The sequence below is a fragment of the Schistocerca serialis genome, chromosome 6 (assembly GCF_023864345.2).
Source record: "Schistocerca serialis cubense isolate TAMUIC-IGC-003099 chromosome 6, iqSchSeri2.2, whole genome shotgun sequence".
Classification (NCBI taxonomy): domain Eukaryota; kingdom Metazoa; phylum Arthropoda; class Insecta; order Orthoptera; family Acrididae; genus Schistocerca; species Schistocerca serialis.
In genome coordinates, this window is record NC_064643.1 from 339,894,219 (window position 1) to 340,038,397 (window position 144,179).

The window sequence follows — 144,179 nt, forward strand, 5'->3', positions numbered from 1 at the left end:
TTCCAATTATGGCCACCAAGAGCAAATCTAATGCTTTGAATGCATGTAAAACGTATAGAAATTCTGTCGTGTCTGTTGGATTAAGTACAGGATGTGGGTAGCAAAGGTCAAGCAAGTGAGAAAGGCACAATGTTTATTTTATCATTAAGTACCTCTTACATGATTTATTCAATAAGAGCACCGGAGACGTCTACGAGATGCTGTACAGCGCCATATTTGCACCTGGCGATCGAAATTGGCACTAATTTTTTTCCAGCTTAAATCGTTTCCGTAATAATGCTTTAGCGTATCTATCTAGTTTCAATGTCATGCGATAATTACAGTTCACTCTTTACTTCCGTGAGTAGCAGCAACATACACTACTGGCAATTAAAATTGCTACACCACGAAGATTACGTTCTACAGACGCGAAATTTAACCGACAGGAAGAAGAAGCTGTGATATGCAAATGATTAGCTTTTCAGAGTATTCACACAAGGTTGGTACCGGTGGCGACACCTACAACGTGCTGACATGAGGAAAGTTTCCAACCGATTTCTCATACACGTTGCCTGGTGAAACGTTGTTGTGATTCCTCGTGTAAGGACTTTGATAAAGGTCGGATTGTAACCTATCGCGATTGCGGTTTATCGTATCGGGACATTGCTGCTCGCGTTGGTCGAGATCCAATATGGAATCGGTGGGTTCAGGAGGGTAATACGGACCGCCGTGCTGGATCCCAACGGCCTCGTATTACTAGCAGTCTAGATGACAGGTATCTTTTCCACTTGGCTGTAACGGATCGTGCAGCCACGTCTCGATCCCTGAGTCAACAGATGGGGACGTTTGCAAGACAACAACCATCTGCACGAACTGATCGACGACGTTTGCAGCAGCATGGACTATCAGCTCGGAGACCATGGCCGCGGTTACCCTTGACGCTGCATCACAGACAGGAGCGCCTGCGATGGTGTACTCAACGACGAACCTGGATGCACGAATGGCACAACGTCATTTTTTCGGATGAATCCAGGTTCTGTTTACAGCATCATGATGGTCGCATCCGTGTTTGGCGACATCGCGGTGAACGCACATTGGAAGCGTGTATTCGTCATTGCCATACTGGCGTATCACCTGGCGTGATGGTATGGGGTGCCATTGGTTACACGTCTCGGTCACCTCTTGTTCGCATTGACGGCACTTTGAACAGTGGACGTTACATTTCAGATGTGTTACGACCTGTGGCCCTACCCTTCATTCGATCCCTGTGAAGCCCTACATTTCAGCAGGATAATGCACGACCGCATGATGCAGGTCCTGTACGGGCCTTTCTGGATACAGAAAATGTTCGACTGCTGCCCTGGCCAGGATATTCCCCAGATCTCTCACGAATTGAAAATGTCTGGTCAGTGGTGACCGAGCAACTGGCTCATCACAATACGCCAGTCACTACTCTGGGTGAACTGTGGTATCGTGTTGAAGCTGCATGGGCAGCTGTACCGGTACACGCCATCCAAGCTAAGTTTGACTCAATGCCCCGGCGTATCAAGGCCGTTATTACGGCCGGAGGTGGTTGTTCTGGGTACTGATTTCTCAGGATCTATGCACTCAAATTGCTTGAAAATGTAACCACATGTCTATTCTAGTGTAATATATTTGTCCAATGAATACCCGTTTATTATCTGCAGTTCTTGGTGTAGCAATTTTAATGACCAGTTGTGTAATTATAACCACGTAGTATAACAGGAAATAACTAAACCAAAAAGTATCTTTGAAGGACACATTTTGAGGTATCTAGTAATCATCAGTTTGCTAATGGAGCTAAATACGGGAAGGTAAAAACTGCAGAGCGAGAGAGTGGTTCGAATAAAGTAAGCACGTTCAAATGAATGTAGGTGGCAGTAGGCGCACAGAGATGAAGCAGCTTGTACAGGATAGCCTAGCACGGAGAGCTTTGTCAAACTAAACTTCAGAAACTTAGAGGAAGATTAAACCAGTGGAAAGACTTGTTCGTTGGCGTGTTTTCTCAAAGGAAGCATAAGTTCCTGGCGGCTGTGGCGGTGCTGACAGCAGTCGAGCGCTCCAGAATCTAAGCGTGGAGGCGGAGGGAGATTATTCATGTGTGCCACCGCGGAAGACTCGGGAGTATTACACGCAGACCACACACGCTCCCAGTCGTTCAGATGACATCTTTTGCCGGTGACTGCGTGTACACGTCTTTATTTTTGGTGGGCAGGACGGCGTGATAGGGAGGGCCGCTTTCCCCTGGGACGGCGCCGCTGTCCAGGCGGGGCAGTGATTTATTGGGCCCCTGATCGGACAGGGTACGTCCGTCCGTCAGTCGGTGGTGACCGGTGCTCTCCCGCGAGCCAGCGAGTCGGCCTACGCCGGCCTATGTAAATGAGTCGCACCGGCAAGCAGCAGGTCGCCCGGACCCCGCCCTGCATCCAGGCACCTGCCGGATAATGAAACGCCACCTCCCCAGATAACCATCTGGTTCACACCTCGCTTACGCGACCCTCCGCCTGGGTGGCAAACGGGTCAGTCTCCCAGACATGCCCGAAAACATTCGGGAATATACTACTCTCATCGCTAAAGGGCTGATTTTCATCAACCTGGTGTGTGCTACGAATCTGGGCAGCTCAGACGCTTCTCAAACGTGAAATCTCCTAGGTGCTTAGGGTGCACCATACTGTTCCTCAAACATCTTCTCAAAAACTTTTCGGCACTGAGCATCGATCTTCTTTTGATGTCCATAGTGTTTTATTGCTGTTCTCCCTCTCTAAATATTTTTCAAATTGCAGGTTTAATGGCCGTTTATTATAAACGTAGGATTATTTATTGCTATGATGTAATATATGAAATTATTTTCTTTCATCAACGGTATTATTATTATTATTTACTTAGTATATGGCGCTACACAAATGGTTTACACTTATTACATTATGAAATTATAAGATGAAATAGACTATAAAATACATAAGTGAAAGATACATATTCAGATAAAATATAATACATAAACACAATAAAAAGTAACATCACAGCAGATGTTTTGCGTTGCACAAGTCTTCAAATTCTGACGTCCAAATTGGCGATCCATTCGAGGCAGGGCCGTGCGGCGTTGAAGAAGTCAGCCCGACTACCCTGGTAGGCTCTTAATTCACAGTCCTGGGCGATGTGCTGTATTGTTTGATTAGGTGCCCCACAGCCACAGCTAGGGCTGGGAAGCCTGTTCGGGTTCTGTTTAGGCTTTTCCATAGCTGTCGTGGAAGTGCAAAGCCCTTAGGTTTCTCTGATGGACAGATAAGTTCACGGTTGTCAGGGGAGGCACTATCACTCCAGCTCTCGTGCCATTTAGTATCCATGCTGAAGCTGGCAGCTGACAGTTGTTGGGCCTGTCTTAAAGGGGAATTTCTGGAGATGAGTCGTATTCTTTCCAAACTTGGGACATCTTCATGGATAGGAAGTAGGGGGTTACTCATTATTTTTGTGTATTCCTTCATCAGAGCTTCCTGTCTTCACAGGGAGGGTGGAGCTATATGACTAAGTGTTGGAAGCCAATATAGTTGGGTAGTCTTTACGCATCCAGTTATGGTTCTCATAGCAGCGTTGAGCTGGGTGTCCACCTTGTTTACATGCTTGCTGATTAGCTACGCTGGTGCACAGAACTCGGCTGCAGAGTACACTAAGGCGAGTGCAGAGGTTCGTAGTGTGTCTGTTGCTGCTCCCCAGTTAGTGCTGCAGAGCCTCTGAATGAGTTTGTTCCGTGAGCTTATTTTATTGGATACATTTTCCGGTTGTCTTTTGAAGGATAATGTCCTATCTAGAGGACCCCCAGGTACTTTGGATGTGGCTGATATCGCAGTTGACTGTTATTCATATGAACCTTCAGCTCATGTCCCGCCATTCTGTTGTTCAAATGAAAACAGCTGACTCCAGTCTTGGTGGGATTTGGTATTTGCCTAAATTTGGTGAAATACTCATGCATTTTGTTTAGGTCAGTTTTGAGGATGTTTTCAGTGTCTTCAAACTGCTTGCTTTGGATAGTTAGGGCCATATCATCAGCATAGCTGAACTTTCTTGAGATGGTTTCAGGCAGGTCAGAGATGTAAAGATTAAAGAGCATTGGTGCTAAAACTGATCCTTGAGGTAGTCCATTGTTCAGTTTCCTCTGTTTGCTTATGTCATTACCCTGTATCACCTGGAAGTATCTATCCGAAAAATGTTGTTGATAAGTCTCAGTGTCATACGGCAGGGGATGACTTTTATTAGTTCGTGTAGAGGTCCTTCCTTCCACACAGTGTCATAGGCAGCTGTTAGGTCATCAACGGTAAGCCTCCTAGACAAACCATAAAAGGGTTGTCGCATTCTGGCACAATTTCCCTACGCCATGATTTTTCTCCTTTTGGCTTCAGTGGAGAGTTCAGGACGTTAACGACAGTTTGGGTTTAGTTAACTAGTTTGTCAACGTTTATAGTGAAGATGAGAGAGAGGAGCTTTCCTTGGTTTGGATGAGTGGCAGTTACAAGAGGTTGGTAACTCTCGTGCAGTTGAAAGGGTTGATATGCTGAAGTAGCAGTTTACCATTTTTAGTCAATTCATGTAATTTTCTAACCACCACATTTGTTTAGTGAGGTGTCACACCAAAACTCTTTAACATAATGTCGTAGCTTTCAATAATCACTTGGAAAGACCTTTATCAGAAACGAGTGTTTTCACTGCCACTCGATCTGCTAACTAGTAGCCACTTTGCGTAAATCGTACATTATCAACATCTTGAAATAATTCACTATCAGTTAAGAGTCACTGGTCCTCTAATACAATAGAGAAGTACCAACCGTCTTGTTCCTGCTATTCTCTGACATTTCTCTAACTTATTTCTTTGAGACAGAGAACAAATGATGAACTCTGACTGGGAATGCCGTACCCGTATCTGTCATCCGATCACAGTTAGACTCGATGGCCTTCCAGATTAGATTCAATGTTGCTGCTAGAGGTGGCTGCTGTGTCTACTAAATTTAACACCCTGAGTACCCCCAAAATCGCCTGAGAATCACAAATGCTGGTTAATGTACTTAAGATGAACAGTAAACAAAAATTAACTTTTTACTATCCGTATCTTGTCCGCCCCCCGGTAGCTGAGTGGATAGCTGGCAAGGTAGTTCAGCGTGTTCGGTCATAGGGTTTAGCTACTCTCTGGAATAAAAAAACAGAGTGAACGGATCAACGAACAACCCGAACGAGTGTCATCGGACGTCCACCACGAACAAATTCAACGAAAAATATAGAACAAAATGAGATCAACAACAAAAAAAGAGTGGTCAGCGCGACAGAATGTCAGTCCTAAGGGCCCTGGTTCGATTCCCGGCTGGGACGGAGATTTTATGCGCTCAGGGACTGGGTGTTGTGTCGTCTTAATCATCATCATTTAATCCCCATCGACGCGCAAGTCGCTGAAGTGGCGTCAGATTGAAAGACTTGCACCCGGCGAACGGTCTGTCCGACGGGAGGCCCTAGTCACAAGACATTAATTAATCCTTTTCTTCGTTGCATTTTTAATGGCCGGCGTACATTTCTAGATTTTTATGTCAAAAAGTGATCTACAGAGAGAAGCGTATTAGTCACAAAGTATCTGTGTTCAGTACAAGGTTTTCTATGTATATATACCTCTGGGGCGTCAGAAGACGACTGCGCCAAAACTACAAGACATACAGAAAACAGACACACATCAGTGGATAGAGCGTCTCACCAAGTTTATAATTCACATTAGAGGTGCTCAGAGCAGGCACCGTTTGTGATGTGGAAAATGTCAGTACGTGCGTCCATTCGTGAAGTCACCAACACGAACTGGCCGGGAAGGCGCGGCAGCAGTCCATTTTGCAAATCGGTGCACTAAGTTGCCTATCTGCAGGCACGAGCTCATCTATACATTACGAAGCGCATGATTTGTCTTCATTCACTGAGGTGACTAAAGTCACTGGATACATTCTAATATCGTGTCGCTCTCTATTTGCACGGTGTTGTGCAGCAATTCGACGTGGCATGGACTGAACAAGTCGCTGGAAGACCACTGCAGAAATGTTGAGCCATTGTGCCTGAAAAGCCGTTCATAACTGCGAAAGTGTTGCCGGTGCAGATTTTGTGCACGAACTGGCTTCTCGATTATGTCTCATAAATGTTGTATGGGATTAATGTCGGACGATGAGTGGATAAACTATTCTCTGGAATCGTCCAGAATGTTCTTCAAACCAATCGCGAACAACTGTGATCCGTCAACACGGCGCATAATCAGCCACAAACAGTTCATCGTTGTTTGAGAACATGCCGTCCATGAATGACTGGAAATGGTTTCCAAGTAGCCGAATATAACCAGTTCCAGTCAATTATCGGTTTAGTCATATCGGAGGACCCGTTCCATTCCACGCAAACACAGCCCACACCATTATGGAACCACCACCAGCTTACACAATGCCTAGTTAACATCTTGGGTCCACGGCTTTGCGTAGTCTACGCCACACTCGAGTCCTTTTATCGCCTCTTACCAACTGAAGTCAGGTCTCATGTGATCAGGCCACTGTTTTCCAGTCATCTAGGGTCTAACCGATGTTAACACGAACCCAGGTGAGGGGCTGCAGGTGATTTCAAGCTGTTAGCAGATGTACTCGCGTCGGTCATCTGCTGGGTGTGCGGACATTTGCCACGGCGGACATTTGCCACGATTTTACCTGCTCTGAAGGGTTGGGTCCCTTGTCTCCCCCACCTCCTCCTCCTCCTCCTCCTCCTCCGCACTCGCCGCCCGACCCGCAGTAAAGGTACTTACTGAGCCTTTCCGCTGGTTTTCTTAACATAGGACCAGAATCTCTATGGATTTTTCGACACATTTCTAGAGAGAGTTTCGTTGAGGAAACTATTAAATGCATCTCGCATGGAAATCCGCACCAAATTTCGAGCCACAGTAAAACTTCGCCAGTATTGGAGATTTTGCGCTCGTCTAAATTATATGTGCCTTTTTCGGTGCTCCTGCAGCAGCTTTCTGTCGTGTTTTGTGTACCATGGGGGATCAGTTCCGTCTGATATTAATTTATTTGGTATGAATCTCTCGAGTGCTGTTGATACTATTTCTTTGAACTTAAGCCACATATGGTCTTCACTTACACAGTTTGGATGGGTTGGAGACTGTCTCTTAGAAAGACGTCAACTGAATTTTTAGTTGTTTATATATATATATATATATATATATATATATATATATATATATATCGCGTTTAGTTTTGGTCAATTTCTTTGTTACGGAATTGAGGCTCGCTACGACTGTGTGTTCACTAATTCCTGTATGCCGTGATGCTCATGATTATTTGTGGCTGAAAGGTCAAGTGTGGTTTCGTAACCATTTACAATTTGAATGGCCTCGTGAACTAATTGTTCAAAATAATTTTATAAAAAGCATTTAGAACAATTATATAAGTTGTTTTCTATCTACAGTAGGGTCTGAAAATATATTTTTGTCAACATACGGAAGGTAGATTGAAGTCACTGCCAACTATAATTGTATGAGTAGGGTACCTATTTGCGATGAGACTCGAGTTTTCTTTGAAATGTTCAGCAACTGTTTCATCTGAGACCGGGGGTCGGTAAAAGGAGGTAGTTATTAATTTATTCCGGTTGTCGAATATAACCTCTGTCCATGCTAAGTCACAGGAACTACCTGCTTCAATGTCGTTTGTGAATTGGAACACACATTACATTATTTTTCCAAAAGTTGTGCTTCTTGTTTCTGTTGTAGTGGAAATCTTTACAGTTACGGCTTTTCCCTCCTAAACCTAGGATGCTTTCTCTGTGACCCTGTAAATACCAGAGCTAAAGAATGTAGAACAACAACGTACATTATTACTTCATTTCCTTATTTCTAACATTTTAAAATTGTACGTCGACTTTAGATGACATGTCAATCATAGATGTTCTTATCTCTGATTATGAACGCACTTTGAGTCATGTTTTGAACATTGTCCCGCTGCACTTTATTAACTAATGTTTCGCCGCAAGGGACATGGGATTTTAGAGAGTAAATTAATATAGTGTATGTCGTTCTTCTTTTCAAACATTCACATACCCATTTCTTCTTTCCTTATTGTCATTTGGGCATGCAGTTGTAGTAATTAAAGTAGGCACAAATGCAGCGATCAAAAAGAAATGATTAGCGTACATTCGCATTCTCTTTATATAGTTCCTTTCTTGTTGCTCCCATGGCGATGGACTGTTTCTATCGCAATCAGTAAGCGTGAAAGGAAGCTACCGTACAGACAGAGGGATCTATATTTATATTTGGCAGAACGAATTCCATACTGACAGAATCGTCGGAATTGCTTTCGTTTCCCAAAAGATGTAAATATTTCGATTTCGGAAAAGAAGCTCTGTATTTCGCCAAGATGTCGAAGTAGAGGGTCCCTTACGTGCTGGTTGTATCGAGTAAGATGTGGAGACGGCAGTTTGAAAGCGGACAGAAGTAAGGGGAAGGGCGTCCCTTACCCGAGGGATCGCTACCTGGCGAAGGGGCAAGTGTGGCAAATGTCCGGCGTGGCAAATGTCCGGCATTCGTCTGCTGCCATAGCCATTATCGCCAAATTTCGCCGCACTGTCCTAACGGATACATTTGTCGCACACCCCATATTGATTTCTGCAATTATTTCACACAGTGTTGCTGTCTGCTAGCATTGACAACTCTACTAAACGCCGCTGCTCTCGGTCGTTAAGTGAAGGCCTTAGGTCCTGCGTTGTCTGTGGTGAGAGGTAATGTCTCAAATTTGGTATTCTCAGGATACTCTTGACGCTGTGGGTCGCGGAGTATTGAATTCCATATCGTTATCTGCAATGGAATGTCCCATGCGTTTAACTCCAGCTACCATTCCACGTTGTAAGCTTGTTAATTCCCGTCGTGCGGGCGTAATCGCCTCGGACGCCATTTCAGATGAATCACTTGAGTAGAAATGACGCCGCGCGGGATTAGCCGAGCGGTCTCAGGCGCTGCAGTCATGAACTGTGCGTTTGGTCCCGGCGGAGGTTCGAGTCCTCCCTCGGGCATGGGTGTATGTGTTCGTCGTTAGGATAATTTAGGTTAAGTAGTGTGTAAGCTTAGGGATTGATGACCTTAGCAGTTAAGTCCCATAAGATTTCACACGCATTTGAACATTTGAAGTAGAAATGACAGCTCTACCAATGGACTGACCCTTTATACCTTATGTACGTGATACAGCCGCCATCTGTATATGTGTCTGTTATATCTGTATATCGCTACCTCATGACTTCTGTCAAATGAATGTATTCAGTCTCCCCTGTCCCCTAGTAGAACTAGTCACGGCTCATATTACGAATCTAAACTTGTAGAGGTGCTCTATCCACAGACCAGTGTCACTTTTCTGTATATCTTGCAGTTTTTACGCAGTATTCTTCTGAAATACCTGAGGTACTTGTTACCAACCCTGCACTACTTCCAGGTATCTCAGAGGAAAACAAAGGAACGCCTGACGGCCTACTTGTCATCTGACACACTGAACTATAACAAAACGGTTCAAATGGCTTTGAGCACTATGGGACTTAACTTCTGAGGTCATCAGTCCTCTAGAACGTAGAAATACTTAAACGTAACTAACCTAAGGACATCACACACATCCATGCCCGAGGCAGGATTCTAACCTGCGACAGCAGCGGTCGCGCGGTTCCAGACTGTAGCGCCTAGAACCACTCGGCCACTCCGGCCGGCTGAACTATAACATACATGTTGGCAACAGAAGCACCCAGCGTCCGCTTTCAGCACTGTAGCTGTCAAGGGTAATCTAATGAATTCGATGCCGAATACTTGACAAAGTATTGGAGGATATCCGCAATTTCTGTGGCTATCATACAACTACCGATCGTCCGCCGATGTCTGCAAGATTTCCTTTATTTGTTAATTCCATGGAGGTAATGCTGAGAGATATCATCAACAGTTCGTTTAGTTGCGTGTCCTCGTTTTTTTAGAAACAGAGAATTATTTCAGTTTTTATTGCTCAAGCAGATCACGTCCCATGACATTTTAAAGAAAGCAGCCTAGGATTCAGTTGAAATGATTCTGTGCAATAAAGAAAACGCACACGACAATAGCCGGTCGAAGAATCGAGCTCCACTCCTTTTCAATGTGAATAAAGTAGTTTTCCCTCTTCTGTACTCCATCTCTTGACAACGAGAAAAAAAGGAAAATAAGAAACTACAGGAGGTGACGACTGGCGTCAACTTGCTCTATATCGTTCTCGACGGTATCTAGAAGAAGTCTGAGCAACTTTATGTGTTTACTCGCCCATGACTCACGAACGTGTGAACAGATATTTTCTTGAGAAAGAACACGAAGTCTCCGTTGGTTTTCGATAAGATGTCGGAATGGAAGTATCCCGTATCTGACGAGACAGAAAGCTAGGTGTCAATCGTCTGTTTACAACAGCGCCGAAGATTCTAATTGTCATTAGACTTGTTAGTAGTCATTCACCTCGTCTTGTTGAAACCCACGTGTGGTAGTTTTCAGTGAACTCTGGGGCCGCAGAAACTACACTTACGAATCTTCTGCAAGAATTACACTATAAGTCATTTAAAGACGTAGTGTACATCGATCTTTTTAATAGAACTTGTATTCACTATTATTTAGAGATATTAACTACGCACGAAATATGTCACACTGCCTCATTATTGAGATATTATTCTAGGATTCGTGATACAGGCGAAATATTCAGAGAATGCAAGAAAAAAAGACTGATTCCAACAGCTAGGAAAGCAGGCGCTCATGTGCGCAGTATAGGACCATCCGTTTAATAAGTCATGATTTCAGTGTACTAACACGAACTGTTCACAAAAGAGTGGAACTAAGGGGGAACACCGATGTTCAAGTTCAGTTTGGATTCCGGAGAAATGTGGGATCTCATGAGACAATACTCACCCTACGACTTATTTTAGAAGACAGTCCAAAGAAAGATAGTCATTCACAGCGTTTGTAGGTTCAGAAACACCTTTCACTCGTCTAATTTCCAAACAGTTATTTTATTTGGCTACCAGTTTCGGCCATTTACTACTCCATCTTCAGGTCCCTGATCGACATGTAGAAAGATTCCAACTTCAGTTCCGGTCAAAATAGGTGCAACTACTTTTGATGCAAGTACAAAAATATTTGAAAAAATATATAAAAATCTCTTTGTAATTATCGTTGTTATTTTAATCTCATTGGAACGTTTTTCGTCATGATCAAAGTCAAGAGTTATTAGTGATATGCACGAAAGTTGTTAATGAATAACAGAAACATGCTTTATATAAGCTCGACAAAGTATTGAAGAGTTCAGTTTTGGCTTTGCGTTTTTATTTTTATTTTACCTTTTTATTGAGAAAATTACGTTTTCTTGCACAAGATGATTAATCTGTATCGTTTTCAAATTTTAACTAAAACATCTCTCTGTTTCACTTTCCAGATCAAAAATTTTCGAGTTAAACCTGAATCAAACATTGACAATTTCAATTTTGCTATAAATACTGTTAATTTTCAAGTACCAGACTTTAGGGTAGCTATCTAGAACAAAAATGTTCCGTGGGTTACGCAGTTCCTTATACATTTCTTTTTGTAGACGGTTCACCGCTTCAGGTTTCTAGAGGAATCTAGTAAGACACTCATCGGATGTGCAAACAAAACGATCGAAATGAGGTGACGCCAGATAGATATGCAACACACACAACGTACAGCTAACACGGTTGCGATCGTAACTCACTAGGAAAACTACCGTACCCTACAGTTGCTTAGGACAGTCTTCCGCAGCCTATGATAATATTACAGCTCTAGTTATAAACCAACAGACACGCTTCACATTATGCTGAATTGTCGCGAATGTGTTTCACGGAATAAGCAACAATGACAACAGCACTAGCGACAACAAGAACTGAACTAAGATGTCGGTTGCAGCAGTTATTCACAGATCGGCTACAACTCTTTGGCTTTGACAATAACGTCATACCTTAGTCATGGATTTTAGTTTGTTCATTTCGAGCCGTAGATAAAAAAAACCGTTCTGTGGCAAAGCGTCATAATTGTAAATAAAGGTAAACGAATGTGTTGTTAAGAGATAGATATTGCGTATGCTTTTTGTAGCTTGTGGTGAAGTTAAATAATTTGTGTACACATTTTGAATTATACCTTTGTCTGGCAGTAAGCCGTTCCCCTAGCTGTTTCCACTGAAACTGATCCGTATCCTGTAGTACGTAGTTCAACTAGAGAATAGGACACTAGTACTAGCGAAAGTGAAAGAAGCGACATACGTATCTCTTGCATCTTGTACCTCAGCTGAACTACGACAATTGTAAAAATTGTATCCTATTCTTCGGTTGACATACGTAGGTCAGCTGAAGTATAGGATGCAAATTTTACGTTTGTCGTTTTTTTCGCCTCCGCTAGTATCAATATCCTGTTCTACAGTTTACCTATATAGATCAAGTGCAGCGTGGGATACAAATTTTATGTTTGTCGCCTTTTTTCGCCTTCGCTGGTGTTGGTGTCCTATTCTTAAGCACAGGATACAAACTTAACGTTTCTCGCGTTTTTCGCTTTTGCTAGCACTAGTATCCTATTCTTCAGTTCACCTATATAGGTCAACTGAAGTACAGGGCCGCCCGGGATTAGGCGAACGGTCATAGGGGCTGCAGTCATGGACTGTGCGGCTGGTCCCGGCGGAGGTTCGAGTCCTCCCTCGGGCATGGGTGTGTGTGTTTGTCCTTAGGATAATTTAGGTTAAGTGGTGTGTAAGCTTAGGGACTGATGACCTTAGCAGTTAAGTCCCATAAGATTTCACATACATTTGAACATTTGAAGTACAGGATACAAATTTTACGTTTGTTACATTTATGGCCTATAGGTCAACTGAAGTACAGGATACAAGTTTTATGTTAGCTGATTTTTTTTTTTTTTTGCCTTCGCTACTACTAAGATCTTATATTCTTCAGTTGATCTGTATAGGTCAATAAACAATAACATTTGTATCCTGTGCTTCATTGACCTATATAGGTCAACTGAAATGCAAGACACAATCTATATGTGTCAACTGGGGTATTCCAAACCAATGTTACGTAGGGTTTTTTTTCCTACCACTCGTGTCCTATCCTTCACTTGACCTGTGTAGATGAACAGAAGAATAGGATAATTGGACTTTCTACTGCGAAAATATCGACATGTGTAACATTACGATCGAAATACGGATATACGAGGTACACATCTACGATCTGTTTTCGGATAAATTCTAGTGTCCGATTCCACTCATCTGATTAGAGCAATGACGTCATACCTAAGGCAAAGACGCTACGTATAATCAATCTATGAAAGCAACGGGTCATCTTCGTAAACAAACAAATGTAGCATACGATAAAATTACAATGACATTCACGCAGTTATTTACTTAGTCATGAATTACATCGAAACAAAGAAGGTAACTACAACAATTAAGAACAAGAATTAAAAACAAATGTTCATTGCTTGTAAGAAGTATTCTCGTTTTTCATTGACTAGAAAACCACAGAGAACTTTAAATTGCGTTACAGTAAAGCACATGGTGAAGTCATACTGTTATAAAATAGCGTTAATTTTATATTAATTATTGAATCTAACCGGAGAAGCATAGGACAGTTGGGGATTTGAGTGGGGGAGAAACTTGAGTGTATGAGAGAAACGGAAACATTAAACAAATCACAACCAATACGAAAGAGTAGCATAAAATATTGAGAAACCGACACACTAAATTCTAAAAGAAAAGCCAGTACATGACAAACGAATATCTACAAAAAATAAAGAATACTGGAATCGATAACTAGAATTAACCTCTGTAGGTAAATTCTAGTTACAGATTCCAGCCGCTCCACGATTCACATGTAATTTATTTTTGCAGTTGTATCAACTGAAACGTAACACTATTTCCACATTTGTAATTCCTCTATAAAACTACTGCAGTGTATAAAATCACTGCACTAGGTAACCAGAATTGACCTTCTATGTAGGTCAGTTATAGTTTCCGATTCCAATATTAGCAACTTTTTTGCGGTAGTTCAGAGGGCAGTTATAAAGGCAAAAATCATATTAGCCTACATTTTAATACACACACGTGTTGAAAAAACGATCTAATTAATGAATCATCGAGTGGCTGATAGAATTGGCCTATACAGGAGGTCAGTTCTCGCTACCGATTCCAGCTTTTCAGTGGTTCATAATTTTGGACATTTTTGCAGTAAATCTGTGGACTACGTTTTTGTAGGATTTCTTATTGATCTCAGAACTACTACGAAAACTAATAAGTATTGAAGGTTCGGCTTCCAAATTTTTCTCTTTTTCGTAGTAATGAAGATAGTAATACCATATGCAGAAATCCTGTAACACTTTAGCGTACACACTTGTTGCTAAAACGATCTAAATAACGAACCGGGGGATGGTTGGAAGCCGCGCGGGATTAGCCGGGTGGTCTTAGGCGCTACAGTCATGGACTGTGCGGCTGGTCCCGGCGGAGGTTCGAGTCCTCCCTCAGGCATGGGTGTGTGTGTTTGTCCTTAGGATAATTTAGCTTAAGTAGTGTGTAAGCTTAGGGACTGATGGCCTTAGCAGTCAAGTCCCATAAGAGTTCACACACATTTGAACACATTTCAATGGTTGGAATCAGTAACTAGAATTAACCTATATAGGTCAGTTCCAATTACCGATTTCGGTATTTATTCTACCCACGTTTTCTCAAATTTCATTACTTGTGTAGATTTGACAATTAATATTAAAAGTTAACGGTGATTCATAATATTATGACTTCGCCATGCGCTATACTGTACTGGATTTACAGTTTATCTGTGATTTTCTTACTCGCATAAATTACGATAATTATTATTTTTCAAACATGTATACTCCACTGTTGTTATTCTTATTTTTTATTTACCTATAATTCTTGTAAGTACAATTTGTGGCTAAGTAATTAATCACGTCAACTGTGTAATTTTATCGTACGCTACATTCCTTTGTTTATGAAAATGATTAGTCGCTTTCAGAGATTGCCTCTATATACCGGGTGATCAAAAAGTCAGTATAAATTTGAAAACTGAATAAATCACGGAATAATGTAGATAGAGAGGTACAAATTGACACAAATGCTTGGAATGACATGGGGTTTTGTTAGAACCAAAACATTACAAAAGTTCGAAAAATGTCCGGCAGATGGCGCTTCATCTGATCAGAATAACAATAATTAGCATAACAAAGTAAGACAAAGCAAAGATGATGTTCTTTACAGGAAATGCTCAACATGTCCACCATCATTCCTCAACAATAGCTATAATCGAGAAATAATGTTGTGAACAGCACTGTAAAGCATGTCCGGAGTTATGGTGGGGCATTGGCGTCGGATGTTGTCTTTCATCATCCCTAGAGATGTCGGTCGATCACGATACACTTGCGACTTCAGGTAACCCCAAAGCCAATAATCTCACGGGCTCAGGTCTGGGGACCTGGGATTCCAAGTATGACGAAAGTGGCGGCTGAGCACACGATCATCACCAAACGACGCGCATCTGTCGGACATTTTGTGAACTTTGTTTTCTTTGGTTCTAATAAAACCCCACGTCATTCCAAGCATTTATGTCAATTTTACCTCTCTATCTACATTATTCCGTGCTTTATTAACTTTTCAAATTTATACTGACTTTTTGATCACCCAGTACATTCTCTGCCGTAGGTATGACGTCATTGCCGAAAGCCGACGTGTGGAATCGCACACTAGAATTGACCCCTGTTTTCTCTGTACTACATTCCTTTGTTTGTCATCATTCGTCTATGTTTTTGCAATGCATCGTCTGTGGTATCTTGTGACGTCATTTTTCAAAGCCGACTAGTTGTATCTCATTCTTCGATATTCCCGCGATGAAGATGCCTGCACAGAACAGTTAGCGAGAAGAGCTGCATTCCACTATAGACTGAAACCACAGCCAGTGTTTGGAACGGTGACGGAACGGCAGTAGATAGCTACGTGCTCGGCGCGCAGTGCATCGCAGTGCTTGCTGCGTCACGGGAGTACAGAGCACCGACGTTTACCTCCGGATGATCCGGATATGCGGCGGGCTCCTCCTGGCTGCTGCTGCTCCATTAATCGTTGGGCGTTGCCCGGTAACGGCGGGTGCCCGCATTCCGGGCGGACAGGGCAAACACAAACACAAACACGGGCCGAGGCGCGCGTCTGTGTGTGTGTGTGTGTGTGTGTGTGTGTGTGTGTGTGTGTGTAGCATGAGCGGCGCCTCGGCGCTCCGGGACATCTGACGGGCGGCAGCCACTCCTGCTCCCATTACGTTAGTGCTTATCACGCTGGCCGGAACATTCAGGCAACCAGACGAGGCATCGCACGTTATGCCAAGATAAGTCTTTCTCTCTGATACCATTCTTAAGGGGTGAACAAAATAAAACACGCCACAGAAAGTGTTTTCACGTTTTCTGACAACGTATTCTTGCATATGTACGTTTACACGGTTAGTGAAAACAGTAAAATATCTACACTATATCTCGGTAATGTTGCCCGGTAAAATTGCCGACCAACAGAATGTCAACCACATGTTCTATACCATTACCTGTCAATTGTTCTACAATGTTTTGCTGTAATACATTTCTCACCTTGAAGTGTTCACACGGGCCACACTTTGGCCTCGAAATGGGCGAAAGTTAGCTACCGGAAGTGGGCGCAGCTCCCTTGTATGTGCCTTCCACAAAGAAAAAGTTAGCAAGGAAAAGACAAACCGAGCTTCTACATCTACATCGATACTCTGCAAATCACATTCAAGTGCCTGGCAGAGGTGTTCATGAAACCACCTTCACAATTCTCTATTATTCCAATCTCGTATAGCGCGCGGAAAGAATGAACACCTATATCTTTCCGTACGAGCTCTGATATCCCTTATTTTATCGTGGTGATCGTTCCTCTCTATGTAGGTCGGTGTCAACAAAATATTTTCGCATTCGGAGTTGAAAGTTGGTGATGGGAATTTCGTGAGAAGTTTCCGTCGCAATGAAAAACGCCTTTCTTTTAATGATTTCCAGACGAAATCCTGTATAATTTCTGTGACACTCTCTCCCATATTTCGCTATAATACAAGAGGTGTTGCCTTTCTTTGAAATTTTTCGATGTACTCCGTCAGTCCTATCTGGTAAGGAACCCACACCGCGCAGCAGTACTCTAAAAAAGAATGGACAAGCGTAATGTAGGCAGTCTCTTTAGTAGGTCTGTTACATTTTCTAAGTTCCTGCCCATAAAACACAGTCTTTGGTTAGCCTTCCCCACAACATTTTCTATGTGTTCCTTCCAATTCAAGTTGTTCGTAATTGTGATGCCAAGGTATTTAGTTGAATTTACGGCTTTTGGGTTGGACTGATTTATTATGTAACCGAAGTTTAACGACTTCCTTTTAGCACTCATGTGGATGACCTCACACTTTTCGTTATTTACGGTCAACTGCCACTTTTCGCACCATTCAGATATCTTTTATAAATCGTTTTGCAGTTTGTTTTGGTCTTCTGATGACTTTATTAGTCGATAAATGACAGATTCATCTGCAAACAACCGAAGACGGCTGCTCAGATTGTCTCCCAAATCGTTTATATAGACAAGGAATAGCGAAGGGCCTATAACACTATCTTGAGGAGCCCCAGAAATCACTTCTGTTTTACTCCATGAATTTCCAGTCAATCACTACGAAGTGTGACCTTTCTGTCAGGAAATCACAAATCCACTCACATTACTGAGACTACATTCCATAAGCACGCAATTTCACTACGAGCCGTTTGTGTGGTACAGTGTCAAAAGTCTTCCGGAAATCCAGAAGTACGGAATGGATCTGAAATCCCTTGTCAATAGCACTCACCACTTCATGTGAATAAAGAGCTAGTAGTGTTTCACAAGATCGATGTTTTCTAAACACATGTTGATTGTGTGTCAATAGACCGTTCTCTTCGAGGTAATTCATAATGTTCGAACACAATATATGTTCTAAAATCCTGCTGCATATCGACATTAACGATATTGGCCTGTAATTTAGTTGATTACTCCTACTACCTTCCTTGAATATTGTTGTGACCTGTGCAACTTTCCAGTCTCTGGGTATGGATCTTTCGTCGAGCGAACGGTTGTATATAATTGTTAAGTATGGAGCTAATGCATCAGCATACTCCTAAAGGACCTTTGTAGACCCATTCTTTTTTTAAGTAAGCGAATTGGTTTCACAACCTTAACTCGTGAACTGATGATGGATACACACCTTTTCCATAATTCTGAAACGCGTATATCTGACATCTGGCAAGATCTATGAAAGAATGTATACCAGCTGCAAAATTGGCTATCATCCCTTAGCTTTTTCCTACTAGAGATTAAAGAAGATTAATCTACCTATTTAATGTGTACTTATAACTGAGATTACTTTACCAGGCGTTTGAAACTGTTTGGTGGGAAGAGTAATGGATATAGTTAGAGGGTGTTTCAAAATGAATATTCGAGTTTTAAGACTTTGTTGCATTTGTTACATTCAACTTACATTTACAAATGGCTCTAAGCACTATGGGACTTAACATCTGAGGTCATCAGTCCCCTAGAACTTAGAACTACTTAAACCTAACTAACCTAAGGACACCACACACACCCATGCCCGAGGCAGGATTCGAACCTGTGACCGTAGCAGTCGCGCGGTTCCGGACTGAAGCGCCTAGAACCGCTCAGCCACAACGGCCGGCAAAGAGCAAATGGAGCAGTTTTTCCTTCGAGTGTTCAGTGTGAGCACCATTCGTCACACATCGAATCGATAGTCGAGTTCTTCCTAAACTTTGATCAGTGTGTCTGGGGTAACTGTTGCGACAACGCTGTTTCTCAAGTCGGGTAGTTCAGTTGGCAGCGGAGGGACATACACGTGATTCTTTATAAACACCCAAAGGTAAAAGTCGCATTGCGTCAGAGAGTATTTGAACGTGGAGGTCATGAAAAAGAAGCTCTTGACATCCCGTCCCCTGCGCCAGTCCATCGTTGGGGTACAACGTCGTTTAACCAGTCGCTTACAAAGTTACGTCAGTGGCGGTACACCATCTTGCTGACGAAGTTCTGTGGTTCAGCTTCTTCCAGCTGATAAAAGCACACAGTTCTAGCGCATCAAGATAAGAAACACCACTTACAGCTGTTTCACCGAAAAAGAAACGCCGGTAAACTTTCCGCCGGGATATGACACAAAAAACATTCAATTTAGGGGTCTCTCTTGCGAATGTACCATCTAGTTGGGTTTTTCTGAGCCCCAGATGCGAACATTATGTGTGTTCACATTTCCACTTAGGTGAAATGTCGACTCATCGCTAAAGAAGACGCTACCCAGAAAATCTTCGTCGTCAGATAGCAACATTTTGTTTGCTAAATTGGCGTGTAAACCGGAGTCTGTAGGTTTTAGAAATTGTAACAGCTGTAAACAATATGGATGTAGTTGTAAGCGACTCCTTAAAAGTCCCCACAGACAAGTCACTGGAACTGATAATGCACGACTAGCCTTCCGATCTGATTGCTTGGAGCCACGCACGAAGGACTCACTCGTTCAATAAGTTCTTCAGTCACTCTTGGTCTTACCATAATCTTCCCTTTGCGCACAGGTAAACAAACAAATCTATTTGGGTTGTTATTTCATTTGAGGTATTGTAATAATTTTGAGTTGAATGTAATAAATGCTACAGAGCCTTAAAACACGTATACGCATTTTGAAACACCCTGCGGTGTGAAATAATATCCAAAGCTTATGTTAATATTTTATTCTGGTTTACCAGTGCAGTAACAGAAGCATGAATTTCAGAGATGCCATACATCTATTACTACAGTTATGAGACGCTATGTGAAGAGAGTAATAAAGAAATAGTTGGCAAGCAGCTGACTACGAATACGAAAACATAAGTAATGACGCTTCAAAACACTTAAGAAGCTTCAAGAAGTTACGTAGAATACAATATAGCTGACTACTGCAAATCATCTGCTATGTCGGTAGCAGAAAGAACGTTCTTTTAACATGTTTTTATAAGGACGCTTTCTTGTCTGTCTGTCTCTCCAGTACCAGTTTTTCTGTCGATTTTAAACTAACTTCGAAATGAGCTAGAGACTTAAAATTTCAAACATACCTCAGAATTAGATGACAATGCGACATTAAGTCGTTTTCTTGTTTGTCTGGTCCACCCAGCCCCCATATGGATGGGAGTGGGGAGAAGAGAGTTGGTAATTCTTGAGATCTCAACTGCCCTGCAGAACTGGTGTGTTGTGAGGGTAGTATCAGAATGCGCTCTTGGCGGTATGTGTGAAACTCGATGATGGCCGCTTTATACAAGAGCTAGTATTACGTCTGTAGCTCTGGTCTCAAGAACTATTACCTGTTTGAACATGTGGTTTGCATCCTTACACGACCCTCTACACCTGCAAATCCCTGATGTGATCCATCCTCTACAAAGCAAGTGTCGCATGGACTTCCTCTTCTCCCTCCTTTTATCATTCCCTACAGATCCTCTAAATCAATGAACTCCGCCTAGCCCTTCAGATCTGCGTACTCTAACCCACCCGCATCCTCTATCAACTTACGAAAGTTCCCATCCTACTCTTCCATCCTGAACACGTACGAGTACCCCACATTAGTCGTAAACTCGACAGCAACTAGTTTCCCCCCTGCTAAATGATCCTGGTATTCTACAGCGCGTCTACCACCGCATTCCCCAACCACTTCACCTCCTCATCCTCCACATCCAACTTTCATTGCCTTCCCTTTCCCAACCATAAAATCCATCCTGATATACACCCATCCTACCATGTCTAGGAGATCCCTACCACCTTTCTCTTGTCAGGGCTCCCTTCCCCTCCACGCCTCTTCACCCGCTGCCTAAGGCTTGGTTTGGAGCCACATCCCTCTTCACTCTCACCAAAACTCTCCTCCAAACATTGACCCACACACCCACCCTCCTACTCACTACCCTGAATGCTACGTTCCCATGATACTCTTATCTCTGACAGTCTATATCCACTCATCATTTCTCTCATCTATTTATTTATTTTAATCAGTCAACACATCGGCCTTTCATCTCTCAACTTATGCAACTGTCCATCTCTTCCATATATTCATTTGCAGCTCTGACTCTCCATTCATCTGTGTCCGTGTTTTAATTAATCAACATATCAGCTTTTCATATTTTCACTTAAACAACGGACAATCTGTCTTTTTATTATGTGATACACCCGTTTTTGTCAACCACCATGTCCAGTTTTTACACTATCATTTAAAATTTTTTATCACATGTGGCCGGAGAGCGACAAATTGTATCTTGTAGCGACGCCCCCCCCCCCCCCCCCTCTCGCCAACGTGGGGTCTGGCGATGAAGTAACAATAAAGAAAGAAAAACGCTGTTCCTTTGCGTATTCGTTGCGCTCTCATATCTTTCTCATTATGCACCATTGGTTTGGTCTCAGGTTTCGTTACGCCTTAGGTTTTCGCTCTTGGACTCTACTATTATGCTGTGTCGTCTTCGTTGTCCGTTTTCCTCTTCTTATTGTCCTTCTGTTCACAGTCGGACAACCGCTGTTGTCACCTCTTGGCCGGTTAGCCAGTCTGTGCTGGTATTTTGAGTCCTTCCCGATTCTTGACAGATCCCAGCGACAATAGTCTGCACCGAGCGAGGTCGCGCAGTGGTTAGCACACTGGACTCGCATTCCGGAGGACGACAATTCAAACCCACGTCCGGCCATCCTGATTTATGTTTTCCGTGGCTTCCTTAAATCGTTTCAGGCAAATGCTGGGATGTCTTTTATTCCAGTCTTTGATCACAAAATAAAGTACTTCGACGATGACCGGTTTCAGTCAGTAATGACCATCTTCAGATCTGTTCTACACCATGCCCTAATGTGATAAAGCCGTAGCTGCATCGTCAAAACATATAAATACATTTGTTTTGACGATGCCGTTACGGCTTTATCACGTGAAGATGTGTAGAACAGATCTGAAGATGGTCATTATTGACTGAAACCGGTCATCGTCGAATGACTTTATAGTGTGATCAAAGAATGGAATAAAAAACGTGTAAACGTGCCTGGGTCACTGTTTGTATTCGAAACTATGTCACAGCTTGTGAAAAATACTGGGATGGACCCTTTGAAACGGCGCTGCCAACTTCCTCGCCCGTCCTTTCCTAATCCGATGGGACCGATGACCTCTCTGTTTGGTCCCCTCCTCCGCATCAACGAACCGACCAATAGTTTGCATCAATCAAATAACGCTAAACACTATTAACATTTAGTGTTTAGTGAATTAGTGACAATTTTTTCGATAGCCAAGGAGACACTCACCCAACGCAAGCAATGTGTATAGAAGGAGAAGTAAAAGCGACAAGAGAAGCTTCAACTGGGACCGGAAGCAAGTACGTTTGTATGATTAGTCGAAAGGGGTAAGGAAGCTAAAGAAGTTCCCATAAAGCAGGGCTGTGTTAAACGTGGAAGTGACAAGGAGCAAAAGCTTTAAGTGCGATCGATAGACGGTGGACGTACATTCCTCTCTACTTGCCAATGATGCGCAACGAAGTGCACAAGCAAGAGCAAATTAAACAGCCGAAGGGCGTATCTCTCCCTTTGCCATTGATTTACCCATCAAGCTCAAACAAGAGCGATTGAGACTACTGAAGATTTTATATCTTGACTGCAATCAGATGCATTTGGACACGCTGAATTAAGAGCTAGAGAGACAAATCAGGAATGCGAAGCAAGACTACATCAACGAGACGCCTATGTTCGACGAGTTGCAGATAAGATAGATTTTCACTCAACAGTAAACACATTTTGTGACAATCGCTGTGAATCTGACAGAAACAAGACTAAAAAGCGGAAAATAATTATTTAAACACAAACAAATTTTTAATATAGCCTGTTTTTGTGTCTGAATAAAATGTATAAAATAATGTCTCCTAGCCCCATACAGATTTCTAACCCCATACGATAGTCATACAAATTCGTGATAGTGAATTTGTAGTAGCTATGAAAGTACTTATAAGATCTACAGCGAAAAACTGAGGCGCAGGCAATACAGAATTGATCGGTGAAGAGTTCACTTCCTAAGTACTATCTTTTACAGGCGCACCACGTTTTTGGCTATAAATCTTACAAGTATTTTCATAGCTACTGAAAAGTGACAATCACAAATCTTCAGAGCTGCATCAGGTTAGGAATCTATATGGAGCTAGGAGAAATTATTTTACTACCATTCGGTTCGACTGAAAAAGACGTTTGTTCGGATGTTGACCGGAGTGATTCAGCTGACCCTACTGTTTCGTTTTGTGCAGCTCCACATGACAGAGCAATGTTATAGGCCATTTAGCTTTGGAGATGTGAAGCACATTGTCAAAATGTCGCAGAATAACTGGTAAAGTATATGAATACATTTTTGACCTATTGTACAAATTTTATTTATGAAACTACTTTAGCACACTGGTCCCGGCGGAGGTTCGAGTCCTCCCTTGGGCATGGGTGTCTGTGTTTGTCCTTAGGGTAATTTAGGTTAAGTAGTGTGTAAGCTTAGGGACTGATGACCTTAGCAGTTAAGTCCCATAAGATTTCACACACATTTGAACTTTAGCATATGGATGTGACAAGTAAATCTTTTCATTAAGGTTATATACCGTTTCACATTTTAATATCTCATGTTAATTTCGTTGTTTCCAGTGGCGAAACACACTTTATAATGTTTCTGAACCATTTACGAAAGTTTAAGTACTATAAACGGAATACATTTACAGACATCCAAAGTCTATATAACTCACCGCCAATTGTACAAAGAAAGATTGGAGACGCTTCGATAAGTATACAACGCTCCAAAAATACCGTATAACTTATGGACAATCCCCACTTGTGTTTTTTACAGTAAGATTCCTTTTGCTGACAGTCGTCCATAGCTCTGAGAGAGAACTTCATCGATTACATAGTTGTCACCTGCATGGATCGTTTCTGATAGAGACGTAGTGCTGGTCGTATAGTACACTATCCATAGAGTCAACAGAATCATCTTGTATATTACCTTTTGTGTTCCACAGCTCTGGTCGTAGAGGGATGTATCATAATTGTATATATTATGGTTGTTTCGTTAACTCGGTTCCACATACCTGTAAAAAAAACCAACTCGAGTGCGCAACATCTTTCGAACTGAAGTGAAATTATATTGTTTCACTGCTCAGATTACGTGAATAAGATTACTGCAGCACTAAGGGAGCAGGACTGAGCATGAGGGAAGCGTTTACAGATTATCACCGGTCTAAGATTTACAGGCACAGACAAATGTGGATATGGCCAGGTCATATGAAAATCCTGCATCTTTGATGGACAATACGGGCAAAACTCCGGAAATACGATGGCAGCTACATGCGACAGCCTGACCGGCCGGTGTGGCCGAGCGGTTCTAGGCGCTTCAGTCTGGAACCGCGCGACTGCTACGGTCGGAGGTTCGAATCCTGCCTCGGGCATGGATGTGTGTGATGTCCTTAGGTTAGTTAGGTTTAAGTAGTACTAAGTTTTAGGGACTGATGGCCTCAGATGTTAAGTCCCATAGTGCTCAGAGCCATTTTTTGCAACAGCCTGCTCCATCAGCAATACTACCCGGCCTAACCGCAATATTGCCGTGTACTGCCACCACACTGCAGCAGTGTTGACGGAAACGCTACTGCGACTACATATTGAAGACAAACTGGTCCGTGTAAACGCACCTCAAAAGATCATAGATCAGTGCAACTAAGTGTGGCCATTTAAAGGATCAACTGTAAATAGCCTGGACTATGGACTGAGCACAGATTACTACCAGGAATAAGCCGAGAGTGTGATTTGACGATGATATGAAGCTGTTTACATTTTGCGTTAAGACTCAAACTTTAATATTACTTGCATTTCCGCAATCATTATTTACTTATCAGTAGTAGCAGTGTTTCCGAAAAGTTTCTCTTAAGTATGCATATCGAAATGTAAGATCTCTTTATCGTTATTGTACAAGTAACAGGCGATTCATGTCTTAATTAGCCGGCCTTAGTGGCCGTGCGGTTCTGGCGCTACAGTCTGGAACCGAGCGACCGTTACGGTCGCAGGTTCGAATCCTGCCTCGGGCATGGATATATGTGATGTCCTTAGGTTAGTTAGATTTAATTAGTTCTAAGTTCTAGGCGACTGATGACCTCAGAAGTTAAGTCGCATAGTGCTCAGAACCATTTGAACCATGTGTTAATTAGTATCAAGAGTAGTCCCAGTTAGCACATTCTTGGTATTGAATGGGTTAAGGTGTACTACGTGAGGATGGTTATGATAATTTCTATTTATTTATTTATTTATTTTCTCATTTTATATGATTAACTGTATCGTTTAAATCATTTTAATGTGGGAAACACTAAAACAAGACATTAGCGATAGATACTATATTGCAGTGCCTGTATCATTCTGAATTACAATGCAAAGAATAAGCCAGGCACTACACCGGCCGAGCGACTTTCATGTATACTGTCTCGCCTGTACGGAATAGACATAATGAATGTACGAAAACAGGCTGTAGACGCATGGTTGGCGACATATGGAAGGTTGGGTCCGGCCGTGAATCGGGCAGGAGTAGCCAAATGGTAAGCCGACCGCTCGTGATAATCAGAAAATCCGAGCTCGAGCCCCAGTCTGCCACAGATTTTCAATGTCGTCATTCCATTCTACAGCTGGTGGTTTTCCATATTCGCAACTGCGAATACATTTACTGTATTAGCGAGGTAGTAACTTGTAGAGTACTGCCTTAAACCGAAAACTCCTAACTACTCTTAGCCACTCATGCGTGGTTTACCACAGGGACGCCGGCCGAAGTGGCCGTGCGGTTAAAGGCGCTGCAGTCTGGAATCGCAAGACCGCTACGGTCGCAGGTTCGAATCCTGCCTCGGGCATGGATGTTTGTGATGTCCTTAGGTTGGTTAGGTTTAACTAGTTCTAAGTTCTAGGGGACTAATTACCTCAGCAGTTGAGTCCCATAGTGCTCAGAGCCATTTGAACCATTTTTGAACCACAGGGACGCGTTTCGTTTCAGATTTGAAAATCTGCGCTTCATCACTCACGAAATGCCGTTTAAAGCACCAGGACTTCTTCGTGAGGAAATCACTACACACAGTCGACCAGACAATAATTAAATGCGGTCTAAATGCGAATTATTGTGTACCTACCACTCAATACACTTAATGTTAACTATATATCAGAACATATATTAACAGATTAAATGAACCGATTCCTAATTTCATTTTTTGTTCTAATGTTTCAGAGGCGCTGTGAGTAAGACATTGGTTTATCTCGTATCAGTGCACCTGATTGACAGTGAGAACCTCCTATACCTGCTTCAGTGGCAGGTGAGTTTGCCTTGGATTAACAGCATTGCCCATATGTTTGATTGTTTTCCTTGGATCACAGATTCATTTTGCAAAGTAATGTGCTGATCTATCTGCGCATAGCGGTTTTTGGGAATAATTTAAGTTTTGTTGTTTGACAGTGAGTAATGATACGTTACATAGAGTTTGATCTGAATAACGCGAAACACTATTCATTGTTCTGTATATCTTAATTTACTTTGATCACGTTTCCCGCTTTGTAACAATATTGAAATATTGAAATATTAAGTAACAGATTACATTTCTTGACGTTAATTTCCAACTATTCGAGGACAAACTATGTTGCAACGTCTTCTTTACGCTCGAGTTTACAGCACTACAGTAAAGTGTTCTGTTACTGCTAACCAAATACAAAGTTGACGTGAGACCACAATAGTTACACAGAAATTTATGTATCTTCAGTTTCACCCTCACCTTTCTTTTGAGGACTACTAAAATACAAGAACGACGAATTTACTCGGTGTAAATGTCCCATACTTCTGCAGATGTTACCTTTATACAGATTCTTCAAAAAAATTCTTCAGGGTATCAGACCGCATCGTCATAATTTTAAATTGCGCCAACGTTTCGGCCAGCGTTGCAGCTAGCCTTCATCAGGGCCTTACGTTAACTACTAAATGAACACCCTTGGATTCCTTAAATAGCTGCACGAGAAAACCGTGTCGTTACTTGATTGGCTGTACTAGGAGGAGGAGGAGGGGTGAAAGGTATGCTTTATTGGTATTTCCTTTATTATCTGTTATTGGCTGAAATAGCTGTTTTCTATTGGTCTTTATATTAATCCACCCCATTGGAGGAGACGGACGAATAGCGAACAGGTGATGGCTGTGACGTCACACTGTTTCCATGCTGTCCAGAAGCCGGCTGCGGCGTGCCATTGCTTTGTGTGCTCGCGACCACTACTGTGGCTCTCCGCGTGTCCGCATGGGCCGCCACGGCACTGCCGCCGCTCCGTAGCCCTGCTATTGCAGGCAGCCAAGACCTCGGAAGCTTGTACCCGTCCTCTCTATTCATGTTGGCGGGTCTTTTGGCTATTTCTATCGCCTCTCTAATCTTTCTTTTGAAAGTGAGAGGCTGTTTCGCCAGGACGCGGGCTTCTTGAAAAAATATTGGTTTCCCGCACTCGTCCCGGTGTTCCGCCACTGCTGACTTAGTGTGTTGTTTCAGGCGGATATATCTTTCATGTTCCGAGAGCCTAGTGCTGATCGGACGTCCCGTCTCACCTATGTAAACTAATCCACACGCACAACCAATTTCATACACGCCAGCTGTGTGTAGTTTGTCAACTGCATCCTTGGTAGAACCGAGCATGTCTGATATTTTGTTTCTGCTTCGGAAAATTGGTTTGATGTCGGCTTTATGACGATGCGGTCTGATACCCTGAAGAATTTTTTTGAAGAAGACAACGGCCGCGGAAGCCTACGCTTACTTTATACAGATTGTTAGGGTAGTTTCCATTAGAAATGGTCTGCGGCGGTTACGTTTTACATTGTATGTTCAGAAAGTTAAAGGCAACTGAAGACACCGCCAAGTGCCTTTGATAATTCTCTTTTCAGTGCCATAAATGAGAACAATGGTATTTCATTGTTAAAGAAGATTACATGAGAACAAGGAGCTTGTCTCATTGTTTGTCAACATTAAAAGTAACTGCCAAAAACCTGGAGCAGACTGTTTGAGATTCTGGAAATGATCTGATTGCTTGTAAGAGAATATTTTGATTTAGGTTTTAACCTATCATGTCTATTCTTCTTTACAGTACGGAACAACGAAAGCTCAGACATTGGACAGAAAATAATGTAGGAAAGAGATCATTCCAGATTTCATATACAGGATGAGGTAGCTAAGACAAGTCACCCGCAAATACTCATTTATCCATAATGACTAAATATATTGAGATGAGGTTTTCCCCAAGTTGTAGCGGACAATATGGCGAATTTACTGACTTTCGCAGGTACTTTTTATGGTTAATATTCGACACTGACTTTTTCTGTGGTATTTGAAAGAAGCTTCTAAAACAATGTCAGCGGCATACCATGTATGGGACTTCATGAAATAGTATTCATATAACAGCACTGCACGCCACTGTCCCGCCGACAGGAGTAGAGTTTCCACAAACGTCTGCACTATTATACCAAATGTAAGCAAACAGGTAATTCAGGTATGGTTCTTGTGTTTACCCGTGAGCTTGAAGCCGATCAGTCTGTATTCTGCTGATGTAGAAATCAAAATAATTTGCCCCTAAGACTATTGACACATTCACAATGTAGGCGACTGTCGAAAATGAACATCGTTTATAGGGAATGTCGCCAAACCCTTAGAGTAGTGGTGCGGTTAAATGCTGAAGGGTATTGAGATCGTGCCAAGCACTCACGATCTGTCTTTGCAGACGTTACACGCTGAAGAGCCAAAGAAACTGGTACACCTGCCTAATATTGTGTAGGCCCCCGCGAGCACAGAGAAGTGCCACAAAACGACGTGGCATGGATTCGACAAATGTCTGAAGTAGTGCTGGAGGGAATTGACAGCGTGAATCCTGCAGGGCTGTCCACAAATCCGTAAGAGTACGAGGGGGTGGAGATCTCTTCCGAACAGCATGTTGCAAGGCATACCAGATATGCTCAATAATGTTCATGTCTGGGGAGTTTGGTGACCAGCGGAAGTGTTAAACTCGGAAAAGGGTTCCTGGAGCCACTCTGTAGCAATTTTGGACCTGTGGAGTGTCGCATTGTCCTGCTGGAATTGCCCAACTTCGTCAGAATACACAATGGAGGCAGGTGATCAGACAGAATGCTTACGTACGTCTCACATATCAGGGTCGTATCTAGACGTATCAGGTATCCCATATCACTCCGACTGCACACGTCCCACACCATTACAGTGCCTCCACCAGCTTGAACAGTCCCCTGCTGACATGAGGTTGTCTTCATACCCGTACACGTCCATCCGCTTGCTACAATTTGAAACGAGACTTGTCCGACCAGGCAACATGTTTCCAGTCACCAACAGTCCAATGTCGGTGTTGACGGGCCCAGGCGAGGCGTAAAGCTTTGTGTCGTACAGTCATCAATCGTCACATCGATGATGTTTCGTTGAATGGTTCGCACGCTGACACTTGATGATGGCCCAGCAATGAAATCTACAGCAATTTGCGGAAGGGATGCACTTCTGTCACGATGAACGATTCTCTTCAGTCGTCGTTGGTCCCGTTCTTGCAGGATCTTTTTCCAGCCGCAGTGATGTCGAAGATCTGATGCTTTACCGGATTCCTAATTTTTACACTACACTCGTGAAATGGTCGTAAGGGAAAATCGCCACTTCATCGCTATCTCGAAGATGCTGTGTCCCATCGCTTGTGCGCCGACTACAACACCACGTTCAGAGTTGCTTAAATCGTGATAACCTGCCATTGTAGCAGCAGTAACCGATCTAAGAACTTAGCCAGACATTTGTTGTTTTATATAGGCGTTGTCGACCGCAGCGCGGTATTCTGCCTGTTTACATATCTCTGCAAGTCTATGCCAGATTCTCTGGCATTTCAGTGTATATATAAGTTCTAGAAACTGGAAGTGTGGAGGATAAAATACATCGATGGAAATGAGCAGCTGATGAAATGAAACTAAGATTTTACTAGCAGTGACACACAGTACAAATGTCCCTAAGCGGCATCTCGGAAGTGTGGAGGATAAAATACATCGAGGGAAATGAGTAGCTGACGAAATGAAACTAACATTTTACTAGAAGTAACACACAGTACAAATGTCCCTAAGCGGCATCTCGGAAGTACGAGAGGGATCAACCGGACGAGTGTTCTACGAACACAAATTCCGTCGCATCTTATCCTCTTCACATTTCGCTGCATGTACAGCTTCATGGCAATGACTTCCAAAATTGGTTGCATTTTTCCAAATGTTGTCTACGAAAAGTGGAAAGAGGTGCGTCACATTTATGAAAACTTTTGCAGCGTTGAAAAAAACCACGGACAACTCGATCTTAATAATATGCACTGATCGTCAGTTGAAGATCCACGCTCACTCACAAGAAGTAGATAAAAATAACGCTGTCTATGAACGTCTGCAGTGTGTTTTCCAAAATCCTCCTGATTGATCGCGATTCTCTTAATGAGAATCTAAACAAACTCAATATCTCCAGTTCCTAAAATTTGCTGCTGCCTTAATTATTGAAAGACATCCTAATGGACATAAGGCAATCAGTGTGCTACGAATATGATGGATTTACTTCTCATTCCGCAGATCACTGACAGGCCTTTTTAAGAAGAACATTTAGAAAGCATTAGAGTGGTCGTTCCGAAAACGCAAAATGATCTGCATACTCACCATACTTGACACTTCCCATACTTTTATCTGTGGCGAAAATCAAAGCAAGAGGTCTCTTAGGAAACACTGACGACTCTCGAAGGGATAAAATGCCTCGCAGCAGGGGTCTGTGCTGACGTTGATCGCAGATGAAATTCAATGTGCTCTTTCTCCAGAATAACTTTACACCCAGCGTAGCAACACTCAAGGTCGATATTTTGAGCACTTGGTATGAAAGCCGTGATAGTTAACACGCGAACCGTATCTGAGTTATGTGCTTGCTTACATTTTGTATAGTAGGGCAGACGTGGAACCTCTTCTCCTGACAGTAACACAATGGTATGCGACGCTGTTACTTTAATACTATTTAACCAAGAACCATGACCGTTATGTCGTTGAAGTTCTCTTAAAAGCTTATTTCAAATGCACAGAAGAAAGGATATAGTTCCATTAGAAAAAAAGCAAATTCGGTGTCGTAATTTAGCCACTATTTACGATAAAAATTACTCGCGACCATCAGGAAATTCTCCATATTGTCCTCTATAACTTGGCGAAAACAGCAGCTCGATGTATTTATTCATTCTGGATATATTTGGGATGGTCTATCCTAGATCCCTCACCCTGTACAAAGGGTGACTTTCCAACCTGTAAGGAAAATCCAACGACGTACACATCACGCTAAACGGAATCAAAAATTTATGTACCATTATTTAAGCTTTCGCGGAATTATTGATAGTTTGTTGTATCACACAAACGGCAAGTCGAAATAACACAAAAGCATCACATTTATACGTAAACTGATCATATTATAAACATTTCATGGAGCTGCATCGTCTAAATGAAGCTACTGATCACAAAATGTGTGGAAGTTGTAGCAGTCAATCAAGTGAAAATGGATGCCAACCATGGGAACGCTTTGGTGTTACAATTTGGTAAATGTCGTTGAGTGAATGTGAGTTGAGGTATCTGCTGTATGTTGTCAGCACAAACCAGGAAGTTTCCCACATGGCTGCGTGTCCTGACACCGACGCGCAGTTCGCTGTTTCGTCAACATTTCTTTCCCGATGTCGATCCTATAGAGAAAAGAACCTGCTGGGTCATTACTGTCACGATGAGAGCGAATTCACAACGTCTTGGAAATTCCACTCTCTCTCTCTCTCTCTCTCTCTCTCTCTCTCTTTGCCTGCTTATCTATCTATATCTCTCATCGTATTTTAGCTGCTTGTGTATCATATTTTCTTACATGGAGGGTGGAGGCAGCCTATCAGTTACCTATACAAGCGTGTAAACAGCCTGAAAAGGGCATTCAGGATGGCCGGTTTACCAGACAAAAAGACGTCCAAGCGTCACGACGTGTCTCATCTCGCAGTGTCGCAAGCTAGCTCGCTGCAAGAGAGACATTTTTTTTATTGTATCTATTTGGCTTCTAGTTGCCCAGTGATTAGCCCGAATGCATTGTTATTTAGTATGCTTACAATTACATATTTATTTTTCGCACTTACAGAGCAGTTTCGGTACATATCACTCTTTTTCTTAATAACGTATTGTCAATCCAAATAACATAAATATACAAACATTCTCATTGTTACACTTGTTGTTCTTCTTTATCTTTTGCTGAGGATAATAATGGTTCAAATGGTTCAAATGGCTCTGAGCACTATGGGACTCAACTGCTGAGGTCATTAGTCCCCTAGAACTTAGAACTACTTAAACCTAACTAACCTAAGGACATCACACACATCCATGCCCGAGGCAGGATTCGAACCTGCGACCGTAGCGGTCGTGCGGTTCCAGACTGTAGCGCCTTTAACCGCTCGGCCACTCCGGCCGTCGAGGATAATAATGACTGTCAATGTATTTCACTCGTAGTTATGTGAAACTCCTCTTTGGAGATAAGTAAATAATAGGACTAGGATTTTACCATGTAACAAATAATAAATTATAAAATGACCATGACAGTATTTCTTCTGGCATCATTTATATATACACAGGGTGGTTCCTCTGAAGTTTCGGATGAGATTATCTCGAAAACTATACATCGGGTAAAAATAGTGGGTAAGACAAGTTCGTAAGCTCAAAGGGGGCATCAAATGATACAAAACGTGACCCCCAGCCCCCGCCAACTTGGGTGGGCCGGGGGGCAACTTTTAAATCTTAAATGGAAACCCCCATTTTTATTGCAGATTCGGATTCTCCGTAAAAAAGTAATCAAGTTTTGCCGAAACTTTTTTAAACCATCGACAGACGGCGCTGACATCGAGAAAAATTAAAATTGGAGAAGAACTCTGATTTATTTAGAATGACCCAAGAAGGACGCATTACATCGATACAAAATGTGCACCAATTCTTTCATAACGCCAAATTAAGCTTTTTTTTTTTTTTTTTTTCCAAAATAATGTAGCCTGCCCGCCGCAGGTTTTGATGGGGGAAGGCGGAATGGTATTAAAATCTCGTTAGGGAACTCTTCACAATTGCATTACTCACCCGACTGTGGCGCTACCGTGGCCGAACTGCGAACTATGGCCCGTAAGGCTTTCGTCAAAAATAGATCTCACAGACACACACACACACACACACACACACACACACACACACACACGTCGACGCACGCGAACGCAACTCACACACACATGAGTGCAGCCTAAGACAGTCAAAGCGTTTGCGTCAAGGATTTAGGGGCGATACATTATGTCTTGATGAAAAACTTTCGTCAGAGTGTAAAAAGTTTCCAAAATAAAGGTTCTGTTGCCGAGATCGCAGTTGCTACATATCCTGATTACTAGTAATATAGAGGCAGCTCTCCATCGTACAATCTCAGATAATTACAACTTGAGACAAAATTCTTGCTGACACTAACCGGCGACGCTAGGAGTCCTCCAGTATTCCCCGGCCTGGGCGACGAGATTTCACGGAACTAGCAGGGTCTGCTAACCAGGTGTGTAGCATACTAACTATCACAATAAATTGAAAAAGTGGTTTTCAGCGAGAAAACTTTGTGAATGGGTGTCTCTAAACGGAGAAAGATATTTCAGAAGCGAACCAGAAACTTTAACTTCACTGAGCCTACCCTATTTTGGTACCAAGCGTATGACTGGATGATAGGCAACACACAAGGCATACGCAGGCTGCAATGTGCCTACACCCTTCCTCCTCTTAGAGACATAACCTGTAGAGAAAGACCCATAGTATCGCCAGGAAGTATCAGCGAACATTTTGTCTCTAACGAAAGTTTCTTTCCATTAAGTGATCTATCACTTCTACACGTGAAGCAAAGACATCAAAAGACGTGTGAGTGTAGGATGTTAGTGGTAGAAGTTCAGATGTTTTTATTGGTATATGAGGACAGTGCAGTGAACAACATTTCAACAGTGTTTGCTTCACTTGCAGACTAATAATTATGACTGTTTGGAGGAGCATGTTTTCAGGTTGATTAATACCTCCAAGTCTCCAATTTCATGTGGCGAGAGAAAGCCATTAATGCTTATTTTCCACTGAACAACAGGTCAGGCGTTGAAGTGAATACGTGTGGACGCAAAACGGTCTACACTGAAAAAATGAAATAATCGTATGGCATTGTTGGCCAGGAGACCCCATCCGGGGGAGTTCGTCATTTTTAGGTGACGCCACATCGGCGACTTGAGAGCCAATGGTGATGAACATGATGATGGGATCGCAACACACAGTCCCCTGCCTGGAATCGAACCCGGGACTCCTGAGTGGTAGGCGGAACGCTACCGTTGCGCTACGGAGGCGGACAACGGTCAAATGTCTACACTGACGGGCAGGTACGGCCGCTTAGAAAACATTCAGCAGCAAATTATATGACGTGTTTGTGGGAAGAATGTTAATTCACAGAAAAAACAACTAATGGAGTTCATAGTAAAGTACGAATGGTGAGAATACCTCTGCTCCTACCCCTAAGACCCTGTACATACTGGACTCGCATTCTGGAGGACGACGGTTCAATCCCGCGTCCGGTCATCCTGATTTAGGTTTCCCGTGATTTCCCCAAATCACTCCAGGCAAATGCCGGGATGGTTCCTCTGAAAGGGCACGGCCGACTTCCTTCCCCATCCTTCTCTAATCCGATGAGACCGCTGACCTCGCTGTCTGGTCTCCTTCCCCAAACAACCAACCAACGAACCAACCAACCAACCAACCAACCCTGTACATAACCATCCCTGCCGCTGAGAGTTCAGTGTAGATATCCGCCATATGGAGAAACCAGGATCATTTCGCGCTACTCTCTTAGTGGGAGGGTTGGTACGAGGTACACTGAGCCACGTGATGCCAATTGAGCAGCTACTTGACCGAGCAGTAGCGGCTCCACGGTCTGGAAAATCTGCAAACCAACTGGGAGAAAGATGTGCTGACCACACTACCCTCCATACTGCATCAGAATTATACCGCAAGGCAGAGAACACGGCGATCGGTGGACAATCTTCGGGGCTCCACGCCCTGTTGAGGAGCTCATTTTATAAACATTTCTTTTGCTTGACTACACATTTACAAAGCTATTTCTTCCTCTGTGATTCTGGAATGTTCTTCGACCAAGAGATGTAGTTTGATGCACTGATACTTGTAAGACTTTGTTTTCAAATTCCAGGACTGATATTCTAGGCTTTCAAGCGTGCGCAGTGAATCAGTTATTATCATAATTACGTTGACATATATTTGAGTGCCTCATTTCTAGAATTTTGGTCGTAAAACTGCTTTTTGCGCGTAAAGCTAAACGAGCAGGCCATGAAATTCCAAGCTGCAACAGTTACAAAATAATTAATTCTGCAGCCACGTGTGCTTTCTCGCTCCATTTGACTACACGTCGGGTGACAGAGCTTGCGGCCGTGTGTGTGTGTGTGTGTGTGTGTGTGTGTGTGTGTGTAGCGCTAACGGGCGGCCCACAGCAGGTGGACACGTGCGCTTGCGCACTTGGCGCGTCTTCCCACGCCACCGTGGTTGCCCGATTAATATAAATGAGGCGAGCAGTGCACGGGCCACGCCCGATCGCATCGCCCTGCCGCTCACTGATCGCCAGCGGCTGCTGCTGCTGCCTACAAGATTGATGGAACGCCAGTCCCTCTGCCTCAAATTTTCTTCAACCGTCGGCGTTATGCAAGCGAACTGCGGTTGGAACGTATCAGAGAGGCGCTGCGAGAATCTAGCTTTGGACATTGCCGTCGAAAGACAACGGGTGGCTTTCGGATCTCAATCCGCCACACATGTTACTTATAAACAGGCCTAAGAAGGCGTACTGCCTGAACGATAGAAGATTTCTAGTTCAATAACGCCGCTGAAGCAAGTCGGACGCCCGCGCTACATACGGGGTGGTTACAATTGCTGCCACTCACGGAGACCCAGTCTGGACCGTAATTATCATACGGCAGCTAAACTAGGTAGATATGCTAATGTGTTAATGCGGAACCGATTTCCGCTGGAAAAGAAATTAGCTCCAGTTTTAGCCACCAGGAGCCGGCCTCTCGTGGCCGAGCGGTTCTAGGCACTTCAGTCTGGAACCGCGCGACCGCTACGGTCGCAGGTTCGAATCCTGCCTGGGGCATGGATGTGTGTGATGTCTTTAGGTTAGTTAGGTTTAAGTAGTTCTAAATTCTAGGGGTCTGATGCCCTGAGATGTTAATTCCCATAGTGCTCAGAGCCATTTTGTTTTAGCCACCAGGTGCATATCTGGCGCTGTACAGTATCTCGTAGACGTCTCCAGTGCTCACATTGAACAAACTGGTAGTCAGCAGTTAATAATAAAAACAACATTATGGCTTTCTCATGTATTTGACCTTTTCTGCCCACAACCCGGCCGGCCGGTGTGACCGAGCGGTTCTAGGCGCTTCAGTCTGGAACCGCACAACCGCTACGGTCGGAGGTTCGAATCCTGACTCCGGCATGGATGTGCGTCCTTAGGTTAGTTAGGTTTAAGTAGTTCTAAGTTCTAGGGGACTGATGACCTCAGATGTTAAGTCCCATAGTGCTCAGAGCCATTTGAACTGCATATGTTTTGGGTTTACAATTAAAAGTTTTGCTTGAAAATGGCCACACAGCCGAAGCGTCGTAGTGCACAAAATAATATACGAATGAAAAACAGCCCGTACAGGAAACTTATTCCTTACAACAATAATATCGCGGAATATTTCTGTCGGGGGAGCGTCAGCCCTCATAGCGAACACGCCGGCGCTCGACGATGTACGGTTGACATGTAAAGCGACTGTGTTGCTCGCCTCACAAAACAAAAGAAGAAATTATGCAGAACTGGCGAACCAAGACTGAAAAGCTTCCAGCGACTATTTAAATGGATCAGGGGCTCATTCAAGGCAGCATAGATTCGTAAACCACAAGCAAACTATATACAAATTAAAGTGAACTGTGTAATTTATCGGGTAGATATCCAGTTTTCTACGTACTTCTGTATTGTAACAATTGTTGTAAACGAAAAGCTTACATAATCTTATGACTCGGCTGTGATAACTGTTACAAGGAAAACAAATATGTACGCTCACCGGATAGCTGATCTGATCTTATTTGCCAGCTCTGAAAGTTGCCTCACGTGAAATAGACATTTCTGCTTCCTTTTATAACACCATGACTTTCAGTCCTCTGCTGTTGTGGACAACGAGGTATCTGGCGTTTCGTGATCAGTTAGGAATTTTTATTTCTCAAGGTGTTTTCATACACGCATTCAGCACACTTCCTGCACTTTCGTCATCTACTTTTTGCAGTTATTTACGGAAATTCGTTCGGAGCGAAATGAATGTTTCTCGATATCGACATGAACTGCGGTGTATTGCGCGATACGGTCCTTACATAGTGCGAAAAGCGAGGAATATTAGGGTTTAACGTCCCGTCGACATCGCTGTAACTAGAGACGGAGCACAAGATCCGAATGTTTGAAGGATGAGGAAGGAGATTGGCGGTTACTTCCCAAAGGAACTATCCCGGCATTTGTCTGGAGCGGTTTAGGGAAATCACCTGAAACCTAAATCGGGATGGTGTGACACGGGTTTGAACCTTCGTCCTCCCGACTATGAGTCCACTGTGCTAAACACTGCCCTACTTCACTCGGTTTGCACAGTAAAATGTAAACTGCTTGACAGTTGCTAGATAACAGAGACATTGCTGGTAGAAATAATCATAGGCAACGATAGACGACATGAAACACAGACGAAAAATTGTACAGATTTCACCACATGAATGAAATTACCGTATGGCTTTGATGGCAGTGAGTCCCAAACAGGGGAAGATCGATCCGCAAGTTGTAAGTCGTGTTATTTGACGCCACAGTGGGTAACTTGCGTGACGGTAATGGTGCAGACAACACAACACCCAGTCAATGAGCGTGGAAGATCTTCGACCTGGCCGGGAATCGAATCCCGGCCCGCTGCATGGCAGTCAGTCGCTCTGAACACTCAACTAATGGGGCGATTTCACACATGGGAAAGCAGGACAACAAACATAAACAACAGTCGTGTTTGACACAGGTCAGACTCTCAGCATAAAGGTCGATATCACAGGATCGGTAACGGAAACGAATATGCCCTCTTCGAGCACTATTGATCATTTTATTCGTACTGGCTACCAAACTGTTCAAGTGTTCTTGGAGAGATGATGACCCACTCCTCTCACAAGGCGGTTTTCAGTTCTTGCACTGTTCGGGTAGGGGGTGTTCGTTGAGCAACATATCTGCCAACAGCTTCTCAGGCATACTACGTAGGTTTTAGATCCGGTAAATACGCAGACCATTCCATATGTTCAATACCTTCACTTTTCAGGGGTCCTTTGCGAGCGGGCACTGTCGTCCATAAATAGAAAGTCATGACCTACTGCACCCATAAACAGACGGACACGATTCAGAATAATGTCCCTGCAATACCGCTGTGCTGTAACGATACCTTGTACGAAGATATGCAGCGGTGTTCAGCCATTGTGCATAACGCCTGACCACACCTAACGCCTAGACCATACCGATGACGTTCATGAACATTACGTGGTGTGTAACGTGTTCCCCCCCCCCCCCACCCCCCTATCTCTCCCTCTCTCTTCAAATGGTGGCCAGGACCACTTTCTACAGTAAAGCTGTACGAACTGTTGCTTGACATAGGCCGACAAGAACATCTCTTAATTGGTAAAGTGATGACAGTTTGTGATTTTAACATAGATATGGAATTCATCATCGATTATGATTTTTTTTATTCAGTTGATGATGGTTTTTTTATCAACTGAGGAGAGCTGACAACTTTACCAAGCCACGACAACTGTTACTCTGCCGTATCCTGCAAATACTCCCCACGCGATATGACTTAGTATTTGTATACACAAGAAGTTGCAAATTGAAAGTTGCGAAACCGGTTGTGTGAGTCTATAATCGACTTGAATAAATACAGCTACAGCTGACTATTGGACTCTTCATTCAGTTTTATATTTAATAGTTTTAACACCTGTATTCAAACTACTGCCTACTGTATGAATTGTCAATCAATCATGAATAGTAGACAAGCACAATTTAATAGCAGGAGATATTTTACATTTGGTTTTAAATGAGAGGTCTAAGGGCTGATGGGGCCTTATAAAAATACGAGAGCAATATTTCACTTTGCTTTTGTAACTTGTATGTTGGAAAACTGTCTCTCTTTTTGAAAAGTATCAGGTATGTTTGTGGCAAAGTACTACACGTCATTAAATTTCCTGTATCATGTCCTGCTTGTTGAATGGATCATAATATTCCGAATTGCAGTGCACTATTTCAGCAAAAATTGTGGCAATATGCTGATTATTCAAGTAGCTGTATTAAGCTAGGCCGTTGGAGGTTCGAGCATGGGTGTGAGTGTTGTCCTTAGCGTTAAGTTAGTTTAAGTAATGTGTAAGTCTAGGGACCGATGATCTCAACAGTTTGGTCCTTTAGGAATTCACACACATTTGAACATATTAAGCTACTTTTGTTTAATGCGTTAATCTGTTCTCTCTCTCTCTCTCTCTCTCTCTATATATCTCTATATATATATATATATATATGTATATATATGTCGCTCTCGCTCTCTCTCTCTTTCTCTGTCCCTCTCATATACACACCTTAATACAAAGATGGTTTGATAAGAATGGTAAAAAAGCAAGAAATAATGTTTGTTTCGTATACAATTCACTTTACTTCTCGACATTGTCTTCATTGAGGGATATACTACTTGAGCCATGGATCCTTCTGCTTTTCCATTCCAACGGAATAATACGTTCAGTCAAACTCTGCTAAATACTCGTTGACTGTAACTATCACTTCCTCATTTGATGAAAATTTCTTCCCAGCAAGCCAAAGTTTCAAGTTAGAGAACAGTAGCAAGTCACTTGGGGCTAAGTCTGGTGACAAGGGCGGATGAGAAACCAATTCAAAGCCCAAATCACGCACTTTTTCCCTTGTTATCGCTGATGTGCGAGATAATACAATATCCTGGCGAAAGAGCAATTTTTGCATGCAAATCTTGGTCTTTTTCTCAGCCAACGCAAGTTTCAAACGACGCAACAAGAAGCATAAGAGAATCCAGTTATGGTCCTGCCTTTGTTCCAAAAAACAGTGGTCATCAAATGGTTCAAATGGCTCTTAGCACTATGGGACTTAAAATTTGAGGTCATCAGTCCCCTAGAACTTAGAACTACTTAATCTAAGTATCCTAAGGACATCACACACATCCGTGCCCGAGGCAGGATTCGAACCAGCTACCGTATCGGCCACGCGGCTCCAGACTGTAGAGCCTAGAACCGCTCGGCCACCTCGGCCGGCAGTGGGCATCACCTTGCCGGCTGACAAAATGATCTTTGCCTTTTTAGGTACAGTTTTCAAACCTTTGTCTATTGTTTTGACTAAAGTTTTGAATCTGTCGTCTAAAGATGACCCAAGTTTCATCAACAGTCAGTAATCAGCGCAAGAAATCTTGTGTATAAGACACCGACATGCATTGTGTTGAACAGACATGGTGCAGAAATGATATGCCGGACGCGCTTTTGGTCGATTGTGAGGAATCGCGCGAGCTGCTTCATACCCAATTCTCCTGCAGGATGATATGCGCTCGCTCAGTTGATATGCCTCTAGTCAATGCAGTCTCACGAACTTTTATTCGGCAGTCTCGCATCACATATAATGTATTCTGTCAATGGTTTCCTCTGTGGTGACCTCAATTGGACGGCTGGCGATCGCTTCGTGCTCGGTGCTTGTCCGACCACGTTTGAATTCATCATTCCAAAACTAAATGGTCTTCAAAGATGACGCGGAGTCCGTGTGAACTTCCTCCAATTCTACTTAGATTTCTGCAGCAGTCCAACTGAAAATGATTAATAACAACACGAAGCTCTGTTTTCTCCATTTCAATCGCTGAGTTCTTAGCAAACAGAACACAGCATGTTGTTCTCAATGGAGAGACGTCTACAGACGTTACAGTAACCTCTGGCGTGCCACAGGGGAGTGTTATGGGACCATTGCTTTTCACAATATATATAAATGACCTAGTAGATAGTGTCGGAAGTTCCATGCTGCTTTTCGCGGATGATGCTGTAGTATACAGAGAAGTTGCAGCATTAGAAAATTGCAGCGAAATGCAGGAAGATCTGCAGCGGATAGGAACTTGGTGCAGGGAGTGGAAACTGACCCTTAACATAGACAAATGTAATGTATTGCGAACACATAGAAAGAAGGATCCTTTATTGTACGATTATATGATAGCGGAACAAACACTGGTAGCAGTTACTTCTGTAAAATATCTGGGAGTATGCGTGCGGAACGATTTGAAGTGGAATGATCATATAAAATTAATTGTTGATAATGCGGGTGCGAGGTTGAGATTCATTGGAGAGTCCTTAGAAAATGTAGTCCATGAACAAAGGAGGTGGCTTACAAAACACCTTTTCGACCTATACTTGAGTGTTGCTCATCAGTGTGGGATCCGTACCAGGTCGGGTTGACAGAGGAGATAGAGAAGATCCAAAGAAGAGCGGCGTGTTTCGTCACAGGGTAATTTGGTAAGCGTGATAGCGTTACGGAGATGTCTAGCAAACGCAAGTGGCAGACTCTGCAAGAGAGGCGCTCTGCATCGCGGTGTAGCTTGCTGTCCGGGTTTAGAGAGGGTGCGTTTCTGGATGAGGTATCTAATATATAGCTTCCCCCTACTTATACCTCCCGAGGAGATCACGAGCGCGCACGGAGGCTTTCAGACAGTCGTACTTCCCTCGAACCATACGCGACTGGAACAGGAAAGGGAGGTAAGGGTAGTGGCAAGTGAAGTGCCCTCCGCCACTCACCGTTGGGTGGCTTGCGGAGTATAAATGTAGATGTAGATGTCAACACACTGACCACTTCAGACGACTGTCAACAATGAAATGTACGCTGTACATCGTTGAAATTATTTTTAGTGTCCTTGAAATAATCAAGTTTAGCAATAATGAAGCGCAACAGAAATGTTCCATTGTTTCTTCGAAATTTACCAGTCTTATCAAAATTCTTATTCAGGCTTACCAGAAATTCTTCTGTGTAGTAGGAGAAGTTGTAAAGCAGCCATAATTTCAGTTGCCGTTTGAAACTTCTATGATTGTCTGTTAACTTATTTACATCACTGAGGAAGCGGTTAAGGGTTTTTATTCCTGATTATCTCTCTCCTTTCTGTGCCACACTAAGGCTGAGTGAAAGACAGTGTATTTTCCCATATTATACTATTTATGAATTTTAAGGCTCTTTTCTAACTTTGATTGATTGTTGATAACAAACTTGGCAAGGGAGTAATTCTACTATGTTTTCAATATGCTCGACGGTTTAGAGAGCTGCCTAGAACGGACAGCACATCACGTTGTCTTAATTACACGCTTCTCTGCAAAAACGCTTCCTTCCTTCATGACAAGCTACTCTACAACATGATACCATAAGACAACAGTGAATGAAAATATGAAAAGTGAATCAACTATTTGACATTTTCATCTCAGAAATCTGGCACCTGTAAAGGAAATGTTGCACAACTTGGATGTTCAAGAAGATCTATCGCGTTTGACTTTCGATTCAGGTTATTATCAATATAAATTTGTAATATTCTCATTCTTTCATAGATATGCCTCATGCATTACTTCAAATCGTGTGATCACACCTTGTATTTCGGTAGCGTTCTCGCTTCCCACGCCCGGGTTCCCGGGTTCGATTCCCGGCGGGGTCAGGGATTTTCTCTGCCTCGTGATGACTGGGTGTTGTGTGATGTCCTTAGGTTAGTTAGGTTTAAGTAGTTCTAAGTTCTAGGGGACTGATGACCATAGATGTTAAGTCCCATAGTGCTCAGAGCCATTTGAACCATTTTTTATCTAAATTCAGATACAATGCAGATGCAGAAACCCAGTAATTAATTTTCGAGATAATATTATTTGCATTTTCAATGCCTATAGCTTTTCCATTAAACTAGATTATAAAACTTGCACTTTCGGCAAAGATTACTATTTCTGCTTCTTGATCTAACGTAGCAGGTCATTTAGATATAACAGGAATGAGAACGGGCAATGTACCGAGACAAATAGAACTGAAATCAGAAAAACAACGCATTAGGTTTTTATACCAAGCTTTAAATTCTTGCCTTAGTTCATTTTCTCTTCTTCGTCAACATGAAGCTTTATTGTGTTAAAGAAGATCCCATTGCTTTTCATGTGTGAATAAAGAACTTTAATACCAATTAAATTTGGCTTCATTTCTAAATAGATATTGTATCATTCGTCTTTCTGAAACACTACAACAGACTACGTTATATTCGCAGCACCCTAGACGAGTAGTCTCTCTCCCTAGTTGGGGCTAGTACTATTTTTCAGCAGAAGATAACGAAGTGAAGTTTTGACGGCACCTCTGTAGAAAACTAAATTCCCCCCTCGAGTCTTCACGTCAAGCGATAAGCTAGCAACTGCAGTGCTGCTAACGTAACTCAGTAAAGGAACTTTCGTGAGAAGTCATATTTTCGAATTCACTTTGATGTCTCCAGCTAGCGGAAAGGTCACGACGGAACTATTAGCATACTGAATATCTTATACATAAAGGCAAGTTTCAAAATACTTACGAACTTAAACGATAGAAACTTTAGAGTAGCGCGATCCAATTTCACAGCGGAGGTGGAAGAAAATTGTCACACTCATGAACAAGAATATTCGATAAAACATAGAGCGAGGCACTACTTAACGAATAAAGCGGTCGTTCCAATAAAGTTATTACCGAAAATGTTAATTGGTTCAGGTGTTGATAATTATGTGATATTTACTGTAATGCTTATTCTCTAATATATAATCAGCATGTAGTCGTTGTGGTCTTAAGCCAGAATACTGGTTTAGGGCAGCTATCCAAGTTAGTCTATTCCCTGCAAGCCTCTTATCTTACCCTCCACCCCCCCCCCCTTCCTCCTCACACACACACACACACACACACACACACACACACACACACACTTCCTTCCATTACCACAGTTGTAAGCAGGCTGTTTAGGTTTTTATGTTGGTAATGCCACGTAGCGCTCTATATGAAAATCACTGACTGTGCTGTGTGAAGGCTGTGGTTGGTTTGCATTGTTGGAGTACATGCTATTGTAGTGTTGGGCAGTTGGCTGTTAACAGTGCGTACCATTGCGGAGTCGGAGGTGAGCCGCCAGCAGTGGTGAATGTGGGGAGAGAGATGTCGGAATTTTGAGAGCGGATGATCTGGACGTGTGTCCGTCAGAAACAGTACATTTGTAAGAATGGATGTCATGAACTGAGATATATATATATATATATATATATATATATATATATATATATATGACTTTTGAACACTATTAAGGTAAATACATTGTTTGTTCTCTATCAAAATCTTTCATTTGCTAACTATGCCTATCAGTAGTTAGTGCCTTCAGTAGTTTGAATCTTTTATTTAGCTGGTAGTAGTGGCGCTCGCTGTAGTGCAGTAGTTCGAGTAACGAGGATTTTTGTGAGGTAAGTGATTTGTGAAAGGTATAGGTTAATGTTAGTGGTTCAAATGGCTCTGAGCACTATGGGGCTTAACATCTGTGGTCATCAGTCCCCTAGAACTTAGAACTAGTTAAACCTAACTAACCTAAGGACATCACACACATCCATGCCCGAGGCAGGATTCGAACCTGCGACCGTAGCAGTCGCGCGGTTCCGGACTGAGCGCCTAGAACCGCTAGACCACCGCGGCCGGCGGTTAATGTTAGTCAGGGCCATTCGTTTGTAGGGATTATTGAAAGTCAGATTGCGTTGCGCAAAAAATATTGTGTGTCAGTTTAGTGTTGATCGGAATAAGTAAAGAGCGAAATGTCTGAGTACGTTCAGTTCTGCTCAGCTGTTTGAAAATCAAATAATATAAGAAGTTTATCAGCACAGTAATTAATTAATTTTTCTAAGGGGACGTTTCACAGTGCTGTTTCATTACTCCTTTAGAATTTTTGTCCTATCAACCGGTCCCTTCTTTTAGTCTATTGGCCCTCTAAAGATACTTTTCTCCATCATTCGGTTCTTCACCTCTTCTTTTGTTGTCTAGCCTATTCATCTACTCCCCGGCATTCTTTTATAGCACCACATTTAGAAAGCTATTCTCTTCTTGTCTGAGCTGTTTATTGCCTACGTTTCAGTTCCTTACAAGACCGCAATCAAGAAAAATTTATTCAGGAAATATTCCCTGACACTTAAATTTATGTCGGTTGTTAACAGATTTCTTTTTTTTTTTTTCAGAAACTTTATTCTTACTATTGTCAGTACCATTTTATATCCTCTCTGTTTCAGCTATCACCACTTATTTTGCTGTAAAGCGGACGTGTTACTTTTAGTTCTTCATTCCATGTTTCAATGCTCTCAGCATTGTTGTTGTTGTTGTGGTCTTCAGTCCTGAGACTGGTTTGATGCAGCTCTCCATGCTACTCTATCCTGTGCAAGCTTTTTCATCTCCCAGTACCTACTGCAACCTACATCCTTCTGAATCTGCTTAGTGTATTCATCTCTTGGTCTCCCTCTACGATTTTTACCCTCCACGCTGCCCTCCAATACTAAATTGGTGATCCCTTGATGCCTCAGAACATGTCCTACCAACCGATCCCTTCTTCTGGTCAAGTTGTGCCACAAACTTCTCTTCTCCCCAATCCTATTCAATACTTCCTCATTAGTTATGTGATCTACCCATCTAATCTTCAGCATTCTTCTGTAGCACCACATTTCGAAAGCTTCTATTCTCTTCTTGTCCAAACTATTTATCGTCCATGTTTCACTTCCATACATGGCTACACTCCATACGAATACTTCAGAAATGACTTCCTGACACTTAAATCAATACTGGATGTTAACAAATTTCTCTTCTTCAGAAACGCTTTCCTTGCCATTGCCAGCCTACATTTTATATCCTCTCTACTTCGACCATCATCAGTTATTTTGCTCCCCAAATAGCAAAACTCCTTTACTACTTTAAGTGCCTCATTTCCTAATCTAATTCCCTCAGCATCACCCGACTTAATTAGACTACATTCCATTATCCTTGTTTTGCTTTTGTTGATGTTCATCTTATATCCTCCTTTCAAGACACTGTCCATTCCATTCAACTGCTCTTCCAAGTCCTTTGCTGTCTCTGACAGAATTACAATGTCATCGGCGAACCTCAAAGTTTTTATTTCTACTCCATGAATTTTAATACCTACTCCGAATTTTTCTTTTGTTTCCTTTACTGCTTGCTCAATATACAGATTGAACAACATCGGGGAGAGGCTACAACCCTGTCTTACTCCCTTCCCAACCACTGCTTCCCTTTCATGTCCCTCGACTCTTATAACTGCCATCTGGTTTCTGTACAAATTGTAAATAGCCTTTCGCTCCCTGTATTTTACCCCTGCCACCTTTAGAATTTGAAAGAGAGTATTCCAGTCAACATTGTCAAAAGCTTTCTCTAAGTCTACAAATGCTAGAAACGTAGGTTTGCCTTTCCTCAATCTTTCTTCTAAGATAAGTCGTAAGGTCAGTATTGCCTCACGTGTTCCAGTGTTTCTACGGAATCCAAACTGATCTTCCCCGTCATTGTCTGAGTTAATTCAATTACATTCAACTAGCCTTGTTTTATTCTTGTTGATATTCCTGTTAGAAATTGTACGTCAGTCAGGTGATTCGATCTTTCGTGTTGCGATTCATGAACAGTATTCCAAGCGGTGTTTTTCAACACTTTCCCACACACCGCTTTGTAACTCAACATCCTCTACCGAATAACGACATGTTGCCTTGGCCTGCTCGATCACCAGCTTTGTCACAAATGGGGCACATATGGGACATCATCGGATGACAACTCAAGCGTCATTCACAAACAGCATTATCCGTTCCTGTGTTGATCGACCAAGTGCAACAGGCATGGAACACTATTCCACAAACTGAACACCAGGATTTCACATTTGCAATGGCTTATCTGGCGCTTACATTAATCTGTAATCTTGCAATGTTAATCATTACATATAACCTAGACAAATGTATTCCCGAAACTTCATTACTTTAAGTCAATTATTTTTTGATGTTGGTTTTTTTTCCATCACAGTATTTATGGATATTTCCGTCACTTCTTCGGAGAATTATTTTGTATTTAAGTTTGGAAAGCAAACTCCGTTTTTATTCAAGTAATTTCTCTTTATTTGGAGACAGTTTTCGCCTTGTTGGGCCATCATTTAGAAACGACTGACGATCGTCCACAAGTGTGGAATAAACCACACATTAGAAACAAGGTTATATTCAACACACAGAATCTCTTTTTACGACATGAGGTGAGAAATAATTCGAGCGCTGATCATTTATGTCAAACATCAAGCATGTTAAATTGCAATTTACAATATGGATAGTACGAAATACACTACATAACGAAAACTTACAATACTAAGGCATAAAAGTTGTATGAATATGATGCTAAAGCCGCGATGAAAAACAAAATAAGGTATAAAACAGTTCTATTGTGGCTCAAGTTTGTGGATATGAATTTGACCATTGGGATTGATGTCTGTGAGTGCGTGGCTGTCCATCTGGATCATGTGGAGCTTAAGGGCGGGCATTTGCTCACCTGTAGCAAATCATTCAGAACCAGGTGAAGGTTTTCAGTTAAACGCTTACTCACCTTATGTGCTTCTAGAAAGCTGCGTTTCTCCTACTTGTTGGCTCCATGTGGTACTTCTGTGTGGACTTTCTATCTATTATATTCCTTAAACACGTGTTCAGCAAAAGTGGAGTCTGCCTTAAGTAATCTCCAGCTATGTCCATGTCCAGTCCGTCTGGTTGCTATCCACTATACAGTTTGGCACCGTCAATGCATTTGATTTTCTAAACACGTATATAAATAATCCTGTTCTCACTTTGCTGTAGAATATGCTGCAAGCTGTGCTGCCTTATACAAAAACGAAGTCTTAAAGCAGCAAGATTTGAGTGTTGACTTTTCTAAATATGGTATAGTACACCATTTGATTTTGGTTGAGTGTTCTGCAGAGGGGGCACGAAGGTAGTGAAAGAATTATCTTTTTTATTTCTTGAGTATAACGTCTTCAACTAAATTATCGCTATAGCCGTTGCTAGATGAAATAAATTTAATTGTACCGAGCTATGTTTGGAAATTCTGTTTTGTCATTGGTATGGACGTGAGACCGTGAACCATGGAATGGAAGGCAGCATGTTGTCTGTTATTACAGCGTCTATGTTTGATGTTACCCATATTGTAAATTTTAATTTAATACTTTAATTTAAAGTGCGTAATTTATAACATGAGTGATGAGAGCTCGATTTGACATTTGTTACCAAAAGTCTCTGTGGGTGGAAAGTATCTTTGTTTCTAATATTTGGATTCCTATATACTAGTGTCTCCTGTAGACGCTAATATTTCCTGATGATGGCCTAATAAGCCGGAAACAGCTTCGAAATAAAAAAATAAAATAAAATAAAAATTAGACAGAACAGATTTTTTTGCTCTTCATCCCCAAACAAGAAAAAGGTTAATTTATAGAAATTTCAATTTATGACTTGATAAATACTACCTTCTTTATTAGAAGGTAATCAGAAACTTTAGCAGAGGTACTCGATTATTGAGTTCGGCTTCAGTCGTATGTCATTCCCCTAAACTGTTTAGCTCCGTGCTATGTCGTGAAGCAATGGAACTGGAATCAACTGTACCGTGCCGACTTCCTTTGTTGACTTTTCCCACATACTGTTGGCACATCGGCTGTGAGCGGTAATCAGTTTCCCAGTGCTAATCTTCTTACGAAATCTGCAACAGCTGAACACTCCCCTCTGCCCGTTCCTTTGGTGTCGGAGAACGTGATATCTTAAGACGGGGAAATATCGGACATAGCTGTAAATTTGGAAGGGATCAGTATATTTCTCTTCTTACATTGCCAGCACTGGATGCAAGCTGTTACTTCGCTTGCGAGTTTTGTCGTTTAAAACTTATGTATTGTTGAACAGATTCGAACATACACTGATGCACTTGCAAGTCGAGACTGTGGTATGTAGCAGTTTTCAGTGCAGTGTGCAATTATTGTTAGTTATCTTTAAGCGAATACTTTCGTCAGTGTACTGGAAGAGAAAAAAGTGGCAAGCATAATTTCCCTATCATTTACTTATTTAAGTGTTAAGAAGGAAATGTGAATGTAGTTTGTACGTGAATCTCACTTGCACTAATGGCTAGTAATATAAAGATACCCACATATGTTGGCGCAATATCGGACAATGCTGAAGACTCAATTATGACACTAAAAATTTTGAAAAGGCGGTCGTTCCTGCAAAATCAAGAAAACTGTAGAACAGAAAGGTCTGAAGCAAATTTAACATGCCTCGTTCAACATAAGAAACAACGTTGATAACAAAAACTGTGTAATGATTGGAAGGTCCTCTGTGTTAAGCAGCATTGAACAGAAAACATTCATCCATTGTATTTTGAGGGCTGTGCATTTGGGGTTCTCCTTTTATCTCTGATGACGTAAGGCACATAATGAAAATATCTCGATAAATGTGGACGATGAGAAAAACCCCTTTTCTTTTAAAGTGCTAGAAATAGAACGGTCGCTCTCGTTCTTACTGCGTCCCTCTAATATAGCAGGCATCCGACTATCTCAGAACATTAAACGCCATCGTGTTCATGTGACTTACGAGACAGTGAAATCATTTTTACAGAATGCCTAAACACGTATCAAATTTCTCTGAACATATGTAAAATATTTTGCAAACATATTTAAGATATTTTCTAAAGATGTAAAAGAAATTTCTAAGCATGTATATTTTTTGAACAGATATTTTGAGTCCGAAATTACCTTATTAGAAGGAAGTGTGGAACATTGGACGGAAATTCAATGATCATCCGAACTTCCCCCATCGCACGGAGTAACGTAGGACAGTTTTATTTGTTAAGATCTGGTTACTTAATTAATAATTTAGGCTTGTATTCTTTGATCATATTATTGTTCAAAGTCATTCCAAATGTCTCAAGCTTTTTTCTCGATTTAAATTTTATTTAATATTACTTGCGAATGCACCTTAAAGGATATTAAAATACCGCCAGTATTTCGGTACGATATTTTTGGATTTAGGAACACTTGCAAAGAAAACGACCTTGGTTCGTTAGTTAAACTTTGACGATGTAATTTCCATATTTGCAAAACGAATAAAGCAGGGAAACTTGTTTCATGAGCTTACCGATCTATTATGTCTATAGCTCTGTTACAGTCATTCATAACAATATAAAGTGGTATTTTGCGTATTATGATACTGTACGTAAATGAGAAATCGTGCGTGGCTAAATCATACTAGCGAAAGGAATGTAGGGCATACATCCTACATGATTTTCAAATAAGTGGATTGTATGCAGGGGACCTTATTGTTGTACTTCATTGACATACTACCCAAGATAATAATTTTTTTCGAAATCGTTTTATATCTCACCTGTACGCCACCAAAGAAAGTTAAAAGTTTCATGGGTACTTCTTGTAATCAAGTCAGTACTACCTTAGTACCCATGGTGTCTCCCTACGTGTCTGGGTACGTAACACTAGAAAGAACGCAGTAAAAATATTGATGTGTGCAGTGGAGCACCATCATGGAAATATAAGTGTCTAACAGCTGGTGAAGGTAACACGCAAGACAGAAATATTTAAGGTATGGGTCACATTATCAAACCTATGCAAAGAACCAGTAAATGTATAAGAATGGGCTATTTCATTTTAAATTGGACCAAAAACGAGAAAATTGAGCTCAAGTATTATTTTAAGCTAATAAAAATTTTTATATGTGACAATTACTGTAAAAGAAAACCACTTTCATAAAGTTATGTCTTAAATGTTTACTAGTTTTTGAGTTAAAATTGCACCAAGTGTGCGTACCTTCAGCACATAACAGTTTGTGTGCTGTGTAACTCAAGAATGTTATATCGGACTTAAGAGGCCTACGATTCATTTTTAAAGCTGAATGTCTTGTTTATGGAGGTATTTAATTTAATATAACACAACAATAATTAATATAATATAATAGTAATTATTACAATTTTTAAAACATTTTATTCTTGTATTAATGATAAAAGAAATTTCTGTAAAAGATTAAACTTACATAGGCTTGGACCTCTTTTTTATTACACATTCATTTAGGTCTTAAGTATTATGGAGCCTCTTCTTTGAAACGTACAAAAATGCAATGAAATGTTCAAGCTCACGTGATGGACTGCTGTGAAACGTAAAGTGCATGTAATCGACAATGACCTCGTCATGTTTCATGAGTGTTGCCGCTGTCTGTATTTACTTTTTATTTTTTCTACATCTCTCCGTTGAAGATACCACGTAAAATTTTACTAATGTTGTTTTTAAATCGAATTCTGAAAAATATGGCATACTTTTATTCCATTTAAAAGTGTGTTTTCCAGAAAAAGTACGAACCATGATGAAAACTATAATAAATTTAAGTTCTAAAAATATGGCATAAATACCTCCTCAGGCTAACAACACTATCTTCATTTCGAATTTTATTTGAGAATTTTACTTTAAATAGTTTGAACTACGAGTCTCAGAATTGCATGAATTTATTAAATTACGGTACCTTGACCCTTAAAAAACTCCTGTAGCATTTGTTTATCACAGTTACGAGTTTTCAGTCGATGGTAACTACTCTAGATGATGGAAAACTGAAAAAAATGCAAGATTTCCTGCTGTCCTAAGTCAAATGGAAAAGCCCGAATACGAAATATTCCTAGATGCAGTTAAAGAGGACACAGTGTTTATTGTGAATGATGCACAGCGTGCTAGCCTCTCAGGAGAGATACTTGCCGATCAAATCGCCGAGAAGGGTGCTGGCGCTTGGCGGTTGAGGGCGGTACATCTGCCGCAACAGGCGGCCAGCCGCAGTCACAGTGTCTGTCCTGTTGCTGTCTCTGTCTCCGAGGCGGCAAGTTAATTGGAGGCCGGCTCTCCACAGCAAGGGCCCTCGCGGCCGTCTTACACGCCTCACTGCGACCGCCACCAGACTCGCCGGTAACTTTGTTCACTCCGGTGGGCGCCGACGCGTCATCTCGCGTCCACGTGGCTGGATCAGGGCCACAGAGTGCACAGGCAGTGCGGGAGGGTAAGGGGCAACAGTACTGGCGAGGGCTACGTTGTGAACGAGCACTGTGCTGTAGGGGAGTTGCAAGTCAACAGCTGAAGCGCGCACCTAAACCTGTATCTTACCTAACATGTAAGCTACAGCTAGCGGGTCAGCAAGCAAATAGTATTAACAGATTATGCCAGTACAAATGTAGAGATTACAAGTACACTACTGGCCATTAAAATTGTTAAAACACGAATATCACGTGCTACAGACGCGAAAATTAACCGACAGGAAGAAGATGCTGCGATATGCATATGATAAGCTTTTCAGAGCATTCATACAAGGTTGCGCCGGTTGCGACACCTTCAACGTGCTGACATGAGGAATGTTTCCAACCGATTTCTCATACACAAACAGCAGTTGACCGGCGTTGCCTGGTGAAACGTTCTTGTGATGCCTCGTGTGAGGAGGAGAAATGCGTACCATTACGTTTCCGACTTTGATAAAGGTCGGATTGTGGCCTATCGCGATTGCGGTTTATCGTATCGCGACATTGCTGCTCGCGTTGGTCGAGATCCAATTACTGTTAGCAGAATATGGAATCGATGGGTTCACGAGGGCAATACGGAACTCCGTGCTGGATCCCAACGCCCTCGTATCACTATCAGTCGAGATGACAGGTATCTTATCCGCATGGCTGTAACGGATCGTGCAGCCACGTCTCGATCCCTTAGTCAACAGATGGGGACGTTAGCAAGACAACAACCATCTGCACGAACAGTTCGACGACGTTTCCAGCAGCATGGACTATCAGCTCGTAGACCATGTCTGCGGTTACCCTTGACGCTGCATCACAGACAGGAGCGCCTGCGATGGTGTACTCAACGACGAACCTGGGTGCACGAAAGGTAAAACATAATTTTTTCTGATGATTCCAGGTTCTGTTTACAGCATCATGATGGTCGCATCCATGTTTGCCGACATCGCGGTGAACGCACATTGGAAGTGTGTATTCGTCATTGCCATACTGGCGTATCACTCGGCGTGATGGTATGGGGTGCCATTGGTTACACGTCTCGGTCACCTCTTGTTCGCATTGACGGTACTTTGAACAGTGGACGTTACATTTCGGATGTGTTACGACACGTGGCTGTACCCTTCATTCGATCCCTGCGAAACCCTACATTTCAGCAGGATAATGCACGACCGCATGTTGAAGGTCCTGTACGGGCCTTTCTGGATACAGAAAATGTTCGACTGCTGCCCTGGCCAGTACATTCTCCAAATCTCTCACCAATTGAAAACGTCTGGTAAATGGTGGCCGAGCAACTGGCTCGTTACAATACGCGAATCACTACTTTTGATGAACTGTGGTATCGTGTTGAAGCTGCATGGGCAGCTGTACCTGTACACACCATCCAAGCTGTGTTTGACTCAATACCCTGGCGCATCAAGGCCGTTATTACGGCCTGAGGTGGTTGTTCAGGGTATTGATTTCTCAGGATCTATGCATCCAAATTGCTTGAAAATGTAATCAAATGTCAGTTCTAGTATAATATATTTGTCCAATGAATACCCGTTTATCATCTGCATTTCTTCTTGGTGTAGCAATTTTAATGGCCAGTAGTGTAGATCATTTGTCATTAGAGTACTAAAAAGAAAGACTCACAGAAAACAAGGAATTAACCAAAACAAATCAAAATTGATCACACACTGCCGGGAGGAGACAGACAGTCTCAGTTATATATACCTCGTGGATATTATGTGTCAGTCTCCTACCAAACTGTTTGGTAATCTCTTCTTCTCTATGTATACAAACTGAAGTTCCCTGCTCACATTTGCATGTATGTATGGGATAATCTCTGGAACTACTGTAAGGGTTTTGGTCTGGTTTTGACTAATGGACTGAACCATCAGGAAGGCCAATGTTGTTAAAACGGTGACATTGTCATCTACCGGCACAACAACTTATTTCGACCACACTCTGCAACGCTCGACTGTCCCTGGCCATCAGTACAAGATGTTTGTGTAATCGTGGTTTAGCTGTTGCTGTTCCTTCACGTTTCCAATTCCCAATGACATTACGAACAGGCAGGCTTGGAAAGCTGTAGAAGGGTTGAAATGTCCCTGATGGATTTGTTACTCAGTTGACTTCCAATGACTAGTCCACATTCTAAACTGAAACTACCTGTTAAATTATTTTTCTTAAACACTGACCTACAGAATTTTCTCTGACAACATCTAGAACTTAACCTATTCATTTTTTACCCACAATATACGAGGGTTGAAACTTAAATAGTGGCAACTATTTATTCACAACCGATACAAAAGAGTTACATGTTTGCACCTGTTACTGTCCTTCAAAGTAGTCGCCAGCGTTGTGTAGAACCCATTGCCAGCGATGCGTTAGGCGTAGTATACCGTTAGCAGAGCCTGTTCTGTTGATGGTACGAATGGGGCGGTTTACTGTCTGTCGAATCTCTGGAACAGTTCTGAAGCGAATGGCACGAAGCCAAAACTGAAATGCCAATCCAACGAATGGCGTCATTATGGGTCGTCGTGAAAGTCGAAAGTGCATCAGAGCTCCAGTATGGTGAATATTATGGTGATTATCGTGTACGACTGTGATGGTGTTATTCTAACGCATTGCGTTCCTCCACGGCAGACCGTCAATGCACAGTATTACTGTTCGTTTTTGGAGCATCACCTGCGACCAGCTTTGCGAAAGAAGCGGCAACACTTTCTGCGCAACCCACCCCTCATTTTGCACGACAATGCGCGGGCGCATACAGCGCAAGCTGTGGCTGCTCTGTTCGGTCGATGGGACTGGGAAGTGCTGTACCATCCACCATACTCCCCGGACTAAGTCCTTGTGACTTTGATGTGATTCCGAAGAAGAAGGAACCACTTCGTGGCATTCGCTTCAGAACAGTTCCAGAGATTCGACAGGCAGTAGACTGCTCCATTCGCACAAACAACAGAACAGGCTCTGCTGACTGTATACTGCGCCTTCCACATAGCTGGCAATGGGTTTACACAACGCTGGTGCCTTAAGGACAGTAACAGGTGCAAATATGTAACTCTTTTGTATCGGTTGTGAATAAAAAGTTGCCGCTATTTAAGTTCAAACCCTCGTACAAGCGCAACGCGATCTGACTGCATTGACAATATGACTTCCAATAATTAACACAAAAGAATGGCCCTGAATTCCAAGAAATCTAACAATAAGTATGAAATTAAAGAAATATGAAACTACTTCCAACTCTGTTAATTGCCTAAACTATTTCAATCACGAATCCCAACAGTGAAAACCCCATTCTTTTTCATAAGTCGCTTACCCCACAGAAAATCTTCATAACACGAACTACAGCAATTACAGCAAGTAGCAACTGCAGCCAGCTAAATAAAAAGATTCTAACTACTATAGACTAGCTACTAGGAGGTATATGGTTAGCAAAAGAAAGATTTTGTTGAAGAGCAAACAATATATTTAGAAAATTTTATCTTATTCATGTGACATCCAGTTCCAAAAATTATATAGAAATGCAAATGAAGATGCTTCTTGATAGAGCGTAGAGGAACAATGCGGTGCCCGCACCGCTGTACTAGGAAAGGTCCTAATGGAAGTGGTTTGCCGTTGCCTTCCTCCGACCGTAATGGGGATGAATGATGATGAAGACACAACACCACCCAGTTATCTCGGTGCAGGTGAAAATCGCTGACGCCGCCGGGAATCGAACCCGGGACCCCATGCTCTGGCACCGAGAACAATATCGCGAGACCATGAGCGGTGGACCGAAAGTTATATAGTTGTCAATAATTCCACTGCTCAGACGTTATGATCCAAACATCATCATCATACATTTCCTTCAAAACTGGTTCAAATGGCTCTGAGCACTATGGGACGTAACATTTAAGTCCCCTAGACTTAGAACTACTTAAACCTAACTAACCTAAAGACATCACACACATCCATGCCCGAGGAAGGATTCGACCGTAGCAGCAGCGCGGTTCCGGACTAAAGCGCCTAGAACCGTTCGGCCACTACTGCCGGCTTACATTTCCTTGCGTATTTTCTTATAGAAACATAATTTCATCTCACTTTACAGTGCATGTCCTACCAACACAGAGTCCGCAAGAATATTATGTTCATATACTTTCCTATCCACTCGCTAACTACTGTACTAGTCCGCCCAACCACAGAATCTCTTGCCGAGGGCGCAGAGCACTGTCAGCGACTGACCCACTCTGCTTTTACTGCTTGTCTACTGGAAACACAATACTGCTCGCCTCATTTCATGCTGGCGATTCCGCCTTTCACGATATCTAATGGTGAGATAGCCCGCCCGGTTAGCCGTGCGTTAGACCGCACGGCTTTCCGCATTGATAAGGAGCGCCTGGTGCCCGGCACGAATCCGTCCGGCAGACTTGTGTCGAGGTCCAGTGAGCCGGCCAGTCTGTGGATGGTTTTTAGGCGGCTTTCCATCTGCCTCCACGAATGCGGGCTGGTTCCCCTTATTCCGATGTCGGCGATTGCTATGCAAACAAATTCTCCACGTACGCATACACCACCATTACTCTGCGATGCAAACATAGGGGTTACACTAGTCTGGCGTGAGACGTTCCCTGGGGGGGGGGCGTCCACCGGAGGCTGAACCGCACAATAACCAAGGGTGCGGTTTGAGGCGGCGGAGGGGTGAAGTGGACTGCGGTAGTCGTCGTGGGGTTGTGGACCACTGCGGCTGCGGCGGGGACGTCGTCGTTTCTAGCCCGCCAGTTAACACACAATACAATGGTCAGATCCGCACTACATACAGTTGCGAGCAAATTAATTGTGGCAAGATAATTTATCTTTAACTGTGCACATTCATTTATATGCGTATAATATGTAGCTTACTGAGTATTAATAACTAATATGCCCTCATTTTGCTTTAACGAGCTTCTGATCAGATTGTAGTATAGATTCTAGCCGGCCGGAGTGGCCGTGCGGTTCTAGGCGCTACAATTTGGGGCCAAGCGACCACTACGGTCCCAGGTTCGAATCCTGCCTCGGGCATGGATGTTTGTGATGTCCTTAGGTTAGTTAGGTTTAATTAGTTCTACGTTCTAGGCGACTGATGACCTCAGAAGTTAAGTCCCATAGTGCTCAGAGCCATATGAACCATTTGAGCCATATAGTTTCGACGAGGTTAGACCAAATGTTCTGTTGTTCATCATCATAAATTTACGCTTATTACTAACATGCATTCTTTTGTTGAACAGTCCATTTTACCAAGATGACTTTTCACAATACTCCACATATTCTCTATGGCATTTAAATCTGGTGAATTACGACGCCACTGAAGTACTGTCCGCCCCCGATAATGGGAGGTACGAGGCCTTTTGAGGTCTTCATATATAATAGGAATCAGCCTACAAGGCTAGCAAAGTGCGATGCACGGGAAACTCATGAGGGTGACGATTACCTCCTTTTGCCTGCACGGTAGCTCAACGTGTTCGGTCAGAGGGTTTAGCTACCCTCTGTAATAAAAATACTGAGTGAACAGATGAACGAACAACCTGAACGGGTGTCATCGGATATCCGCCGCGAACAAATTCAACGAACGATATAGAAGAAACATGAGAAAAAATAAAGATAGCTGCGTGTATAGCCGGCACGGTAGCTCAGCGTGTTCGGTCAGAGGGCTAGCTGCCCTCTGTAACAAAAAAAACTGAGTTAATGGATCAACAACGGTCTGAAACAGGTGTCTTTCGACGCCCGCTCAGAGCAGATACAACGAACGAAAACGAACAAAATGAGATTAAAAAAACAAAAAAAAGTGGTCAGCGTGACGGATTGCTGTTCTGCGGGCCCGGGTTCGATTCCCGGCTGGGTCGGGGATTTTCTCCGCTCAGGGAATGGGTTATTTATTATTTATTTTGCGTATGGCAATACAGTGACAATATTTTATATAAGTACAACAATATGTAAACGAAAAGTATAAAACAAAACAGTGTGTAAATAGTACATGTGTAAAAAACAACCAATAGCACAAAAGGATAAATTAAAAACACTCACGACAAAATAACTACACGTTAAAAGCTTGGCAAACCTGACTAGAAACTCATTCATATACACTCCTGGAAATTGAAATAAGAACACCGTGAATTCATTGTCCCAGGAAGGGGAAACTCTATTGACACATTCCTGGGGTCAGATACATCACATGATCACACTGACAGAACCACAGGCACATAGACACAGGCAACAGAGCATGCACAATGTCGGCACTAGTACAGTGTATATCCACCTTTCGCAGCAATGCAGGCTGCTATTCTCCCATGGAGACGATCGTAGAGATGCTGGATGTAGTCCTGTGGAACGGCTTGCCATGCCATTTCCACCTGGCGCCTCAGTTGGACCAGCGTTCGTGCTGGACGTGCAGACCGCGTGAGACGACGCTTCATCCAGTCCCAAACATGCTCAATGGGGGACAGATCCGGAGATCTTGCTGGCCAGGGTAGTTGACTTACACCTTCTAGAGCACGTTGGGTGGCACGGGATACATGCGGACGTGCATTGTCCTGTTGGAACAGCAAGTTCCCTTGCCGGTCTAGGAATGGTAGAACGATGGGTTCGATGACGGTTTGGATGTACCGTGCACTATTCAGTGTCCCCTCGACGATCACCAGTGGTGTACGGCCAGTGTAGGAGATCGCTCCCCACACCATGATGCCGGGTGTTGGCCCTGTGTGCCTCGGTCGTATGCAGTCCTGATTGTGGCGCTCACCTGCATGGCGCCAAACACGCATACCACCATCATTGGCACCAAGGCAGAAGCGACTCTCATCGCTGAAGACGACACGTCTCCATTCGTCCCTCCATTCACGCCTGTCGCGACACCACTGGAGGCGGGCTGCACGATGTTGGGGCGTGAGCGGAAGACGGCCTAACGGTGTGCGGGACCGTAGCCCAGCTTCATGGAGACGGTTGCGAATGGTCCTCGCCGATACCCCAGGAGCAACAGTGTCCCTAATTTGCTGGGAAGTGGCGGTGCGGTCCCCTACGGCACTGCGTAGGATCCTACGGTCTTGGCGTGCATCCGTGCGTCGCTGCGGTCCGGTCCCAGGTCGACGGGCACGTGCACCTTCCGCCGACCACTGGCGACAACATCGATGTACTGTGGAGACCTCACGCCCCACGTGTTGAGCAATTCGGCGGTACGTCCACCCGGCCTCCCGCATGCCCACTATACGCCCTCGCTCAAAGTCCGTCAACTGCACATACGGTTCACGTCCACGCTGTCGCGGCATGCTACCAGTGTTAAAGACTGCGATGGAGCTCCGTATGCCACGGCAAACTGGCTGACACTGACGGCGGCGGTGCACAAATGGTGCGCAGCTAGCGCCATTCGACGGCCAACACCGCGGTTCCTGGTGTGTCCGCTGTGCCGTGCGTATGATCATTGCTTGTACAGCCCTCTCGCAGTGTCCGGAGCAAGTATGGTGGGTCTGACACACCGGTGTCAATGTGTTCTTTTTTCCATTTCCAGGAGTGTATTTAAAGCTCAATATCTAGACTGCGCAGCCAATCCAAAGCAGAGGGTTTCACATATATAACCTCAGAGACAGGTCCGACGTATCTTGTTAAGGGGCATTCCTCAATAATACGGCGGACGTTCTGTTCTGGTGCTCCACAGTGTGCGACGTGTAGACAACCTCCAAGACGGTGCTCCCCGGGCAACGGACTGCGTTAGCAGGACGGCAGAAAGTCCACACAAATGGCGGCCGAACTAGATCATTGACCTCTCACGGTCACACACAGCGACAAAACAAGGGAATGGGTGTTTTGTTGTCTTCGTCATCAGTTCATCTCCAATCGGCGCACAGGTCGCCCAATGTGGCGTCGAATGTAATAAGACCTGCACCATGGCGGCCGGACCTGCCCCGTAAGGGGCCTCCCGACCAATGACGCCACGCGCTCATTTCATTTCCACTGAAGTACTTTAATGTCGGTTTCTTCCATGATCGTTTTGACTGCTTCAGAAGTGTGACACGGGCCAGATCATGTTGAAATGTTCCTCCAACATCTGAAAAGGTTGTAGGAATGACAGAAGCCTGCGCCAAATGATTTCCGTTCTGGCGTAACCACAAGCGCCAGAACGAAGACGAAGAACGGAAAACCAGAAAGGCGGTGAGGAAACGTCAGCCAATAGTCCGCTGACAAGGACCGAGCCGAGCCAGGAGGGCCCCCTAAGACAAGTGAATATAAGCGTCACTTCTGCCAGCCTCGGTCGCTAAGGTTGGCTCCGTATGCGGACGATAGTAATTAGGATTCGCCGAGCAGTATTAGTGACGTGTGTCAATTTCCAGGAACATTACACATAGCCAAGGACTCTAAGTTATATTGCATGTCACCCTTCGTTCGCGACTACTACTTATAAAACTTGTAAAACTCACATTCTCGCTTCCCGAGCACGGGGTCCCGGGTTCAATTCCCGGCGGGGTCAGGGATTTTCACCTGCCTCGAGATGACTGGGTGTTTGTGTTGTCCTCATCATTTCATCATCATTCATGACAGTGGCGAGATTGGGCTGAGAAAAAGTTGGGAATTTGTACGGGCGCTGATAACGACGCAGTTGAGCGGCCCACAAACCAAACATCATCATCATCATCATCATCATCATCTGTAAAACTCAAAGCTAAGTATTGTCAATCTACTTAATTGAAATAAAACTACTAATGTTATTTGTTTGAATTGTTGTACAGCATTCCGAGAACGCAGCATCCTTTAGGCACCCTGTAAGCGACGAGAGGGCAAATCCAACAATTTCCATGTACTCCGTTGAATTCATCATACTATCAACTGAAACTAGTACCCAAGGTTCACTTGAAGGAAGAAACAAAACCCCTTAACATTTTTGGGAAGGTATTTTATTGTCAGTCCGAGGTGCTCAGCGTTCACTGCCTCATGAGTGCTTATCCTGACAATCCCTGTCTGTAACCTTGAAAAATAAAATATCACTCATCACTGAAACGTACACATTTACAGTCATAGGAGGTCCAAGATTTAGATATTTTCGTCAATGCCAATCTTGTTTTCTTCAAGGTAGGTGTTAACAGCTACTTCTTTATTGGCTTTCGTGCCTCCCACCCACGATCAGGGAAGCGTACGCCATACCATTGGAGAGTCAGTATCAACCCAAGCAGCTAATAAATCTATCTAGAGATCCTTACTTGTCTTGCGAAGATGAATTCTACAGTTTCTTCGTTAGTTCTACGGGTAGTTTTACATTTTCAAAAAAATGGCTCTGAGCACTATGGGACTTAATCTCTGAGGTCATCAGTCCCCTAGAACCTAACTAACCTAAGGACATCACGCACATCCATGCCCGAGGCAGGATTCGAACCTGCGACAGTAGCGGTCGCGCGGTTCCAGATTGTAGCGCATAGAACCGCTCGGCCACCCCGGCCGGCTACATTTTCATCCATATCTGCTTTTCTTCTCTGGAGACAATGAAACAGTTTCACTACACGCTTTAATAAGTTCAAAAATGTTCAAATGTGTGTGAAATCTTACGGGACTTAACTGCTAAGGTTATCAGTCCCTAAGCTTGCACACTACTTAACCTAAATTATTCTAAGGACAAACACACACAACCATGCCCGAGGGAGGACTCGAACCTCCTCCGGGACCAGCCGCACAGTCCCTGACTACAGCGCCTTAAACCGCTCGGCTAATCCCGCGCGGCCCCTAATAAGTCTTGAAGCACTACATTTTATCACACAGACAACAGAGGTAACATTTCTTATAGTCATAGGTGTACGTTCATAAAGAGGAACTATTTTTGCCCGCTTCTTAAGTGAAACTTCCGGTTTAACGCTAACACAAACGTTTCCTGGCGAGAACACAGAAATAACACACGCTGTTGCTACACATACGAGCACTCATCTGAACTTTAGAAGACCTACAACTGTTGTTCATAGTCATGGAGCTGGCCGTTGTGGCCGTGGGGTTCTAGGCGCTTCAGTCTGGAACCACGCGACCGCTACGTCGCAGGTTCGAATCCTGCCTCGGGCATGGATGTGTGTGATGTCCTTAGTTTAAGTAGTTCTAAGTTGTAGGGGGCTGATGACCTCAGATGTTAAGTCCCACAGTGCTCAGAGCCATTAGAAGCATAGTCAAGGCAACAATAGTTCTCCAAGAGTCCAATAATTAGACGGATAGAATTCGTTCCTTCTAACCAGCCTCAACTCCTTGCAAAATATGAGCGTGTCCCAACTATTTTGCGCACTTCTGTAGAAGTGTCCCGATACTTTTGCTCAGATACGTTTTGTTGAGGATATAAACTAAGAAGCTGCTGTCGTGTTACAGCCGCGCGGGATTAGCCGAGCGGTCTCAGGCGCTGCAGTCATGGACTGTGCGGCTGGTCCCGGCGGAGGTTAGAGTCCTCCCTTGGGCTTGGGTGTGTATGTGTTTGTCCTTAGGATACTTTAGGTTAAGTAATGTGTAAGCTTAGGGTCTGATGACCGTAGCAGTTAAGTCCCATAAGATTTCACACACATTTGAACATCATTTTGTCATGTTACATACTCGATATGGAATATATTGCCCATAAATACACTCAGTTATGATTCATCCGATCTGTTTTTGTGGTAACGGAATTCTGACAACTACAAAATGATGCCTAAGTTTGTCGGAGGTAGATGGAACACAGTAATCGGTCGACAGTTTGCCTGGCGCCAGCTTTTCCCTGGGTGACACTCAGAGCTATTCTGACGCCTAAAGTCTTTTATCGGCATGTACCTTTCCACCCGCTACTTTCCGTTTGTGCGCCACAATCACGCAGATTTTGTGTAGCTTATGTGTTCTGTTCCTTTTTTTTTTTTTTTCTTGATTTTTGGGTCGTGCCAATGATGCCTGTCCAATAGTGGAAAGACGAGACGATAGTGTATTTGAGGTGACTTTCGTGTGACTAATGACGATACGAATGTAAGGACAATACAAGACTCAGTCCCCGAGCGGAGAAAATCTCCGATCCGGTCGGGAATCGACCCCGGTCCGTTCGGTTTGCATTCGGCCCCCCCTGACCCCGCAGCTACCGAGGAGGACCCGTTGGAATGTACAACAGATCAGCAGAACACGAACGTTTCCGTGTCAGAGTTGTGGTGTTAGGGTATGTGAGGCCTTTTGTACTGAGCACACATCGGAAAGGCACCTCTAAGCGGCAGAGGAAAAATCGCGTGCGCCTGGTGTAATTCCCGTATAACAACAGTGGCTTTGGCGGGTACGCGCCGACCTCTCACAACAAGAGTGCCTCGCGCCCGTCAGAGCGCGTGGCCAATCTGAGCCGCCTGCTGTTATCCGGAGGTAATCGTGTGTACTCGGATCCCGTCGGATTTAGTGTGGCGCGCTCCGATCATCTGGCCGCAGGCTCGGCCTTAACGCTAGAATTCCCGGCGCGCGCGCGGTCGATATTCCATTTACAGCTGAATGGCGCGTTGACACGGATATAGTGGGCGCACAGAAAGCGTTTCTCTGACCTACACACGCCGGGTTGCCGACGTCATATTAAAAAGGAAAGCACTTTTCCTCTGTTCCGCTCGTGTTACCTCAAAGCGTACTCCTCGCCTATTTTGCCCCCGGAATGTATGGAGTTATCCGTCCTTTCAATAACTGCTGGCGTTGATTCGCGTGTGAAACGAGAACAGTAGGTCGGAACGCTTGTGATCAGTCCTCTGTAAACTGGAAACAGCGTCATGCACTTCATATTTTCAACAGCGCTACTACATGTAAATCTACATATGTACTCCGCCAGCCACCAAGCGGTGTGTGGCGGAGGGCACAATTCGCGTCAGTCAGATTTCCCCACCTCTGTTCCACTTGCGGATCGCGCGAGGGGAAAACGACTGTGTGAACGCCTCAGTACGAGCTCTAATTTCCCTTACCTTTGAATGGTGATCATTGCGCGATTTGAAAGTTGGTGGTAATAATATATGCTCTACATCCTTGGTGAAGATCGGATTTCTGAAAAACACCTAAGGACACCACGCACATCCATGCCCGAGGCAGGATTCGAACCTGCGACCGTAGCAGCCGCGTGGTTCCGGATTGAAGTGCCTAGAACCGCTTGGTCACAGCGGTCGGCCAATAGCCAATTATTCGAAAATTCCTAACTATCAGTTAAATAAACGAGAGACGAAATAGCTGTTTATATTGACCTGTGGAATGGGCTGAAAAATTTATTTTTCGTTACCAGATGGGTAATTTTTTGCATGGTATTACTCGTACAAAAATTTAAAACATAACATAATTCAGTTGCACTATGGACAAAATAACGGAGATGTAGAGTTTAATGAAAGATAGGTTTATAAGTAAAACTAAAATTGAAGAAAAACGAGAAATAGACATACAGAACGCAATAACGTCGGTGAAAAAACAGGCTGATAAAACAAAATAAATTAAATCAAAATTAATACATAAAATTAATTAAAAAAACGGCTCTGAGCACTATGGGACTTAACATCTGTGGTCATCAGTCCCCTAGAACTTAGAACTACTTAAACCTAACTAACCAAAGGACATCACACACATCCATGCCCGAGGCAGGATTCGAACCTGCGACCGTAGCGGTCGCGCGGTTCCAGACTGAAGCGCCAGAACCGCTTGGCCACCACCACCGGCAATTAATTAAAACTTCCGAACAAAGATTTCAAGTGGGAAAAGAAGTGTAGAAAGAAAAATGAGAGCAAATGAATAAGTTGATATGATGATTAAAATGATGTGACAAAGAAATGGAAATGAAAATTACATTTAAATCAATTAGTTGGATAAAAAGATGATTAAAGTTGTTTCGACGAAGATTTAAAAATAAAAATAATATATCATATCTGACAACATTCGGTTTGACGACCTCATGCATGTGAAGGTACTAGCGTATCCGTTACACCTTCAACCGGAGTATGTAACAGCTGTTTTAACGCTATTGTCACACAAAATTCCGAAATATTTTTTTCTTCTTTTACAAGCAAACGAGGTCTCACCAGGGTGAATGGCTGCAGCGTGTGATACCTGGTATCTGAACCTACATAACCATACAGATGATTTCAAAAAATGGATCTCACCATTGGGGACCTCTCCTTAAGAGACGACTGTTGTTTATATTAGCATGGCAATGCACCCTGTCCAAAGCAGCATCTGTGAAGCAGCGGTGTGTGGACAATAACTTTCCTGAAACGGACTGACCTAACCAGAATCCCCAATGGAGCACCTATGGGTTGAGTTGGAAATCCATTTCGGTCCGTATTCCAGCCCCCAACATCACTACCTTCTCTGGTTTCGACTCTTGATGAAGAATGGGCTGACATTCCTCCACGGACAATCAGACATTTCACTGAAAGTGTGCACAGCAGAATTCAAGCTTTCAAAAAGGCGAAGGATGGACGCACGCCATATTAATGTCCACTATTAGGCGTTCGGATACTTTTTCATTATTTCTGGGGCAGTGCAAGTAAGGTCGTAGATGTAATTTTCTTACAAAAATTTCAAGTAATGGTAATGTCAATACTACCCTACAGTAGCTGGATTAATAACAAGAGAAATTTTAGAATGACTTGTGAAAATCGCAACCAAAAGATCAGAAGTAAAAAATAATTTCCGTAGAGGTTGCGTCCATTCCTACGGTTCAGAATGGAGTTTTATACTTTGTAACTTTCCTACAACTTGAAAATGGACCCGATAAGCAATCTGAGTTACCAGTAATCGGAATTTAACCTACATAAGACTGTGTGGGTGTTGGATGAGTGTCAGTTTCACCGTCTTTTAAGCCCTGAACGGATCGTTACATGAAAAACTTAAAACTAACATTTGGCTAAGCTGTCAGGCTGCGTATTTGGACATGAAAAACTATAGGAACAAATGGACCTGTATCAATGAATACCTAAGCAGCTGACTGCGTATTTGAACAAGAATTTACAAGTGATACAGAATCTGACTTGTGCAACGGAATTAACTGGATTAGAGCACATGACATGTTGTGGTGTGGCAGTGTCTCTGTTGTGGCCCTAAGTTTTGCATTCAGTTCTTTGGATGTCTGCCTTTTCCAAGTGGTTTACAGCAATTCGCAGCAGCATGCAGCAGAAGCGGCTAAAGTTTGTTACTAAGAATGAATAAAAAAAGGGAGTTTGCCTGGGTCCTGTTGACTACTAAGTAACTTCTAAGAAGAGATTTCATTCATTAAGTCTATTTAAAAACTTCAGAAATCATCATGACCAATAACTGTTTGACAATTATTAATCATGGCGAAATGCCTGGCAGTGATCTAATAAGTATCAATAATTGCTGAGTGCCAAATTAACAAATTATTTCAATTTCAAAGTTACGTTAACATTTAATAACCAAAGCATATTTATGAATAACATGTGGAGAAAAACTATTATTATTTGGAAGATAAGGAGGCTTCTTTCACTGACAAGAAAAACATGTGATTATTGAAAACTCGGACTAACAATCAGGGTCCTAGCCCTCAACTGCGCTTTACGCTATGCTTGCTAGTTTTACCTTGAATTCCATCTTCAGGCGTAGCTGAGCCGTCTGAATCTCTCCTGGCTATATAAATGAAATCAGGCCTTGAGTGTGGCAAGATCTGCCATCACCGACGTGAGGGCAGCGTCACACGTCTTCTGTCTCCGAGCTCTCGACCAACACTACTGAAATTATACTCTCGCAGACAGACCTCGTCTCACAACAATGCTTAGAATCGCGATCCCATGTTTCGCCCTCAGACTGTTACTATCGATGTCTGAGTGTTTGTTTATTTCCAATCTTACACAATGCAAGGATTTCCGTAAGTTGGCTATATTCTTTTCGATAGTCAATGTAATATTCAAGCATTGTAATGGAGACTTCTGACACACTCCTTACAACTTCGGTGAAAAAATCTTTCGTAGGTTGTCGGTAAACATCAGGCAGGAAATTGAAAATGCCCAGATATCAAAAAACTAAGTAGAGGAGCACTTTACAAACGACACTTTCTGGTACTTTCCAGAACATTTGGACTCAGGACTGTAAAATTCTTCTAACAATAATTTTGTTATTATACAGATTTTACCTTTACATACAGTTAACAGCGTGCTCTAAAATAACTAATTGAGTTAGTAGATGCTTAGTATAAAGCAGGCAAAAACAGCATCTGAGTAGAATAACCGGAGTGCTACCGGCATTTTCTTCAAGTTACCGGCTTTTCTCGAAATGTAACCGAGCGAGGTGGTACAGTGCTAAGAGCGGAAAGCGGCGGTTCTAATCCCCGTCAGTCAATCGAAATTCCGGTTTTCCATGGTTTGGCTAATTCGATTCAGGCAAACGCTAGAAGGGTTGCTATGAAACGGACGCGGTCGATTTCCTTTCGCATACTTCCCCGGTTCGAACATGTCCTCTCGCTCTGATCTCAACGTTGACGGGACGAAAAATCTATCTTCTTTCCTTCTACTACTATAACAAATAAAACAATAAAAAATAATCCAGAAGTAACTACCATAATTAACAACGCGGGTATAATAGCACTACTTGTATTTTACTGTTGGTATTCAGAAGTAGTTTTCAGTGTATTAAGGATTTTTTCATGATGGGGTCTCGTAAAATGACGTGTGATAAAGTGAATGCTTATGTGGTTTAGCTGGACTCGGATAAAGCTTGTTTTCATGGTGGTGGGAAAAACTTTCATCGCTAATGTTCGGATCACCAGTGAACAACAAGAACTCAAATATAATACGTTGGAAATGTCGTGTGGCTAAGGCCTCCCGTCGGGCAGACCGTTCGCCTGGTGCAGGTCTTTCAATTTGACGCCACTTCGGCGACCTGCGCGTCGATGGGGATGAAATGATGATGATTAGGACAACACAACACCCAGTCCCTGAGCGGAGAAAATCTCCGACCCAGCCGGGAATCGAACCCGGACCCTTAGGATTGACAGTCTGTCACGCTGACCACTCAGCTACCGGGGCGGACATATAATACGTCAAATCCATCCAAGTATAATGCACTTGAAATGCAACAGGAAAAACAAGTAATAATCGAGTATATGTATGTATCGACTTTAGAGTACTGTATATTCTCCAGCGGACTGGAGAGTAGAATCACATTAGGGGTATTAGGTTTTAGAGGTTAACCGGCGAATGTATAGGGTGACAATTATTGAATTATATGAAATAAAAACGTCATAACTTCCGAACAGTTTGTGTTAGGACGTTCACACAGCACGGTTGGCCGCGTGGTATGGTTTGGTTTAGCGACGAAGCCCACTTTCATTTGGATGGGTTCGTCAACAAGAAAAATTGGCGCATTTGGGTGACTGAGAATCCGTATTTTGCGCTCGAGAATTCTCTTCATCCTCAACGGGTGACTATGCGGTGTGCATTGTGCACAGAAAAATCGGTGCGATATTCTCTGACAACACGGAGACTACCGAACGATACGTGAAGGTTTTGGAAGATGATTTCATCCCTACTATGCAAAGTGTTCTGACGTTACGGCTAATAATGGAAGCAAGGCTAAAGAAAAATCAAGACACTTTCATAGGATTTGTCGACCTGGAAAAAGCGTTCGACAATATAAAATGGTGCAAGCTGTTCCAGATTCTGGAAAAAGTAGGGGTAAGCTATAGGGAGAGACGGGTCATATACAATATGTACAACAACCAAGAGGGAATAATAAGAGTGGTCGATCAACAACGAAGTGCTCGTATTAAGAAGGGTGTAAGACAAGGCTGTAGCCTTTCGCCCCTACTCTTCAATCTGTACATCGAGGAAGCAATTATGGAAATAAAAGAAAGGTTCAGGAGTGGAATTAAAATACAAGGTGAAAGGATATCAATGATACGATTCGCTGATGACATTGCTATCCTGAGTGAAAGTGAAGAAGAATTAAATGATCTGTTGAACGGAATGAACAGTCTAATGAGTACACAGTATGGTTTGAGAGTAAATCGGAGAAAGACGAAGGTAATGAGAAGTAGTAGAAATGAGAACAGCGAGAAACTTAACATCGGGATTGATGGTCACGAAGTCAATGACGTTAAGGAATTCTGCTACCTAGGCAGTAAAATAACCAATGACGGACGGAGCAAGGAGGACATCAAAAGCAGACTCGCTATAGCAAAAAAGGCATTTCTGGCCAAGAGAAGTCTACTAATATCAAATACCGGCCTTAATTTGAGGAAGAAATTTCTGAGGATGTACGTCTGGAGTACAGGATTGTATGGTAGTGAAACATGGACTATGGGAAAACCGGAACAGAAGAGATTCGAAGCATTTGAGATGTGATGCTATAGGCGAATGTTGAAAATTAGGTGGACTGATAAGGTAAGGAATGAGGAGGTTCTACGTAGAATCGGAGAGGAAAGGAATATGTGGAAAACACTGATAAGGAGAAGGGACAGGATGATAGGACATCTGCTAAGACATGAGGGAATGACTTCTATGGTACCAGAGGGAGCTGTAGAGGGCAAAAACTGTAGAGGAAGACAGAGATTGGAATACGTCAAGCAAATAACTGAGGACGTAGGTTGCAAGTGCTACTCTGAGATGACGAGGTTAGCACAGGAAAGGAAATCGTGGCGGGCCGCATCAAACCAGTCAGTTGACTGATGACCAAAAAAAAAAAAAAAAAATCCAAAGTGACCCTGATTTCGATAATATGTTGTTCATGAAAGACGGAGCTCGACCCTATCGAAGCACGAGATTGTTTGATGTCCTGGAGGAGCACTTTGGAGACAGCATTCTGGCTCTGGGCTACCCAGTGGCCTCTGGTATGGGACTCGATTGGCCGCCATATTCTCCCGATCTGAACACATGGCACTCATTTTTGTGCGTCTGTATTAAAGACAAGGTGTACAGCAATAACCCCAAAGCCATTGCTGAGCTGAAAACAGCCGTTCAGCAGGTCATCGACATCATCTGTGTTCCGACACTTCAGCGTGTCATGCAGAATTTCGCTATTCCACTGCGCCACATAATCTTCAATGATGGAAAGCGTATAGAACATGTCATAACCTAAATCCGAATATCTGTAGTGACTTCTACAACTTGAATAAAGTGTGTGCTCGCCGGTAGATTGTAACTAATTTACGTTACTTTCATATATTTCAATAATTGTCACACCGTAGGACAATGACTTTTCCGGAGAGCAACCGAATGTTGTTGACGAACTCTGCCATAGTTTCAACTGAGAACTGTAAGGGGGCTATAGATGTTTTACGAGCTAATCGTAGATTGTCGGATTTATGATCATAGTTATTTGAAAAACTTCGTTTTAATCTCACCGTTCACGTTCCTCCCAATTTTTCACCGTATAAGAATATCTGACCTTCCCTTCTGAGCCGGCCTTTGTGGCCATGCGGTTCTAGGCGCTTCAGTCCGGAACCGCGCTGCTGCTACGGTCGCAGGTTCGAATCCTGCCTCGGGCATGGATGTGTGTGATGTCCTTAGGTTAGTTAGGCTTAAGTAGTTCTAAGTCTAGGGGACTGATGACTTCAGATGTTAAGTCCCATAGCACTCAGTTATTTGAACATTTTTTTTTCCTTTTTATTCTGCCGCCGTGTGGTTGCAGAATCCAAAGCCCAACCAGTGTACTGCTTTCCTTTTTATGCTTGCCAACCCTGAGTAGGCGCTTGTGTGCCGTCCCATGTCTGTTTAAAGAGTGTTCAGTGGGATAACCATTCTCGCCGGGACACTTTTGTACAAGCTGCTTCACTGATGAACCCACTGCTGTCAACACACCTGCGGTAATCGCTTTACACGCAGGAGGAATTTATTCTCACGTCCTCCAGTCTTTGGAATCTCCTTGCAGATCACGTGCTTTACATGACGCCAAAGGAAGGAGTCTAACGGCGTCAGGTCCGGCGATCGTGCTACATGCCTCTGAACAGGACCGCCCCTTCCCTCCCACCAATTCAGAAATAAAGCGTTTCAGAGCATCTCTTACTCTTGAATAATTATCGGCAGGGCATCCATCGCTTGAGAACCACATCATTTGACGAGTTCTCAGTGGTACGTTTTCTGACAATTAGAATAAAACTGTAAACTTTTCCACATTCAACGTACCACCAATAGAATAATGGTCAGTCACGCGCAAACCAGTTATGCCACATCACACATTGCCATTCCGCTGTCGTTAGTAGAACACCTGACGATGCCAAGTACATTTCCCGTTGACAGTAGTGCATGTTGTATCATATTGTATGTAACTGGGGGCCTAGAAACGACGGAGAGCCTCTTCCCCTGCCGCAGTCGCAGTAGTCTACAGCCCCACGACGACTACTTCAGTCCACTTCACCCCTCCACCACCCCAAACCGAACCACTCTTTCAGGAAACTTCCTGGCAGATTAAAACTGTGTGCCCGACCGAGACTCGAACACGGGACCTTTACCTTTCGCGGGCAAGTGCTCTACCATCTGAGCTACCGAAGCACGACTCACGCCCGGTACTCTCAACTTTACTTCTACCAATACCTCGTCTCCTACCTTCCAAACTTTACAGAAGCTCTCCTGCGCACTCTCCTTACTGTACCTAATTTCCTGTTCTGTCATTTAACGGCAGCCCTGGGTGCCCACTCTCAAGCCTTGACCGCTCGACCTCCTGCATACTGTCATCACGAGCCATATGTAACAACCTTCTCCCCCTTCCCTGACCATATACAGTACAGAGTATTTTGTACAGACAGACACTTTTTTGAATGGAACAATGCCTGTTGGCATTAACTACACTACTGGCCATTAAAATTGCTACACCAAGAACAAATGTAGATGGTAAACGGCTATTCATTGGACAAATATATTATACTAGAATTGACATGTGGTTACATTTTCACGCGATTTGGGTCCATAGATCCTGAGAAATCAGTACCTAGAACAACCACCTCTGGCCGTAATAACGGCCTTGATACGCCTGGACATTGAGTCAACCAGAGTTTGGATGGCGTGTACAGGTACAGCTGCCCATGCAGCTTCAACACGATACCACAGTTCATCAATAGTAGTGACTAACGTATTGCGACGAGCCAGTTGCTCGGCCACCATTGACCAGACGTTTTCAGTTGCTAAGAGATCTGGAGAATATGCTGGCCAGGGCAGCAGTCGAACATTTTCTGTATCCAGAAAGGCCCGTACAGGACCTGCAACATGCGGTCGTGCATTATCCTGCTGAAATGTTTCGCAGGGATCAAATGAATGGTAGAGCCACGGGTCATAACACATCTGAAATGTAACGTCCACTGTTCAAAGTGCCGTCAATGCGAACAAGAGGTGACCGAGACGTGTAACCAATGTCACCCATCACGCCTGATGATAACACCAGTATGGCGATGGCCAATGCACGCTTCCAATGTGCGTTCACCGCGATGTCGCCAAACACGGATGCGACCAGCATGATGCTGTAAACGGAACCTGGATTCATCCGAAAAAATGACGTTTTGCCATTCGTGCACCCACGTTCGTCGTCGAGTACACCATCGCAGGTGCTCCTGTCTGTGATGCAGCGTCAAGGGTAACCGCAGCCATGGTCTCCGAGCTGATAGTCCGTGCTGCTGCAAACGTCGTCGAACTGTTCGTGCAGGTGGTTGTTGTCTTGCAAACGTCCCCATCTGTTGACTCAGGGATCGAGACGTGGGTGCACGATCCGTTACAGCCATGCGGATAAGATGCCTGTCATCTCGCCTGCTAGTGATACGAGGGCGTTGGGATCCAGCACGGCGTTCCGTATTACCCTCCTGAGCCCACCGATACCATATTCTGCTAACTGTTATTGGATCTCGATCAACGCGAGCAGCAATGTCGCGATACGATAAACCGCAATCGCGATAGGCTACAATCCGACCTTTATCAAAGTCGGAAACGTGATGGTACGCATTTCTCCTCCTTACACGAGGCATCACAACAACGTTTCACCAGGCAACGCCGGTCAACTGCTGTTTGTGTACGAGAGATCGGTTGGAAACTTCCCTCATGTCAGCATGTTGTAGGTGTCGCCACCGGCCCCACCTTTGTGTGAATGCTCTGAAAAGCTAATCATTTGCATATCACAGCATCTTCTTCTTGTAGGTTAAATTTCGCCTCTGTAGCACGTCATCTTCGTGGATTGGCAATTTTAATGGCCAGTAGTGTATTTCTCAGCACCGCCTACTCTGCAACGCCCTCAGAAGTCATTCAGACTGTTTCTGACCACCCTGTATCTAGCTATCATGAGATGAAACGCACATAGTTACAATATGGTGGTCCACCCCCGCATTTCGCGACTTTGAGAAATTAGTAGTGAAGTAGTTCCGCCGCAGCCGCAGCGTCTTAAGGCGTCGCCAGCTCGAGCGGCCAGCCGGCCTGGCGCAGTGCACAGGCCGTGCCTCACTCCTTGGCATCGGCCAGTCGCCAGTCGCTCGTCCGACTTCCGCGGCCGCAAAAAACCACAGCGGACAGTTCAGCACAGGGCAGCGCGGCTCAGCGCGGGGTCCGCCGCTTTAATTGTAATTTATACATCTGCAGAGGCCGACAGTAAATCTGCGCCGAGACTCCGTCTGCGGTCAGCGAGCATCCAGCGTAAACAAAAAGAATTTTCCGCCGCTCGCCAGAATACCACATGTCTGGCAGACTCTGTAACTACGTTGCCACACTCATTCTCCGCTATCAGAAGAAGGGGGGAGAGAGAGAGAGAGAGAGAGAGAGAGAGAGAGAGAGAGAGAGAGATAGAAGAGAGCGAGAGAGAGAGAGAGAGAGAGAGAGAGACGGAGAAACAACAGTAGCCCACTCAACATTTATAACCAAGATAGCATGCAGCAAGCTTTGCAAAGTATGGGGTGCTTGACAGGTGTGGAACAATCATTCTGAAACAAATACAAGTGGATAAACAGAAATTCAGAGTCAGGTAGTGTGAGATCGTAGCGCCGTATACCGATCCTGCCTTGGAGGCGGTTAAGTGGGAGATGTGTCTCAGAGCTGGGTAGTGACAGATGGTGACGCGAGACTGAACGCGCACGTAGTTTATTTATCAGCCGATAGAGGACAGTATTGGATAGGGGACTGTGATTTAGTTTCGATTGTGCCCACTAGAGTGCAGTAAAGTAATAGAATGTTTTTCATAAACTGTTCTAGTATTTTAATAAAGAGTTATTATGTCTTTTTGTGTAAGTAAAATGTTATAAATTTATTTTAGCAGTATGAATGATACGTGAGTGTGGTTTATGGTTAGTATGAAGATAACTGTTCAACGAGTTACGTAGTGGGATTCAGTGGGGGAACATTTCGAAGAAGTATGGATGTGGACAAAGGGGATTTTTGTAGAATAGATTTTTAAAGTTAGTTTATGGTAAAGGGATAGTTAATTCAGGTATAAATAACAATGGTAAATAGCTTTATGCATAAAGAAAACTTCAGCATATTAGATAATTACGTTGGTAAAACGTGCAGTCGTTAGGTCTACTATTTTGCGATTGGTTATTGATGAAAAGCGCGGACTGACGCGGGAGAATGTTGTTTTGCTGTTGGCTGTTGAGTAAACTGACCAATAGTAAAGCAATATTCTTCGCGCCTTTCTCTGCTTGTAGAGAAGACTTAGAGTATTCTAGAGAGGAGTCGGAGCCTAGCCATGAAACAGTTCGGACGTGTGTAGTAGTAGTAGTTCCGATGGAAATGATAACTTGCCGGATCTAGCGGTGTTTCATACATCAAAAGTGTTGTTAAGTGACGGCATAATTATTCCAATGGGTGTGTAGAAATTTCGTAATTTTTAAGTGAATTTTGTAACGAGAAGAGACATAAATTCCGCGTAGCGTATTGAGCAGGTCGGTGGCTAAAAACTGCGACTGCATTAGGCACCGACAGACTTAATTTTTTGGGGAGCGTTCTCAATCAAAAACAATCCGTATTTTTGTAGCTATTACGTTTTCTGGAAATGCAACACCATAAACTTGCTAAATTGAGTGAAAGGGATTGTGAGTGACTGTGTTGAGACTATCAAGGGCTCGGCAGTGATACTTGTTCACCTAAGTTTCAGAATATATTAATTAAGGACAAAATTTCCAACCTTTCATTTCGTGTGAAAACTTTCTCCCGAAACGTAGATTAGTGACTTTAATTGCAGCCTGGTTCACGTCGAAGTACAGTAGGTTTCGCTCGGCTTCCCTACTGATGATCTGCTGAGACAATGTTCACAGGTATGTGCAGGTGCGTCCTAAAGGAACGGAAGGAACCTCGCCGCCGCAATGGGACAGGAAGAAAACGTGTAAGGCTAAGTTACCTACATGCTGGCCATTCTAGCAGCCGCCATCTTGGATGCTACTTGTAATTTTCAAAGGGAAAGGGCATCATGTGACATATCAAACGGATACAGAATTACACGAGGTAAGCAATGGTCCATATCATCTTGTGCTCACAGCTGAATAATGTGAATGTGTCAATAAAATGGGTCAGGTTCTGTAACCGCATTGCAAAATAAGAAGTTCTCCTACATTTCGGCCACTGTTGCAAATCTCCACCCTCAGAGTGGCAAAACATACTGAGGAAGGCCATTTGCAACAGTGGCCGAAACATCGGAGAATTTTGTACATGGTTTTCGGAAATTCCCGTTTCTGAGTTCTAGGTCTTGTAGAGGGGAGTAAGTACATAATACACTGAAACACCAAAGAAACTGGTACAGGCATGCTTATTCAAATACAGAGATATGTAAACAGGCAGTTGCGATCGGCAGCGCCTATTTAAGACAACAAGTGTGTGGCACAGTTCTTAGATCGATTAATACTGCTACAATGGCAAATCATCAAGATTTAAGTGAGTTTGAACGTGGTGTTATAGTCTGCGCACAAGCAATGGGACACAGCATCTCCTATGTTGGTGGAGGTTCTGCAATGAAGTGGGGCGTGTGCAGTTGGAGTGATACGGAACCCCAGATACGTCTAGATTAGAGATGGGAAAAACTGTTCTTTTCAGAGATCCGATCAGAACTGTTCACTCCCTGAAATGAATTAGCTCTTTTTCATGACTCACCACTCATTTACAATAGAAAATAAATGGAAGGCACATTGCCCTTTAAACTTGGTTTATTCCACTACTATACCTGTATTTTGATGTTATTTGATCCTATTTTGAAGTAACACAGATAATGAGTAAGAATTTTCTATTGTTTATTGAAATTTCCACGATATGACAAAGTTTTTGATTATTGATTTATTTTGCACTATCGTGGTTTTTTGGGTGATCGGAAAATGTTGTAACTTCAGATTTACATTAACAATATATTTGGCTACAATGTATTAAAATTTCATTAACCTCATACAAATACATCGCAAGCCATATATTTTTAAAGTGAACGTTTCCTTCCGAAGACGCCTAAAATCGCAAAATCCGTACCAGAATAAGAAAAAAACTATAAATTTGACTGTAAAACGAAAGTGCTGCATATAGCCTTACGCAGAATAAAACAAGGAAAATATTGGTGTATCACATTTTGCGATACGTTTATCGGTTCGCTCGTAATTAAAGCGTAAATTCGAGTGTCCATAATAAAAATCCTATAGTGAGAGGAGTCGTCAGGAACCTAATCTAATCAGTTTAAACAAATAAAAATAAAATAAAAACAAATGATGTATACATAACATAATAATGTAATATACGTAGCGGTATTACTACGAAGAACAATATCCAGTAGAGACGAACTCCGATGCAGAGCCGCTGAGTCGAGTAGGTCGAGCCGCGAGCTGTATTACTGCGTGAGCCGAGACCGCAGAGACCAGAGTGACACCTGAGTCGCTTTGCTCAACGCTCTGGCTAGAGTCGAGACGGTGGAGTGAGCGTTGAGCGGTCGAGTTCCGAGGGTGGGGGGAGCGGTGAACTCACCCGCTCCGAGACAAATCGTCTGTTCTCTTGCGAGCAGGTTGTTGCAAGTAGTTCCTATGTTATCCGCTAGGTGGCTCTCTGTCCTGTTGCTCGCATCAACTGCCCAGAGGGCAGGACGTGCGACTGAAACGATCGCCGACAGAGTGCGATGCGAAGTCAAGCTGCGCCAGACACTGCGCGCGGCAGACGACGCACAGAGACGGCACGGCATATGTGAAACACTAAATCCAATGGGGCACTGCACAATGCAGGCAGCCAAGGTAGAAGCAGGGCAGAGGCCGGCGCTGGCTGTGTTGTGTGGCGTGCACTGTGCTGTGACCAGCAGAGGCGCCGCTGATATGCTCCGTCTCTTTCTCTCTCTCTCTCTCTCTCTGCCGTCGGAAACGTTTGGAGCTACCGTTCTTTTTTTCTGAATCACTGATTGTTCACTCCTTTGAAAGATTCAACTCTATGAATTAGTTCAAGAGTGCATCCCCCATCTCTAGTCTAGATACGACTCTGACAGGTGACACAGAAGTAAGCATCCCGTCTGATCACCTGCATCCATGCATGTCCATTGTGCATTCCGACGGACTTGGGCAATTCCAACAGGACAATGCGACACCCTAAACATCCAGAATTGCTACAGAATGGCTCCAGGAAAACTGTTTTGACCTTAAAAATTTCTGCTGGCCGCAAAACTCCCCAGACGTGAACATTATTAAGCATACTGGGATGCCTTGCAACGTGCTGTTCAAAAAAGATCTCCACACCCTCATACTATTACCGATTTGTGGACGGCCCTGCAGGATTCATGGTGTCAGTTCCCACCAGCAGTACTTCAGACATTAGTCGAGTCCATGCGACGTCGTGTTGTGGCACTTGTGCGTGCTCGTGGAAGCCCATCACGATATTAGACAGGTGCACCAGTTTCTTTGGCTCTTCATTCTATTTTGAACAGGAACCCTTGTCCGGAATCGTAACCGTTCCGTACTTCAGCCGTTTGAAACACGTTTCTAGCTGGGTATGGAGCAGGGTAGTCATGGTTGGAGGTGGTCATTTTACGTCTGTCCTACCTCTCTGACCTGACTCGAACCACATTCACGTGTCTGTGACTATTGCAACAACATGGTTGAGTACGTATTTGCAGAATACATCGACATGACCCTTCCGAATGGCGAAGCTCATCTAATGGAAGAGCTGCTCGTCGCCTTTATCAAGATCTTTCTGCACAAGGTCCGAGTCCATCGCATCACCTTTTCGCCACAGTTATGCAACGGCTTCGAGAAAAGGTACCTTCACCGTCTGTAAGCGTGGGTGTGGTGCTCCAAGGAGACGCCGCACACCCGAATTGGAAGGGGCCGTACAACATCACGTTGAAGACAATCCGTCAACGAGTACACGAGCAATTTTTTTCGCTAGTAATAATCAGAACAGCTGAACAAAAAGGACATGAAATTGAATAGATCCAGATTTTGGAAGTGAAGTACTTCAGGCGTTGAGAACAGGAAAGAATGGTAAATCACCAGGACCAGGCAATATCAATCTGGAGTGTCTGAAATATGGGGGTGACAAAATTCTGAAACTGATAACACAGCTCTTCAACAAAATGATACATGAAGATTCAGTACCCAACGAGATGAAGCTAGGTTACATTAATACAATATTTAAGAAAGGGGATCGCAAAATTTGTTCAAACTATCGAGGAATTGGTGTTACAAACACATTAATGAGAATTTTTGCGAAAGTAATTAAAAACAAACTGGAAAAAAATTTTAGAACCCAAGAAGAACAATGTGGATTCACGGCTGGGAGATCATATGTAGACCATACTTTCACATTAAGACAGATTTTGGAGAAACGTAGGGAAAAATCAAAAAAATATAGGATTAATTTTCATAGATCTAGAAAAAGCGTATGATACTGTTCCAAGAAAATTACTTTGGAGAGCACTACAAATGGCAAACATAAACCCTTCCTTGATTAAAATAATACAACAGATTTATAAAGATAACATTTGCCAAGTGAAAGTTGGTAATAAAGTTTCACAGAAATTTAGACTGTACTTTTACAGGGCTGTCCCATGTCACCATCATTATTTAAAATCTATATAGATATTAGCCTTAGAACATGGTCTCGTAAATGTAACAGTATGGGATTAGAAATAAGAGATGGAGTTTACATGCATCATTTATTATTTGCTGATGATCAAGTAGTCGTAACACAGGATGGAGAGGTTGCTAACTATATGTGCAATCAACTAGCAGTAGCATACAAAACTTTGGGTTTGAAGATAAATTACCAAAAAACAGAATACATGACTAATGATTCAGATGAGCTATACATTGAAGGAAGGAAAATAAAAAAGATAAACACTTTTTGTTATTTGGGATCTATTTTAGAAATCGTGGGAAAATCAGAGTCAGAAATCAATAAAAGAATTAGTAGCGGACGGAGGGTCATTGGGATGCTAAACTCAGTCTTATGGAGCAGGAATGTAATGAGCTGAACTAAAAAATTAATACACAAATCCATATTAGAGAGTGTAGTTCTGTATGGAACGGAGACCTGGACAATTAACATGAAGCACTTTAAAAAATTACAAGCTCTAGAGATGGACTTCTGGAGAAGATCGGCAAGAATCTCCAGGAAAGAAAACATAAGGAACACCGAAATAATAAGGAGAATGGAAATAAAAGAAAGATTATATGACGTAATGGATAGGAAGAATTTACAGTGGTACGGGCATGTACGACGAATGGAGGAAGCCAGAACACCAAGATTGATACTGAAGTGGGAACAGGAGGGGAGAAGAAGAAGAGGACGACCTATGACCATCTGGCTCCAGATGTACAGCACACAGTGAGGAGAATAGGCGCAGAGGAAGAGGACACACAAGATCGAAACACCTGGAGGAATATTTTGAAAATATAGTTTAAGAACGTTTATTGTTTGTATTGTAATTTCCAAGTAAATTATTATGTTGGAGAGAAGCCTCTGTACTGAGGAAAGCTCAAAATAATAATAATAATAATAAATGATCAGAATTGTAAAACAAGTGATTTACTGGACCACTTACTTGTAAATTACTTTTAAAAGTTCAAAATGGCTCTGAGCACTATGGGACTTAACATCTGTGGTCATCAGTCGCCTAGAACTTAGAACTACTTAAACCTAACTAACCTAAGAACATCATACACATCCATGCCCGAGGCAGGATTCGAACCTGCGACCGTAGCGGTCACGCAGTTTCAGACTGAAGCGTCTAGAACCGCACGGCCACACCGGCCGGCTACTTCTAAAAATGATCGCTTTGTCAACATGTTTTCAAATGGTTGTACCACAGAAACAGTGCGTTTTCAGACATGGATTCCAGTACAAAATATTATCTACTCACTCCCCTCGACAAGTACTTAAAGTTTGTAACGGGAATTTCCGAACATCCTCTATATTGACAATGCGGTCACATACCCTGAAAAATTGTATTGATAGCGAAGACGGCCGCAGATTGTTAATAAAAGCCACCACAGCTATCACCTATGTTTGTCACGCCACAGGCGGTTTCGTTGTAAATGGACATCTTCAGTTCACTGAAAGTTCAACAACAGTATTTGTAACTGTCTCTCACAAAGTGGCAGAACTGTGTCGCTGTCAAGACTCAAAAATGTCTGATCGTCATTCGTGACGTTGAAACGCACATGCTGGGACACGATTATGACACTGAAACACTCAGTCAGCACATCGTCCTGGCTGGCCTTTCCTTTTGTTGGAGTTAATGTTCCTTCCATTATTCTTTTGGGCGTCCCATCCTCTCCACATGTTCTAAACAGCGTATTCTCTGAGATTTAATAAATTTCACTATATGTTTCCTTTGCGTTAGCTTTTGTATTTCGCGGTTGGATCTTACTCTCCAGCCCTCAATCTTTCATATAAGCCTATAAGTCTTTCTTTCAAATGCGTTTAGATTGTTTATACCTGCTTGATTCATCGTCCATATTTCTGACCCGTATCTAACAACTGGTGCCCATTTTATTGTTCTTGCAATTAGCAAATTCATGAATATCTGTAAGCTCTAGTAATAGACTCTGCTTCCTACTTGTGTCCTTTCTGTAATAGATTGTCTCGTATTCTTATCACTGATTAAAAGGATATCTAAATAGTGGAAGCATTTGACAACTTTAAAACGCATATTAGAGACCTCAACTTATCTGGTGTTCTTCTTGCCTTACAACCGGACATTGCTAAGTAATTTGTCTTGTTTCTGTTTGCAGTGAAGTCCAATTTTTCCTCCTCCGGCTTTCATTATCATCTGTATTTCTTTAAGGACGTTTATATTTCATGCCACAGTTGCAGTGTTATCGTGCATACGCACATACACAGGGTGTAGCTAAATCCCTCTACAGACATTGAGGGCCTATTTCTCAAACCAAAATAAAAGAAGTCTGGAAACATGGTCCCTAAAATGCATGCCTTAAGAGCTTTGAGCACGTATGCATCTCCACTGGCGTGAAACATATTTCTTCTATTGAACAATTGGCAATAGCTCTTAAGGTATGCAGTTTTGGAGTCCATGTTTACAAGACTTTTTTTCTTGATTTTTCTTCAATATCCATCACAGGTGGGATAATAGTCGTTTCTTTGTGGTGACTAGCTTCGGCCCATCAAACCATGACCTTAGACGTATTTGGGAACTGCACGTACACTTAAAGTCTGAGGCCATGGTCTGAAAATGGACGTGATGGTTAGAAACTAGTTAACACAAAGAGATGGTGACTATTATCGCAGTTGTGGCGGATAATGAAGGAAAATGAAGATTTAATCACCGAAGTTGTTGGTCCTATCCTCCATCAATGTGTTGGAACTTATTGGAACTTGTTTGTTTGTTTGTATGTGTGTGTGTGTGTGTGTGTGTGTGTGTGTGTGTGTGTGAAAGGAACCTGTCCTCGAAATCTGTAAGCACAATTTATTTACGGGTCATCATTATTGTATCATTAGACGCGAACTGTGATCTTTCCTCTGCATACATTTCAGTTTGAAACATAGTTTTAGACCTTGGACTTCTACTTGCAGAGTATCTAGATGGTCGCCTTCAGCAACCTTTTAACAAACGTAGAAAGTTAAACAGTGTTATATTACTTGGAGAGGCAGTGGGAAACTAATTTTGAACTCTAAAAGCCTTGGAGGCGTCCTGCGAAATGTGGTGGGCCCTGTACTGCGGTCCACGTTACGGCAGATTGTGATTTACGGTGTCACGTGAGCAGACATAAACGCGGGGAAAGGACGGAAGTGTTCCGGAAGGGGTGAGGGGGTTGCCGCCCACGCGGCGCGGGCACAGGGGTGACCGATGACCTTTGGCCGAGCTGCAGATTACTGCTGACACCCCCGCGCAGCGCGCACGCTGCGCAAACAGCGGGGGCATTTCCTTTCGAGGGCATCATTACACAGTGCCTGTAAGTGCCGCGATGATGGCCGAATTATCCCCATTCCTGCTAATATTCCCCGTTTATCTGCGCACGCCGGAATTCGCAACGAAAGGAGATGTAGCAGTGTACAGAAGCAATTACGCTGTAAAGCGCCTGAATTTCATTCCTGCATGTTGTCTGAAGGTTTACTTTTGCACGCCATTCTGTCTCATTTTATTATTATTCACACGATGTGCCACTACCAAGTAACAGAGCCCGATGAAACTTAGACCACACATAGAAAGAGTATCTGCAGTGTAGTAACTGAAAGAAATACGCAGTGAGACAAAATGAAATGACACTTTTATTCAAAGACAGTCATTACACTGAAGTCACTGAAAATTATGGTTCCTGCACATTACAAAAAGCGGAACATAGTTCTTAATAGTATGTGTTATCACCACGAGCGGTAGTGCATGCTTTTCAATAGGCTTCCTTGCCGGCCAAAAGGTTGGTAAGGAGCCCTTGTGATCGGGCGTTCCGTGCTTACACCAGGACGGTTGAAACCTGCTGGGTGGTTGTTAGTGCATGTGGACGTGCTGTAGTACGCTCCCCCCATCCCCCCCCCCCCCCCCTACCTCCTTGCCGGCCGCGGTGGTCTAGCGGTTCAGGCGCTCAGTCCGGAATCGCGCGACTGCTACGGTCGCAGGTTCGAATCCTGCCTCGGGCATGGATGTGTGTGATGTCCTTAGGTTAGTTAGGTTTAAGTAGTTCTAAGTTCTAGGGGACTGATGACCACAGATGTTAAGTCCCATAGTGCTCAGAGCCATTTTTTGAACCCACCTCCACAACGCAGCATACGCGCTTGATGGTATTTAAGTCGGGGAGAATGGGCAGGCCACTCGAACTTCTCCAAGAGCTCCACCTGCTCCGTTCGATCCGGTCTCTCATTGTCATCCATAAAAATAAAGTCCGGGCTGAATCCACCGCTGAAAAGACACACTTAGTGAATGAGTACAGCTTCACAATAACGTTGACCAACGGGTGTTGAAAACTTTGGAAGTTAGTACGCCGATGAAACATTATACCTCCGCGCATCGTAACACCTGGACCACCAAAACGATCATGATCGTCAGTGTTCCTGCCTCATTACGTGTTCCCACCTCGCCATATGAGGGTACTTCCAGAATCAGTACTCAGCCGAGAAGAGAATGCGACCGCACTCCTCGTTAATCCAATCCCTAACCTCTTGGCAGAGTTCCAAACGATGGCACCGATGTGTTGGTGTCGACGGAACGCAACGTGCTGGTCAAGACCACGACCATGAAGTCGCTGTGCCACTGTGCGGTGCCGTGTAATCTTGTTAAACGTAGTTGCAACTGCGTGCGCCCTCTGTTCGACGTTGGTCCCTTGTTGCCTGTCGACAATGTGGCCGACCACGTCTTCTCCAACGTGTTGCAATGTATCATGCACGTGAAATAATGCTGTGAGCAACACCAAACTCCTACGCTACATTCGTCACTCTTCGTATATCTTCCAGTTTTCTGACGATTCTTTTCCGTGAGAGATATCCAGATGTTATCTCTGGGTGATACTGTAATGCAGAACACGACCACACTGCAACATGGTTGTGACACACACACACACACACACACACACACACACACACACACTGTCTTCTCCGTTCCTTCAACTGCCTCGTGTTACAAGGCCAGCCCCATTTGACGATATAGTCGCGCTGTCCTCACGTCACGTTAAGACCTGCTTTCTGCGTACGACTGGGAGATATCTTCAACATGCTGTCGCACTTTCATGCACTTCCACTGAGGTGTTAATATCAATACCAGACTCCTACGCTACACTCGTCACACTTCGACCTTCTTCCAGTCTCTCGACGATTCTTTCCCGTGAGAGATATCCAGTTGTTATCTCGGGGACATGTTGTTACTTTATCTGTCTCGTCCTTAAGCTTTGCAGAGCAATGTATTTAATGCAGCGTCGGTTACTGGGTCGTTAGGAATAACAAACGTATTGACGGACACAGAAGGAGAGGAGGGCATATGAGTGTAGAGGAACGCCGTCGGATTCGCTTTGAATAGTTTATCTGCGTGTGACCGCGTAAAAGACGTTCCGTTTTAGCCACTACCGGTGATGCATCTCATAGGACTCAGAGTGCGTACTAATGTTCCGGAACCTATACAGCTCTACGTGTAATACTGCATAATTCTTTCCGTGCTACAAAATAAAAAGATATAGCTTTCTGGTATTGGCAAATGAGGTAAAATTAAAATTACTGTTAGTAAAATATCTCAGTCCCTCCTCCTTCGTCCATGTTCACAGTAACCACTAAGAACACCAGTTCCCCGGCCATTTACTCATACGAGATGTATAGTAACTACCAGCGAAAGCTGAAAAGGATGAAAGTATACAATAGCAGAAAAAGCTTTCCACTGAAATTCTATTACTTAAGAGTCGTTGTGAGATAATTGTGAATTTGTGGTTACATGTCACCACAGACATCAGTATGAAATATTGTTCTAGTTAGAGTAAATATGTTTCTAGTTTCGATTAAGTCCCCATCTAACTGGAGACTAACTTCACGCGTGGTTGGAGAATGTGGCAGATGCATGAAAAAAAATAATAATAATGGCGCTGAGCACTATGCGACTTATCTTCTAAGGTCATCAGTCGCCTAGAACTTTGAACTAATTAAACCTAACTAACCTAAGGACATCACACACATCCATGCCCGAGGCAGGAATCGAACCTGCGACTGTAGCGGCCGCGTGGTTCCAGACTGTAGCGTCTAGAGCCGCTCGGCCACCCCGGTCGGCAGATGCATGACAGGGCACCGGCACATTTTGCTGCTCTAATATGGTTAGGTCGAGTGAGACCAACCTTCAAAGTCACCCAACATCAATCTTCAGGGATCATCTTGAATGTTGTAAACCGCTGCGATGTTTGTAACATATAGCATGTGTATATGTGGTTGCCCAATGCTGTCTCCGCAATGGAAATCGTTAAGATGACACTGCCATTGACAACCTACTTCTATGAATGTCCATAAAATGAAGTATGGTGTTGTGCTGTTACAAAATTGTTAAGGTTTTCGTGGCCACTTGTTGACAAATTGCCTATTGGCTTCTGTCTCGGTTTCTTCGGCCGACGATCGTCTGATATTTGACTGACGTTTCGCCAGCACGAGTGGCTGGCATTGTCAATGCTTCACCCTCCATTACCGGTGGTGAACTGGAGCAGAGCTCGTGGCCGTGGTACATACAGTCTGCGGCCGCGAGCTCGGCTCCAGTTCACCACCGCAATGGCTTACAAAACACTCATTCGACCTATACTTGAGTATTGCTCATCAGTGTGGCATCCGTACCAGGTCGGGTTGACAGAGAAGATAGAGAAGACAATGCAAGCCATTCGTGCTGGAACTCAGCACATTTACTGTGAGTGTTTCCCTGTCCGCCAGACCAGAAAGCGCAAATCAGATAGTAGCTGTACCGCAGCGATAATTTGCACGCTGGGGTGTTGGCCGATGTGCAGGTGACGTAGATGTGCCATTCTCTGCCTACACAGTGGTCGCAATATGCCGTCCCTCTTCTCCTAGGGCTGAAATTATCTCAAAACACGAGTCAAGAGTTCTGTTTGTTCATTAGCCAAGAACAGAACTTCAAGTATTCTCCCATAAAGAAGCACTTCAAAGTGTGTCAGACTCCACAGACAGTAAAGAATCCTCACTCGACTAAACGGAATAACAACTCTGACGTTGAGAACGACTTCACGCACTCCCTGTGCCGAAAGCAACATTTCTCAAAATGTAATGCCAGATTCTCCACTGTGGCTCACACCAGCGAAGTCTCTAGCTCGATTACAGAAGGGAACTGTCTTAGATTACGCAGACAGAGAAGTTCTATCGACTGATCCGCGGAGGCAAGTGCTCACGCTGCACCTCCCTCCCTCCTGGACACGCAGCGTCTATGTGTTTGCTCAGGCGACGAATCCTAGCCGTCATTATGAAAACATTACCTCCCACTACATGAGCCGTGAATTTGCTAGCCATTGACTTGAAGCTCATATCCCTATCAGAAGCTTTTCTGGAAGGTTCCATTTCCCGTCCTACATCCTTAACACTACACCAATCAAATTGCATCTCAGCTTTTTGGCGGGAAGCGTGCCTCAGCGCTTCCCATGAGAAGATTCCCGGGAAATCAGCTCGCGGCTATTGTTTGTGACGCGGGGAAGGGATGCAGGTCAGCATGGATGTTGAATTTAGGCGGTTTTCCACGTAGTTCCTAGTTGAATACTGGGCTGATACCCAAGTCCTGCCTCAGTTACATGATTCACAAACATTTAGAAAGCTTTCGCCCCATTTCACACGAATAATGTTACACCCGTACAGTTAGGGTACACGCATTCCGTCCCTGGGGGTAACGGGGTGACGACAGGAAGGGAATGCTGTCACTCCATAAATTAATCATGCCAAATACGTTAACAGCCATGCCAGCCCTGCCCCGATGTTGGGCAAAGGCACAAGAAGGCGAAGATGAAGGCGAAGAAGTAGTTTCCATTTTTAAATGATGACAACCACTTTTTATGTGCTGCAGTCTTTTTCTGAAATTACAAAAATTTCTCCGGAAAATTAAAGTTCTGCCAAATGCGAAAACATACCAAGGGATAACATGGCCATGAATCTAGGAACAAACATTCTAGTGAAATTTAAAAGAGTTATCATTACTGTTTTTAACACTCTGTTACACCATTATTCTACTATGCACAAATAATCAGTAAGTTGAACGGAATTAAACAGACGTGTTATCAGAAATAAGTTAAAAGTTTGATACATTTAGAAATAAAAGCTACTGGAAACTAACACACATTTCCATTTTCAAGACAGGTAAAAGTTTCACTCCATTAACGAAACTCATTTCATTTGCAAGTATCTCATGTTTAGTGGCGAAGGACCTTGAAGTTATTAGGTACAACACTTGCACGACCGACGAAGTATAGCGTGACTGTCCACATGTTATATAAGTTGTTCTAAAAAATATATAGCATTTTACTTACCATAAAATTCCTTACCTGAAGAAGTAACAATGCATTCCATATCCACAATGAGATTTTCACTCTGCAGCGGAGTGTGCGCTGATATGAAACTTCCTGGCAGATTAAAACTGTGTGCTGGACCGAAACTCGAACTCAGGACCTTTGCCTTTCGCAGGCAAGTGCTCTACCATCTGACCTACCCAAGCACTTTCCCGCGAAAGGCAAAGGTCTCGAGTTCGCGTTTCGGTCCGGCACACTGTTTTAATCTGCCAGGAAGTTTCATATCAGCGCACACTCCGCTGCAGAGTGAAAATCTCATTCTGGAAACATCGCCCAGGCTGTGGCTAAGCCATGTATCCGCAATATCCAGGAGTGCTAGTTCTGCAAGGTTCGCAGGAGAGCTTCTGTGAAGTTTGGAAAGTAGGAGACGAGGTACTGGCGGAAGTAAAGCTGTGAGGATGAGCCGTGAGTCGTGCTTGGGTAGCTCAGTTGGGAGAGCACTTGCCCGCGAAAGAGGAAGGTCCCGAGTTCGAGTCTCGGTCCGGCACACAGTTTTAATCTGCCAGGAAGTTTCTACCCCGGCACGAATCCGCCCGGCGGATTAGTGTCGCGGTCCGGTGTACCGGCCAGCCCGTGGATGGTTTTTAAGGCGGTTTTCCATCTGCCTCGGGGAATGTGGGCTGGTTCCCCTTATTCCGCCTCAGTTACACTATGTCGGCGCTTGCTGCGCAAATAACGTCTCCACGTACGTCGTTTCTAGGTCCCCAGTACTATACTTACATACCGTAAAACGCTGTACCCCAAACGTACAATCTCTGAAATGTCTTCCTTCAACTAAGGTTATTTTTGATACTAGTAGAATTCTCTTGGACAGGAATGCCCATTTGGCCAATGCTGGTCTGCTTTCCATGTCGTCCTTGCTCCGTTCGTCACGGGTTATTTTGCTGCCTCGGTAGCAGAATCTTTAACTTCCTCTACTTCGTGATCCCCAATTCTTACCTTAAGCTTCTCGTTGTTCTCATTTCTGCTACTTCTAATTACTTTCATCTTTCTTCGGTATGCTCTGAGCATATATTCTGTCCTCATTAGACTGTCCATTGTGTTCGACAGATCCCGTAATTCTTCTTCACTTTCACAGAGGCTAGCAATGTCATCAGCGAATCTTACCATTGATATCCTTTCACCTTGAATTTTAGCTCTACTCATGAACTTTTCTTTTATGTCCATATTTGCTTCTGCGAGTACAGATTGAACAGTAGGGGTGAAAGACCACATCCCTGTCTTACACCATTTTTGATCCGAGCACATCGTTCTTGGTCTTCCAATCTTATTGTCCCCTCTTGCTTCTTACACATATTGTATATTACCCTAAATTGCACTATCGAGGCCGTTGTTTCATACTGAAGTCAGTGACGTCTGGTAATCGCACATTCACATTTATCTCGCAAAACGTTCGTTTAATGGGAAATGGAGTTGGATGGAGGGAAGTGGATGTAAGGTGTCAATAGAATCCTTTCGTGTGGAGTGAGGGTAGGATAGTTGTTGTCGTTGTGGTCTTCAGTCCTGAGACTGGTTTGATGCAGCTCTCCATGCTACTCTATCCTGTGCAAGCTTCTTCATCTCCCAGTACCTACTGCAACCTACATCCTTCTGAATCTGCTTGGTGTATTCATCTCTTGGTGTCCCTCCACGATTTTTACCCTCCACGCTGCCCTCCAATACTAAATTGGTGATCCCTTGATGCCTCAGAACATGTCCTACCAACCGATCCCTTCTTCTAGTCAAATTGTGCCACAAACATCTCTTCTCCCCAATCCTGTTCAACACATCCTCATTGGTTATGTGATCTACCCATCTAATTTTCAGCGTTCTTCTGTAGCACCACATTTGCAAAGCTTCTATTCTCTTCGTGGCTAAACTATTTATCGTCCATGTTTCACTTCGATACATGGCTACACTCCACACAAATACTTTCAGAAACGACTTCCTGACACTTAAATCTATACTCGATGTTAACAAATTTCTCTTCTTCAGAAACGCTTTGCTTCTCATTGCCAGTCTACATTTTATATCCTCTCTACTTCGACCATCCTCAGTTATTTTGCTCCCTAAATAGCAAAACTCCTTTACTACTTTAAGTGTCTCATTTCCTAATCTAATTCCCTCAGCATCAACCGACTTAATTCGACTACGTTCCATTATCCTCGTTTTGCTTTTGTTGATGTTCATCTTATATCCTCCTTTCAAAACACTATCCATTCCGTTCAACTGCTCTTCCAAGTCCTTTGCTGTCTCTGACAGAATTACAATGTCATCGGCGAACCTCAAAGTTTTTATTTCTTCTCCATTGATTTTAATACCTACTCCGAATTTTTCTTTTGTTTCCTTCACTGCTTGCTCAATATACAGATTGAATAACATCGGGGAGAGGCTACAACCCTGTCTCACTCCCTTCCCAACCACTGCTTCCCTTTCATGCCCCTCAACTCTTATAACTGCCATCTGGTTTCTATACAAATTGTAAATAGCCTTTCGCTCCCTGTATTTTACCCCTGCCACCTTCAGAATTTGAAAGAGAGTATTCCACTCAACATTGTCAAAAGCTTTCTCTAAGTCTACAAATGCTAGAAATGTAGGTTTGCCTTTCCTTAATCTAGATTCTAAGATAGATATGTAATTAATCCGTAAATATATAATTTCACACCCACTCGATATTCAGCTAACGCAGTTACCACTAATGACGTCGATGTGGACGGAACGCGAGATCTAAGAGTCCTTTCTGATCTTCCGTCTCTTCTGCTTCACTCAATGAAGCGGTAACCGACGTGATTACACTATTACTTCACAGCTGGTGCTCGGCTTCATGAAGTATTTCCCTTACAATGTTGTTTTATTTTGTTATTTCCATCAGAAAATGAGAACCTGTAATATTTAATCCTTAACAGGTGCAAAATACTTTTTTAAATTCATGTTGTGCGCTGAAATTTCCATTTATTCTTTAAAAGGTGATGGAAAGAGCATTTTATGCTTCCTGTTTAGAAAGGACCAGCGAAACAAATTAAAAATTAAATGCGGCATACTTATAAAAACCTGTTCGAAATCGATACGAAAGCGCCACAAAGCAGCTGCAGAGAATTTTAAAGAGAGATTTTATCAGCATCTGATGTGTATTTTGAAAATTCGTCGCCTTCCAGCTCAGGGGCCACTCATTTTTTTTTTTAAAGAAAAGACCGCTAATTCCTGCTCTTACAATGAAAGAAAACATGCATCTTTTTTAACTTAGCAGAAAAACGTGCTTTTTATTCTTTTCAACCAATCCGTTCGCTACTTCTGAACTCAACAGAGTTTCCACATCTCAGGGCTTTGATCTAAAACTTACATGTCAATGAATATTTGACGGAAAAGGGGCAGAAAATCTTCGGTTTTTCGTAAAGTATGAAGTACACTGTTACGCGGACAATATACAATAACCACGTCGCATTTTGTAGGAATGAAATTCTTGAAACATGTCTTTTTCTACTGAATTGTTCTATTTTATAGCCATTTTCACTGTCCCTCCTGGGCTATGAGCATATACTACCATTTGTTGAAATCGATATATAAGGGACAGTGAAATTAAAACGCAACGAATGGAGAAAAGTAAGGAAACTGCTTATTATTTCAAAAGTATTTTAAGAAAGAAAACTTGATCCAAACAGGCTGCAATACATTTATTGTCCGTGCTGATGGCTAATTTCGACTAAGTCGTTTTCAAGCACTTGATACAAGCCTCAATCCAGTACATATGTAAACGCAAACATCGTTTTCATGTGCATGTGCACCACAAATATAGTCCAGCAGTGCACTCTACTTATTGGCTATTTAATCAAATGTGATGAGTAGCTTGAAGCTTGTGCCAAGTGCTTGTAAATAACGAATCGTGAAATTAGGGAATAGCACGGCAATAAATATAGTACAGCCTCTTTGGACCATGTTTTCTTTTATGTAATATATTGAGGCTGTGGACCCCCACAAGAACGTAATTTCAAAAGTAATAGCAACAATAGTTAATACATTTATCATGTGGGCCCGCATGTTGCCAAAAATGTTCTGCCTCCGCAGCAGAAGTATCGCTGGGAAGCCCTTACACGTCCTCCTTGTACTCCCGATCTCTCCCCACGTTATTTCCATATTTTTGAGGCCCTAAAGAAAGACATGCGTGGCCGTCGATTTCCTTTGCACGAAGGAGTGCACGCTTGGGTACAATGACGCTTCCGTTGGCAACCGCAAACATTTTTTTTCTATGAAGGCATAAATCGTAATCAGTAATGTTTCAGATTTCGATGTACAATGGGATAGGAATGATGATGGAAATAGGATCACATTTGAGGAAGTGGAGAAAATGGTTAATAGATTGCAGTGCAATAAACCGGCTGGGGTGGATGAAATTAAGTCGGAACTCATCAAATACAGTGGAATGTCAGGTCTTAAATGCCTACACAGGATAACTGAAATGGTGTGGGAGTCGGGACAGGTTCCATCAGACTGTACGAAAGCAGTAATCACACCAATCTTTAAACATGGAAACAGAAAAGATTGTAACAACTACAGAGGTATTTCTTTAATCGGCGTTGTGGGTAAAATCTTCTCACAAGGGAACCTCCCCATCGCATCCCCCTCAGATTTAGTTATAAGTTGGCACAGTGGATAAGCCTTGAAAAACTGAACACAGATCAATTGAGAAAACTGGAAGAAGTTGTATGGAACTACGAAAAAAAATAAGCAAAATATACAAACTGAGTAGTCCATAAGAAGATAGGCAACATCAAGGATAATGTGAGCTCAGGAGCGTCGTGGTCCCGTGGTTGTGGGTAAAATCTTCTCACAAGGGAACCTCCCCATCGCATCCCCCTCAGATTTAGTTATAAGTTGGCACAGTGGATAAGCCTTGAAAAACTGAACACAGATCAATTGAGAAAACTGGAAGAAGTTGTATGGAACTACGAAAAAAAATAAGCAAAATATACAAACTGAGTAGTCCATAAGAAGATAGGCAACATCAAGGATAATGTGAGCTCAGGAGCGTCGTGGTCCCGTGGTTAGCGTGAGCAGCTGCGGAACGAAAGGTCCTTGGTTCAAGTCATCCCTCGAGTGAAAAGTTTTAATTTTTTGTTTTCAGACAATTATTATCTGTCCGTCCGTCCGTCCGATGCGATCACTTTTTTGGGAGTGATTATCACATCGACAAGAAAATTATCACATCGACAAGAAAACCTAAATCGGGCAGGGTAGAAGAATCTTTTTACCCATTCGCCAAGTGTACAAGTTAGGTGGGTCGACAACATATTCCTGTCATGTGACGTACATGCCGTCACCAGTGTCGTATAGAATATATCAGACGTGTTTTCCTGTGGAGGAATCGGTTGACCTATGACCTTGCGATCAAATGTTTTGGTTCCCATTAGAGAGGCACGTTCTTTCGTCTACTAATCGCACGGTTTTGCGGTGCGGTCGCAAAACACAGACACCAAACGTGTTACAGTGAACAGAGACGTCAATGAACGAACGGACAGATCGTAACTTTGCGAAAATAAAGAAAGTAAAATTTTCACTCGAGGGAAGACTTGAACCAAAGACCTCTCGTTCCGCAGCTGCTCACGCTAACCACGGGAGCACGGCACTCCTGATTTAGCATTGTCCTAGTATTGCTTATGTTGCACATGGACTACTCAGTTTGTATATTTTGCTTTTTTTTCATAGTTCCACACAATTTCTCCCGGTTTTCTCGATTGATCTGTGTTCAGTTTTTCAAGGCCTATCCACTATGCCAACTTATAACTGAATCTGAGGGGGGTGCGATGGGGATGTTCCCTTGTCAGGTATTTTTGAAAGGAAAGTGCGAGTATTAGTTGAGGACAAATTGGATGAAAATCAGTGTGGGTTTAGGCCTCTTAGAGGTTGTCAGGACCAGATCTTTAGCTTACGGCAAATAATGGACAAGTGTTACGAGTGGAACAGGGAATTGGATCTATGCTTTATAGATCTAGGAAAGGCATATGATCGGGTTCCTAGGAGGAAGTTATTGTCTGTTCTACGAGATTATGGAATAGGAGGCAAACTTTTGCAAGCAATTAAAGGTCTTTACATAGATAGCCAGGCAGCAGTTAGAGTTGACGCTAATTGAGTTCATGGTTCAGAGTAGTTTCAGGGGTAAGACAAGGCTGCAACTTGTCTCCACTGTTGTTCATTTTATTTGTGGATCATATGTTGGATACAATAGACGAGCTGGGTGAGATTAAGATATGTGAACACAAAATAAGCAGTCTCGCATATGCGGATGACTTAGTTGTGATGGCAGATTCGACTGAAATTTTACAAAGTAATATTTCAGAGCTAGATCAGAAATGTAAGAACTATGGTATGAAGATTAGCATCTCCAAAACGAAAGTAATGTCAGTGGGAAAGCGATATAAACGGATTGAGTGCCAAATAGGAGGGACAAAGTTAGAACAGGTGGACGGTTTCAAGTACTTAGGATGCATATTCTCACAGGATGGTAACATAGTGAAAGAACTGGAAGCGAGGTGTAGCAAAGCTAATGCAGTGAGCGCTCAGCTACGATCTACTCTCTTCTGCAAGAAGGAAGTCAGTACCAAGACTAAGTTATCTGTGCACCGTTCAATCTTTCGACCAACTTTGTTGTATGGCAGCGAAAGCTGGGTGGATTCAGGTTACCTTATCAATAAGGTTGAGGTTACGGATATGAAAGTAGCTAGGATGATTGCAGGTACTAATAGATGGGAACAGTGGCAGGAGGGTGGCCACAATGAAGAAATCAAAGAAAAACTGGGAATGAACTTAATAGATGTAGCAGTCAAGGCGAACAGGCTTAGATGGTGGGGTGATGTTACACGCATGGGAGAAGCAAGGTTACCCAAGAGACTCATGGGTTCAGCGGTAGAGGGTAGGAGGAGTCGGGGTAGACCAAGAAGGAGGTACCTGGATTCGGTTAAGAATGATTTTGAAGTAATAGGCTTAACGTCAGAAGAGGCACCAATGTTAGCACTGAATAGGGGATCATGGAGGAATTTTATAAGGGAGACTATGCTCCAGACTGAAAGGCATAATCAGTCTTAAACGATGATGATGATGATGATGATGATGATGATGAGGCATAAATCGTCTTGCCTCACAGTAGGATAAAGCTACTGCCATTTATGGCTGTTACTTTTGAAATAATTAGTAGTTTACTTTTTTCCAACTGGCTTGTTTACATTTGACTGGCCCTTAAAAAACTGAGCTCACTCTGAAATATTACCTAGTGAGGAAGGAAATTTAATTTACAAAAAAAAACATAACCTCTCTCAAAAAATGGCTCTGAGCACTATGGGACTTAACAGCTATGGTCATCAGTCCCTTAGAACTTAGAACTACTTAAACCTAACTAACCTAGGGACAGCACACAACACCCAGTCATCACGAGGCAGAGCATAACCTCTCTCTAATTTTGTTCCTTGCTATATGTGTTTATTGCATTCTCTTGTGACGTATTCTTCATGAAAAGTGGAAGTCTCTTCTTCCAAATTATTTTGACAGAGTGACCTTCGGTCTCGCTGTAACGAGCAAAGATAGCTTTCGAAAGCATTGTACAAACAGCACCGAGATGACACTTAATTTAGGCATGAATGACACCATGATTTTTAATGATTTATTTAACTAAAGTGTCACTTTCAGAGAAAAACAGAGTTAGGTAAATGACCTTGATACACTTCCGTTACGAACAGCAATTTGTGAAGGCGAATGCTATATCTGCATGGAACTGTGAAAACATTTACGTACAATAAACATGGTAAAAGCCATCCCGGTTAGCCGTGCGGCCTAACGCACGGCTTTCCAGGCGGGAAGGAGCGCCTGGTGCCCGGCACGAATCCGCCTGGCGGACTGGTGTCGAGGTCCGGTGAGCCGGCCAGTCTTTGGATGGTTTTTAGGCGGTTTTCCATCTGCCTTGGCGAATGCGGGCTGGTTCCCCTTATTCCGCCTCAGCTACACTATGTCGGCGATTGCTGCTCAAACAAGTTCTCCACGTACTCGTACACCACCATTACTCTACCACACAGACAAAGGGGTAACACTCGTCTGGTGTGAGACGTTCCCTGGGGAAGGGGGGGGGGGCACCGGGAGCCGAACCGCACAATAACCCTGAAAGAGTGGTTCGGTGTGGGGCGGCGGAGGGGTGAAGTGGACTGCGGTAGTCGTCGTGGTGTTGTGGAACACTGAGGCTGCGGCGGGGGCGGAGCCTCTCCGTCGTTTCTAGGCGCCCGGTTAACATACAATGGTAAATGTGAAGTGTTGATTGTTGTGGGGCCTCCCATCACTTACATAGTTAGAATTATATCCTAACAGTGTTACAGAACCCAGCGAGATCAAATTTAAATAAATGACTAATTCAGAGTCACCTGGATAAATAAAATGATTTGTGCTTGAGATGGCAAGAGATAAAAAAGAAATCTGAACAATTTAAGTATGCTAGACGCGACACCGAATGTTAGGAGTAATCAGAGCAAATTCGGACTTCTCCGAAGGTGGAATAGTCAGCAGCAACATCAGATGGACAGTTCACTAACGGTAAAACTATCGTCTATGGATGATCGAAGAGAATGTAAAAAGTCTTGGATAAAAACTCCAATCGATGAAATGAATGGTTTTATTAGGTCTACAACTTTACTTCCGCCGTTTTTTTATCGAAGTTCAAGGCTTTGTTATGTAAAACTCACAACAAATTTGCGAGTCAAAGTATTGGCCATGGCTAACCAGCACTTTCTCCCATCTTACAGGCAGGTCACGAATCCTGCGGAGGGAAAAACTGTACATCTCTTGAGGAGATCCATGAATCGATCCAATGTTGTTCATATCAGGGGAGGTGCTGCTCAGCCAGGCCGCTGGTCATTGATCGAAAATGATGGTGGTCACAGGAAGCAATGATTAGAGAATAAGGCGGATGGGTAGGACTTACAATTTCAACATTTCCAAGTATGTTTTGACGGGTTTTGCGAGATGGGGTCGAACACTGTCATGCTGCAAAATCAACTTTACATACCTATCGCTGTATTGTGGAGATTTGTCTTTCAGTCTTCGACTCAAACGCATAATCTGCTTTCCATAAAGCTCTAAATGGTTCAAATGGCTCTGAGCACTATGGGACTTAACATCTGTGGTCATCAGTCCCCTAGAACTTAGAACTACTTAAACCTAACTAACCTAAGGACAGCACAAACATCCATGCCCGAGGCAGGATTCAAACCTGCGACCGTAGCAGTCGCGCGGTTCCGGACTAAGCGCCTAGAACCGCTAGACCACCGCGGCCGGCTCCATAAAGCTCTCCTGTGATTGTTTCCGCGGGTTTGAGTAGCGTCGAAAACCGCTCTACTACCGCCATGCCGGTTCCAGACGTCAATATCACCGTTCTTGAAGCGTTGAATCCATTCTCTACACGTTTTTTCATCAACAGATGCCTCGCCATAGGTCTTATGAGCCTCAGTCGCAGGTTTCGTCATCTTCAAGCAGAAAATTAAAATTTAAAGCAAACGTCGGTAATTGGACACCTAAATTGGCATATTCACTCGAGGATAACTTCATGGTGCAGTCACAAATCGACTAATATTTTGATGACGTCATGTATGCAAATGACTAAGCCTATTGTATGACACTACGACCATTCACTGGCACCACCACTTGCCGCTACCGCCATCTATTGCGGAATCGCGGAAGCGAAGTTGTAGACCCAATATATAAATGTCATTAAAGGCAAAATGATGGGATGAACAAAGAGAGAGAACCGATAGTATCCTATTTCAAGCTTAGCGGTAAACCCTTGGAGACCATCACATTGTTTGAATACACTATTGGTCATTAAAATTGCTACACCTCGAAGATGACGTCCTACAGACGCGAAATTTAACCGACAGGAAGAAGATGCTATGATATGCAAATGATTAGCTTTTCAGAGCATTCACATAAGGGTGGCGCCGGGGGCGACACCTACAACGTGCTGGCATGCGGAAAGTTTCCAACAGATTTCTCATACACAAGCAGCAGTTGACCGGCGTTGCCTGGTGAAACGTCGTTGTGATGCCTCGTGTAAGGACGAGAAATGCGTACCATCACGTTTCTGACTTCGTTAAAGGTCGGATTGTAGCGTATCGCGATTGCGGTTTATCGTATTGCTGCTCGCGGTGGTCGAGGACCAATGACTGTTGGCAGAATATGGAATCGGTGGGTTCAGGAGCGTAATACGGAACTCCGTGCTGAATCCCAACGGCCTCGTATCACTAGCAGTCGAGATGACGGGAATCTTATCCGCATGGCTGCAACGGATTGTGCAGCCACGTCGCGATCCCTGAGTCAACAGATGGGGACGTTTGCAAGACAACAACTATCTGCACCAACAGTTCGACGACGTTTGCAGTAGTATAGACTATCAGCTCGGAGACCATGGCTGCAGTTACCCTTGATGCTGCATCACAGACAGGAGCGCCTGCGATGGTGTACTCAACGACGAACCTGGGTGCACGGATGGCAAAACGTCATATTTTCGGACGAATCCAGGTTCTGTTTACATCATCATGATGGTGGCATCGGTGTTGGGTGACATCGCGGTGAACGCACGTTGGAAGCGTGTTTTCGTCATCGCCATACTGGCGTATCATCCGGCGTGTCTGTATGGGGTGCCATTGGTTACACGTCTCGGTCACCTCTTGTTCGCATTGATGGCACTTTGAACACTGGACGTTACATTTCAGATGTGTTACGACTCGTGGCTCTACCCTTCATTCGATCCCTGCGAAACCCTACATTTCGGCAGGATAATGCACGACCGCATGTTGCAGGTGCTGTACGGGCCTTTCTGGATACAGAAAATGTTCTACTGCTGCCCTAGCCAGCACATTCTCCAGATTTCTCACCAACTGAAAACATCTGGTCAATGGTGGTCGAGAAACTGGCTCGTCGCAATACGCCAGTCACTACTCTTGATGAACTGTGGTATCATGTTGAAGCTGCATGGGCAGCTGTGCCTGTACACGCCATCCAAGCTCTGTTTGACTCAACGCCCAGGCGTATCAAGGCCGTTATTACGGCCAGAGGTGGTTGTTCTGGGTACTGATTTCACAGGATCTATACAACCATGTTGCGTGAAAATGTCAGTTCTAGTATAATATATTTATCCAATGAATACCCGTTTATCATCTACATTTCTTCTTGGTGTAGCAATTTTAATGGCCAGTAGTGTGTTCAGGGAGATGAACAGCTTCAGGTCCTGAGAGGTCTCTGTGAAGGATACGCAGGTGCTAGGGAGAGGTCCCATTCTTCCAGTTTTGCAGAGGCACAGCAGTTTTACTCTTAGCGTCACGGGACGGGGAGCCTCCGAGTATGACTTCAGGTCACGGCTAGTGGTGATTGAGGGAATTCTGACTGCACATCGATACGTCACGGATACCTTGCGTCCTCATGGCTATGTCTCATGTGACAGTTCCGTGGAGTCATTTTTCAACAGGGCGATGGTCGTCAGGTGGCATGTGTGTCTACGAACTGTCTGCGCGATGTTGGCGTACTCCTGTGGCAGCAACTCCCCAAATCGGTTCCCATTACGTGTATGGGACCATCTCGGACGTAAAGTTCGCCCCAGTATCCAGGATACGAACGATCAGTAGCCAGCTTGCCTCAGGAGAGGTTACAACGGATTTCCGCCAACCGACTAAGTGTATCCATCCACGCCGGCCGGAGTGGCTGAGCGGTTTTAGGCGCTACAGTCTGGAAGCGCTCAACCGCTATGGTTGTTGTTGTTGTTGTTGTGGTCTTCAGTCCTGAGACTGGTTTGATGCAACTCTCCATGTTACTCTATCCTGTGCAAGCTTCTTCATCTCCCAGTACCTACTGCAACCTACATCCTTCTGAATCTGCTTAGTGTAGTCATCTCTTGGTCTCCCTCTACGATTTTTACCCTCCACGCTGCCCTCCAATACTAAATTGGAGATTCCTTGATGCCTCAGAACATGTCCTACCAACCGATCCCTTCATCCCTTCTTCTGGTCAAGTTGTGCCACAAACTTCTCCCCAATCCTATTCAATACTTCCTCATTAGTTATGTGATCTACCCATCTAATCTTCAGCATTCTTCTGTAGCACCACATTTCGAAAGCTTCTATTCTCTTCTTGTCCAAACTATTTATCGTCCATGTTTCACTTCAATACATGGCTACACTCCACGCAAATACTTTCAGAAATGACTTCCTGACACTTAAATCTATACTCGATGTTAACAAATTTCTCTTCTTCAGACACGCTTTCCTTGCCATTGCCAGTCTACGTTTTATATTCTCTCTACTTCTACCATCATCAGTTATTTTGCTCCCCAAATATCAAAACTCCTTTACTACTTTAAGTGTCTCATTTCCTAATCTAATTCCCTCAGCATCACCCGACTTAATTCGACTACATTCCATTATCCTCGTTTTGCTTTTGTTGATGTTCATCTTATATCCTCCTTTCAAGACGCTATCCATTTCGTTCAACTGCTCTTCCGAGTCCTTTGCTGTCTCTGACAGAATTACAATGTCATCGGCGAACCTCAAAGTTTTTATTTCTTCTCCATGGATTTTAATACCTACTCCAAATTTTTCTTTTGTTTCCTTCACTGCTTGCTCAATATACAGATTGAATAACATTGGGGAGAGGCTACACCCCTGTCTTACTCCCTTCCCAACAACTGCTTCCCTTTCATGTCCCTCGACTCTTAAAACTGCCATCTGGTTTCTGTACAAATTATAAATAGCCTTTCGCTCCCTGTGTTTTACCCCTGCCACCTTTAGAATTTGAAAGAGAGTATTCCAGTCAACATTGTCAAAAGCTTTCTCTAAGTCTACAAATGCTAGAAACGTAGGTTTGCCTTTCCGTAATCTTTCTTCTAAGATAAGTCGTAAGGTCAGTATTGCCTCACGTGTTCCAGTATTTCTACGGAATCCAAACTGATCTTCCCCGAGGTCGGCTTCTACTAGTTTCTCCATTCGTCTGTAAAGAATTCGTGTTAGTATATTGCAGCTGTGGCTTATTAAACTGATTGTTCGGTAATTTTCACATCTGTCAACACCTGCTTTCTTTGGGATTGGAATTATTATATTCTTCTTGAAGTCAGAGGGTATTTCGCCTGTTTCATACATCTTGCTCACCAGATGGTAGAGTTTTGTCATGACTGGCTCTCCCAAGGCCGTCAGTAGTTCCAATGGAATGTTGTCTACTCCGGGGGCCTTGTTTCGACTCAGGTCTTTCAGTGCTCTGTCAAACTCTTCACACAGTATCGTATCTCCCATTTCATCTTCATCTACATCCTCTTCCATTTCCGTAATATTGTCCTCAAGTACATCGCCCTTGTATAGACCCTCTATATACTCTTTCCACCTTTCTGCTTTCCCTTCTTTGCTTAGAACTGGGTTTCCATCTGAGCTCTTGATGTTCATACAAGTGGTTCTCTTATCTCCAAAGGTCTCTTTAATTTTCCTGAAGGCAGTATCTATCTTACCCCTAGTGAGATAACCCTCTGCATCCTTACATTTGTCCTCTAGCCATCCCTGCTTAGCCATTTTGCACTTCCTGTCGATCTCATTTTTGAGACGTTTGTAGTCCTTTTTGCCTGCTTCATTTACTGCATTTTTATATTTTCTCCTTTCATCAATTAAATTCAATATTTCTTCTGGTACTTACTTGATCCTCTGCTGCCTTCACTACTTCATCCCTCAAAGCTACCCATTCTTCTTCCACTGTATTTCTTTCCCCCATTCCTGGGGGAACCGCTACGGTCGCAGGTTCGAATCCTGCCTGGGGCATGGATGTGTGTGATGTCCTTAGGTTAGTTAGGTTTGAGTAGTTCTAAGTTCTAGGGGACTGATGACCTCAGATGTTGAGTGCCATAGTGCTCAGAGCCATTTTTGTTTCCATCCAAACCAGAGGGTGGTCAACGTCATAAACTCTCTCGGTCTTCTGACTGATTTGATGCGGTAGCCGGCACAAATTCCTTTCCTGTGCCAGCCTCTTCATTTCAATCTCCAAGCAGCACTGGCACCCTACATCCTATTATTTGATGCATGTATTCCAATATTCCAGTCTCTGTCTTCCTCTACAGTTTTTGCCCTCTACAGCTCCCTCTAGTACCATGGAAGTCATTCCCTCATGTCTTAGCAGATGTCCTATCATCCTGTCCTGTCTCCTTATCAGTATTTTCCACATATTCCTTTCCGATTCTGCGCAGAACCTTCTCATTCCTTACCTTATCAGTCCACCTAATTTTCAACTTCCCGTCTGTAGCACCACATCTCAAATGTTTCGATTCTCTTCTCTTCCGGTTTTCCCACACTCCATATGTCACTATCTTACAACGCTGTGCTCCAAACGTAAATTCCCAGGAATTTCTTTCCCAAATTAGGGCCTATGTTTGATATTCGTAGACTTCTAATGGCCAGAAATGCCCTTTTTGCCAATGCTAGTCAGCTTTTGATGTCCTTCTTGCTCTTCCGTTACTGGTTATTTTGCTGCCTAGGCAGCAGAATTCCTTAACTTCATCTACTTCGTGACCATCAGCCCTGATGTTAACTTTCTCGCTGTTCTCATTTCTGTTACTTGTCATTACTTTCGTGTTTCTTCATTTACTCTCAGTCCTCACGCTGTACTCATTAGACTAGGACTCATTCTACAAAATTGTTCGTTATTTTAGCATCTTCTTCTAAACTGCGAGTAATCGTAGCCAAATTTCCACATTTTGAAAGAAATGATCCGCAATGGGCGTAAAATACTTTTTAATAAAAGTCACTTCAGGTTTCGTGTCAATTGTAGGCGCGTGCTCATGTGCTCTGTTCAAATAAGGAAAAATTCTTTTACAAAAGAATCCGTAACATTGATCTGAAGAATAAATGGGTACTGAAAAGCTATATTATAGAGCAATACTTGAATAGTACTCACAAAGATCTTTCTTAATAATTCAGATCTTTTTGCATTTGTCCACTAAGACGGTATTGCAGTTGCGAAACAGGGAATTTGTAATAGAACACGGCTTTTATTAATATTTTACATTTTAACTATCCGCTTACAGTACTTCTAAAAGTTTTGTTTGTGAGAGGGAATTTATATTGTCACTCAGGTTTTATTACGTTGCATTTCAATTGTCCACTTTCAGTTTTTTATGAATGCGACTTGATGTTTTTATATATTTTTTTAATAGTCGCCCCCGTCCCCACTTTTCACGCCTTCTATAGCGATGGTTTTTGATCCCGTCGCCTCTGACGTCACCTGTAAACGTCTTCCGCATTGCAGAGCGTCTAGTACTGCCTTGCCTGCAGTCGCTCAACCACCTCCCTGCTTGTGGCGCGGTAGGACTCTTCTCCTTTATTGGATTCATGCTTTTGAAATTGTCAAGTTACGTTACTAGTCTACAGCTTTCTTTGGTACGTTTCGTTTTTATGCATGTTTTATTCTTGTAGGTTCTGCTATCCCCTTAATTTTAAATATGGACTACCGCTTTTAGCGCGTCATTTGTTTACAAAAGACGTGAATGATTGGGAGTGGCTCAAAGGCAGTTACCTCTCCTCTGTAACATGTCAAAACGTATGTTTGTGAGTAACCTTCAAGTATTGCTCTACAACACTACTTCTCGGTGGTACTCCTTAATTCTTTAGACCATTGTTAAGGATTCTTTCCAAAACGATTTTTCCTTATTATTTGTGCAGACCAGCTGAGGATAAGTCTTCACACACAGAAAATAAATGCGTGGTGTAATGATTGGCAGTTATCTCTCAATATTTGTAAGTGTAACCTATTGCGTATAACAAGACGAAAATCCCCATTAACGTATGAGAACAAAATAAATGATCAGTCTCTGGAAGCGGTAACATCAGTCAAATATCTGGGTGTGACTATTCGAAATGATCTCAAATGGAATGATCAGATGACATAAGTAACGGGTAAGGCGAAATCTAGGTTGCGGTTTATTGGTAGAATCCTGAAGCGATGCAGTCCTTCAACAAGGGAAATTGCTTACTATACTTTCGTTCGTCCAGCCTTAGAGTATTGTTCGTCTGTAAGGGACCCTTACCAGTTGGCTCTGATTCAAGAGATTGAGAAGGTCCAACGAAGAGCGGCAAAATTCGTGACTGGTACATTTAGCCATCGCGAGAGCGTTACAAATCGCATAGAAAGTTTGAAGCCGGACACACTTGCAGATAGACGACGCGCTAAACGGAAGGGGCTGCTCACTAAATTCCCAAATCCAATCTTCGCCGAGGATGTACAGCATATATTATTACCACCAAGTTTCAAATCGCGTAATGATCATCATTCAAAGATAAGGGAAATAAAAGCTCGTACTGAAGCGTTGAGACAGTCGTTTTTCTCTCGCGCGATCCGCGAGTGGAACAGAGAGGGGGAAATATGACTTTGGCGCGAATTGTGCCCTCCGCCACACACCGCTTGGTGGCTAGCGGAGTATATATGTAGAAATGACGCTAAACCTGGCGTGACTTTTAATAAAAAGTATTTTACAGCCAGTGCAGATAATCTCATTCAAATTTGTTACTTCGACTCGACTTTGTAATCACTGAAGAAACCTCACTTTCTTTTTTTAGGTTAGACTTTACCGTGACTGTTATTGATGTCGAATGAAACAAAAAGTTTGCTACAACCAGTCACTGTTTATGTATATCTCCGACTTGTTTCGAAGGTTTAAACCTCCACCATCAGGTGGATTTACGTGTGCTAGTATGACATGTGTGTGTTGTCTTACGATCTACGATTTTGTAGTAACTTGTGGGACTGTCTCCGTAGTCACAAGTTCTTTTGTCTGTCGTGACACATCACATATAAACTGTCATATTTGGTCAACTAACACTCGTAATCCACCTGATGGTGGAGTTTTAACCTTCGAAACGCGCGGTCCGAGTCGCCTTGTTACGATCCGTGCGGCTGTTACCGTCAGAGGTTTGAGTCATCCCTCGGGTATGGGTATGCGTGTTGTCCATAGCGTAAGTTAGTTAAGTACTGTGTAGGCTTAGGGACCGATGACCTCAGCAGTTTAGGCCCTTAAGACCTTACCACATATTTACAAAAAAAAATTCCAATTTGAGTGGTAACAGTAACCTTGTCGTTTCATTCGAAATCTGACATATCCTCTCAATCCGTGGGTACCATTACGTTTCTCTCTTGGTTTTTTGTGTAATTAATTACGCATTTCGGGAAATATCTTCTGTTGTGAACTGAGAAATTTTGCGTATGTAGTGTTCGGCTGCTTAGCCGTAAGACAGTAACGAGATGATCTGCAAGGCCTCGTGCGCTGTGGTATCGGTTTTCTGCTGGGCGCCAGTGGCGTGTTGTTCGGCCGCAGTGAGCGGACTGTCGCTTTAGAGCGGACGCACTCTTGCCGCCGCCCCCGCTTCTGAGGACAGTTACCTCCTCCCCCGCCGCTGTGGTGAGTGGCCGGCAGCGTCGGAGCGTCTAATGGCGTCGCGCCCTGATTGCGGCAACCCGAGAGCCGGCCGTCGCAAACACCCTCCCCCGCCCGCCGGCGTCTTATCTGCGAGGCCAGGGTCCGGTTAGAGGGCGACGGACCGTGGCATTGCCGCTGCGCCCTAAGTGCGCCCTCGGCTCCACCAGGGAGGGGCGGCGGCTCCTGAAAGCTAATTGTCGGAGCTGGGCAGTTTGTTAATTAATTGGTCATTAACACAAAATGTAAGCAGCCATTAGCTGCAGCACCTCTGACCTGAGTGCCTGTAGACCGTTACTGACGGGTCTCCGAGCTGTCCCACAAGGTTCAATCTTAGGGCCTGTGGTGAGCTATTTACCACCAGGACAGGTGGCTAATTAATGTAAGGATGGATTTATTACACAGGGTGCCTCACGCAAAACTGTTACGCCTCACGTACCAATTAATCATCTCTAGTCGAATTGAGTGCAGCTCTGTGTTCGTGCGTCAGTTTGAGAACTCGTACTATTGAGTTGTTAACAAAAATGATACAGTTAGCATCGAAAGTTATCTAATTGACATTAATGTGACTGTAGTTGTTCGTTAAAAATTTTGCAGTTATCGTAATAAATGTAACGTGATCGTTAATATCCGTTAGAAATTTTGCTTGCAGCTATGTGTTCGTGCGTCAGCTGTGAGAAGCTCGTACTATTGAGTTGGTAACAAAAATGATACAGTTTGCATCGAAAGTTATCTAAATAAAATTAATGTGACTGTAATTGTTGGTAAAAAATTTTGCTTGCTGACAGTGTACTCTGACGTAAACTTTCAACTTAGGAATTTGTTAAGCTTTCAACATAAGAATTCTACTGCGAAAATGTGTTGCAAAATCTGACTGCGAGAAAGTAAACTAAAAGTGCCTATATGGCTCCCTGTTTGTTTAAACATTTGCATTGGCAAGAATACTGTACGAGTTCAACACTGTGAACCATTACACTTTTAAACTGCTAAATTGGCCCTGGAAACATAGACGACGCGCTTTCAAGGCAAGAGCAGGAAGAAAAAGGAACATTGAACACTCAATGTTCCTTTTTTTTATTATTTAATTTTCGCTTACTTCTTGCACAGTAGAAACACCTTGACACTGCTCTTGCCTTCAAAGCGCGTCGTATTTGTTGACCTACAACAAACTACTGAGATGCGCCTGCTGCGCTGTCTTTTTTTATTTTTTATGTCTTTTTTTTAAAATTAAAGCATACTTGGTTAGTAACAAATACGAATAAGTGTAACTGATACTTCATATTGTGGCATGGACTCTGGATGCGGACGATGACTTGGGACAAATTGTAACATCAAATTTAATTGATTTTCTGACGAAAAGTTTTATATTGAAAAATTATCTCTTGTTTGGTTCACAAACATTAATACACAAAAATTATGGTTCTTGAATGGACAAACGTGAGTAGCCTTTAACATCAAATGAAATCTTTTCAGATATGCAGCTCGTAAAAATGACATTAAACATTCAACAGTTAATCCTACCCCCACATTCAAGCAGAAAATTATACATGACTGTTTATCTTTCTCTGTGGATGTCTGAACCAAGAATGGGTAACTACAAGCTGCCGCAATAAAGCACAAGATTTGAAATGAATTACCTTAAACAAAATTCTTTTCTATTACTCGCCCATATAATCATAATAAAATATTCTTCTTAAAATGCTTCAAACTTTTTCCTCGTCTCCAACAATGTTCCACTTCCTCAGAATATAACTTTAACCGTACCATTCGACCTATGCCATAATACTACCCATGACGCACCACTGCCGATTGCTGTCTCTCCTCATCCCACTGTTAACTTCTTGCAAAGCAGATGTGGTCGAAGCAAGCCTCCAGGCAACTCAGCATCTCTGATGACACTGCGCGCTTATAATTTCAAACTGCATTAGGCCGCTTACGCGTTCGTGACCTCCAAATACTAGAGAAATGCCCATAAATTATCTGGAGCCCACTATCAGCGTTAGAAAAGCGAACTAATATTGTAGAATGTTACATACAGATCGGCTCCATCAAAGAATGTAAAGAAATGTTTCAAGTGAAGTATCGTGGTAGGAAACTCCCCACGGGCAGAACTATTCAAGATCGGTACAAGAAATGGAGGGCTGTACAATCTGTTCAGAATGTGCAGAGGAATAGGCGACCGATAGTGAGTAGACAGAATTAGCATGGACGCTACAAGAAGTCCCCACAAGTCGGCAACGAGGTTATCGCAGCACTTTGGTGTATCTCGTACGTTGTGTCATCTTGTACTGAAAGATATAAAATTAAATGCTTACCGTGTGAATGTGATCCATGAGTTGAAATTTGAGGTTCAGAAAAATAAGTTCGTCATTGTAGCCGGCTCTTAACATCATTTCCTAGTGGTTTCTTGGATCCCTGGCTTTATCTCGTGTCAGATGGGGCCTGGTTTCATCCGTCAGGTTATGTGAACTACCAGAATTGCAGATACTGGCCGCAGGACAACCCAAATATTCTGCATGAAGAACTTCTCCACTCAGAAGCGATAGGTGTTTGATGTGCATTGCCCAGTGTGTGCATTATAGGCCGCACATTTTTAAATTACACCTTAAACAGTGCCAGATGGCTAGAGATTTTGTCTCTTTCTGTACACAACTAACATATGCAGAGAAGTCGTATGCAGTATATACTCGCACCGTCAACAACTTGTGCAAGAAGCGAGTAACATAATTTTGACCCTAACGATGTATGTGTTAATTTAAAACATACATTGACACTGGCGAACGTCATTTTGAACAACTACTATAACTTTTGCTAAGTATATGTTGTAAATTGCTTACGTCAACAAAGAACTAAACATTTATTTCCAACAATTGAATGCTTATTGCAAAATAACCTCCTGGAGATCTCCGAAATAACGATCCTAAGTTTTCGAACGCCGTGTATTTTTACCAAGTTGTTAAACCACATGGTAGTGAAAATGGACAGCTGTAGGCTGTCCCTGGCTTTGTCAGTTGAAAAGCGGCTAGCGAGCAAGAACAAACGTTTGACAATAGTAGTGTTTGTTTCGCATTCACAAACTTAAGATATCGTTGCAGAATTATCACACAGACATATTTTGAGGTCAGTCTTTCCTATCGGGCAGATCGTCACGTGTTAAAATGCCCTGCAAGAAAAGAGCGGACAACTTACCCTAACTCTGCGGTGGCAGCCGGCAGTGGCAGCTCTGAACGTTTTGTGTATGCGTGGGTGGCGCATGCGGCGAGAAGTAATAACCGGACGTAGACGGGCGGTCGGACGCTTAAAATCACCGCCGACGCAATTCGAGGGGAGGTACCTGTGCCGCTGACGGGCTCTTGAAAATTTTTTCCAATTACTACGCTGCTGCATTCGTTATTTTTAATTAACTCGTTATTCTGAATAACAGGCGCTGCATTTCCGTGCACACTGAACACCGAAAACTTTTGGCGGGGCTTTTTTACCTTTGCCGTTTTTTTTTTACCAGTCCCCTTTCCTGACAAGTCGGTGAAGCAGCGGTGGACGCCGTAGAAACGGCTTGTAGAAACCGCTGGATCGGGCGATTGGGGGAGGGGTGTGAGTGAGCGAAGAAAGGGAGGCGAAAGAGCGAACGCTACGAGTATTTCTTCCACCGTCGGCAACTGTTCGTGTGCGGCGACTTTTAATACGATATTAGAGGGTGTCTTAAGTGAACAAAGTGTGAAACTGCTGAGTCAGATACACTGCCTGACAAAAAACGTGAAACATCCTAAAGACACGGTCGAATGTCAATGAAACTTCGTACACGTGTACGCCATTTGCAGGTATGTGAATCATTAAAGTTTCAAGTCCATCTGACAGGTACGAGGAGCGTTTGAAAAGTGCGTGTTAAGTCCGAGAGATAGCACCACCGGCGCGTATCGAGGTCTTGTTTAGTCAGTAGCATCTTTGTAAAGAACGCACACCAAGTTTCAGCCCTATTGGTCTGTTTCTTTGTGTTTGGTATTCGTGTGAATCAAGAAAGTCGAGTGATTGTCAAGAAATGGACGAAACACAATTTCGTATGGTGATTAAACATTACTTTATGAAAGGCAAAACGCCTCAGGAGACTAAAGAGAAGCTTGATAAACATTACGGTGACCCAGCACCTTCGATTAGAACAGTTTATAAGTGGTTACAAAATTTTCGGAGAGGCCGTATGGGCACAAGTGGTGCTGAACGTTCTGGACGCCCTGTGGAGGTTACGACTCCAGCAATCATTGATAAAATCCATGATATGGTGATGAATGACAGAAGAGGTAAGGTGCGTGAGATTGCTAGTGCTCTGGGCATCTCGGGTACATAATATTTTGCATAAACATTTGGACATGAGAAAGCTATCCACAAGATGGGTTCCGCGATTGCTCACGCTTGACCCAAAACGGAATCGTGGGAAGTGTTGCAAGGATGGTTTGCAGCTGTTCAGGAAGAATCTGCAGGACTTTAAGCGTCGTTTCGTCACTGTGAATGAAACATGGATATATTACTATACTCCTGAGACCAAATAACAATCTAAACTATGGGTTACAAGGGAGAAGAGTGGCCGAGTGGTTCTAGGCGCTTCAGTCTGGAACCGCGCGACCGCTACGGTCGCAGGTTCGAATCCTGCCTCGGGCATGGATGTGTGTGATGTCCTTAGGTTAGTTAGGTTTAAGTAGTTCTAAATTCTAGGGGACTGATGACCTCAGATGTTAAGCCCCATAGCGCTCAGAACCATTTGTACAAGGGAGAATCTGCACCAAAAAAGGCGAAGACCATTCCTTCGGCCGGAAAGGTTATGGCGACTGTCTTTTGGGATTCGCAACGGATAATCCTCATCGACTATCTACAGGAGGGTAAAACTATTACAGATGCATATTATTAATCGTTATTGGACCGTTTGAAAACCGAGCTGCAAGAAAAACGCCGGCGATTGGACTGCAAAAAAGTTCTTTTCCATCACGACAATGCACCAGCATAAACATCAGCAGTTGTAGTCGCCAAATTGATGGAAATAGGATTCCAACTCGTTTCACATCCCCATACAAGGCTCCCTCGGACTACTATTTGTTTCCCAATTTGAAGAAATGGCTGGTGGGACAAAGATTTTATTCAAACAAGGAGGTGATTGCAGCAACTAATATCTATCTTGCAGACTGGGACAACTCCTATTATTCGGAAGGGATCAACAAATTAGAACAGCATTGGACGAAATGTATAAGCCTAAAAGGAGCCTATGTTGAAAAATAAAAAAGGTTTACCCCAAACACGGAAGTAGTTTTTATTTTTGCATGGACTTTTCAAGCGCCCCTTGTAAACGGCCACCAGAATGCGTAAGTGTGCCCCGTGTTTAGAGTTGTTACCAAGCCTAATTGGGTATGTAAGTGGCACGAACAGCGTTAGATGTTGATTGATCACTGTAAAGGACACAAAGATGTTGCGCAAATGTGTGAGACAGCGTTATCATCACCTGTCAAGAGTTCGAAGGTGGCCTCATTGTACACTCCTGGAAAAGGAAAAAAGAACACATTGACACCGCTGTGTCAGACCCACCATACTGGCTCCGGACACTGCGAGAGGGCTGTACAAGCAATGATCACGCGCACGGCACAGCGGACACACCAGGAACCGCGGTGTTGGCCGTCGAATAGTGCTAGCTGCGCAGCATTTGTGCACCGCCGCCGTCAGTGTCAGCCAGTTTGCCGTGGCATACGGAGCTCCATCGCAGTCTTTAACACTGGTAGCATGCCGCGACAGCGTGGACGTGAACCGTATGTGCAGTTGACGGACTTTGAGCGAGGGCGTATAGTGGGCATGCGGGAGGCCGGGTGGACGTACCGCCGAATTGCTCAACACGCGGGGCGTGAGGTCTCCACAGTACATCGATGTTGTCGCCAGTGGTCGGCGGAAGGTGCACGTGCCCGTCGACCTGGGACCGGACCGCAGCGACGCACGGATGCACGCCAAGACCGTAGGATCCTACGCAGTGCCGTAGGGGACCGCACCGCCACTTCCCAGCAAATTAGGGACACTGTTGCTCCTGGGGTATCGGCGAGGACCATTCGCAACCGTCTCCATGAAGCTGGGCTACGGTCCCGCACACCGTTAGGCCGTCTTCCGCTCACGCCCCAACATCGTGCAGCCCGCCTCCAGTGGTGTCGCGACAGGCGTGAATGGAGGGACGAATGGAGACGTGTCGTCTTCAGCGATGAGAGTCGCTTCTGCCTTGGTGCCAATGATGGTCGTATGCGTGTTTGGCGCCGTGCAGGTGAGCGCCACAATCAGGACTGCATACGACCGAGGCACACAGGGCCAACACCCGGCATCATGGTGTGGGGAGCGATCTCCTACACTGGTCGTACACCACTGGTGATCGTCGAGGGGACACTGAATAGTGCACGGTGCATCCAAACCGTCATCGAACCCATCGTTCTACCATTCCTAGACCGACAAGGGAACTTGCTGTTCCAACAGGACAATGCACGTCCGCATGTATCCCGTGCCACCCAACGTGCTCTAGAAGGTGTAAGTCAACTACCCTGGGCAGCAAGATCTCCGGATCTGTCCCCCATTGAGCATGTTTGGGACTGGATGAAGCGTCGTCTCACGCGGTCTGCACGTCCAGCACGAACGCTGGTCCAACTGAGGCGCCAGGTTGAAATGGCATGGCAAGCCGTTCCACAGGACTACATCCAGCATCTCTACGATCGTCTCCATGGGAGAATAGCAGCCTGCATTGCTGCGAAAGGTGGATATACACTGTACTAGTGCCGACGTTGTGCATGCTCTGTTGCCTGTGTCTATGTGCCTGTGGTTCTGTCAGTGTGATCATGTGATGTATCTGACCCCAGGAATGTGTCAATAAAGTTTCCCCTTCCTGGGACAATGAATTCACGGTGTTCTTATTTCAATTTCCAGCAGTGTAGGTTGCACACGATCATGCCGCAGTTGTAACACCGGTTCCCGTCAGATCACCAAACACTGTCGGGCTCGGTGAGCACTTGGATGGGTGACCGTACGGTCTGCCGAGTGCTGTTGGCAAGCAGAGTGCGCTCAGACCCTGTGACGAAAATTGAGAAGCTGTTTGACTGAGAAGTAGCGACACCGGTCACGAAAACTGACAATGCCCGGGAGAGTGGTGTGCTGACCACATGGCCCTCCATATCCGCTTATAGTGATGCCTATAGACTGAGGGTAACAAGTCGATCGGTGAGTACCGTTGTGCCTTTCGAGGCCTGTTCGGACGGAGTTTTTAGTTTCTAATTGTAGGCCTCAATTTGGCTGTATGGTCGACTTGTGCAGTATCAAGATTTGTGGGGGCTTCGGATGTGAGTAGCAGTCGAATGTTGGACTGCATGGGTATCATCAGGACAGGCATACATCTCAAAGTCCTGGTCAGTCACGTCTGACCACTAGATGGGAGGATCGCTGCATTGTGCACCAAGCACGTTGTAACCGCTCCTGTCATCAGAGAACAAGTAAGGGTGTCTCTGTAACATTCTTTACAATCCCGCAACGTTAGACGAAGACTAGCAGTAACCGGACTAGAAAACTACTGTTCCATGTATAGGCTGCCTATCGAAAATAGTTCAAATGGCTTTGACCACTATGGACTTAACATCTGAGGTCATCAGTCCCCTAGAACTTAGGACTACTGAAATCTAACTAACCTAAGGACATCACACACATCTATGCCCGAGGCAGAATTCGAACCTGCGATCGTAACGGTCGCGCGTGGTTCCACACTGAAGTACTTAGAATCGCGCGGCCACAGCGGCCGGCGGGCTGCCTTTAACACCACAACACAAATGACTGAGTTTGGAGTGGTGTTGTGACTTTGAAGTATGGACTGCCAATGAACGGTGGTGCGTTATGTTCAGTGATGAATCACGGTTCTCCACGACTGCGGATGACCATCGTCAACGAGTACTGCAGTGACCTTGGGAGAGGTCCCATGTTTTGGAGATGGCACAGCGGTACATCCATGCCATCGGGCATGACTTCCGATTTCGGGTGGTAGTGACTGAGGGAACTCTGACGGCCCAATGGTATCACAGACATCCTGCGTCGTCATGTGTTAGCCGTGCGGGGTAGCCGTGTGGTGTGAGGCGTCGTGTCACGGCTCGCGAGGCTCCCCCCCCCCCCACCCCGCGTCAGAGGTTCGAGTCCGCCCTCGGGCATGGGTGTGTGTGTTGTCCTTAGTGTCAGTTAGATTAAGTAGTGCGTAAGCCTAGGGACCGATGACCTCAGCAGTTTCGTCCCATATTCCTTACCACAAATTTCCATTTTCGTCGTCATGTGTTACCTTCTATCGGACTACTGAGGTGCAGTCTTTCAACAGAACAATGCTCTTCCACACATGGCACGTGTCGGTATGAGCTGTCTGCTTGATTGTAAGTTACTGCTCTGGTCAGTAAGATTACCAGGTATATTTCCAATAGAATACGTCTGGGACCAGCTCAGATGTAAACTCCGTCCCAGTTCAAAATGCAAGGTTATCAAGAACCAGTTACAACACTTGAGGATCAACCTGTCTCACACATCCCAACCGAATCAGAGCATGTGTCGAGGACAGGGGGAGTACATCTTGCGATTGTACGGTATTATACACAGAAGCGCCAAAGAAACTGGTATAGGCATGTGTATTCAAATACAGAGATATGTAAACAGGCAGAATACGGTGCTGCGGTAGCCAATGCCAACATAAGACAACAAGAGTCTGGAACAGTTCAAAGCTGTCCAGATGTGTGTGAAATCTTATGGGACTGAACTGCTGAGGTCATCAGTCCCTAAGCTTACACACTACTTAACCTAAATTATCCTAATGACAAACACACACACACCCATGCCCGGGGGAGGACTCGAACCTCCGCCGGGACCAGCCGCACAGTCCATGACTGCAGCGCCTGAGACCACTCGGCTAATCCCGCGCGGCTGGATCAGTTGTTACGTCGGTTACTGCTGCTGCGATGGAAGGTTATCAAGATTTCAGTGAGATTGAACGTGATGTTACAGTCGGCGCATGAGCGATGGGATACAGCATCTCCCATGTAGCGTTGAAGTGGGGATTTTCCCGTACGACCATTTCACGAGTGTACCGTGAATACCAGGAATATGGTAAGACATCAAATCTCAGACATCGCTACGCCTGGAAAAAGATCATGCAAATGACAAAAGTGCAACACTTCCGTAACTTGTTGCAGATTTCAGTGCTGGACCATCAACAAGTGTCAGCGTGCGAACCATTCAACGAAACATCAACGACATGGGCTTTCAGAGCCGAAGGACCACACGTGTAAGCTTGATGACTGCTTGACACAAAGCTTTACGCCTCGCATAGGCCCGTAAACGCCGACATTGGACTGTTGATGACTAGAAAGATGTTGCTTGGTCAGACGAGTCTCGTTTCAAATTGTTTCGAGCGGATAGACGTGTACGGGTATGAAGAGAACCTCATGAATCCTTGGACCCTGCATGTCAGCAGGGGACTGTTCAAGCTGGGAGAGGCTCTGTAATGGTGTGGGGAGTGTGCAGTTGGAGTGATATGAGACCCCTGATATGTCTAGACACGACTGTGACAGATACCACGTACTTACAAATCCTGTCTGATCACCTGCATTCATTCATGTCCATTGTGCATTACGACTGGACTTGGTCAATTCCAGTAAGACATTGCGACATGGCAAACGCGCAGAATTGTTACAGAGTGGCTCCAGAAATACGCCTCTGAGATTAATCACTTCCACTCGCCATCAAACTCCGCAGATCATATCTGAGATGGCTTCCAACGTGTGTTCAGGAGAGATATCCACTCCTTGTACTCTCACGGATTTATGGACAGCCCTGCAGGATTCATGGTGTCAATTCCCTCCAACACTCCTTCAGACATTAGTGGAGTCCATGCCATCTCGTGTTGCGGCACTTCTGCGTGCTCGCGGGGGCCCTTCACGATATTAGTCAGGTGTACCAGTTTCTTTGGCTCTTCAGTGTAGATGAAATGAAAGGTTTTACACTTACTGCTTATTGCACTTGAGCTCTCATCAGTGGCTGCACAAATCTTAAACTGAAAAATGCTTAAACTAGACTCTGCCTTATTTTATTACCGTACATTATGAAAGTATCTCCCTAAACAATTTCTGAGGAAGCAAAAATAAATACATTCTATTATTATGAACTTCTCTTCCTACATTTAATAATGGAAATTATTCAGATATATATACTTTACGTAAAGTGAAAATATCGTGATGTTAGGAATTATTATTCTGAGATCATAAATATATTTTACTGCTACGAAAAACTATCTCTGGTATGGATACTAAATATTTTTCTTTTTGATTCGAAATAAATTGAAAATTCTTTTAATTCTGAAGTATTACTTCGTCAGGCTCAAGGCAAAGTTAATGCAAGCTCCTGCTAGTGTGGTTTTATCTAAAGATAAATTTTCGCCAATCAAAGATAACCGTGTTGTCTTAGCTGAAAATCGGACTTCGTAAATAGCTTTAAAATGCAGGTTGTTCAGGATGTAGAGCGCGAGAAATGAAAGGAAAGTAATTTTAAGCTACTTTGGTAATTAAATTAAAATATCTCACGTGCTTCCACCCTTACAAAGCACTGACTACATTTATGTAAATGGTAAGGAGAGGAAAAGATTTCCGTTTCGCGGCAAGAACAAATTATTGAAAACCAGCACTTGTAATTATTACATCGAACGGTATGCAGAATCACGAGCGCAAGACAAGACAAGAGCTAAGAAAGAAGATAAAAAAGACAAGCGATTAGAAAAAGATAACATGACATCCTTCCTGTGTATAGTAATCCATGGAATCTTTGTATGTCACAGAGAAATGTAAAGTTTCAATACATTACTTCTGATGAAAACTCTTTGCTATACGTATATGACTGTCATCACTTATACCATTCATTAGAAGCGACACACGCTCCGTAGTTGAAGGTAGTCTTGACTGTTCCTGCGGATCCTAGAATGCGTGGTTGCTTTTCACTGTTTGATTACGTTAATGTCTAGGACACAATCAAATGTATTTGTCGCAATTACCCTTGATAAATGGTGGTTCAAATGGCTCTGAGCACTATGGGACGTAACTTCCGAGGTTATCAGTCCCCTACAACTTAGAACTACTTAAACCTAACTGACCTAAGGATATCACACACATCCATGCCCGAGGCAGGATTCGAACCTGCGACCGTAGCGGTCGCGCGGTTCCAGACTGTAGCGCCTAGAACCGCTCGGCCACTCTGGCCGGCAATGGCTCCATCCTCACAAACTTTATACTGATAAGTGGGCTCGTTCTCATAAGGTGACTCGTTTTCAAAATCACTGAAAAATAACATCATAAGGCTTGGACGATGTAGCTTGGGCGATGTACGAACCTAGCAAATTATACACTTTGGCTTAACAGCAAAGAAATGAATCCTCCAAATTTTCAACAGGGGTTTAAGCAAAAGCCAAATCCCAAAGATATCGCGGAAGAGCTGACTGAATGCTTTGCTGAAAACTGGCAAAGAAGGAAATAATGCAAAGAAGTTTTTACCAGTCGCGCTACTACTTTACAAATTGCTCGAAAGATTAAATCGCTTATCATCTGCAACTGATCCCCTCTTATACCACAGCTGTCTGGACTTCGACTTGACAAAAACTGTACCGGACAGCTGCTAAATCCCATGCAGTTTACAGAAGATGGGTTGGAAGCTCGTAAGGTGACAGTGGTATTTGTCGACTTACTAGCCGAGGTTGACTCCCCGATCAAGAATTTCAGCGTAACTATATTCATCGCCACGCTTTTGCAAATGGTTCAAATGACTCAAAACACTATGGGACTTAACATCTCAGGTCATCAGTCCCCTACAACTTAGAAATACCTAAACCTAACTAACCTAAGGACATCACACACATCCATGCCCGAGGCAGGATTCGAACTTGCGACCGTAGCAGCAGAGCGGTCCCGGACTGAAGCGCCTAGAACCGCTCGGCCACCCACGCTCTTGCAGAATCTCGGGTTGTTCGTCGACTACCAAGAACAGCACAGCCAATGGAGACTACAGAAAAACATTCTCCTGCCGGGAAGTGCTCTGCGCCCAGTTCTGTTTATATGTACACGAAAGACGAACCCAATAGCAGGGGGCTTCTTGTATTCCGATGAACTTGCTCTAGCCATCTAAGAGCATAAATTTTGAATCGGTGGAGAATATCCTCAAGAATGCCCTTAAACAACTTCCCAGATATTACAAAACAAACCAACTTGAACCGAAGCACAAATGTGAGCTTTTCATTTAAGAAACATGAAAGGTAGTTGCAGATTATAGAATGACCAGGTGTCGGACTAGAACACTGTGAGTTTCTAAAATATCTGTGAGTGACACTTGATAGCCCTCTTACTTTCATGCAGCACTGCATGAAGTGCAAGTCAAACGTTTCCATCAGGAACAATTTTCTACGGAAACCGGTCAGATTACAGTTTGGTAGTCAACCTGAAACTTTTAGAACCTCTGCAGCGGCACTATGCCATTCTGTGGCGGAGTATGCATGTCCTGTTCGGTATAATTCAACACACACCAAACAGGTGGACACGTTTCTCGGAATCAAAAGAGGTTGCTTGAAATTCACTCCAGTCGAATCGCTTTAACATTTTGCAGGAATAGCACCGTCTTCTGTTCCAAAGGAAATAGCTCCAAATGAGGAAAGAAAGAAAGTGGAGCAGAAAAGGACGCATCCCCTGTATGGGCACGAACCGCACCTGCTACGACTGAAGTCAAGGAGGAGTTTCCTTAGAAAATCGACCACTTCTGAAAAAGTTTAGGTTGTAACTTTGGAGGGCTACAACGTGCCTTCCCCTTGGTTGGAAAAGAGTTTCTCAAACTCTACCTCCCAGCCTATGACGAGAAATGGACAACTTGAAAGTCCTTGGATTGCCTGAGATCTGGAGTTGGCAGATCAAAGGTTAATTTGACAAGGTGAGGCTACACTGATCAAGATGATATTCAGTGTGACTGTGGAGAAGATCAGACTGCTCATCCATATGCTTCAATGCCGACTGTGTCCTGCTTCCTGCACAGAAGATGGTCTTCACCAAAGAACAGAAAAGGCACTGAAAGTGGAAAAGTTTTGCGCAAAAGTAACATAGTCATAACTGTGTATAATATGTATATTTTTGATGCGAGAGTAAAAAATACTCCCTTTCAAACCATGACAATTCGTTTCCTCCTTTTCCTTGTCAGAAACTCCAGTTTCATAGGTAGAGAAGTACTTATTATTGACAATTAATATACCCCGTCTTCAATCCACGAGTGGCGTACTGGGACCATCCGACCGCCGTGTCATCCTCAGTGGAGGATGCGGATAGGAGGGGCGTGGGGTCAGCACACCGCTCTCCCGGTCGTTATGATGGTATTCTTGACCGAAGCCGCCACTATTCAGTCGAGTAGCTCCTCAATTGGCACCCCGAAAAATGGCAACAGCGCATGGCGGCCTGGATGGTCACCCATCCAAGTGCCGACCACGCCCGACAGCGCTTAACAGCGGCAAGGCCGGTGCCTGACAATTAATACACACCAAACAAAATGCACATATTTGCTCTTTAGCGTACGAGGCGCGCGGGCCCAAACCTACCAGCCTCCCGACCGAGTGCTCATTCACAACTGTTCTCCCTTTCGCCGTGGCGAGTGTTCCGTTAGTCGCCCTCTGAGGATGGTGTCCTGGCTATTGTCACAGAGGTATACAAATAACTCGAGAGAGGGCAGCACTCTCCAGTGATACGACCGGGTTTAGTGACCGACCGTACCGGCTGCCAAAAAAATATTAATTTCTTTCCAAAATGATAAAAGTTCTACTAAAGCTCTATGGAAATACAAATATCATTGCGTCTTTCAACAAGTTTTTTTGTCACTACAGTTGGTAACTGTCGCCTGAGAAACACAATCACAAAATCAAAGAATACACTGAAACATAAAAAATTATTAAACTCGCAGAGTCTGCTGCAAAGGAAACACAGAGAGAGAGAAAAAGAAAACGTACAAGAAAAGAAAAAAAATCACAAATATACTGTTCATTTCTGTATCACTTCACTAGGTAAAGCACACAGCTTTGAGACTGGTCTCTTGAAAGCCGAGTGGTGTACGAAGGGAGTGGCCAGGTGCACCATTCCGCTGCGCCCAGGGTGTACTCCTTCAATGATGGCCGGCTTACTGCATAAGGGTGGCAGATTATCTTCCCTTACTACGACCAGTGCGCCTGGCTACCCGTTGTGAGTGGGGGCCGTCCACTTAGCACTCTGCTGCATATGATGTAGGTAGACGGATGACCAGCGTCAGCAAAAGATCGGGAACCTCTCGCTGCAATAGTCAAGTTCAGTTCGGTCGTACCTCGATTTGACTGAGGGATACTATTGACATCGGTTCCGATCAGGAAATGACCTGGAGTGAGGATTTGGGCGTCAGTAGGACGGCTAGATGGTAAATGGAAATGCCGTGTGGCTAGGGACTCCCGTCGGGTAGACCGTTCGCCTGGTGCAAGTCTTTCGAGTTGACGCCACTTCGGCGACTTGTGTGTCGATGGGGATGAAATGATGCCGATAAGGACACTTTTTTTTTCGCTAGCTGCTTATATTTTATGACCCACCGTCTAATTTCTTATGGTGGGTCGTATGTTGCCACTTAGCCGCTGTGACTGGGTCCGGGGTCCGGGGTCCGGAGTGACAAAATAACACCACCCCGGCTCCCGTCCCCACTCACACCGTTGCCCATGTCCCGCCACGTGGAGGCGGGCTCTATTTGTTTAGATGCATTTGATTTTTTTTGTGCAGCATTAGAAAAACTTATAACTAATACAAAATCAAGTAAGATATTAATATACAAAACGAAATTAAATATTTAGAATGAAGGAAGGGAGAGAACTGAATAGAGAAGGGATAGGTATAATATTGCCCGTCACCTGGTTGTGGGCGGCAGCCCGGGTCTTGGAATGACCCTCAAGACGCTGGCCGTCGCTCACCATGCCTTTAACATCTACCATCCTAAAAACTGACTTAACTAGAAGAGATTAGAGTACGCTAGAGCTAGAAACTAAGACTAAGACCTCCATGTCCAGCCTGCTAAACTGTTCACGATATACAATAGAGAGGTAACTGATTTTGTGCTTGGCTCAAAGTTGCTAATGAAAGGGTACTTGTGGTAAAAGTAATAAGGTAATGACGCTAACAGTTTGTGTTGAGCCTACAAGGCTCCTAGTATAGTACGTCAGGAGCAAGCACCTCCCGGCCCCGCCGACAGCACGACCTGAACGGTGGTTTTCCCCGATCTACCATAGGTATCCGTCGGGTTGGGCTGAAAAGAGGGGAACCACAATTAAGATCCTTCCATCCAGGACGTGCAGCGCCTCTTACCGGGGGGCATAGGTCCCTTGAAGAGGTGCCTAACTTTAAGCTTCAGATCAGAAGTTATTAGTGTAGTGGAGGTTGAGGTATAGGCTGTGTAGGTTGATTGTACACACAGTTCACGCTGAGGCAATGAGACTTACAATGATACGTGGTGTGGCAGTTAGCACCTTCCGGCCCCGCCAGCAACACAGCCTGAACGGTGGTTTTCCCCGATCTACCATAGGTATCCGTCGGGTTGGGCTCAAAAGAGAGGGACCACAATTAAGATCCTTCCATCCGGACTGTGCGCTGCCTCTTAACGGAAGGCGTAGGTCCCTTGAAGAGGTACCCAGCTTTAAGCTCTTATTAGACATGGAGATGCTGTTAACTATTTACATATAAAGTGCAATCTGTTTTTAGGATTGTATGTGACTTGTGCACCTCTTGTCGGTTGTTCCACTCTGTTCTCTGAATTTGACTTGGTTGACACTATGGATCATCCGCGCTGGACGCTTCAATATCAGTGTTTGTGCCCTGGTCTGTATCTGTTTCTTCTTCATCACCCGTGGTGCTAATCATATCTGTGTCCCCCTGGGCATCGTGACGTCTGTTTGGACCGACTTGCCTTCGGTAGGGTCTGTTGCGCAAGTATTCTATTTGTTGGATCTTCGAGATTTCGTCCGTTAGTTTGTTGAGTTCAGTCCACCTTTCAGGGTCGCGTATTATGGCATATAGTTGGTTCTGTGTGTTCAGGCGATTTATGTGTACTGTGTGTCTTATGTTCGTGCGTTGTCCGCAGAAGAAGGACAACACAAAACCCAGTCCCTGAGCGGAGAAAATCTCCGACCCAGCCGGGAATCGAAGCCGGGGCGTTAGGTATGACATACCGTCGCGCTGACCACTCAGATACCAGGGGTGGACGCTAGGTAGTGGTGTGAGAGAACGAGAGTTCAAACATGCCTCAGTTTGACAAGTCAGGGTTGTCAGCTCTTCAAATGTTGGACGTAAGATTTCCATCGTTCGCCTCAAGTGGTACTTGAAGGACTTCACTCCTACTTTCCATATTCTGCTGAAATTAAATCATTTGAGGCGACAAGTCGTTAAAGATGCCAGGACCCGAAGTGATTTCAGCAACTGATGTTTGTAATTATCTGACTCTCTGCAGTGAATGAATGGGTTGTGACACAAATCTGAGTCAGACTGGACTTCGAAAGGGGTTTCCTGCACATAACTAGCAGTCACCGTGCGTATTAGGCTGAGAGTATATCTCCAAACCTTATTCAGATTGATGCTCCCACCTATGATTTCCGAACACTGAAGTCAGAGTTTCTCCTACAAGGATTATGAGTATAATGCACATCATCAATGCGTTTCATGTCAGTGAATCTAATTCGGTTGCCTTAAAATCCCTTGTGGTCGTGTAAACCATGGTTTTCCACCAGTTGTGTTTCCCCAGTGGTCACACATACGCCACAGAAGAACCATCATAGTGTCATATGTATTTTTGTGAGCAGTTCTGTGCAGACGTTACGTACTATGCCAGGTTTGTATATAGTAAAGCACAAAATAAACTGCTGCCCATTAAAATCTTAGAACCAGAAAAGAAGGCAAATAACTAAATTTTATTTACTGTTCATATACAGTACATATGCCATTAAGGCGACGAAGACCTCATTATCAACACCTCACTTTGAACGAGGTCGTGTAATACGGCTGCGAGAAACTGGATGTTAATGGCCACGTGGTACTACCGAAAGGGAAGACCATCGTATTCCACGTATGGCTTTGGTGAATCGTACTACATCTGCAGCAGCAATCTGAGCAGCTGCTGGGATCATAGTGACACAAAGGACTGTTGCAAATCGGTTACTTCAGATACAGCACCTAGGGAGACGCCCTATATCTTCCATTCCACTGACCCTAAATCACCGCCATTTGCGACTACAGTGGCGTCAAGTGAGAATTTATTGGAGGTCAGGGTGGAGGTCTGTTGTGTTTTCTGATGACAGCTGGTTCCATCTCGGTGCCAGTAATGGCCATTTGTTGGTTAGAAGGGGCGAATTGAGGGCTTGCAACCTACCTGTATGCGTTGTAAACATACTGGACCTACACCTGGAGTTACGGTCTGGGGTGCGATTTCGTATGGCAGCAGGAGCACTGCCGTGTTTATCCCACGCATCCTGGCTGCAAAACTGTGCCTCAGTGTGTTGTGCTGCGATTCATGAACAATATTCCAAGGTGTGTTTTCCAACAGCATATCGCTCGTCTGCATACCGCTGTGGTAATTCAACATGGTCTGCAGAGTGTCGACATGTTGCCTTGACCTGCTCGGTCACCAGACCTCCAATCGAACACTTACGGGACATTATCGGATGACACCTCCAGCGTCAGCCACAAATAACATTAACCGGGCCTGTACTGACCGGCCAAGTATAACAGGCGTGGAACTGCTTCCCACAAACTGACATCTGGCACCTGTACAACACAATGCATGCACATCTGTATGCTTGCATTCAACATTACACTCGTTATTAATGTAGCAGCATTTCACATTTGCAGTGGCTTATCTCCCACTTAAATTAACCTGAAATCTTGCAACGTTAATCACTTAAAAATGTTACCTAGACAAATGTGTTCCCGAGATTTCATTACTTCGCAATAAGTATTTCTTGGTGTTACGACTTTTTCCGTCAGCGCATTTACTATTTCTTACGAAATGTTCTGTGAAGGCTATCCTCAAAAAATCAAATTCGTTAATGGATCTGTAGTGATACGAGCAGCATAGTTAAGGGATGCAGTAGCGGCGCAGTGGGAGCATCAGATGGGCTGACTTGGAGTGTAGTTTGGGTGAGGCTTAAGCGCAGTTTGTGTAGTTTACCGCTAGGATGCCTCTACTCCTCGGGCCGTGAGCACACAGCGGAGATTGCAGGCCGCCCTAAAGAGAGTTTGCTAGCGGCGATCTGGTCCAGGGGGGGTAGGGGGGAGGGAAGGGTGTGATGAGCACCCTCCGCCTCAATGGCCCTCGGCGCATTAGCTTCGATCCGGTGCGCGCCTAAGTGGCGGCCACCAGGTTAACTGCGCCGCCCTCGTGGACGGCCCATCGTACCGTAGCAGGCATCTAGCCTCGTTGTCAAATGCCGGAGAGTCTGACCGATGGAGTATACTCTATGAAGGATATGGCGGTTGATGAGACAATAGGCCTACTACTGACGGTTATCACACAAGATTTGCTACATAGGACATGCGCAACTCACAGGCATTAATTTCGTGAGATCCACTTCAGTTGCACCAATATTTATTTCAACTACGACCGGTTTCGAGATTTCAAAATCCCATCGTCAGCTGTATGAAATTATAGTATTTGGTAACACACAACATGCAGCGGGGCCAGTCAGTGCAACAAAAGTGTTTGGCGTTCGAGCTGTGCGGCTGGTCGGCGGGGGAGGGGGGGGGCGGATCGTATACGCCAACATGCAATGATTTGAACTCATGCTCCGACTGGCCCGACCGCATGTTATGTGTAACCAGATATTATAATTTCATACATCTGAAGATGGGATTTTTAAAATCTCGAATACGGTCGTGGTTTGGATAAATATTAGTACAACTGAATCGGATCTCTCTAAATTATAATGATAATCGCATCAGAGAGGAGAAAAGTTACTATGTGTGAACAAATATTACACAACCCTGTATTTTCAAAAAATTTTTGGTGATCTCTCAAAATTAAGCATTCTAGTATCAAGTTTTGATTCTATAAATGAAAATTACTCTCATTTTGTTGTGTCACTTCAGGATTTATCAAAAAATAATACCTCATATTTTAAACATTTCAGTGCTGATTTGAGCACAAATTTCAAAATAAAATGTCAATCAAAGCCTGTATTTTCATAATTATTATTTTACGAGTGGACTTGTCTCAAATTTTCGCACTCTTACAGTTTTAAACGATCACAATATTTGGAAAAACTGTAGTCCTTGGGATAAGGGTGTTGTGGGAATGAAGAGAAAACACCCTTAAAAATGAACCGAATGACGTGAAAAAGAAACCATGAACCTGACACATACTTGTATATACATATCCATGCACATAAATTTGAACACAATTCTATACAGAGCATTGCAATACCTCTGTGTAAAAGATATTTGACGTAAGAATGTAATCCTTGTGTACTTCTTGTTTTTAATTTCCTTTAATGGATACAAAAATGATTTAGTTGTCCTTGAAATGTCTACATACAATATTGCACCTTAGTAAATGCAAGATTCGGTAAATACAGTCCTGGTCTCTATAGCGTTTGTCCATGCGCCTTAGTTTGTAGTGATCGAAAATACAGTTTTAATAGGCATCTGTCTTCTTGTCAATTGAGAGGCACACTAGGACAGAATACTAAAAGTTTATCCTTGGTATTAGGATTTCCCGGTGTCAGTCAGCCGAGCATTAATTGAGAACAGAAGACCCGTGCGAAACATTCGCACTTTTGTAGCTGTAGATAATGACAGTATTTGGGATAAGTGTAGTCGTTGGAACAAGGGTAATTGACTTCAATGACAAATAGGTTTGTCGTTCCTGAACATACATTCGTTTAGAAAAGTCAACCTGGCCTACGGCAGAGGTAATGGACTACCGCACTGGTCACGGTTATTGTCTATGACAATGCTGCATACAAATCATCTAGTTAGTAAGTGCTTTAAAGTAAATAAAATTCTATTTGTAATAAGATAATATGAAAAGGGAGTCTCTTATTCGTGATTAATAAGTTAGCTACGTAAAAAAATGGGTATGAAGCTGGGCATCCATGATGGTATTTTGCCTACGATAGTTAAAAGTCTGTTTCATGTTAAACTTCCCCACACACTGTAAGTTTAGCGCAAACTCCGTATGCAATGATACAAGCCAGTTAAAAAGCATCTCTAATGGTACCACACTCATCCCTGTACGATTAGTGTGTGATAGTAAAAAGGGATGTTGACTTCAGGAATAATACGACTTTTTAGACATATGCTAAAAAAATTGCAAACAGTTTACATCTAGTTACCAATTTTTACCGTTCTTCATTTCTTTGCAGCATCTGCATCCCTTCTGTCACTCTTCAACATCCAATAATAATTGGTCGTTCTACAGGGTGTATCAAAAAGAATCGTCCGATTTGGCACGTCTATATTTCTGAAACTAATATACTAATATACAATGAATTTTATTTTTTAATGAATGGAAACTCAAAGTTTCTTTTCATACCTTTTCATAGGTGTTCAAAATTCCGCCCTTGAGATGCACAGAATATGTCAATGCAGTATTCAAATTGTTCCCACATTGCAGCGAGCATGTCTTGATTTACAGCTTCCACAGCTGCCGTTATGTTATGTCTCAGTTCATTCAATGTTGTTGGTAATGGAGGAACATAAAAAGAGTCTTTTGTAAACCCCCACAAGAAATAATCACATACAGTCAGCTTCGGTAAGGCTGAATCATTTGGTCCAGTGCGACCAGTCCATCGTTCAGTAATCCTTGGGTTTAAAAATTAGCGCACTTCCAGATGACAGTGTGGCGGTGCCCCGACCTGATCGTAAATGAAGTAGTTCGAATCAGTCTCCAACTGTGGGGAAAAGGAGTTCTAAAGCATTTCGAGATACGAGCTTCCTGTAACAGTGTTCTAGGCAAAGAAAAATAGACCATACACTGTTTCCCGTGAAACTGCACAAAACACATTAAATTTTGGAGAGTCCTTCATGTTAATCAACTTCATGGTTTCACCGCGGTTCAGGTCGAAAAAAATTGATTTTCGGTTTTCATCATATTTCGATAGATTAAGATTTTATTTAAGTACTCTGAAAAGAATTAAATCGAAAAAAAAATTTTTTTTTCGAGCACGTAAAGAGCGTTTAACCTACCACGTATGTGCCAAGCCCACTTTTCTGTCACCCAATTTCCTGCATATATTTTAGATCTTTATATCCCCTACATTGCACGTTAGGGATTTTTTTTTTTACTCCTGATTGTGTTGGCTATCCTTGGAATACAACGGTCGGTATTCTTTTGTTTCTGCTATTTGTAAACAACTCGCTTTCAAACACGCGGTAAGTTTTGTTCAAGAGTGATTGCGAGTAGTTGTTATAGAAAACTTGCAGGTATACTACGGTCAGGCAATTAGGAGAAATAAAGAAAATCTGGAGGCAATGAAGAGAGATGTTTGGACCATATTATTGCATAAGTCCTCTACTGATGATAAGCCATGTCATGGATTGTGTCCATCAGGAGAAAATTCGTGGTGCAAATACAATACGGCTCAGGCAACTAGAGAATCTTATTCTCACCAGCATTCTCTTCCTGCTGCTGTTATTACAGCAATTAAACCTATTTTCAGAGACTTGGCTCATCCTGACCTTCTAGGGAAATGTCTGCATGGGCAGACACAGAACCCAAATGAATGTTCCAACAGCGTAATTTGCAACTGCCTTCCTAAAACTGTATTTGTAGGCATGCATACAATGAAACTAGGAGTTCATGATGCTGTTATTACATTCAATTGTGGTAATATTGAAAAGTGTTGGGTACTGAAAAAGCTGGGAATTAATCCTGGTGAAAACATGATCACTGGGCTGCAACATTGCGATAAAATGAGGATAACCGATGCAGACAGGTCTGCATCTAATATGGCCAATAAAGCAAGACAAACATCCAGAAAGGTGAAAAAGAAGCTGGAAGACCTGTTAGAGGCCAAAGAAGGGCCATCAATGCAGCAGGACAGTTTTAATTAACTGTAAGTGACAAATTACAAAAGCTTTTTCTTTACAGTCAATTTCCCGCAAACTAAAATTTTCAGTACCTATGCCCCATTATATCAGAAACTATCATAGATAAATGAATGAAATTTTCAGAGACTCTGAATAACATAAAAATCCACCTCTGGTACCACATTCAATAATATTCCCCCATTAGGAAGTTCACAAAAAATATTTTCGGCAGAAAAACTTAATATTTTTTGTGAATAAATAAAAAAGTGTTTCTTAAAAACTATAAAATGGATAAAGGAGATTTTAGTACACTTTACACTATTAGCATCATGTAACATGCAGTAAAAATATTGAGGTCCTGCATGAAATAGGTTTTTCAAAAATGGGTCAAATACTTGCCTAAATTAACATGGGTTGGAGAGGCAGGGTGTGGTCCTCTTAGGAGAGGAGTTCTCCTTGGTATTCACTACAGTGTCCAAGATTTTGAGGCAACTAATATGTGAGTGTAGGAAGTGGACTTTTATATTCATATCAAAACTCAGTGTCTTCAAAATGGCTCTGACAAGGGAACCTCCCCATCGCACCCCCCTCAGATTTAGTTATAGGTTGACACATTCGATAGGCCTTGAAAAACTGAACACAGATCAATCGAGAAAACAGGAAGAAGTTGTGTGGAACTACGAAAAAACAAGCAAAATATACAAACTGAGTAGTCCATGTGCAAGATAAGCAACATCAAGGATAGCGCGAGCTCAGGAGCGCCGTGGTCTCGTGGTTAGCGTGAGCAGCTGCGGCATGAGAGGTCCATGGTTCAAGTCTTTCCTCGAGTGAAAATTTTTACTTACTTTATTTTCGCAAAGTTATGATCTGTCCGTTCGTTCATTGACGTCTCTGTTCACTGTAATAAGTTTAGTGTTTGTGTTTTGCGACCGCACCGCAAAACAGTGCGATTAGTAGACGAAAGGACGTGCCTCTCCAATGGGAACCGAAAACATTTGATCGCAAGGTCATAGGTCAACCGATTCCTCCTCAGGAAAACACGTCTGATATATTCTATACGACACTGGCGACGGCATGTGCGTCACATGACAGGAATATGTTGTCGACCCACCTAACCTGTACACTTGGCGAATGGGTAAAATGATTCTTCTACCTTGCCCGATTTAGGTTTTCTTGTGGATGTGATAATCACTCCCAAAAAAGTGATCGGATCGGACGGACAGATAATAATTGTCCGAAAATAAAAAATTAAAATTTTCATTCGAGGGTAGATTTGAACCAAGGAGCTGCTCACGCTAACCACGGGACCACAGCGCTCGTGAGCTCAGGCTGTACATGATGTTGTATATCATATGCATAGACTATTCAGTTTGTGTATTTTGCTTATTTTTTTCATACTTCCACACAACTTCTTCCTGTTTTCTCGATTGATCTGTGTTCAGTTTTTCAAGGCCTAATCACTGTGCCAACTTATAACTAAATCTGAGGGGGGTGCGATGGGGAGGTTCCCTTGTGAGCACTATGAGACTTAACATCTATGGTGATCAGTCCCCTAGAACTTAGAACTACTTAAACCTAACTAATCTAAGGACAGCACACATCACCCAGTCACCACGAGGCAGAGAAAATCCCTGACCCCGCCGGGAATCGAACCCGGGAACCCGGGCGTGGGAAGCGAGAACGCTACCGCACGATCACGAGCTGCGGACTCAGTGTCTTGAAACTGCTTGCAATTTTCAATAACAGAACAGAAAGCTGACAATACATCTCTTTATCTAGCAATCGTTATATCATATTATTTATGCTTCACCAATTTGTTGAGTACCAACAAAATTTCAGCTTTTAATTTTTATTTGCTCAGGAATGGAAATTTCGTAGAAATGTACTTAAAGCAGATTCCGTCTTGCGGAAGAGCCCTTATTACTTGAAAAATCTGATATATCGTGAGGGAAGCGCTTCATGCAACATGTCTTTGGTCCCACGCACAAAATATCTTCTATGTGGCCAAACCTATGCACTCCATTGATTTGCTTTCCCTGGATAATCTACTCACATAAAAATGAGGATATTTTCGTTCAGAGTTTTCTATGCTAATAAAATTCCTATTGGTAAAACTGAAATAAACTTTATTCCAATACAAAATATTTGTAGGAATGGTTTTTACCAGGATAAAATATTTAGGTAAAAATACATATTTATTTTGAATCACCTGATACCATTCAGACTGGTGTTCTTTTAAGGCTCCAGTGATTTCAAGGGCGAGTCTGACGTTGTGCTTCGCCCTGGTGACATATCACCTTATTTATAATTCAGGTACTTTCTCGAAATCTGTAACTTTCATCCAGTTCATGTGTAACATTGGTGTAGATACAAATAAACATGTTGGATCTATTGTTTGACCAGAACATTTTTGATGAAGTGGCATACTGCTGTTGTAACAAATTATGGTTTTCCATGAACAAACGTTCAGAAACAATAAAAGTTATGAAAATAAACTTAGAGACCCTCATTTAAACGGATATAAGAATATACAAGAAAAGTTTAAGAAAATTCGATAATATTGGCTTGGGCACCACATTCGTCTGATAGATATTATCCCAGTTGCAATTATCCCAGCTTATTCCAGTTCTATTCAACAGAACATACATTCTGACTGTCAACATTCGTTGAACGTCCTCATCTGTTATCATAGCACTGCGACAAACAGTACTTGATTGGCAACTAGGGATGAGAAAAGGGCCTTGGACGAGTCAAATGTCAAGGATTGCATACACTAGAAATCAAGGCGCCGATGCTATGTCAGTTCTTTAGTGGCTCCCTTCCTTCCCGCTGTAGTTGGGCGAGTCTGAGAAGTCTGAGAACGGTGGCGGTGCGGTCATTCCCTATTCGTTGACCGTTTCTCTTTTACTGACACGTGCGGATGTATGGTTAGTCATGACTTAGCACAGAAACTGAGTGCATTGTTGTCAATTGGCACTGATAGAGCAAAATGACCGATTATCGGGATCAGATGGCCTCTAATGAACCTGTGACAACTGCAATTGCGTTCCATTGGAGGAAGAGTGAAGTAGGAAAAAAGTTCGATGCTACAGTCCACACTTCAGACAAAAAACATACAAAGTTTGTCCAATGCGAACAAAATAGTTCTGAGAAACTTATTGGCAGATTAAAACTGTGTGGTCGAGTCAGACTCGAACTCGGGACCTTTGCCTTTCGCGGGAACGTGCTCTACCAACCTTTTTTTTCCCCCTTGATCGTTGTGTTTGGTCGTTGCGGACGTCACATGACTTCCGTTCAAGTTCATTTGTTGATCCTTCCACTCAGTTTTTTTTTTTTTTTTTTTTTTTTTGTTACAGAGGCCAACCGGCTCTCTGACCTAACACGCTGAGCTACCGTGCCGGCCTTTTTAATTTGATTTTTTTTTAAATCTCATTTTGTTCGTTTTTGTTCGTTGTATCTGCTCGTTGCGAACTTCGCAAGACACCCGTTTCAGTTCGTCGTTGATCCATTAACTCAGTTTTTTTATTACAGAGGGCAGCGAACCCCCTGACCGAACACGCTGAGTTACCGTGCCGGCATCAACTGAGCTACCTAAGCACGACTCACGACTCGACTTCACAGCTTTAATGACAAATAAAAACACCTACAGCCGTCCTTAAGATTTTATTTTATTTTGTCGCTACCAGTTTCAACACTTCAGAGCGCCATCTTCTGGCTGTTTCTGATGCGGTACAGGTTGATATGACCCACATGCATAACACATCAGCTGCCAGCAGAACTGGATACGCAGATAATGTGTCAGCAATCCAACCATCAACCGGTAGCGACAAAATAAAATAAAATCTTAATCACGGCTGTAGGTGTTTTCATTTGTCATGATAGTAAACAGCCGTCGTCCTAGAGACCTCCTGCTAAAAGGGTGAACATACAAAAGCTCATAACTTTAATTCCACAAGCACCTCGTCTACCACCTACCAAACTTCGCAGAAGCTCTCCTGCAGCTCTTGTGGAGCTGGCCGTCTAGAAGCAAGGATATTACGGAGACACGGCTTAGCCACAGCCTGGGGATGTTTCCAGAATGAAATGTTCACTCTGAACAAACAAAGTACTCTGAATCCCCTGTTTGTAAGCAGTATTATGTTCACGGGTGAGGTTGGATTTACCCGTGACAGTATTTGTAACTACCGTAACTGTCACATTTGGGCTGATGTCAGTCTTAATGCAACACCTGCATCACGACATCAGCAGCGTTATACGTCGAATGTCTGGGCAGGACTGCTCAGAGACAGCATAATTGGATCATACTGCCTACCACACAGACTAACCAGACAGCAGTACTTCCGGTTTCTGCGGACTGAACTTACAGATGTACATGATGCTGTCCCTCCGAGCCAACACTTGAACATGTGGTTCACGCATGACTGTGCTCCAGCACATTTTCATTTGCGAGTGCTCCGGCTTCTAACTCGGACGTAAATGGTCAACATTGGATAGGTAGAGGAGGGCCTGTGCCGTGGCCTCCAAGGTCTCAGGATTTGAATCCCACGGATTTCTGTGTGCCGGGTCGTGTCGAAACCCCGGTCTAAGCAACTGAGGTCAATTCTTGAGAAATTATGGATGCGGATTGCAACAGCCTTCCAGCATTTACAGAATTCCCTAGGATTGCCTGGGAGGATTCGCAACACATTTCAGAGACGAGTTCAATGTTGAATTCAGCCACATGGACAACACATCGAACATATACTAGTTCCTAAACCAAGTGTTCCTAGGCAGTGATGAACTGAAACAGAAAATGTGTTGTACACTGATGAACTGCAACAGAAAATGTGTTGTACACTGATGAACTGCAACAGAAAACGTGTTGCATCTCGACAACGGTTGATTTATTCGAGCTCTTTAGCTGCTTTTGGACTGTACTTTTCATGTGTGAATTATTGACCGTCACTTCTGAAACACCCTATATGCATATGCGCACACAACGTAAACATACATACATTTACAAGCGCGCCCGCCGTACACACATACACACACACACACACACACACACACACACACACACACACACACACACACACACACACACACAGGAAAATGGTTCAAATGGCTCTGAGCACTATGGGACTTAACATCTGAGGTCATCAGTCTCCCAGAACTTAGAACTACTTAAACCTAACCAACCTAAGGACATCACACACATCCATGCCCGAAGCAAGATTCGAACCTGCGACCGTAGTAGTCGCGCGGTTCCGGACTGAAGCGCCTAGAACCGCTCGGCCACCGGGGCCGGCAAACACACATACATACATACAATATTTACTGCTAACGATCTTTGTATTGGTAGTTCCCTGTACAACAATCGTCATGACAAACGGTTGCATATGCAGCAGCTTGCCGCGAGTCCTCGGTAATACTTGGGAATTAGTATACTTTCTCTCCTGTCTATGCTAGCGGATTCCACTTGTACTCGACCGGCAGACTTAAGTGACAAGTTTTGGGTTAAATGGACAGTGGCGGAAACTTTTTCAAGTCGAATACTAAGATAGCGAGCTCGGAGATGACATCACAGGACCCGCTGGCGAGTTTAAAACGAGTATACGGAGCTCATTTCTGCGCTCCAGTGTCAGCGAGTTTCTTTTACGAGCAGTACGAGCATAGTGGGAACACGAAGCTTGCCGTGTAAGATGTCTGTCGTCAGCTGCTGGCTCAGTGCACCATGTGGCAATGAGCGTGCGACAAAACGATGACGACCTTACGGACGAGTCGGAGGTGATCGGCTCTAGAATGCACAGTTTGCTGATAAATGAGTGAACATTTGTTGTTCACATCACTTGAAAGTGTCTTACCCACACAGTGCTACCTAACTGTTCCCAGTTACCTTCAGAATAAAAATGCGAGGCCATGCAGAGATTGAAGAAGTTAATGCGACCACTTTCAGTCTGGGTCGCCTAGACCCACAGATCATGAGCCACTGACTTAGAAGTCTCAGTGTAGCAGACAGTAGAGTACATCAAACAGTTCGTACTCCACAATTCTTGCAGCTTGCTGTGATGGCAGGGGGGCGCATTTGACGGCGTAGTGAGTTGGGCGCTGTAGCGCGGCGAACAGTTGATGTGTGCCGAGCAAACGAGACGTCTTTGCGGCGGCGGTGGCGGCAGCGGGGGTTCGGAGCCAAGTTGGTCTTGCGGAACAAGCTGTGCGGCCGCGCCGTACCGCGCTGTGTCGAGGAGGGCCCGTGGCGGCGTTTAATTATGTAACGCTCCGCAAAGTGGCGCTGTTTGCGGCTGCATTGTCAGCAGGGGCGGCCGCGCTCTCGTTAAGCAAGCGCGCTGCCGTGCGCCATTGTCTCCTCACACACACACACATATACACACACACACACACACACACACACACACGCACTCAGCATGCTGCATTCCAGAGGCTTTCTCAACAGTGGATCGAACTGCACATGCCGATCCATACAAGAAATTCCTGAAAGGCCAAATCGTACGTCGTTTGCAATCTACTTTCGAAAACACGTTCCTAGGCACTCCAATGAGGAATCGTAGCTTCGTAATAGGTCACTGGCTCACTGCTCAAAATTTCTGCACACTGTCGGGCGTAGACGGTTCAATTTCCTCTTCATTCATTTCGTACACAAACTCACGGGACAAAATGTTGGCCACTCCTTCTAAAGAGCAGACTCGTTTCTTTGAGGCACCGTAGATCGTGTAGAAGCAGTACTAGGCGGTCTTGTGACGCTGACTTCACTCATGGCGGTGAAGCGAGGTGTATGGGCCAATAGGTTGCCTGGAATCAACAAGTCAAATGTTCGTTGATCCATTATGGATCGTGGGACGACGGCTGGCATGAAATTCTTGATGCAATAATTTACCAACAGCCGTATGTGTTGTGTCTAGACAAGACAGCCTAGACACAATGAGAGGAAGCCGAAAGGCACGCGCCAAGCTAAAGCAGGATGGCGTGAGGTCTGAAACAGGATACGTAATGAATGCTATAAAGAAAAGTACGTAGCTTCTGGAATACTTAACTTTAATCCATCCTTTAGGTACATCTGGAGATTGTGGCGATACAAGTGAGACTCTTTAGAAACATGCGATGTTACTAATGGCGCCTTGCTAGGTCGTAGCCATTGACTTAGCTGAAGGCTATTCTAACTATCTGCTCGGCAAAGGAGCGAGGCTTCGTCAGAGTGCATCGCTAGCTACGTCGTCCGTACAACTGGGGCGAGTGCTAGTACGTATCTCGAGACCTGCCTTGTGGTGGCGCTCGGTCTGCGATCCCTGACAGTGGCGACACGCGGGTCCGACATGTACTAATGGACCGCGGCCGATTTAAAGCTACCACCTAGCAAGTGTGGTGTCTGGCGGTGACACCACAGTATGTATTGTAAAAATTTATTTTATTTTATGAATTTTTATGTGCTACCAGTGTCGGCATTACATTGATGCCATCTTCTGGCCCCTGTACAATGAGTAGAAGAAATGTACTATCATAAAAAATTTACAAAAAATATAGAACATACGTTAACAACTGACAGGTATGACGTTAACTATGTAAGTGGCTCAGAGAGATATATTGTATATCATTAAAACTACATGTAACATTAGGGCACATGTAACAAGAGAGCACGCGGTGGCACCCTCTGTACGAGGTTCCGTATAAAGCGGAGAAGCTATCACTATGGTAAGAGTGCCCCACCTGGCTAGCTGCAATAATTACTCTACCACGCAAACATTTGGGCTTATACTCGTCTGGTATGAGACGTTTCCCGGGCGGGGTGGGGGGGTGGGGGGGGGGGGGGGGAAGGGAGAGAGGGAAGGGTCCACTAGGGGCCGAACTGCACAACAACCATGGGTTCGGTGTCGGATGGCGGTGGGTGTTTGGACTGCTGTGTCCTGTTGTCTACCACTGACGGCTACCGCGGAACGAAACCTCTCCGTCGTTTCTAGATGACCGGTTCTATACACAGTACGCAAAATGGTAAGAGTTGTTTTGGACCCATCGACTAGACTATAGTGGAATCTGCCAGTTTTTAATCTATGACATACCGTCTTTGCGGTGTTTTGTTTTGTCGGATACCGAATGTTGGGTAAAAAGATTCCGAGCTTTTCCGCTCTAAGGTTTTAATCACATGTTCACCTGAAGGTGTGGCTTTGAGTACAACGAAACCGGTTGTGATCCAGTACTACAGGACTATTTTGCTAACATTTATCCAACATGAGGCAGTATTCCTTCTCTGTACACTGAAGAAGGAATAATAAAGTTCCCACGCGCGAGACTTGCTCTGTGGGGCGTCGTGGCAGGGAGAAGCGGTAGGTTGTGATATTTTTACGATCTTCAACCGCAACCTCTCTGATGCGCATGCTAATGCATCTCCAGGACCGCGTTGTCGAGTGCTATTTGTGAGCACACATTACCGCAGACAGAGGCTGTACGGCGTGTGACAGCGGGGGTTTCTGCTGGTCGTATTGCAGTCCCGAGTTTTATCACGTACTTGAGAAGTTCATCTGACATTTGTTACGAACGTCGTAGTTTTATAGCTATAAAGATGGAGAACATTCGACGTATCTTAATACAAAGTAGCTATCGGTGTCATTAGTAACTTCAAAAATTAAAAATAAAACTGAAAAGGCCTCAGTCTATCATTCAAAGTGCTCCTCGGAATACAAAAGTGCATCCCAGAAAGGACTATCTTACTCACATAAGACTAAGAAAACGTAACAGTCAGAGTTGCTTTAACATTTACAACATTTCTATGGGAAAATCGACCTTTTTTTAATGATGAAATAAAACCTATATGATGTCCCAAGATATGCTCAAGTAACCTACGAAAACATGGAAATTTGTCTAGCAGTTCTGGAGATTAGCGTGTTCAACAGACAGACACTACAGTTTTACAGATTTATTATTTGTATGGGTTACACAATCAGGATGTAACAAAATCAAACCATTGCACGACAAAGGATTAATTGGCAGTTAGTACCCAACTACGATAGTATTGCACTTGGCCTCCCGAGGCCATTATCGGAAACAGGCGCTGAGATTTAATATAGTGGTGACTAAAGAAAACGCCTCTCACGGCAATGGTTTCAAATCAGCTTGTCTGTTCTACCAAATGGCATAACAACAATATTTTGGATTCCGCTTCACTCCCAGGTGCAATAATACAGTGGTCGACTAATTCATGCCAATAAGCAGTAATAACAGTTTTATACTACAGGTTAAATGTCAGTGGTAGTGTAGTTAATCTATGCTTAGCATCCGGCGCCATAATAAAACCTACCATTTTGTTTGAGTACTATTACTAATCTGAATAATATTTTTCAAGTCGGTAAGTATCTTATACTACACACTCTACAGTACCCTGTATTATTCCTCAGGTTTCAGGCTATCTTCGTAGCGAATTTCGTAGAAACATGTTCAGTAACAGAGGTTGAACTTTGAAACCAAAGATGAAGGGTTGAAATTAGACAAGTTATGGGACTTAGTGCTAAATAAAAGCCAACAGCACCAACTCTTTCCCAGTAAAAATGCCATAGAATAGGTCGGCGTTATTGTGCGATCTTCTGCAGCTGTCAGATGAAATTGCGTGGTTACGTATAAACAGTTCGGCTTGCTCAGTATGTTTAAGTTTGAAAATACTTGGTCTTTAAAGAGTGTGCCGATGTGTCCAGCGGCCGGCCGAAGTGGCCGCGCGGTTCTGGCGCTGCAGTCTGGAACCGCGAGACCGCTACGGTCGCAGGTTCGAATCCTGCCTCGGGCATGGATGTGTGTGATGTCCTTAGGTTAGTTAGGTTTAGCTAGTTCTAAGTTCTAGGGGACTAATGACCTCAGCAGTTGAGTCCCATAGTGCTCAGAGCCATTTGATGTGTCCAGCATTACAAGAGTGCAGATCAAATAGTGCAGTTCATGACCTAAATTTATAGCTTGTAAAAAATAAATTGGTGCTAAATCACAGCAAGACTTAGTTTTTATATTTTGTAACACACAGTTCAACTAAAACATGTTGATTACACAGAATCGGTATATGATTAGCGAGTCTGAACAATTAAAGTTCTTGGTGTTCAGACAGATAATAAGCTGTCTTGGGAAGCATATGTTCAGCATCTTGTTCAGAAACTGAATGCTGCTGTATTTACCATTAGAGCAACATCAGCGATAAGTGACATTCCTACACGAAAATTAGTCTACCTTATCTATTCTCATTCGCTTATGACATCAGCATATTCTGGAGTAACTCTTCCCGTTCACAAAGGGTACGTTTGGCTCAGATCGAGCAATATGTGGTGTAAGTTCGCGGATCTCTTGTCGACTCCTGTTCAGGAGTCTCGAATTCTTAAATTGGCCTCTCACTCTATATTTTCTTTAATGCTATTTCTTGTTAACAGTATGAGCTACGTGCAAAGATATAGTACCTCTCACTCAGTTAGTACTTAGGCAGAAATCCAGCCTGCATTTGGGTCGCACATCTATGACTCTTGTGCATAATGGCGTGCAGTATTCTGCTACATCTACTTTCAATAAGGTACCACAAAAATTAAACCAGTAATCCTCGTACTTTTGGGCAAAGGCCTTTCCGCAGTGGTTCCCGTGAGATCACCGAAGTTAAGAGCTGTCAGGCGTGGTCGGCACTTGGATGGGTGACCATCCAGGCCGCCATGCGCTGTTGCCATTTTTCAGGGTTCACTCAGCCCCGTGATGCCAATTGAGGAGCTACTCGACCTAATAGTAGCGGCTTCGGTCAAGAATACCATCATAACGATTGGGAGAGCGGTGTGCTGACCCCACGCCTCTCCCATCTGCACCCTCCACTGAGGATGACACGGCGGTCGGACGGTCACGGTAGGCCACTCGTGGCCTGAAGACGGAGTGCTAATCCTCGTACTTTTAGTCTAAACTGAAGAACTTACTCATGGCTAACTTCTGTACTGTTGGGGAGTTCCTGAAAAACTTCAGCTAATTTCTGTGTTATATTGTTGTTTGTACTAATGTATACTCGCAGCTTGTTGTCTGCATAGCGTTAGTGTACAGTTTATTTTGTCTATTATTGCCCTCTGATGTTGATTTCATGTACTTATTCGTTTATGACTATGGAAATTTGGTCCTCAGTTAGGTCCTATGGAACTAGACGCGGAAAATAAAAAAAAAGATGAAACTTTAGGAGCAGAAAGACGCCATTGACCTCGACCTAATGTCTGTACAACAAAGCCTACAAAGCCACGATTTTTTATGTTTGATGTCGAAAATTTGACACTTGTCCATAAATGGGGTCGTACCTCAGACACTAATTATCCGAACTACGTAAATTAAGCGTTCTCTCGAAGATAAGAATTAGACTTGAACCCTGCCTCGAAATGGGATTCGCAGAAACTGAAAAGACGATTCTAGTTTCCGTGAATGTTGGCGTATACAGAGTTTGCAGTGTATTTGTGTGCTGTATTATTTCGGCGTTTAGTAACTGCACAGCTCCGACTATTGCCTGAGCGGTACATCCGAGTACTAGCCAAAAAAGTCCAAATACGCCTTGAAGGCCCTGTGTCACCAGAGACACACCGCTCTCGCGGGCGTTGTCAGTTTTCGTGACCTGTGCCATTACTTCTGAGTCAGGTTGCTGGTCAATTGGTCTCGCGAGTGCTGGATGCACCCCGCTTGCCAACAGCACTCGGCAGACCCGGTGATCTGACGGGAACCTGTGTTACCACTGCGGCAGTGCGCTAGCCAGGCAAGGTCAAATAGCTGAGCACTTCTTGCTGGAGGGGTGGAGTGGAGCACGCGTAACCACCTGGTAAGCGAGAGGCCACGATCTCTTGAGAGCCCCCATACACGAGTGACAGATCTCAACAATCTGTCCGCAGGTGCTCACCATTGGTTGTAAATGGGCCTACGAATAACACAAATTTTGTAAGGTGGCGTGGTCTCCTGACCTACATTTCTTACATATTCCGTCCTCACAATCGTATTCAGCACATCAAACTCGATAAGGTAGAGTCAATTATGAATGCATTAATGTAAGTAATATGCAAATCTAATAAGTAAATCGCAAGTGCGCACTGGGGTTGAAAAAGTCGAGGTTGGCGTACACAACATGGCGGAGGTATTTTCGTTCTAAACAGGAAACCAGCCCACTGGGAAGGCCGTCCCTCCAGAGGGTTGGGTCAACAACGTACCTACTGCGGCCGACTGTGTGGTTACGGAGTTCTCACAAGAGGGTAGTATACGCCTAACGACCGAGCGAGGTGGCGCAGTGGCTGGCACACTGGACTCGCATTCGGTAGGATGACGGTTCAATCCCGCGTCCGTCCAACCTGATTTAGGTTTTCCATGATTTCCCTAAATCGCTCTAGGCAAATGCCAGGATGGTTCCTTTGAAAGGGCACAGCCGACTTCCTTCCCTAATCCGATGAGACCGATGAAAAAATGGTTCAAATGGCTCTGAACACTATGGGACTTAACATCTTAGGTCATCAGTCCCCTAGAACTTAGAACTACATCACACACATCCATGCCCGAGGCAGGATTCGAACCTGCTACCGTAGCAGTCACGCGGTTCCGGACTGAAGCGCCTAGAACCGCACAGCCATGAGACTGATGACCTCGACATTTGGTCTCTTCCCACAAACAATCCTATATGACTAACGGAGATGCTACAGATTTCCGCATTGGTCGACTTAAATGAAACGTCATTTTCCCGTTTAAAAGAGCAACGCTGACTGGCGGAATATTTCTGATGCAAAGAGTCAGAGGAGTGAGGGAAGGCAGCGAATGATGTACCCTTGCAACTTTTCCAGAAAAAGAGCGGGAACACGCAGCGAGAGCGACTGCGCTCGTACGTGTATGCGAAGAGCGAGGAACAAAGTCTCTCCTCAGTACTTCACTGGGAGAGCACCTCTGTCATCAGCAAATCGGAGTGACACTCTAGAGTCGATCGCGATTAAGCGCTGTTCACAGTGTTGGCCGCCACACTTATTGTGTGGTATGAACATGGACAGAGTACCAGTTAAACGCCTGCGAGCGAGTACTGAGTGGCTTCGTGGTGGATTGGTTATCTGACAGGTGTACCACGCCAATAATTAGACTAGGGACAGATGGGAGTCCTTGACTTCGTCAAGGCGTAGGGAGAGTTTGATTGGCAAAGGTCAATCCAGATAGAAACAGATTGTTGTGCTATTTGTCAGCAGCGAGCGACGCAGGCAGCAGTCGTCGCAGCTCATGGTATTGTGCGCTACAGCTATGCGAGCCCCATCTGTCCTCCCTAAGAGTGCACTCCACTACATTTCTCACGCGACAGCTTTGAACGTACCTAGAAAAGTTGTATAGGCATGGTTCTCAGCCATTCTGCCGAGAAAATAACATTCTTAAAGAAAAGGGAGAAAAGAACCTTTCGATACTTTGTAAAATAATAGCATTCCTATCCATAAGAGGCAATCTACTTTTACTAAAAGAACCCAGAAATTTATTACTATTTTGTAAGAAAAAGTTTCACAGCTGGCCGGAGTGACCGTGCAGTTCTAGGCGCTACAGTCTGGAACCGAGCGACCGCTACGATCGCAGGTTCGAATCCTGCCTCGGGCATGGATGTGTGTGATGTCCTTAGATTAGTTAGGTTTAATTAGTTCTGAGTTCTAGGCGACTGATGACCTCAGAAGTTAAGTCGCATAGTGCTCAGAGCCAAAAGTTTCACTTGATTTCTCAGAATTTTTTGTAATAAATAATATTTTTCGTTCGTTTAACGTTTTTCTTACACTAACTAGCAATACTGCCATACCCAAGTATCCCACTAGTTACGTAAGAATATATAGAATATTTTTGTGTCCTTTCCTTACAGCGGACGACTCCAGAAGATATTTGTTGCTGAATGTTTTTCAAGCAGTTCTTGTTGGTACATTAGGAGCGTCTGTCTGACTTCTGTAGTAATGCCAGGTGGAAATTGTTTCTTGCAGGACCCAAAGGGTACTTGTTGGAGCAATCCATTGCGCAACTTGACAAAAGAAAACCCACACACTCACAACGTTCCACCAGTCAATCAATTCCTCGACGATAGAAATCTACTTCTTAGTCACGAAGGCATCCGAGAACCGCTGAACGTCCTCATAGTTGGAAACTCCCTTTCCCGCATATTTCTTTCAGTTCGTCGAAAAGGTGGAATTCAAATGCTGCAGTTTGTGGACTTACCAAACAGCATCCCCTACGCCTGTGCAACTTTCGTCAAACTGTTGGCAGCATTCCATTATGGCTGGACGGCGACACTGCATTTGTTCATGTACCGCCAGAATATAACGTTGCATCTGCATCCAGTTTAAACAGCCCACAAGAATCATACTGTCCCACGTTCTTCAGCTGTGCAGTACGTTTCCATTTTAAGTGCCATTTCAGTCACATACAATGAAGCATCTGTGTCTGCAGGAAATCCCGAAACATGAACTTCACTCTCACAATACGCCACTCTTGTCCGTGCATAACCTTTTTCTGTGCGCATCACGTGTTGTCATTAAATACAAGGTATGCAAAGCGGATCTTCAGCGCTCCGTCTTTCAAGGCATTGGTAAAACGGTAATCCGGCATGCTGGTCTTGTGCCCTGACAGCTTGGACAGGTTGAGATACGAACAAAGTAGGTCTAACTGCTCGAGCAGAACGGACCACGCAAGAGTGGTTTATGCGTTCAGCAGCTCCAATTTTCACACGTCACCGACACAAATAAAGAGATCCCTGTCTTAGTAGGAACTTGTTTTTCGCCATGTGTTTACAGAATTTTCTCCTTATTTTGCCCATGTCTCATGTAAGAAAATTAGATGCTTTTTGTGAACATCATGTATACAGGGTGGTCCATTGATACTGACCGGGCCAAATATCTCACGAAATAAGCACCAAACGAAAAACTACAAAGAACAAAACTCGTCTAGCTTGAAGGGGGAAACCAGATGGCGCTATGGTTGGCCCGCTAGATGGCGCTGCCATAGGTCAAACGGATATCAACTGCGTTTTTTTAAAATAGGAACCCCCATTTTTATTACATATTCGTGTAGTACGTAAAGAAATATGAATGTTTTAGTTGGATCACTTTTTTCGCTTTGTAATAGATGGCGCTGTAATAGTCACAAACGTATAAGTACGTTGTATCACGTAACATTCCGCCAGTGCAGACGGTATTTGCTTCGTGATACATTAATCGTGTTAAAATGGACCGTTTACCTATTGCGGAAAAGGTCGATATCGTGTTGATGTATGGCTATTGTGATCAAAATCCCCAACGGGCGTGTGCTATGTATCCTGCTCGGTATCCTGGACGACATCATCCAAGTGTCCAGACCATTCGCTTTAGTCCCCCTTAAACATCCCAACAACCACCACCTCCAGACCGTTCGCCGTATAGTTACGTTATTTAAGGAAACAGGAAGTGTTGAGCCACATGGGAAACGTCAACCACGACCTGCAACAAATGATGATGCCCAAGTAGGTGTTTTAGCTGCTGTCGCGGCTAAACCGCACATCAGTAGCAGACAAACTGCGCGAGAATCGGGAATCTCAAAAACGTCGGTGTTGAGAATGCTACATCAACATCGATTGCACCCGTACCATATTTCTATGCACCCGGAATTGCATGGTGACGACTTTGAACGTCGTGTACAGTTCTACCACTGGGCACAAGAGAAATTACGGGACAACGACAGATTTTTTGCACGCGTTCTATTTAGCGACGAAGCGTCATTCACCAACAGCGGTAACGTAAATCGGCATAATATGCTCTATTGGGCAACGATAAATCCTCGATGGCTCCGAAAAGTGCAACATCAGCGAACTTGGCGGGTTAATGTATGGTGCGGCATTATGGGAGAAAGGATAATTGGCCCCCATTTTATCGATGGCGATCTAAATGGTGCAATGAATGCTGATTTCCTACGTAATGTTCTACCGATTTTACTACAAGATGTTTCACTGCATGACAGAATGGCGATGTACTTCCAACATCATGGATATCCGGCACATAGCTCGCGTGCCGTTGAAGCGGTATTGAATGGCATATTTCATGACAGCTGGATTGGTAGTCGAAGCACCATACCATGGCCCACACGTTCACCAGATCTGGCGTCCCCGGATTTCTTTCTGTGGGGAAAGTTGAAGGATATTTGCTATCGTGATCCACCGACAACGCCTGACAACATGCGTCAGCGCATCGTCAAAGCATGTGCGAACATTACGGAAGAGGAACTACTCGCTGTTGAGAGGAATGTCGTTACACGTATTGCCAAATTGACGGACATCATTTTGAGCATTTATTGCTTTAATGTGGCATTTACAGGTAATCACGCTGTAACAGCATGCGTTCTCAGAAATAAGTTCACAAAGGTATATGTATCACATTGGAACAACCGAAATAAAATGTTTAAACGTACCTACGTTCTGTATTTTAATTTGAAGGACCTACCTGTTACCAACTGTTCGTCTAACATTGTGAGCCATATGTTTGTGACTATTACAGCGCCATCTATCACAAAGCGATAAAAGTGGTCCAACTAAAACATTTATATTTCTTTACGTACTACACGAATATGTAATAAAACATGGGGGTTCCTATTTAAAAAAAACGCAGCTTTATCCGTTTGACCTATGGCAGCGCCATCTAGCGGACCAATCTTGTTTCCCCCTTCAAGCTAGCCAAGTTTTTTGGCTTGACGCTTATTTCGTGAGATATTTGACCCGGTCACGATCAATGGACCACCCTGTATTGGATATTACATATTGCTAGTCCACAGTAGATTTTTTGCAGAAAGCAAAGTAGACAGCATTTATAGATTTCGATGCGTTGATTATGAATATCACCTAGCTCAGGTTTCAGCGAGGTTGAGACTTTACGTATCACGTATATCGCTACCGTCATCAATACGATATAGTCATTAACTGGACTTCTTTAGTTACACGCACCGTTTCTTTGCCTTCCTCTT